General features: G+C 50.4%; 7 protein-coding genes and 1 long non-coding RNA gene across 17 annotated transcripts; 3 read left to right on the top strand and 5 right to left on the bottom strand.

The window, feature by feature from the left end:
* Positions 1 to 3018: 3018 nt before the first annotated feature.
* Positions 3019 to 4715, top strand: LOC139441136 (uncharacterized). The gene is made up of 2 exons (XR_011651558.1): positions 3019 to 3152; positions 4218 to 4715. It is a non-coding gene; the product is annotated as an uncharacterized lncRNA (long non-coding RNA).
* Positions 4716 to 9586: 4871 nt separating this feature from the next.
* KEAP1 (kelch like ECH associated protein 1) lies at positions 9587 to 17864 on the bottom strand. 3 transcript variants are annotated; one of them, XM_024557018.3, is made up of 6 exons: positions 17649 to 17864; positions 15323 to 16008; positions 12596 to 13281; positions 10951 to 11156; positions 10484 to 10660; positions 9587 to 10323 (listed from the first exon to the last, which is right to left on the bottom strand). In XM_024557018.3, exons 2-6 carry the CDS (start codon positions 15959 to 15961, stop codon positions 10157 to 10159), a joined length of 1875 nt encoding a protein of 624 aa, XP_024412786.1. In that variant the 5' UTR covers positions 15962 to 16008; positions 17649 to 17864; the 3' UTR covers positions 9587 to 10156. The 3 variants fall into 3 exon arrangements, with proteins under 3 accessions (XP_024412786.1, XP_045048451.1, XP_024412787.1); XM_045192516.3 differs by lacking the exon at positions 17649 to 17864 and adding an exon at positions 17264 to 17640; XM_024557019.4 differs by lacking the exon at positions 17649 to 17864 and adding an exon at positions 16311 to 17640.
* Positions 17865 to 21068: 3204 nt separating this feature from the next.
* S1PR5 (sphingosine-1-phosphate receptor 5) lies at positions 21069 to 24632 on the bottom strand. The gene is made up of 2 exons (XM_024556974.3): positions 24553 to 24632; positions 21069 to 23179 (listed from the first exon to the last, which is right to left on the bottom strand). Exon 2 carries the CDS (start codon positions 23159 to 23161, stop codon positions 21974 to 21976), a length of 1188 nt encoding a protein of 395 aa, XP_024412742.1. The 5' UTR covers positions 23162 to 23179; positions 24553 to 24632; the 3' UTR covers positions 21069 to 21973.
* Positions 24633 to 41725: 17093 nt separating this feature from the next.
* Positions 41726 to 47647, top strand: ATG4D (autophagy related 4D cysteine peptidase). The gene is made up of 10 exons (XM_024556858.3): positions 41726 to 42345; positions 42865 to 42948; positions 43029 to 43202; positions 43482 to 43758; positions 43832 to 43896; positions 45030 to 45160; positions 46077 to 46155; positions 46232 to 46308; positions 46391 to 46510; positions 47066 to 47647. Exons 1-10 carry the CDS (start codon positions 42114 to 42116, stop codon positions 47246 to 47248), a joined length of 1422 nt encoding a protein of 473 aa, XP_024412626.2. The 5' UTR covers positions 41726 to 42113; the 3' UTR covers positions 47249 to 47647.
* KRI1 (KRI1 homolog) lies at positions 47272 to 55930 on the bottom strand. The gene is made up of 19 exons (XM_024556933.4): positions 55808 to 55930; positions 55622 to 55695; positions 54807 to 54912; positions 54345 to 54450; positions 54032 to 54086; positions 53908 to 53954; positions 53539 to 53635; positions 53371 to 53448; positions 52934 to 53079; positions 52490 to 52616; positions 52309 to 52404; positions 52048 to 52218; positions 51019 to 51094; positions 50830 to 50918; positions 50618 to 50744; positions 50403 to 50533; positions 49035 to 49099; positions 48826 to 48924; positions 47272 to 48206 (listed from the first exon to the last, which is right to left on the bottom strand). Exons 1-19 carry the CDS (start codon positions 55917 to 55919, stop codon positions 47870 to 47872), a joined length of 2139 nt encoding a protein of 712 aa, XP_024412701.1. The 5' UTR covers positions 55920 to 55930; the 3' UTR covers positions 47272 to 47869.
* A 445-nt stretch (positions 55931 to 56375) lies between these two features.
* Positions 56376 to 58871, bottom strand: CDKN2D (cyclin dependent kinase inhibitor 2D). Of its 2 annotated transcripts, XM_053912082.2 has the most exons (3): positions 58757 to 58871; positions 58351 to 58506; positions 56376 to 57318 (listed from the first exon to the last, which is right to left on the bottom strand). In XM_053912082.2, exons 2-3 carry the CDS (start codon positions 58489 to 58491, stop codon positions 56959 to 56961), a joined length of 501 nt encoding a protein of 166 aa, XP_053768057.1. In that variant the 5' UTR covers positions 58492 to 58506; positions 58757 to 58871; the 3' UTR covers positions 56376 to 56958. The 2 variants fall into 2 exon arrangements, with proteins under 2 accessions (XP_053768057.1, XP_024412717.1); XM_024556949.3 differs by lacking the exon at positions 58757 to 58871 and having other exon boundaries at positions 58351 to 58750.
* A 1341-nt stretch (positions 58872 to 60212) lies between these two features.
* On the bottom strand, positions 60213 to 69552 carry AP1M2 (adaptor related protein complex 1 subunit mu 2). 4 transcript variants are annotated; one of them, XM_024556915.3, is made up of 12 exons: positions 69409 to 69552; positions 67707 to 67863; positions 67394 to 67461; positions 65817 to 65947; positions 65558 to 65705; positions 65332 to 65458; positions 64768 to 64910; positions 64615 to 64686; positions 62282 to 62440; positions 61578 to 61703; positions 61018 to 61093; positions 60213 to 60636 (listed from the first exon to the last, which is right to left on the bottom strand). In XM_024556915.3, exons 1-12 carry the CDS (start codon positions 69448 to 69450, stop codon positions 60614 to 60616), a joined length of 1272 nt encoding a protein of 423 aa, XP_024412683.1. In that variant the 5' UTR covers positions 69451 to 69552; the 3' UTR covers positions 60213 to 60613. The 4 variants fall into 4 exon arrangements, with proteins under 4 accessions (XP_024412683.1, XP_024412682.1, XP_024412680.1 ...); XM_024556914.3 differs by having other exon boundaries at positions 64768 to 64916; XM_024556912.4 differs by having other exon boundaries at positions 65332 to 65705.
* Positions 69553 to 77603: 8051 nt separating this feature from the next.
* Positions 77604 to 102807, top strand: SLC44A2 (solute carrier family 44 member 2 (CTL2 blood group)). 4 transcript variants are annotated; one of them, XM_024556919.3, is made up of 22 exons: positions 77604 to 77735; positions 91353 to 91401; positions 93096 to 93169; positions 93298 to 93382; positions 93966 to 94050; positions 94224 to 94334; positions 94405 to 94465; positions 94557 to 94680; positions 94797 to 94880; positions 94974 to 95086; positions 96407 to 96538; positions 96636 to 96735; positions 96813 to 96905; positions 97078 to 97165; positions 97730 to 97992; positions 98078 to 98172; positions 98771 to 98874; positions 98980 to 99053; positions 99142 to 99212; positions 99358 to 99446; positions 100580 to 100664; positions 101107 to 102807. In XM_024556919.3, the coding sequence occupies exons 1-22, from the start codon at positions 77705 to 77707 to the stop codon at positions 101226 to 101228; spliced, it is 2133 nt and encodes a 710-aa protein (XP_024412687.1). In that variant the 5' UTR covers positions 77604 to 77704; the 3' UTR covers positions 101229 to 102807. The 4 variants fall into 4 exon arrangements, with proteins under 4 accessions (XP_024412687.1, XP_024412689.1, XP_024412686.1 ...); XM_024556921.3 differs by having other exon boundaries at positions 101514 to 102807; XM_024556918.4 differs by lacking the exon at positions 77604 to 77735 and adding an exon at positions 90650 to 90859.
* Positions 102808 to 104911: the final 2104 nt, after the last annotated feature.

Here is a 104911-nt window from a genome sequence, read left to right on the forward strand (position 1 = left end):
GCTGACATTCTCTATGCTGATGAGCAAAACTTCCCAGGTGGATAGAGATACGGATAGTGGAAGTGTTTGTGATATGGCTACCTCTGGGGTATAATAAACAGATCATAAACACACAGTGCTTAAGCACTGTGGGGTCGGTAGATGTACATATTACAGCGTGTGCCTTCTGGAACGAAATGGCGGCAGCTTCCTGCATCTTAGGAAAGGTCGACCCCACCTACTTACTCTGCCATCAGTCACTAGTACCAGGGCCTAGTTTGGCTCCCAGCTCTAGGTATGCGTGCCCTTGGGTGGGATCTCTCTGACCTTCAGTTATCTGTAAGGTGAGATAAAAATCTCAGATTCCTGGGGTCAGTCTCGAGCAGGGTTGTCCAGTGAAACTGTCTATGATGATGGGAATGTTCTACTTCAGTGCTATCGGCACGGAGACCACTAGCCACATGTTGCTATTAAGCACTTGAAATACGGCTACTGCAACTGAGGAACTGAGTTTTAATTTTCCTTCATGTTAAGTAGCCACATGTAGCCAATGGCTACTGGATCAGACTGCAGAGTTCTGGAACTTAAGTGAGAAACGTTCGCCTGTTTGACTGTGATTTAAAGATTCATAGTAGATATCCTGGACCCAGAGAGGAGGAGTAAAGCTGGAAAACTAGCTAGAAGTTTCCAGGGAATCTGAACTTTGTGCAAGAAGCAAAGAGGAGATGCAACTGTTTCCCCAAGGGTGTTTCAAAGGGAGACAGAGTTGGAGAGAGGGTATCCGGCTGGGGCGCAGGAGACAACAGTGCTAACCCCAGGCTGCCAGAGATGGCCAGGTGAGTCTGGGTTAGCCTTCTTACTCTGGGTTTCAGTTTCCCTGAGTGTAAAAGGACAGGCATGATATCCCAAATGCCTCCTGTGTGGGGACAAAGTTGACAGACTGAGAATGTGGGTCAAAGGGCGGAGGTGGCATGTGATCATCACCGGCTCTTTAAAATCCTCCCAGTGGGGAGTTCATTTTTCCTCAGGCAAAGGTGACCAAGGGCTGGGAGGCCTTGTAATCTGAACAGGACTGGGGATACTGGGGGAGGGGTGGAGGCAGTTATTTCTCTGAAGTTGACATCAGCCACTTATGGGCTACCTGGTCTTCAGCAAATTGCTCCACCTCTCCCAGCCTTTCCAGGGCTCCGAACTCATTAGGATTATTGTATTCACTCTCCAGCAATCCTTGAGATATGTACGAATATAGGCTCTACGTTGCAGATGAGGAAACTGAGGTCAAGAAGTGATCTCACAGCACTGGGAAAATTCAGGGAAATGAGGCTGGGACCTCACCAGGAGACCAGTGCCTCTTCCACAATGACAGCTACCCGGTATTTTTTGTATTGTTACTGCTCTTTTATTTCATATGCACAAAATCTTGAGTTGTGGGTAATATTTTTCCCTCTTTCACAGTATTAAAATATAAGGAAGTACAAATGAAGAGCACTTTTTTTCCTTTTTTATCTATTGGCAAGTAACAAATATATGAGCTATTCTGAGGTGAGCAAACACTTTCATAGCTCGTTAGTGCTAGCGAAAGCTGGCACACAGCTTTCCAGGAGTGATCTGACAATATTTATCAAAAAACATAACTGTGGCCCTGGCCAGGTGGCTCAGTTGATTGGAGCATTGTCCTGTATACCAAACGGTTGTTGGTTTGATTCCCCGTCAGGGTACCTACCGAGGTTGGCGGTTCAATCCCTGGCCGGGGCGTGTACAGGAAGCAACCCATCAATGTTTCCCTCTCACATCGATGTTTTGCTCTCTCTCTCCCTCTCTCTAAAATTAGTTTTTTTAAAAAATATATCCTTGGATGAGGATTAAAAAATAAAATCATTAGAAAGATTTTTTTTAAATGTAACAACTGTGCATGCAATTTGCCCTAGCCATTGCAGCTGGATGTAACCTGAAGATGCGGGTACAAAATGCCCTTTCTATTGGTGGTCAGAATATTGAAAAATTACTAAAGACCCAGATGTCCAGTCTAGGGAGTCATTAAATTAGGCTTCCTATTATTATGGAATAATATGCAACCATTAAAAACAATGAGATGAGCCTATATTGAAATGAAAAGACATTTACCATGAGAAGGGCAGGTTTCAGAATGTTCTGCATTACATGATCCTACTTAAAAACATTATGTACATAGAAAAAGCACCTTGTCCATCGAAACATTAACAGTTCTCCAGTGGTGGGATTAAAAGTGATCTGTATTTTCTGTTCTGTAGTCTTAGATATTTTCTAAATTTTAGCAGTGGGCATGTATTACTTTTATAATCAAGAGGAAAGTTATTTCGTAATTAGAAGAAAGAAATAACAGCCAGTAGTTGTTCTCTGGGAGCCACAAAAGCGTGGTAGGTAAGCACAGAGGCTCTGGATTGCCTGGGTTCTAGCTCTGACTCTGCCAGTTATTGATTGGGTTAGTCTGAGCAGGTTACTTACCGGCTCCGTACCTCAGTTTCCCTCATAAAATGCAAATATATACTAGCTACGGTTTATCAGGTGACTACCATGTGCCAGGAACTTAATTCTCACAAGAGCCTATCAAGTAGATACTATTATTATAAAATGGGTTATAGACCTTCCCTAAGATTCCTGCCTGCAAGAGATAAAAGCCTCAAGACAAAGAACCCAGCACTATTCCCTTTCCTTTCTTCTCCCCTCTCCCACCTGTTTCTTCACAAGCACGAGTTTCCTAAACTCTAAGGCAATGGGCAGCTGGCAGCCTGCCCCAGGCTAATCCCCTGAACCTGTGTCCAAAGTCCCCTTTTTCTCTGACCTCCCGGTGAGCTAAGACAGCCCAGCCTAGGCTCTTCTGTTGCTTCTTTTTTCTATGCTAAGTCCTTCCTTGTTTTACTGTCCTCGGCTCTAATAAATGTATCCTCATAGGCAAAAATAAAAATGGGTCATAGACATCGTTTGCCAACATATGGGAGCTGGAGGCTCCAGCGCCTCTAAAGTAATGCGGGGGAACTACCGCAGGACCGACAAGATGCGCAGGCGCAGACCGGGTAGGAGGCGTGGCGAGGACAGGAGGGAGGTTTTTCCCATCACTGTGATTGGTGGGCCTGTGAGGGGCGGCTGCTTCGCCTTTAAACCCGAGGACTCCGGAGGAAGACCTCTGACCGGAGGTGAGACTACTCGGGAAGTCGAGGTTACCTGATGTCACTCCCTTCCTGAGAGTGACCCCAGTGTCTTTCCCACTTTCTTAGGGGGACTTAACATCATCCGCTTTTCCTGAGAGTATCCTGACGCCATTCCCCTCTTCTTGAGGGTAACACCTGATGTCACCCCTTTTTCCTGAGGGTAATCCAGGAGACATCCACTTTTCCCAAGGAGGACCCAGCCTCCCCTCTCCCTCCTGAAGTGAACCCTAGCAGCATCTCTTCCTCCGAGAGTGGCGACAGCGTCGTCCCCACTTCCTTAGGGCACCCTGGTCTCGATTGCCCTTCCTGAGGGGACCCTGGTCTTAGTTCCCTTCTTGTGGGGCCCCAGCATCCTTCCTGAGGGAAATTCTGGCATCACCTCCTCTTCCTGAGGGGTCCCCTCCCTTGTCTTTATCTCTTCCTAAGTGGACCCCTGCTTATACCCGCTTCCTCAAGGGTCCCCAGTATCGTTTCTCCTTCCTGAGAAACAGCCTGACACTGTCCCCCACTTTCCTGATGGTTCCATATCATTTCTATCCCCACACCCTGAAAGGACCCATCACCCCCCTTTTCTCTGAGGGTATCACCTTCCTTCTTTCCAATTTGAGGTGCAGCCTGCATGGGCTTGAGTGGTTCCCATATATATGAGAAGTCCCAGAGCCCCGTCTTGCACTCCCCTTCCCAAGTTGGGAAAAGTAAGGCTCAGATCACCCCCAAAGTGTTGGCAGGTTGGGAGCTGGGGTCAGGAGTGACACTAGCTGATAAAGGAACTCATATGTTACGTGAGAAATCATTTAAGGAACTGGGGCTGTTTCTCCTAAAATGAAAGCTACAGGAAGGAAGCTGCCTTAAAATATTTATCAAGTATTCTCACAGTTTTTGACATTAGGTACTTATTGAGTGATTGGAAATGTGTGGAACAGTCACCTGGAACAGGAGTTACTTCGTTCTATGAAGTCTTAAGAGATCTGATAGTAACAGAGGGAGGTCAAAACGGCTTTTTCGTGTTGAACTGAAATCCTAATGACTGAGTGCTTTACTCCTGCACAGAGCTGGCGAGATCCACACCCTTGGAGAAGCATCTGGAAGATTTGGCCAGTTCCATTTGATCCTGAAAATGTTTCTTGTACATCCGTTGTGACCCAGAACTCATCTACTGAACATTGAACTATGTGTGAAGCTTATTGTGTGTCAGTAAATAAAATGGTGAACAAGACAGAAAATAGAAGAATAATTATGAGTACAAGGAGGACAAATGCATCACGACTTCTACAAGCTAGATTTTCTTCGAGCACTTGTCAGGCTTTCTGGATGTATGTTAATGATATGCAAATATCTGTCTACCTAGTTGGCTGTAGGCTGCTGGAGAGCAGAAACCATGTCTTCTGCTCCCAGCTGTCTTTACACTGTGCCTGCAATGTGACAGGCACTGAATTTGTTGTTCCGGCCCTAACTCTTCACTTGGCAAATCCCTAGAAACTGGGAGATGGCCAGGGAGGGTGAAATATGAAAAATAAGAGGCAGACAAAGCCCTAGAGATGAAAGAGACTGCACATGCAAAAGCTGAGACTTAAGAAAGGAGCATCAATTCCTTGGCTAATGCAATTAATCTTTCCTGATCCCAAGGCTGAGAGCAAGTGAAGGCAAAAAGGCATCCGAAGTCAGCGTCAGGCTGCTGTTTCAAATTTCCCACCAAAGTTGTCTAGATCAGCTGATTAAATCCCTGAGGGGCCTGGGATACATAGTCTGAAAAGTGTTCCTGGGTGCCCTGCTTAAATTGTGGCATAATAAAACCTAAGTTACAGCCCTGAGGTATGGATGTGGTGCTGAGTCTCACAGGAGGGAGAAGTCCTTTAAATAGGAAGCTTCCGGGATGCATTTGCAATTGTATTTGATTTATGAAAAATATAGTTTCCCAAAGAGTTCTGAAGAATGCTAATTTAAAAAATAAGAACAACTCAAGGTCAAGGGCATTGTACATTGTGGGATCCATCCAATCTTGTTCCTTTTCTAACTTTCTTTCTCTGGAAATAGTTCCGCTTTTCACACAGAGCCCACAAGAGGGTGCTGCTCTCCTTTTAGACCTAACTTTCTGTATCTGCCCTGAAGGTCACAGGGAGCTACAAAACCATCATGAAATAAGACAGGTGGGTTAGTGGAAGTACTGATTTTTCACCAGTGATGAAAGCAGTGATGAATTGAACGTAATGCAGGTAAAGGGTTCCGAGGACATTAATGCTCTCTTTATCAGTCTAACTTTAACAACTTTAATAAATCAGATTAATGTTAACATCTTAGGTTCCCACCTCATTCCTAGTCAACAATACTACATTTATTGTATTTTTACTGTTTTTGCCAGGTGCTAGGTACCAGTATTATCACCATTCAACAGATGAGGAAAGTGAGGCACAGAAAAGATTTGCACTAAGTGCTAGATATATATCTCAACCCTAAATCTGTTGACTATAATGTAGTGCTTTTTAAGAATTATTTCTTTTCTTAAATATTTTATTTATTTATTTTTAGAGAGAGGGGAAGAGAGGGAAAAAGAAGGAGAAAAACATCAATGTGTGGTTGCCTTTCACATGCCCCCTACTGGGGACCTGGCCCAAAACCCAGGTGTGTGCCGTGACTGGGAATTGAACCAGTGACCCTTTGGTTTATGTGCTCAATCCACTGAGCCATACTAGTCAGGGTTCTAATGTATTATTTTTTGTTTTCTTAAATTCTATCTTCTGCAGCCCTGGCTGGTGTGGCTCAGTGGATTGTATGCTGGCCTGTAAACCAAAGGGTCACTGGTTCGATTCCCAGTCAGGACACATGCCTGGATTGTAGGCTAGGTCCCCAGTGGGGGGTTCACGAGAGGCAACCACACACTGATGTTTCTCTCCTTCTCTCCCTCCCTTCCCCTCTCTCTAGAAATAAATTTTTTTAAATTCTATCTTCTGCATATTTCCACTAACATTTATATTTTAAAACCAGAATACACTCCCAAAGAAGAAGACATTCATTGATTCAATGGCACAATGTATTGTACAAGCAAGGGACTCTGTACATTCAGAACTACAGTGCCTTTCACTGAGCTGAAAGTTACATTAGACAACATTCAGTTCATTGAGAGGGGGAGTTACTTGCTCACCATCACCATGAGTCCATCCTGTCTTTCACTTTCATCTTCATTATCTCTTCCTATACTGGAATTTTCCCTAAGCATATAAATGTGATGTCTTCTGAACCTTACCAGCAGAACTCCAACCCCCCGCCATGAACTCTTTGTTCCTCTCTAGCTATCATTCGATCTTTCTCTGCCCCATGTAAACGTCTCAAAAGAGATGTTCCTCAGCTTCCTTCACTGACTCAGTGTTGTCTCCTTGGCAACAGTGCCTTTTCTAAGGAGGCACGGAATAAATATTTATCGAAAGAATTTATTGCTTTATACATACTGTTCTTCCAAAGTGGCTCTCAGTAAGGTTACCTCCAATCGCCAGATCCAGTGGGTATTTGAAGGTCTCTCTGTTTCTGAACCCCTTTGCATTTAATAGTGTTGTTCCTTAAAACATTTTGTGCTCAACATTTTCTCTACTTGGCTTCTAAGACACCATAGTTTTCTTTAGTCCTCCTCATAATTTTCTGCTGCTGTTATGTTTCTGTTAGGGTCTTTCTTACTCCTCATCTACTCCTTAAGTGTTGCTCAGATTTGCCTTTAACCCACTGTTCTTATCCTACATTATATGTCTCAAAGCGGCTTCCCTGAACAAATGGCATCGGCATCAACTGGGAACTTAGAAATTCAACTTTTTGGCACTCACCTACTGAATGATAGACCTCTGAAAAGTTCAACACCCATTTATGATTTTAAAAAACTATAGTAGGGAGCTTTCTGAACTTCCAGCAAAGTTTCCAGCAAAACTTAAGGCATAGCCTTGGCTGGAGTGGTTCAGCTGGTTGGAGCTTCATCCAATATACTGCAAGGTCACAGGTTGGATTCCCCGTCAGGGCACTTGTCTAGGTTGCGGGTTTGGTCCCCTGTCAGGGCATATAGGAGAGGCAACTGATCAATGTTTCTCACATCGATGTTTCTCTCCCTCTCTCTCTCCCTCCCTTCCGCTCTCTCTAAAATCAATGAGCATGTCCTCAGAGGAGGATATTAAAAAAAAAAAACTTATGGCATATATAGCAGAAAATCTTTTGGCAAACATCAGATTTAATGGTGTAGTCGCCTTATTGTTAGGAATAAGACAACTATACCCACTATTTCCACTACTAATCAACACTGTACAGAAGGTCTTGGCTAATAGTAAGACCAAAAAAAGAAATGAGTGGGTAGCTACTGGAAAATGACATTACACTATCACTACTTGCATATGATTTGGTTATCTGCTGAAAAATAAAACTAGTAGAATTAATAAGGGGATTCAGCAAAGAGGCGAGTGGAAATCAACATATCTATGTCAACAACTTCCATATGTATGAGAAATACCAACTTAAAGGATCCCAGAGTAAAGATCCCATTGACAATACTAACGAGACCTTATACAATTCCCATGAATAAACACATTGCAAGCCCTTTGTGGAGAACTTAATAAAGTTTCCGGAGGATGGCAGAGAAGACTCCACTAAATACACAGATATACTAAGTTCATGAATGGAGAGATCTAATATTGCAAAAATATTATCTCCCCAACTAAGTAATTTTAATGCAATTTAATCGAAATTTCAATTTTTCACAGAATTTCGTTTTTCATAGGGAGTAATAAATATGCAATAATAGCCCACACTCTTTCTTTTTAAAGAAGGAAAAATGGAGTGGGCAGGGGACTTGCTCTACCTACTTGCCCAGGAGGTGTCTAAGTACAAGTTTTGCAGATAAGAAACTTCACCTGATTGCTGATACCTAAAAAGCTTTACTAAATCAGCTAAATCTGAGCTCAAGACCAAGGATCCAGCCTCTCTGAAAGGAAACTCAAATCTGGGGTAGGTGACGTAGCTTCTAAAAACTGCATTACATGTAAATCCCCTGTCTCTAGATTAGATCAGTTTCCGGAACTTTCACTGCTGTACACAGTGACCACACGGGACCTCCCTCATATCCATTCTCACAAACACAGTGGTACAGCGTGTTGTTACTGAGGATGGCTGCTTTGGTGTACCCTGCAGGTTGAATCTGAACTCCACCACTTAGTGCATGTGACCTTGGGCAAGTCACTTCTGTGAACCACCATTTCTCACCTGTAAAGAAGTCAGACTTATGCTTCCTAACTGAGAGCACTATTGAGGACCAAATAATGAGCCAAAACACTTTATAAATGCTAAAAGTTTACCCAGGTATCAAGTTTCCAATCCTTAGTCCTCCACATCCATTCAATGCAGCCAACATAGATTTATTTCCTCGTTCCATAAAAACCCTAGACCAGGACCAGAGAACTGGGCACAACTAAGGTAGCCTTCAGAGGAACTGAGTGAGTGAAGCTGCAGAGATGGGAGGTACCAGGTTTTCCTTGGAAGGGAAGAAATCAATGTTTCCTCTCTAATTACCTAGAGCAACCTGTGAATTCCCCAACACAGGCATACCTCATTTTATTCTGCTTCCCTTTATTGCACTTTGCTGGTATTGCATTTTTTTTTTTATTATTGACTGACTGCTTTTAGAGAGAGGGGGAGAGAAAAGGGAAGAGAGAAACATGGATGCAAGAGAGAAGCATTGATCAGTTGCCTCCCGTACATGCCTGGACTGGGGATTGAACCCACCACATTTTGGTTATGGGTCAACGCTTCAACTGAGTCACACTGGCCAGGACTGGTGTTTCATTTTTTACAAATTGAAGGCAAGATCCTCCACCAGCAAACGGTTGTGACTCACTTTATTCTGGTGGTCTGGAACCAAACCCACATCTCTGAGGTGTACTTGTAATCAAGACCGTATTTTATTTTTCCTTTCTTCACCCCACATACTGCCTTCACACATACTGTTCAGAAGAGACCAGGCTATTGAGCCCTTTGCTAGGTAGCTCAGAGCCCTTTGTCTAAGAAAACTCCCAAGAACCTCTTTGTCCTTTTTAATTACCAGGCACTTCAATAAGAGAAAAGGCTCAGTCTGTTACTGAAGTGCACTACAATGAGCAGATAAATTTTCACCACATCTGGAAAGTATGTTGGGGATGGCTTGCCTTAAAGTATAAACTGTGCACACATATGAAATTAATCTCTCGGAGCCCTGGGAGATGTGTCAGGAGTTAGGTCATTGTCTTCAAAGCAGCCCAAAGTGACAAAGTGAGCCCTGTATGCCTTGCCTATGGGGAGTAAGACGCCCTACAGATGAGAGGCAATGAGCAGAGATAGCTGGTTTCACATCAAAGACTTGAGTGCATTTCAGGAGAAGAGTCTTTTCTGTCCCTGGGTTTGAGATCTCAAGCTGAGAGTCCAGGTAGAAGACACTAGTTAGTTTGTTCTTTATTCTCATTGGAAAGTTACAGGGTTACTTAACAAAATGACTGTCCAGGACAAAGATATCCAGTGGTCTATGTACAGGCCCATCCCGGGGTCCGCACCTCTTGAAGGGTCTCACCCCCGAGGCCTCAGTTGGCTCCTTCCCAGGCCTCTAGGAACCAATCACAAAGCCACAGGGAACAAAACCCAGCCTGACCTCAATACCTGCTTTCACCCCTAAGGGAGGTGGCAGCTGCTGCTGTGGAAGCCAGGCCTAGTCCTGGGGGAGTGGGTGTGGGGTTTTCCCTCCCGGGAGCCCACCCTTCTAGCAACCTCTTCCAGGCACTCTCTTGGACATTCCTGGGACTATTCTGATGGGCTCATGGGTTCCCACTCTGGTCTTCTTTTCTTTCAAGCAGTCATTTTAACACTGAGGCATTCCAGCCTCACATCCTGGAGGGCAAGCATTTGCTCTGTCGCTTTTCTTTTGTCCCCGTTTTTGTACAAAAACAACAATACTCTTCTTGATGGGACAATTTTTTGCTCAAGAAAACCAAAATGGCTCAACAGGTACAGTTCTGCTGGTCAATCTGCTTCCGGCAGGGCTCCATGGTAACAGCGACGCCCACACCACTCCGGCCAGATGTCATGCAGGTCACCTCACTCCAGGTGTCGGTGTCAGGGTCGTAACACTCCACACTGTCCAGGAACGTGTGGCCATCGTAGCCTCCTGCAGGGAGAGCAGAGGGGAGGGTCAAGGCCTCCAAGGGCAGGGGAAAGAAAGAGGAGAAAGAAACCACGAGGAGCCCTCCTACAGTGATTTAAGCCCACCTCCCAAAGATGAGGCTAATTAGTCTTCTCCACCCAGGGCCCTACCCCCAGGGCCTCACCAAGAACGTAGATTCTCCCCTGGTGCACAGTGATCCCCAGGGCACTTCGCCGATGCTTCATGGGAGCCACGAAAGCCCACGTCTCCGTCTCCACGTTGTAGCGCTCCACACTGTTCAGCTGGTCCTGACCGTCGTAGCCCCCCGCGGCATAGATACAGTTGTGCAGGACACAGACTCCTAAACCACGCCACAGAGAGGGTGACTCTGGGACCCGGCCGGAGGGCCCCGCCACCACCTTCTTGGGGGATCCTCCCCTCCTCCCTCTCCCAAAGGACCCTTCAGAAACAAAGCCAGGCAAGAGGAGCTTGAATTCTTTCAGAATCTAGCTCTCCTGTGTGTGCCACAGGGTTATTCAAGGTGGGAACAAGAGGCCTCACCCAGGCCTGGCCACATTTCACTCTCAGGGCTGGGAGGCTCCTCCTCCACGGTCCCCTGCCCACGGTCCCCTGCCCTCGGCCCCCACTCACCTGCCCCACTTCGGATGGTGTTCATGGGGGTGATCATTCGCCACTCATCTCTCTCTGGGTAGTAACACTCGGCTGAGTTGAGGCGGTTCGTCCCGTCAAAGCCCCCAACGGCATAGAGCAGCCGGTTGAGAACAGCCACTCCCACCCCAATCCTTCGGGTCAGCATTGGGGCCACCAAGTGCCACTCATCCCGCTCTGGCTCATACCTGCAAGGGCATAATAATGATGACAACAGCAATCACAGCTGACCCTCAAGGAACACTTACTAAGGCCCACTATTCTGCTAGCTCTTTGTGTACTAGCTCTTTAATTCTCACAATTGTTCTCCAAGGCACAAGTCATCAGCAGCTCCATTTTCAGATAAGGAAACTGAGGTTCACAGCAGTCACGTGCTCAAGGTCACACATGCGCATCTGTTATACCCTGATGGCTTCAGCAAAGCACTGCCAGGCCCTGTGCTGAGCCTTATGTGTGTTACCTCACCAATGCCCCAGGCTGCAGGGGCAAGGGGGTCCTCATTATTGTCCTCCCCTCTTCAAAAAGAGTAAGATAAGCCCTGGCTGGTGTGGTTTAGTGGGTTGAGCACCAGCCTGCAAAGCATAGATTGCCAGTTCAATTCCCAGTCAGGGCACATGCCTAGGTTGAGGGCCAGGCCCCCAGCTGAGGATGTGCAAGAGGCAACCACACATTGATGTCTCTCTTCCTCTCTTTCTCCCTCCCTTTCTCTGAAAATAAATAAATAAAATCTTAAAAACAAAACAAAACAGTAAGATGAAGGCAGAGGGGTGAAGTGGTACATCAGGGACACCAAAGAAGCAGTGCAGCTGGGGTCTGACCCAGCTCTCTCAGACACCAGAACCTCAATTCTAACAACTAGGCTACCTCCCAGGATGGTTTTTCTCAGAGTGTGATCTCAGAGCTTGGTCTGGGCAATTCCGGCTCATGCCTTTGCTCCTGGAGTAATTAACAGTGTCCCTTTCTTTCTCAAAAGCAGTCTGTTAAGGGCGATGCATCATCCCATCGCCCTATTCAGACCACATGCATTAGAAATCTCTGGGGTATTTGTTTAAAATTCCCAGTCCCCAGCCTAAACCCACCCACCAATGCCATCTCTGCACCTCCAGCAGTGGCCTGGGGAGTTTGTTTCAGCCAGTTCTCCAGGTGAGAACTATATCCTGGATCACACTTCTGGAAGAAGAGAAAGCAGAGTGGTAAGCTACGCCAAAGTCAAAAGCCCAAAATGCTTGGCCTCTAATCATAGGGCCCCTATGCACAGCTGTGCAGACTGTGCACTGCACCAGGGCACCACATCCAGGGGGGCCCTTTCCACATACCAGGCCTCATACATCTGTTCGAACAAAATTAGCATGTTACACCAATTTCAAACTGATGGAACTTTTTCCAAGTTTGCACGAAGAAGCTGTATGGTTTTATGATGGCCTTATAAGCAGTTCCCAGGCCCAGACACATCATCACACCACCCTAAACAGCCCAACAGTTTAGCTTTAACTTGAGGCTTCTACTCCCTAAAAGCAGGTAGCAGAGATAGGCACTCAACAATAGGGGGAATCCCCAAATGCCAATGGCTGGGGACCTGTTAACTGCAGGACCCTCTGAGCCCACCCCTTCTGGCCCTGCTACTCACCTCTCCACACTGTTGTGGTGGATACAGCCATGGGAGCCACCAACAGCATAGATGTGCCCATCGATGACCCCAACCCCGATTCGGTTGCGTGGCACACTCATGGGAGCACAGGGCGACCACTGGTTGGTCATGGGGTTGTAGCAGTCCAGAGCATTAGAGTCGGTGTTGCCATCGGGCGAGTTGTTTCGGCCGCCCACGGCATACAGCAGCCCTCCCACCACACAGCCTGCCAGGCCACTGCGAGGCACTTGCAGGTCTGCAAGCCGGAGCCATGTGCCATCACTGGGGTTGTAGGCCTCCAGGTAGCTGAGTGACTGGCGGAAATAGCCACCAGCAGTGTAGATGAGCCGGCCCACCTTGGGTGCCCGGCAGGGCATCACCTGTGTGGGCTTGTGCAGGGTGAGCTCCTGGAAGATCTTGACCAGGTAGTCCTTGCAGCGGGAGTCTGACTGCAAGATCTCACACTTCTGCAGCTGCATCTGCAGGAAGTGGGGTGTGAGCGAGTGGCAGCGCACAGCCCGCAGCAGCGCCTGAATGTAGAAGCGTCGCTGCTCGCAGTCGTACTTGACCCAGTTGATACAGGCATGGAAGACCTCAGACTCACAGCGCACATTCAGATCATCCCGGCTGATGAGGGTCACCAGCTGGCAGTGGGACAGGTTGAAGAACTCCTCTTGCTTGGCCACCTGCAGAGGGTGTTAGTGTGACAGGCTGACTTCTGCGTCTCCCCCCCAAGTCTCAATTGGCAGTATGACCTTGGACAAGTCACAAAATGTGCCTCTGACAATCTCAGTTTCCTCATCTGTAAAATGGGAATTTGAATGGTATGAACCTCTTTGGTTGTGAGGATTAAATGAGTTAATACTATGTGCCAGGCATGGAGTACATAAGTACTATGGTAAACACACAATATACCAGTGCCTTTTTGCATAATTTTTTGTAAGACATTACCTTTTATGCCCTGGCGGGTATGGCTCAGTGGATTGAGTGCCAGCCTGTGAACCCAAAGGTTACCGGTTCAATTCCCTGTCAGGGCACATGCCTGGGTTGTGGGCCAGGTCCCCAGTTGGGGGAGTGTAAGAGGCAACCGACTGATGGTTCTCTCACACATCAGTGTTTCTCTCCTTCTCTTTCTCTATCCCTCCCCCTCTCTCTAAAAAAGTAAATGAAATACTTTTTCAAAAAAGAACATTACCACATTACCTTTTTGTTTAATGAAATTATTTTTTCAAAAGGGTAGAATGACTAAAAAGGAATAGCAATAGAATAGTCTAGAAAGAGCCCTGGATGGTGTAGCTCGGTGGATCACGCACTGGACAGCAAAGCTAAGGGTCACCAGTTCAATTCCCAATCAGGGAACATGCCTGGGTTGTGGGCCAGGTTCCCAGTGAGGGGGCATGTGAGCGGCAACCACACATTGATGTTTCTCTTCCTCTTTCTCCCTCCCTTCCCCTCTGACTAAAAATAAGTAAATAAAAAAACTTTTTTAAAAAGAATAGTCTAGAAAGAAAAAGTGCAGGCTCTGGCCCTGACTGCTGTGGCTCAGTGGGTTGGGCATCGTCCTGCAAACCAAAAGGTGGCCAGTTCCGTTCCTGGTCAAGGCACATGCCTGGGTTTTGGGACAGGTCACCAGTTGGGGGTATGTGATAGGTAACAGATGGATGTTTCTTCTCTCACATCAATGTTTCTCACCCTTTCTTTCTCTCTCCCTTTCCCTCTGTCTAAAAATAAATAAAATCTTTTTTTAAAAAGGTGCAGGTTCTGAAGAAAGCAGCCTGAGTTGTAATTTTGGCTCACTACGTTCTAACTGGATGACTTGGGGCAAATATCTGAAATGTTCCGTGCCTTTGTTTTCCTCCTCTGTAAAGGGGATTATATTAGTAGCTCAATGGGGCTACTAGGAGGGCACACAGGGCCCTGGGCAAATCTTTCCTGTCAGGCACTGGTTTATATAAATAGACCCCACATCAGTGGGTCATCACTGTTCTGATGCCCCAAGCCCACGCAATCCCTTCAAACAAACATTGCGCAGGCCTGTGGAAGATCGCTACTTGCAGACCACCTTTCTGGAAGCCATTAGTTCTAATGCCAGAGTTCCTTGGGACAACTGGTCAATCCCACATGTGGTAGAGAGGGAAGAAGAGAAATGGCGACCAGCCACTGAAGGAGGATTTTTAAATACTTCCAGGAAGGCCCTCCAAAGCATACTGCCCTCTGAATTAGGAAGATTCAGTGACTTAAAGATGGAAATCACTTAGAACAGAGGCTGGCCCACAGCAAAGGCTCAACAAGCACTCATTATTTCTTCTATTCACAACTTCCTCCACCTACAAACGAAAATGAAACCAAGAACATAGGATGACACGGATCACAGAAAACACATCTAAGGGTCCCACCTGCAGTTGGCAGCATGTCATGGGTGTTCAGTGAATACTGCTGACTGCCTGAAGTGCTGGGCCCTGCTCTGCACCCCCAGGGTCGAGCTGCTGTCATGTCTACTGCACCCTGTCCCCAACCTGGACCCCAGGGAGACCGGGTAGCCATGAAGGTCTCACTTGCCTCAGCTGGCTTCCTAGTCAGTCACCCTAGATGTGTAGACTAGAAGCTCAGAGCTGCACTTTTCTCCAACCCCTTGCCTTCACCCTTCATAACTCAAGGGAGATGATGATGACTACCCATGGTCCTTGGTCCTTAGATACCACCCTCAAGTCCCCTCCCTCAACTCACCTCCCCGAAGTGCATGTAGATGTACTCGCGGGCACGCTGGTGCAGCTCAGCGCAGCCAATCTGCTCAGCGAAGTTGGCGATGCCGATGGCATTGCTGGGGTCCAGCTGCTGCACCAGGAAGTCGCTGCAGGCACGGACGACGCTGTCGATCTGGTACATGACAGCACCGTTCATGACATGGAGCACACACTTCTCGCCCATGGAGATGGAGGCTGTGTAGGCGAACTCAATGAGACGCTCCATGACCTTGGGGTGGATACCCTCGATGGACACCACCTCCATGCCCTGTTCCCGTAGCCCATTGGTGAACATGGCCTTGAAGACAGGGCTGGATGAGGCCAGAACCACCTTGTGGGCCATGAACTGCGCAGCCGGCGCGTCCTGGTACTTGACCTGCAGCGTGACATCGCACAGCTGCTGGCTGAGCCGCAGCTCATTCATGATTCCAAAGGCCTGCTTGGTGTGGTCCTCCAGCGTGTAGCTGAAGGTGCGGTTGCCATGCTGGGAGGGGGTCACCTCTGCCTTGCACTCGGTGGAGGCGTACATCACTGTGTCCCCTGCACCCTCAGGGCGCTGTGACCTCAGGGGCAGGAATCGGGTGCGGGCCCCAGCCCCGCTAGGCCTGGGTTCCGGCTGCATGGGGTTCCAGGTGACAAGGGACAACACCACCACTGACACTCAGAGGCCTAGAGGAGGGAGAGCACAGGGCTGGGGGCAGGGCCTGGGTCCAGGCCTCCTTTTTAAACATAAAGTGACTCCTAGACCAATTTTCCTTGCCAAGCCCAGGTGAAGCACTGTCCATTTGTGCTTCTAAATGTCCCATAGCCTCACTAACCCAAGGATCCACCTTACAACATGTCAGATGATGTCCCTGCCCTGCTCAGAATTCCCACACAACCCCATTGAGCACAAAGAGTAAAACTGAACTCGTCAGTGACCTGCAAAGCCCTCCACAGTCAGCCTCCGTCCACCTCTTCCCTTTGCTCACTCTGTTCCGGCAGTTTGCCGCCCTTCTCTTCCTACAGCATGTCCAGCTCACTCTTTCAAGCACCGCACCAACACATACTGAGCAGCTGCTATGTGCCAGGTACTGTTCTAGACACCGGGGCCACAGCAGCAACCAAGACAGATACAAACTGTGCTGGAACTGACAGCTGGGGAGGGAATGGCCTAAAATAAAATAAATAAGACTTGAGAAGAAATTGGAGTCACGAAGAAAATGACAACAGCACTGTGACAGAGTGACTTGGGAAGTTACTTTAAATCCCATATTCCAGGCCTCAGCTGGATCTGAGACAAGAAGGATGAACATATGAAAGGGACTGGGGTGGGAGTTCGTTTTCCAGGCAGAGGGAATAGAAAGTGAAAAGGCTCAAAGGCAGAATGAGAGAATCTGGAGAATCAGGGAGGAGTGTCATGAGAATGATTACAGACGAGAGGGTTTTCCATGAAACCTGTGGAGTCTGGAAAGTCTGGGCATGAGTTCTGTTTCAAAGGTCCTGCTGGAAAAAGATGGGGAACCTGTAAGAGGGTCCCCAGGTTTTCCATCTTTCTTTCTGGGGCTCAGCTAGGAGTCACAGCCTGGTTTTATTTCCATCACGGCACTTGCCGGGAACCAAAATGAGCTTCTTTGCTTGCTTGTTGAGGGGTGACCTGTCCCTCTAACCCTCGGCCCCCGCACTTCAGAGAGCGTGAGCCGTGTCTAGGTCAGGGTTGTATTCTCCCCTCTCACGTGCCTCCCCCACGTCCTGCCTGGGACCTAGCACTGCGCAGGGGTCAGTAAGCTGTGGCTGGCTGACTGCTCGCTCCACTGTGCCTACCACAGCACCCTCCTCCACCGGGCCCAGGGCACCGCTTGGCCACGGCTGCCCGGCCAAGGCCCAGGGCCTGTCTCTTGGACTTTGGCCAGTCAACGGTGCCCCCTGGGTTCTGGACACTCACAAAGCGCTAGGTGGGGGACTGCGCATGCCCCGTCTGAGCCGCCACCAAGGCCTGGAGAAGGGAGGAAGTGACCCCACCGCGGCCTCTCGACTGCCAACCCCAGGACACAGATCAAGACCCCCAACGCCCCGGGGTCCCCGGGCCTCTGTCTGAACCGCGCTCCTTGGGCCTCTCGTCCGACTCGCGTCGCTCCCGGGCCACCCCACGAGTCGCGCTGTCCAACAAAAGGATAGGACTCGAGCCGCGCACTCCTGGCCCTCCGCAGGGCCACAGGGATCCCCAGGCGACCGAGTCGGCCGGGCCGCGTCCGTCGATCCCACGGCACGGCCGCAGGAGCGCCCCAGGTCCGCCGTGCCCGCAGCCTGGGCGCAGGCCGCTCACTCACCCCGCCATGGCCGCGCTCGGGCTCCGCCTCCGTTGCCCAGGCCCGGGCTCCTCCATCGCTGCGCGCGGGGGGAGGCACGGAGTGCGCGCGGTCACCATGACTAAGCAGAGCCCCGCGCCGGCTGTGTCAGAATAAAAGTCCCCGCGGACCCGGGCCTCCCGCGGCTGTATTGGCAGTAGGGCCGCTTCCCGCTCCCCCGCCCCGCCGCTGTCGCCAAGCTGCACAACCCGCGCGGCGGTCAAAGCGTCTGTCTTCGCAGCCGGGCAGGGTCAGGGATCTCAGCCCTTAGCACACCAAGCCGCGTGGTCAGCGCCTCGGAAATTAGAGCCTCCGGTTCGAGGTCCGGTGCACCCCTGCCAGCACCTGTCATCGATGGACACCCCTCCGCGTCGCGCGCCCACCTCAGCGCCCGTGTTGCCTAGCTAGCTCCCGCTGCAGGGCAGAGATGCCCGGGACTGGGCAGCGGCTCCGGGCACTGTGGCGACACCCGACCGCCGAGGCGGGGGACGGCTCTCGCGTAACCTGCGCTGTCGGGGACCGCAGGCGCCTCCGCGGTCTGGGGAGTTCCGCGCCGAGTCGTCAGGGCCTGCGAGGTCGCGGCCGTCGGGTGGGGGGCAGCCTGGGGACGCCTGGGAAGGAGGCGGGAAGAGGGCTCGGCGGGGAAGGAGCTGAGATTCCCCGTCCTTGGGCGAGGATCTGGGCGTCGGACGAGGGCTCACAGCTAGGAGGGCTCGGCCCCGTTACCCCTTCACACCGTCCCTTCCATCCGCCTTATTTCGTCTTCTTAGCGCGAGGCTGCGCTCCATCACCTGCTCTTCGCCTTTCACGTTGGCCTCACGGTTCAGTGGCGGCAGGATCCTGCTAGAAGTATCTATCTAGCTGGGGTTCCTTTGTTTTTAGTTTTAGTTACCTCCAATCTAGAGGCTCGTGGAACTCCTCTGTGGAAGTTCAAACCCCGGCTCTGCCACCCTCGAGCTGTGTGCGGGTGGGCCTGTAACTTAACCTCTCTATGCTTTAGTTTCCTCCCACTGAATGAAATGATAGTTCTAGCATCTACCTGCTGGGAGCGCTAAATGTGAATGCTAGCGCCCAGCAGATGTTAACAATTGCTATTTTCATGGCAAGGGATGCTGATTGGCCATTTATGCTGTTTATGATATAAAGTTAACTTTTAAATAAATGGATTTAAGGGGTTTTTTTAAATATGGTACTAAGTGAATAATGGGAACCCTAGGCTGAACAGATGTTGGTCTAAGAAAGGACGCTGCCAGCCTCCAGAGTGAATTTGGAGGATTCCAAGCTCTTGCCCAGGGTCTGGAATTAAACCCACGGATGCCCTGTCTGGTGTGGCTCAGTGGATTGCGCACCGGCCTGTGAACCAAAGGACTGCCAGTTCGATTCCCAGTCAGGGCACATGCCTGCGTTGTGGGCCAGGTCTTTGGTTAGGGTGTGTGAGAGGCAGCCGGTTGATGTTTCTCTCCCTGTCTTTTCCACTCCGTTCCCATCTCTCTAAAAATAAACAAATAAAATCTTTTAAAAAAAAAAAAAAAAACCAAGTGGAGGATAGGATGAGGTCTCCCCTCCCCCTTTTCACCACCTTCTCAGTTGCAAGAGTCTACCGTTCTGGGCCACTCCAGAAAAGGGCGATACAGCACAGTCTTTGAATACAAGGAGTGGCCAAGGCTGTGGGGGAAACTCTCACCCTCCTCCAAATAACCTCTAATACCTCAGAATCAAACCTACAAGCCCTGTGGCCCAGCAGTGCCACCTGTAGAGACTTAGCCAAGGGACACTTGCACACAGGAGGAGTGTACATGTACATGAGATGTGTGCTGCAGCGCTGCGCATAAAGGCAAAGGGTTGGACCCAATTCACATATCCCTCCATAGGGCCCTAGTGCAGTAAGGGGTGGCACAGCCATGCTGGAAAATACTATGCAGTCAGTGAAAAGGAGCAAGACATTTATTGAATGAATATTTACCTCAATGTTTTAAAATGTTATTTTTAAAAAAGAAAGAAAGAACAAGTGCTATGGACTGAATTGATTAGGATTAGATGAGGTCACGAGGGTGGGGATCTCATAAGAGGGTTAATGCCCTTATGAGAAGAGACACCAGAGCCCTGGCCAGAGGGGGCAGTCGGTTGGAACATTGTCCCCACACACCAACGGGTCAGGGCACATACTTGGGTTGTTGGGCTCCGTCCCTGGTTGGGACACATACAGGAGGCAGCCCATAGATGTTTCTCTTTCTTTCTCCCCCTTGCTCTCTAAAATCAAGAAATGTATCCTCCAGTGAGGATTTAAAAAAAGAAGAGACACCAGGGAGCTTCTCGAATTCTCTACAACATGAGAGCACACATGTTGTAGAAGGTGATTATCCGCTGGCCAAGAGGAGAGTCCTCACCAGCACCCAACCATGCTGGCACCCTCACCTTGGGCTTTCAGCCTCCACCTGTGAGAAATAAATTTCTATTGTCTCAGCCACCCAGGCTATGGCAACCTGAGCAGACTGAGGCGGCCAGACAGTACAAAATCTGTAGTGGGCAACAGTTTCCAAGATATACTATTAAGTGAACGAAGCAAGATGCAGAGCAGAGCAGTGCTAAAATTGTGTAAAGAGGGAAGATATATTTACATTTTGGCTCATTTATTCACAGAATAGCTCTGGAAGTTTCCCAGGAATCCCCACAATGATCATGTCCAAAAAGGGTAACTAGTGCTTTTTGAATTTTGTGATATGTGAATAAGTTAATAAACCTACCATCACACGTCATTAACCAAACAAATAATGGGGTGAGCTTCACGATCCCCTGGAGGATTAAAGGAGCTTGGGGTTGGGGTCACCAGGCTGGGTAGGGAATTGGGTCCAGTCCTGGGACTGTCCTGGGGCCGTGACCCCAGGCTTGAGTGTGTTTGTGTTCCAAGAATTAGGTTGATTTCCCGTGCGTGTGACCTGTGGGGACAGCCTGAGGCTCCCAGGCTGGGTCAGCGCCCCCAAAACACACTGCTCTTTGCAGCTGTCTGCAGTTCCAATGTCTCCCGGCAGGGGGCGAGTCGCGGTCTGAACTCGAAATCCCCCTGCGCTGGCCCCACCTCAGAGGGGTCAGGAATGCGCCTGCGGACAGACAGGGACCGCGGCCAGCACGTCTGTAGCCTTTTATGGGCACAAACGAGGCCCTGGTATCGCCCCCAGACGAGAATGCAGACCCTCCGGAGGAGCCAGGCACCAGGCCTGCGCCCCTGCAGGCAACAGCCTGGGCGAGTGAATCCGGCTCAGGCACTGGGAGAAGGTACTCATTGCTCGGAGTTCCCTCACCTGTAGAGTGCAGGTGAGGAAGCCCACCGTACAAGGTTGCAGTGAAAGTAAAAGGTGTGTCTTGGGCCTACCACTGAGAGACGACTAGCCAGGCACAATAAGCTATAATTGTTCTTATTATAGTTTTATTTTTTTACGAAGGATCTGACACCACACTCAAAGAAATTTTGTTTCAGCTAAGAATTGGCTGAGTCTCCCAGAGTCAAATTGTAGGGTGTCCTGTCTTTGGTGTCCTTTCCTCTAAACTGGAGAGCTGTCCTTGACTCTTTTCTCACTCCCACACTCAATTCCTCAGTATTCCTGGTTCCAAAACTTGCCCAGAACCCACATGGCCTGAGTCACCGTTATTGGTCCCCTAGGCCAGTACGGTTACCTTCATCTTGTTCTAGCTACCACATTTACCTCAGAGAACTAGGAACAACTGCACCAAGTCAAGTCCTTTCTCTATCTGGAGCCCTCCATGGCTCCCACCTCAATTAGAGCAAAAATGAAGTCCTCCCCTGAGCTCACAAGGCCTTAAGTGATCTGCCCAGTCATCTCCCTGCCTTTGTTTCCTCCCACTCTTGCCTCCACCGCTGCTCCAGTCACACCTGGATCCTTGCTTTTCATGACACATTTCAGCCAAAGGTCCTTTGCACCTGCTCTTCCCTCATAGGACATGCTCTTGCCTCAGGTGTTCCCAGGACAATAATGTCTCAGTTCATATCACGCGTCACACCTCTGCGGAGAGGCCTCCTGCGACCACCATCGCATCACTGTGTTGTCACTGGAACAGCCTCCATTATTTCTTCACTCCGTTATCTCCTGTGTACCCACCAGCGTCAGTTCCACAAGGGCAGCGTTTTTTGTCTGTGTTCACTGTTGTGGGGTTTAGCGCCAGTAAAGTACGTCCCCTGCGCCTCTTCTGTCTACACCATCTTTGGCAAGTTTTCCTATAAATTCCATCACTTAAAAAGAAAAAGTCTGCAAAAACAGCTCTTAGGGAGAGAAATGGCAGGCGAGAGGGCGTCAGTCTGTGGCTGGTGCGGGTCCCAGGGTCCCAGCGGCTGTAGGTGCGCCGGTAGAGCCGCTAATGTCCAGCCCGTCCCGCTGGGGCGACGAACGCTCGGAGGGGCTAGAGCTGCCATCCAGGCCAGGGGGCAGCCAACGGTGCAGGCCGTCCGAAGCCTCAGCGGCGCTCCCGGATCGCCGGGAAGTTCCCGAGCCTCGGCCACAGGGGCGTCTGCCGCAGCAGACAAGGCACAGGAGCGCGTGGCGCAGGTCATGGTTGGTGAGCGTGTATATGATGGGGTTCAGAAGAGAGTTGGCCATGGCCAGGCCCAAGAAGGGGTCGGCCTGCAGGAGCACCGGGCAGGCGCGCGCCGGGCAAGCCACGTCCAGCAAGAGCAGCAGGAAAAGGGGGCCCCAACACGCCACAAAGGCCAGGAGCACTATGCTGACAGTGCGCAACAGAGCCAGCGAGCGCGGCGTACGGCGCGCCCGCCTCGAGGAGCCCCCAACAGCTCCTGGGCGCGCCCGCAGGCGCCGCGTGTTGGCGCGCACCTGGCAGTAGATGTGCGCATACAGCGCACAGATGGCAGCCAGAATGCCGAGGAAAGCGAGAACGCAGAAGAGCACGTAGGCCTTGGCGTAGAGTGGTAGGACGGTGGAGCAGGAGTCCAGGTGGCCCAGGCAATTCCAGCCCAACGCGGGCAGTAGCCCGAGGAGCAGCGACACGCCCCAGGCTGTGGCCGCCAGTGCCAACGTGCGCCCGCGACGTGAGGTGGGCGCCGGTCCCCGGCGCGCCATGGTGAGGCGGCGCTCCAGCGCGATGGCCAGGAGACTCAGCACGGACGCTGATAGCGCCACAAAGACGCCACCTTCTCGCACGAACCAGAGCGTGGGCGACAGGCGCAGCGTGAGCGGCCCTGACAGCAGGATGTTGGCAGCGTAAGCAGCGCCAGCCAGTAGGTCCGATAAGGTGAGGCTGCCCAGGAGCAGGAACATGGGGGCATGGAAGCGCTGGTGGCGTCCGAGCACGAACAGCACGGCCACGTTCTCCAGCACGATGAGCGCGCACACGGCCAGGCACACGACAGCGTCGGCGCGCAGCCCAGCGCCGGGCTGGTAGCGGGCACCGCGGAGCTTGCCGGTATAGTTGTAGTGCAGGACGATGACCTCGCTCACTGGCGCAGGCCGCAGCAGTCCCGTCTCCATGGGCCACCTGCCCCAAGGCTGCGGAGAGGCCCATGCAATGTCAGGCTGGGCGCATACCACCCTCGCGGCCTGCGGAGGCAGGCACGGACCCCGCAGCCCTGGGAAAGGGGCCCTAACCCCCTCTTTTCCACCCCACAGGTACCCTGGGGAGCAGGAGGGGTTTCGGGGTGGGAAGGGTCTGGCCACGGGGACAGGGTGACACAGTCCCATAGTCCCTGAGGATGTTCATGGCTAACACACAAGCTGGGATATTCAGAAGCACACAGTCAACATAAACAGACAGAATGCACAGAAATACAGCCGCACGCAGAAAGGGACGTATCGATGATACATATAAATACAATCATACATCCACAAGGACGCGTAAACACAGTCACAAACTAGGCCAAAAATACTGTCAGACCCCACCAGGAAAACACGAAAATATATTCACCCATGGACAAAGCAACACTAATTCAGTCACATGCAGACAGGATCTCACACCCAGTGGCAAAGACCACAATTTCACAACCTCCACCCACACCCAACCTCACAATCTGCATGTCTTTCTGCATACGGGGCTTTTTCCTGCTCAGACCCCTTCACCCACTGCAAAACCCCGTGAGAAGGCTGAGCCTGTCTGCCCATTTCCCAGAAGCAGAGCCCGAAGGCAACAGACAAGATCCACATCGCAAGGACAGACTCTTGCAAAGAGACATGTCATTAAAGTATAATAACACTTCCCTTGCGACTTCACCCTTTAATCCCCTGGGTGACTCTCCTCGTAGTCCCCCTTTACAGATGAGGAAACTGAGGCTGAAAATAATTACCTCGCAGAGAAGCAGGCACAAAGGTTTTTATGTTCCCACACGAGCACGGCCATGCAGAAAGAGTTGCACAATCGCACAGGTCCCACTTAAGAGATGAGAAAACTAAGGCTTGGGGAGGGGAATGGACTTATTTGGGCTTGGCAGGAGCAAATGCATGCCAGACAGCTTCAGTTGCACGCAGGGAACCAGGTGCAAACACACTCACAGAGTCAGGGAGTCTGCCACGCTGGGGGAAGGGGTGTCAAGTACAGGCAGACAGGGGCTGCACTCAGCCAGATGGGGACTCTGCACACAGGCTCACAGCCTCTGCACCTCCTGCCTGGTCTTGGCTGGCCTGGCCGCAGTACTCAGCCAAACTTGCAGTGGAGTGGCCTGGATAGGGTGAGGGCCTGAGGATTCCAGGCACTCCCACCCTCAGCCCACACCAGCATCCAGCTGGGGAGTCCCTGGCTTTGCCCTCCCTAGAGGCCTCTGGAAAAGGCCTGGGAACCCCAAGCAAGGGGATCCAGGTAGTGGACAGGGCAAACTTTCTAAGGCAGACCGAGCCCCACGCGCCCCAAGGACCCAGTGCTGTACACTCACCCTGGTCTGGTGCCCCACGCAGTGGCGCAGCCTGGAGCCCAGAGATCAGATGCGGCTCTAGGGGCTGGACTGGAGCTGGGAGGCAGGGCTTGGAGGGTGGGGGTGGGGGCGGGTCCCCAAAGCTGAGCTCCTGCAGTCGCCAGCAATTGCCCCGCCTCTTGGGCTGGGGCACCCAGGCCGTGCTGCCAGCCTGTGCCACCCGCCGCGGCACCGGAGCACGACCCGGTGGCGACTGGCACCGGGGAGCCCTCGGCTGCCCCCTCCGGAACTGGGCTGCCCTCTCAGGGATGCTCCATCGGGGTGGGAGGACCCGGAGACCCTGGAAGGGGAGGAGGGTTCTTAGTTGGGGCGGCTGCATCCCGAGCTTCTGCTCCCAAACCCCCAGCAGAGGGATCCCATCTGTTCTTGGGTTTCTGGGCACTGACCCCTTTCACTTTCTGCTTACCTTCAACTGACCCTCCTGGGCTGCAACACAAGGATGCCGGGTGGGCAGAGGGAACACAGCAAGACGGGGTAGGAAGGGTCTTATGCAGGGGCAGCCGGGGCTTGAGTCCCCTCCCCGCAGCGGATAGGCCCCGGCCTATCCTGATATCCCAACTCCCACGATGGGCTTGAGGCAGCAGGGGGAGGGCAAGGTGCAGGCAGGATTCTGGTGGGAGACTCTGCCCCACCTCCTAGATAAGGAGGATCTGGATTGTGTGGCCCCCTGGCTACCCCTCATCGCTCCAGAGGATGGGATTTACTCATCTATGGTGTTTCTGACCTGAGTCTCCACTAAACCATCAGCTCCACGGTGGCAGGGATTTTCGTCTGTTTGGGCACTGCCAGGACAAAGCCGGTGCCCAATAAGTACCCCCTGACTGAGTGCATGAATGAATGAATGAATGAATGTCTTCCTCATTTGCCCTGTCTCTCTCATTGCTTCTCTCCCAGTCTCCATCTCTGTTTCTCCCTGTTTGTGGGTGTGTGTCTTTGTCTGTGTCGCTTTCCCACGCCTCTTTCAGGCCTCCCTTCCTCCTGCGGGCTAGTCCCAGCTGGCCCTACACCCCCTACCCCCAGTTGCTTCCTGGCCAGGCCCAGCTCCCTCACCCTCAGCCAAAGGCCACAGCCCGGAAGGGGGCTGGGCCTGGCTGCTGCAACTTTCCCCAGGACGGTGTCTGCTTGGGCCAATGCAGCCTGTGCTGGCTGAAGGTAGGGTCAGGGCGCCCCAGGGACCTTGAGATGGAGGCTGGGAATGGGGTAGATCTTGGGGAGGGACCAAGAGGGACACCCAGGCCAGGTTATGCCCCCATGTAGCCCCTTGGCGATCCCGGCTGGCTCCTGTCCCAGCTGTTCCTCGAGAGAACAATCACTCCTGCTTGCTCTGACCAATCGGAGCCTCGCACAAGGCCCAGTAGAGCCGATGGGGTGGGGGTGGGAGGCCGGGTAACGCTTGTGTATGGCATGCACCCCACAGCAGTGGGGACCAGACCTACTGGAAGGTGCCCCGAAGAATCCCCAAACTTGACAGGAGCACGCCTGGCACACAGCAGGTGCTCCATAAATGACCCCCTTCTGCAAAGGGAAGCCACAGCCCTGGGTGGGAGGGTGGTTGCTTCACACCTCCCAGGTGGCAATCTCACCTCCTGTAGCCCCCTAAGCAGGGGAGGGAGGCTCTTCCTGTCAGGGTCCAGGCCCACCACCTCCCACCCCTGCCACCTCCAGGTGCCTCTTTTCCATAGACTGGGACCCTAGGGACTCAGGCTCCAGAGACAGGGCAGATGTCAGAAGCCTCCTGGACGCCTCTGTGGCTGTCTGTCCTGCAGCCACAGCTCTTAAAACTCAGATCTCATCCCTCTCCTCCTCCAAACTCTACCATGGTTCCCTCCGTCTCTCTGAGTCAAAGCCCAAGTCCTCCCCAGGGCCCACAAGGCCCCGCACAGCCTCTCCTCCTTACTTCTCCCCTCTCTGGCTGCCTTACTCCCTTCCAGCCCCACTGGCATCCCCCCTGTTCCTCACATACTTCAAGACCTTGACAGTTGGGAATTAGTCTGCCTGGAACACCCTTCTTCCAGCCTTTCCCAGCTGGTCACCTCCTTCAGAGAGGCCTTCCTTGATCTATCCCCCCCGCTCCCCAATCTCACATGGCAGCCAGCACCATCTGAAATTATCTGGAGTATTTATTTATTTATTCTTCTGGCCTATTGTATGTCTCTGCCCTAGACCCCCAGCTCCAGGAAGGCAGGAACCCTATATGTCCATCTGCCTAGCACTCGTGTAAATGTTAAGGGCTGGGGATGAGGAGCCAGACTCAATTGAACTGATGCCCCTCTGAGCCTTGGTGGCCTCATCTGTAAAATGGCAATAATAACAGTGTTTACTCGGATGGATGTTGTTGAGGATGAAAGCAACAATTTGAACAGAGCTGGGACATGTAGTGAGAGCCCAGTAAAAATGTTAGCTTCAGTACTGTTGGTCACTGCTGCCTCCCCTCAGAGGCATTAGGAGGGAACTCAGCTCAGGCCCCAGTAAGGACCTTGGGAACCACCAGCTCCCCACCCTACCCTTACTGCAGGAAAGCCTGGTCTCTTCTCAGGGGAAGGTCATCCCTGGCCTCTGAAATCCTGCCCCAACCCACTCACCTAATGCATGCCTGGGCCGGCACACCTGCCTGGCAGGTTCTGCTGCCAGGGCCCTCCTCGCCTACAGAGGCCACCTCACCTAGTATTTGCCTGGTCTTCACTGAGCCGTGTCTGCACCTCTGAAAGGGCAAAATGCCTCTCACGGTCCCCTTAGACACTCAAGCATGGGAGAGAACCAGTTCCCATCCCCCACCTCACCCCCCACCAACCCGTGCTGAGCTGGTGAATTTGGCTGCAGGGAGGTGTGAACTGACAACTTGCTCATGATCAGTGATCAGAGCAGGCATGGGGTTCTCAGACTGGAGGCCAGAGCGCCAACTCCAGCTCACAACCACAGGCTTGTCCGTTCAGCTCAGAGAGTTCCTCTGCAAACATCTGTCTGCACTGTACAGAAACACTACATTGCACTGTAGTCACTGGCAACAAGTCAACCCAGTACCCAGATCTGGGTTTCTAAATACCATTTTCCTATACAAGCAACTAGGGTTCTTTAGAGAAATGGCTAATTCTAGGGTTGAGTCAAAGAACATGCAAAATGATCTTGGAGCTTCTTCCAATGTCAGAAAGTGCTTTAAAAAAAAAAAAAGCACTGGCTAGTGTGGCGCAGTGGCGCGAATGCAGGCCTATGAACCAAGGGGTCACTGGTTTGATTCCTAGTCAGGGCACATGCCTGGGTTGTGGGCCAGATCCCCTGTTGGGAAAGTGCAAGAGGCAACCGATTGCATATCAATGTTTCTCTCCTTCTCTTTCTCCCTCCCTTCCCCTCTCTCTAAAAATAAATACAATCTTTTTAAAAAAAGGAAGTCAAAAGGACTCAGGAGCCAGCCTAAAAGAACTCCCACTGGCCACAGCTGGAACAATTTGAATAACAAAATAAATAGTAATAGTCTTAATTATAACTCAAAGAATACAATAAATGACCACAAGTCCATACTAACTTAAAGACCTGATTGAATCAATTTAAAATTGGGGAAAAGGGACAAATCATCCTGAGAGAAGAATTCCAGTTAATAAATGTAGAATGAATGATGAAAATTGCCCTGGCTGGTGTGGCTCAGTGGAGTGAGTGCAGACCTACAAACCATAAGGGTCACTGGTTCAATTCCCAGTCAGGGCACGGACCTGGGTAGCAGGCCAGGTCCCCAGTAGGGGGTGTGCGACAGGCAACCACACACTGATGTTTCTCTCCCTCTCTTTCTCCCTCCCTTCCTCTCTCTCTAAAAATAAATAAATAAAATCTTTAAAAAATAAAATGAATGATGAAAATAGAAAATTAACGTTAGAATACCACAAGGCCCTGCACAGTCTCTCCTCCTTACTGATTCATGGAAAAGTTAATGGGCAAAACTTTAAGGAGAAGCAGGACATTTGCATAGGATCAAAGTTACCCCTCCCCCAAATATTATTAATCACTTTGGTGGCCTTAATTTTCATTCACAAATTTAGCTCCTCCCTTAAAGGGTGGAGCTAAGCTCCCCTCTCCTCTGTCCGGGCTGGACTTGGTGCCTTGTTTCTCAGGAATAAAGGACGGTCCACACAAAAACCTGCACACGCCGTTGCTAGCAGCATTGTGCGTAAGTGCCCAGACTCAGAAGAAACCAGGATGTCCTTCAGCGGGTGAGCGGATACATTGCGGCACATCTATCCAGACAATGGAATATTTATTTAGTCAGCACCAAAAAGAAATGAGCTTTCAAGCCATGAAAAGACATGGAGGAATCTTAAATGAATGTTACTAAGTGAAGCCGATCTAAAGACTGCACACAACTGCACACCACATGATTCCAGTTCTGGAGACGGCAAAACTGTGCAGACAATAAAAAGATCAAGGGTTGGCGGGGTTAGGAGGTGGGGAGGGATGGATAGGCAGAGCACAAGGGATTTTTAGGGCCATGAAACTACTTTGTATGATCCCGTAATGGTAGATACATTATACAAATGTCATTGTACATTTGTTCAAACCCACAGAATGCACAATGCCAAGTGTGGACCCTAATGTGCACTATGGACTTTGGGTGATGATGTGAATCAGTGTAGGTTCATCAGTTGTACAAAATGCACCACTGTGCTGTGGGATGTCCGTGGTGGGGAAGGTTGGGGGAGCGCAGGTGTATGGGAAATCTCTGTACCTTCGGCTCAATTTCACCATGAACCTAAAACTGCTCTAAAAATAAAGTTTATTGATTTTTTTTTTAAAGGTAAAATTGTCAGCCTGAGAGGTCCTCAAGTGGGCAGATACTCCCAGACCATGCCACCTGGCAGCTTTGGACGTTTCTATACCAGCCTGGCCCCTGGAGGTTATTTGAGTTTTAGACCCCTGGTTGAGATGTCACGAGCATGGGTCCTAGGGCAGACGGATGGCAAGATGCCTCAATTTTCTAAGCTGCCCTGAGCCTCAGTTTCCTCATCTGAAAATGGGAACACACATTGTCCCATGCCCATAAAGAGCTCACATTTTAGTGGAAGATTTAAAAATATCCACACACAAGAAGATAATTGTGCATAGTGATGTACGCTATCAACAAATAAAATACTATAAGGTGATGTGTGAGTGAGTGGGGACTATTTTATTTTATTTTTTATCTTTTTATTTATTGACTTGAGAGAGAGAGAAACATCGATTTGTTGTTCCACTTACTTATGCATTCATTGATTGATTCTTGTGTGTGCCCCGACTGGGGATCAGACCCCAACCTTGGTGTAACAGGACGGTGCTCTAACCAATGGGGAACCCGGCCAGGGCAATTGTGGAGTTCTTTTTTTAATTCTAACTTTTTCCCATTACCATTTATTCCCTCTATACCCCCTTCCACTTCCATCCCCCAAAATTAACACACTGTTGTCCATATCCTTGAGTTCTCTTCCTTTTTTTACTTATCCCTCCATAGCTTCTTATTAAAGATTCGAAAAAGCTCTTTGGAGAGGTTATGCATTGGGAGAGGAAAGGGAGGAGAAGGCAGCTCAGTGGGGGACTGATCACTTTGTCCTGATGTGCTAGGCAGGAATTAGGCAGAACCCCGCCTCTCCCCTCCCACCGGCTCACCCCAGGCCTGGCAAACACCCTAAGGGAAAATCTGACTTTATCCTCCCTCCAGTGTACCCCTTATTTCCCAGGCCCTAGGCTTGGAAACTTGGAGTCAGAATCTCCTGTCTTGTCTCCTCACACTTAGACATTCATTTCACAGATTTACCTGCAGAGAGGAAAGAACAGCTGTGCACAGGTGTTGGATCAGCACATGCAAAAGCCTGGAGACTGGAAAGAATGTGTGTATAAAAGAAACAAAAATCAGGTCCATTGGGCAGCAGCTGGCTTCCGGGAAGGAAAGTGGAGGGTGATGAAATTGGGGGTAGGAACCGGTCAGGTTTGGTGGGGCCTCAAATGTCAGGCGCCTGGTGTGTAAACACCACCATGCTGTGTGACTTGCTTAACCTCTTTGACCTCAGTCTCCCCACCTATGAAACTGAGTCACAAAAGTCTTTCTCTTTCTCACAGTGATCTTGTCAGGGTAATGCAGTCGTTGCCTGGCCCAGAGCTAACCACTCACGAAAAGTCAGGGATTATTTTTTTAACAGCTCTGTTGAGGTGTAATTCACATATGGTACGATTCATTGATTTAAAGTATATAATTCTATGTGGTTCTTAGTGTATTACAATTCTTTGGTAATGGTGTGTAACCATCACCAAAATCAATTTTAGAACGTTTCATCACTCAAAAAGGAAACCCCTTACCCATTGGCAGTCACACTCGTTTCTCCTTCCCCCAGACCCTACAAACCACTGATCTACTTCTGTCTCTATGGATATATTTGCCTATTCTGGATGTTTCACATAAATGGAATCATACACAACATGGTCTTTTGTGTCTGGCTTCTTTCCCTTGGCATAACATTTTCAAGATTCATCCATGTCATAGCATGAATCAGCACACTGTCCTTCCTTTTTATGGCTGAATGATGTTTCATGGGACGAATTATACCATATTGTGTTTATTCAGTCATCAATTGATGAATACGGGTTGTTTCCACTTTTTGGGGGTAGCTTGCAAAGTGCTGCTGCGAACCTGTGTACAGGTTTTTTGTGTGGGAATGTGATTCCGTGGAGTGAAACTGCTGGGCCACATGGTGGGTTTATGTTTAATATTTTGAGGAACTGCCAGGCTGTTTTTCAAAGCGATTGCACTATTTTGCATTTCCAACAGTAATGTATAGCGGTTTGGATTTCCCCATACCCTTTCTAACACTTATTTTGCACGCTTTTTAATAAAATATTTTATTTATTTATTTTTAGAGAGAGGAGAAGGGAGGGAGAAAAAGAGGGAGAGAAACATCAATGGGAGAGAGAAACAGCGATCGGTTGCCTCCTGCACTCGCCCTGACTGGGCATCGAACCTACAACCTAGGCATGTTCTCTAACTGGGAATCAAACCCCTGAACTTTTGCTTTGCAGGATGTCACTCAACCAAATGAACCACACCAGTCAGGGCGCATCCTTTTCTATGACAGCCATCCTAGAGAGGGTAAAGTGGCATTCACTGTGATTTGGGTAGTTATTGCTTTCTGTTACTATTTTTACTGATCCCACTGTCCTTCCTTCTGTCTTCCCCATGCTCACAACCCTCCAAAACTCCTTGGTGCTCTTTGAAGAAAGTTCAAGGATCTGGCCATTGGCATCTGGCTCTTGTTCCCCTGCCCCCTGTGCCTCTCCCCATACCACACCTCCTGCCCCCGAATCTCTAAATCTGGCAACTGGTCCTCACAGTCAAAGAGGGGCTGCTTATGGAGTCAGATAGATGTGGATTGGAATTCTGGCTCTTGTGATCTTGGACAGATGGAATTAGTTCTGTGAGCTCCAGTTTTCTCATCAGTTAAATGAGGAATCATAATTATTCCATTTTTCCCTTTCTCATAGGGTTCAACGACACAGTTATGTCAACGCTTTCTAGTAAAATACCTGGCATTGAGTAGGGGCTGTAATTATCAGGACTTTTAGTTGGAAGTTCCAGAAAAAAAACCCCAAAAACCTAAGTTCAGCTTAAAAACAACTCAAAGTGGTATGAAGGGAGAAAAAAAAATGAATGAATTGGCTCATGTAACTGAAAATCTAGGTATCTAGGAGTTGGGTTGGCTTCAGGCATAGCTGGATCAAGAAATTCCAGTGTCACCAGGAATCTAACTCTGTCTCTTGACTTGACTGCACTTTCATCTCATCAAGCTCCCCTTTGGGTGGCAGAGATTCCGCCTGTCACTGTGGATCCATTATCTCCACTAGCAGCCACTTGGAAAAAGACATTCAGCTACTCCAGGGTTTCAACAAAAGCCGAATACTGAATTTCACTGATGTATCATGTGTCATGACTAAACCATCACCTACCTGCCCTAGGGGATGACTGCTTTGATTGGCCAGATTGGAGAATATGGGATGGGGTCATCCCACGTTTGGTTTGACCACCTTCATCTGGGCTATAGAGAGTCCCCAAACCATGATTGGTTGTGTTTCAGGCCTCTGAGATGGGACAGCCACAGAGCTGCCGAGAGGTCAGTTTAATTTAGGAAGTTCAATTTGGAGCTAGTCGTGTTTAAGATGCCTCCCAGTCATCACACGGTGCCCCTGAGTCACCAACTGGATATGGGACATGCACTCGCTTGCTGTCCTGGTGGCTCACACTCTTTTTATTGCTTTTATGGAAATGTGATTTCACTTTTCTTTGAAAGATGCAATTTAGAAGTATAATTATTATGATATATGATTTCTCCAGCTGGAGCTAATTGCCTTTTCTTTCTTTACTTGTCTCTCTTAGTTCTGGCTGTGCATTTCAATTCAACTTGCCAAATGATCAAATATGCCAGGTAACCTAACTGAATTTTGTTTCCCTCCTGCGTTCTTCTGCTGGGGAATTCCTCCTGTCACCTCCCCCCACCTCCGAGGAATTCTCTTTATATCCTACTTTGGGACTGGTTTCCTCAACCTCAGGTCTATTTTTTTTTTTCCTTGCTTTACCACCTTGTTTTGAGACTATGAGAACATGGTAGATAATATTTTTGAACCCTTCCACGTTTTTAAATATCCTTTCTTGCTCCTTACACTTGCAATATTTTGGCTGGAAATACTGGACTGGATTGAAAATCCTTTTCTGTCTGAATTTTGAGCCCATAGACCCACTATCTCTTTACTTCCGCTGTCTTTGAATGTGCCATTCATTCTGCCAGGAATGCATTTCCCTTCTCTCTTTTTTTTCTGGCTAATTCTTACTCATCATTTGGATTCCATGATAGACATCTCTATGGTAGGCCAATATCTATTGAATGAAAAAGTACATTGAATTAGGTACCTCCCTTGACTAATTCCAGCCATTTGAATGTGAATAGAGTATGTTACTCACTTCTGAGCAGAGGCATCAAAAAGCCCCTATACACTTCTCCAGTCTCCCTTTGTCCCTGTATGACAATTGAGGTGATGAATTCCAGCTACAACATGATGGGTGCCTTGTCAGCTTAGACCCTGAGTGGCTGAGGGGAGCTGAGTCCCTACCAACCCATGCAGAATGCGTAAAAAGAGGGAGAAATAAATTTTGGTTGTATTAAACCACTGAGCTTTGGACTTGCTTGTTACTGCAGTGAAAATTGACCTATTCTGACTAATACAGAGCATATCTTAAATGTGGCTTCCTCAGAGATGTCCTCCTGGACCAAAGCCCCCAAACTAGATTACTTCCTGGTATTGTAAGTTTGTGTTTTCCTACAAGACCCTTATTAAAATTGTAACTATGCAATTATTTGTGTAATGAGTTCATCGTCTATCTCCCATATCCTACCTCTAAGATCCCAAGAAGAGACAGCAGTATTTGTGTTATCCATTGCTGCAGCCCCAAATCCAGCACAAAATCTGGCACATAGTAGATGCTCAGGATACATTTGTTGAATGAAAAAATAGTTTTGTGTCCTGGCTGGTGTGGCTCAGTAGATTGAGTGCCAGCCTGTGAACTGAAATGTCACCAATTCGATTCCTACTCAGGGCACATGCCTGGGTTGTGGGCCAGGACCCCATTACGGGGCATACCACAGTCAACTGGTCAATGTATTTCTTGCACATTGATGTTTTTCTTTCTTTCTCTCTCCCTTTCCCTCTCTCTAAAAATAAATAAAATTTTAAACAAACAAAAAAATACTCAAAAAATAGTTTTGTAAACTTTCAGCCAAAAAGGCAGTGACAAGCACAGCTCATTTCTAGAGCATTCTCTCACACAACTCTCAGTCCAACAGAGGCACACAAAGCAAGATGGATGGCTCCAAGCAAGCAAGGAAGTTGGAGGAGGAAAGCCTCATCTATCGTGAGAAAGCATCTATCCGCATATTTATGCTTTCTTTAAGAGAGTGTAATTTATTTTAGCAACCGCTTAGCCTGGGAGGGATTTCTGGAGCCTGATTTATTTCACTGAGGGGCATGGGAACTGGGTGGAGAGGCATGGAAACATTCTTGGGATTGCTGAGAGACCCACGATAAAAGCCATGTACTGATACCAAAATACAGTCACTAGAAGACAGTCACCTTATGGAGCTGCACTCAAGTGCAATTTTGCATTGGTGCCCTAATGTTACTACACTGATTTTTTTTCAATTTTATTGAGATATCACTAATATACAATAAACTGCATGGATTTCAAATGTTCCAGTTCCTCTATATCCATGCCAGTACTTGGTAAGGTCAGTCTTTTTTTTTTTTTTTAATTTACTTTTAGAGAGAGGGGAAGGGAGGGAGAGACACATTGATAGGTTGCCTCTCACATGCTCCCAGCTGGGTTGAATGCCTTCAAATGGGGACCTGGCCTGCAACCCAGGCATGGGTCCTGACTGGGAATTGTATGGGCAACCTTTCAGTTCACAGGCTGGCGCTCCATCCACTGAGCAACACCAGCCAGGGGAATAAGGTCAGACATTTCATTTTAGCCGTTCCAATGGTTTGTAGGGACATCTCATTACCATGTTATTTTGTATTTCCCTGAAGGCTAATGATGCTGAGAATCTTTTCATGTGCTGCTTGGCATCCAGTTTCCTCTTCTTGTGAAGAGTCTGTTCAAATCTTTTGCCCACATTTTTATTGGGTTGCTTTCAGAGTGTTAAATGCATGATGACTATGAAAATTACCACTGGTAATAATAGTAGCTCCCTTGCTGTATGGTCTCTATTTCTGAGCCTCTATTTCCTCATCTGTAAAATGGGGATAACATTTGTACATACCATATAGAGTTGTGCTGAGGGTTAAATGACTTAAGACAGATAAAGCCAATTAGGCTGGAAGAAGTTGATCCGGAAGCCCTAGGGAAACCAGCTGTGGAGACTCTCAGAAACAGCTGGGAGGAAGCTCTGAAGACAGCCAAGCTCTACAATCATTTTTTTAGTCATTCAACAAACAGTTATTGTGCATCTTGTGTGCTTCAATACAAGAGGCACTGGGGAGCAGGTGCAGCTTGTTTTCTTTCATTGTCGTTGCTGGCCCTGGGTGTGGGGATGCTGCAAGTGATGATGGGCGTTCTTGAAAGAATAATGTCCGTAGGGCAGTTCTCACTCTCACTTGGGACACAGGGATTAACAAGCAACGAAACAAGTGATTGGGATTTATTACACTGTGGTCAGAGGAAGCCTGGGAACACAAAGGAGGCCTAGCGCAAGCTGGAGGTTGGGACGGGCCTCTCAGAGCTGGTGAGGGGGAAGCTGAGGCGTGGATGAGAGGAGAGATCAGTTGGATGCACTGGTTTCCTGGGACGGCTGTAACAAATCCCCACAAACAGGGTGGCTTAAAACAGAAGTGGATTTGCGTTTGCTGGTGTGGCTTGGTTGGTTGGAGCATTACAAGGGTTTGATCCCTGGTTAGGCCACATATCTAAGTTGCAGGTTCAAGTCTCCCTTTTGGGGCACGTGCAGGAGGTGGCTGTTTCTTATTCTCTGTCTGTTTCTCTCTTTTCCCCCTCCCTAAAATCAATGAACATATCCTCAGGCAAGAATTTAAAAAATAAAAAACAGAAGTGGCTTCCCTCACAGTTCTGGAAGCTAGAATTCCAAAGTTAGGATGTCATTGGGGCCATGCTCTGTCTGAAGACTCCACAGGAGCCAAGAGAACCCTTCCCTGCCTCTTCCTAATTCCTGGTGGTTACTGGTGTTCTTTGGTTTGCCTGCAGCTATGTAACCCCAATCTCTGCCTCCGTGGCCACGTAACCTTCTTCCTGTGTGTGTCTCTCTGTCTTCCTTTCTTATAAGGGCACCAGTCATCTTGGATTCAGGGCCGCCCATCCTAATCCAGTATGACCTCATCTTAACTAATTACATTGACAAAGATCCTATTTCCAAATAAGATTACAGGCACAGGTGCCTGGGACTAGAGCTTCAATAAGTCTTTTTGGAGAATCTAAATAGACATTTTTCCAAATAAGACTTCCAAAAAGCCAACAAGTACATATCAACTGACACCTGCCAGAATGGTTATTGTCAAAAAAGAACAGGAAATAATGAGTGCTGGTGGAATGTGGAGAGAAGGGAAAACTTGTGCACTGTTGGTGAGGATGTAAATGGTGCAGCCGCTGTGCAAAACAGTATTGAGGTTCCTCAAAAAAGTAGAAATATGCCCTGGCTGGTGTGGCTCAGTAGATTCAGTGCTGGCCTGCAAACCAAAGAGTCTCTGGTTCAATTCCCAGTCTAGGGCACACGCCTGGATTGCCGGCCAGGTCCCCAGTAGGGGGCGCATGAGAGGCAACCACACGTTGATGTTTGTCTCCCTCTCTGTCTCCCTCCTTTCCCCTCTCTAAAAGTAAATGAATAAAATCTTTTAAAAATTAAAAAAAAAAATAGAATTACCGCATCACCCAGGAGTTCTACTTCTGGGTATGTATCTGAAGAGAATAAAAACACTATCTCGAAAAGATGTCTGCAACCCCGTATTCAAGCAGCATTATTTAAAACAGCCAAGATATGAAAACAATAAGAAATCTAAACTCCATTATATATGTATAATAGAATATTATTCAGTCATAAAAAAGGAAATCTTGCCATTTGTGACAACACAGATGGAACTTGAGAACATTATGCTCATGATAACTTGATCTCTTCTCTTTTTTGTGGTAGCCATTCTGACAGGTATGAGGTGGTATCTCATTGTGATTTTGACTTGCCTTTCCCTGATGATTAGTGAAGTTGAGCACCTTTTCATGTATTTGTTGGCCATCAGTATGTCCTCTTTAGGGGAATGACTGTTCAGATCTCCTGCCCATTTTTTAATTGGATCGTTTATACTTTTTTTTAACATGGCTACTAGAAGATTGAAAATTGTATCTCACACTATGTTTCCAGTGAACACCACTGCTCTAGATTCTTTTTGGTGTGGTGAAAATTGTTAATAAAAATAATTTCATTTTTATAAAGTATATTTATATTTAGAACAAATATTTTATTTTTAGTTAACAGACATCAACTAGACTTCTTATGATGGTCATTTTGCAATATGTACAAACATTGAATCATTATGTTGTACACCTAAAACTGTTATATGTCAATTATATCTCAATTAAAATAAGATTATTTTAAAATAAAAAATTGTATAAAAATAAATAAAGTGAAGTTTAGCATCATTTGAAGAAATAATAATTTTGTAAATAGATGTGTCCTGCTCTGGCTGATGTGGCTCAGTGGATTGAGTGTCGGCCTGCGAACCAAGGGGTCGCTGGTTTGGTTCCCAGTTGGGGCACATGTCTGGGTTTCCGGCCAGGTCCCCAGTGAGGGGTGCAGGAGAGGCAGGCACACATTGATGTTTCTCTCCCTCTCTCCCTCCCTCCCTTCCCCTTTCTCTCTAAAAATAAATAAATAAATAAAATCTTTAAAAAAAATAGATGTGGCCTTCCTGCATTTGAGGGGTCAGAGATGGCAGCCAGGAGGCCAGGAACTTCGGTGATGGGGGCTGGACCTGGGAGGGCAGTGGTGGGAGTAAGAATGGAAACAATAGCAATAATAATCCACACTAATGTGGTGATGGCTATGTGTCCCAGCGTCCTAAGCATTTTGCATATCCATCTCATCCTCCCCTAACCCTAGGAAGTAGGCACTCTTACTGCCCCACTGGGCAAATGAGGAAGTTGAAGCTTGAGAGGCAAGCTTGGCTGCAGCATCTCCACAGGTAGTCATGCCCACTATACTGCAGAGGGTATGAGGACAAATGGGGACAGACTAGGAGGTGGTCTGACAGACCCTGGTAAGAAAGGCAATGAAGACTGGGGGGTAGGCAAGAGCTGGGGAGGAGAAGCCGGTAGGGGTGAAATACAGGATCAATTCAGGACTTAGGGGACATTCCAGGGGTAACACAGGTGGTGGCTAGACCTTGCGCTGGGGACAGAGACCCAGGTGGGAAGCTGATGCTGTGGCTGTATTCATGGAGGAGAGGAGAGGGGCAAGAAATCCAGGGCCCCACCGTAAAACTACCCTCTACTCAAGGGTGAACCATCTGTGACCATGGCTGGGGTCAAACACCAGATCAAAGAGAGGGGGGTTTGTGGCCCCCACAACCTATCTATCCCCCGTGAGGTGGCAAGTTCTCTTTTCACAAGGTTTTGTGTTTTTTTTCAACTATTGTGTTTGTTGAGCACCTATTGTGGGCCAGGCCCGCAGTGGCCAAGATGAATGGAGACCAGCCCCCTCTCAAGGTGTGGTGGAAACAGAGGTAATAAATGTATAAATTATACATATATCCTCTAGCTGGTGTGGCTCAGTGGGCTGAGCACTGGCCTGCGAGGTGAGAGGTCGCTGGTTCAATTCCCAGTCAGGGCACTGGCCTGCATTGTGGGCCAGTCCCTGGTTGGGGAGTTTGAGGAGTGGCCAATTGATGTTTCTCTCACACATTGATGTTCCTCTCCCTCCCCCTTCTCTAAAAATAAAAATAAATAAAATGTTTTTAATTATATATATAATAAACGTACATATATAAAATAAACATATATACAGGGTGGGGCAAAAGTAGGTTTACAGTTGTTCATATGGAAAATAATACAATAATTAATTAATAATAATACAAGAATAAATTCCATGTTTTGCGTACTCACAACTGTAAACCTACTTTTCCCCCACCCAGTATATGTAATATCAGTGCTATGATTTGAATGTTTGTGCCCCTTCCCCAACTTCATATGTTGAAGCCCTAAGCCTCAAAGTGATGGCATTTGAAGGAGGTTAGGATTAGATGAGGTCATGAGGGTTGAGTCCCCATGGTGGGAATAATCCCCTTATAAAAAGAGGAAGAGCCCTGACTAGTGTGGCTCCTTTGCTTGGAGCATTGTCCTGTAACCTAAAGATTACAGGCTCAATTGTGGGTTCAAATCCCAGTCCAGGTGCACATGGCAGGCAACTAATTGGTGTTCTCTTTCACACTGATGTTTATCTCTCTCCCTTCCTTTCTCTTTAAAAGCAATGAAAAAATGTTCTCGTGTGAGGATAAAAATAATAATAAAAAGAAAAAGAGGAAGGGATTTGAGGGCTCTGTCTCTCTCTCCCTCCCTCCCTCCCTCCCTCTGCAAGGAGGTGCCATGAAAGGACATAAGCAGGAAGAAGCCCTCACCAAGATCCCGGCTCTCCTGGCACCCTGATCTCGACCTTCTTTCTACCTTCCAGAACTGTGAGAAATAAATGTCTGTTGTTTATTTATTTATTTTTTAAAATATTTTATTTAAAATATTTTATTTATTTACTTTTAGAGGTAGGTGAAGGGAGGGAAAATGGGGGAGAAACATCAATGTGTGGTTGCCTCTCGTGTGTCTCCTACTGGGGACCTGGCTCGCAACCCAGGCATGTGCCCTAGACTGGGAATTGAAGCAGCAACCCTTTGGTTCACAGGCCGATGCTCAGTTCACTGAGCCACACTAGCCAGGACAGGAAATGCTTTTTTTGTGTGTGTGTGTCTGCTATTTTTTAAAATATATTTTATTGATTATGCTGTTACAGTTGTCCCATTTTCCCCCCTTCACTCCCCTCCGTCGTGCACACCCCCTCCCACCCACATCCCCGCCCTATAGTTCATGTCCATGGGTCATATAAGTTCTTTGGCTTCTACATTTCCTACACTATTCTTACCCTCCCCCTGTCTATTTTCTACCTACCATTTATGCTACTTATTCTCTGTACCTTTCTCCCCTATCTCCCCCTCCCACTCCCCTGTTAATAACCCTCCATGTGATCTCCATTTCTGTGGTTCTGTTCCTGTTCTAGTTTAAATGTCTGTTGTTTAAGCCATCCAGTGTGCAGTGTTTGCCACAGCCTGAGCTGACTTAATCAGGTTGGGTAACTGCTCTGGAAAAAAAATATAGCAGGAAAGGGGAAAAGGAGCCCAGGGATGAGCATGGGTAGGAAATTTGAGAGAGGTCACCCTTCAGGGGTGACATTTTTTAAAATATTTTATTTTTTTTAGAGAGAGGGGAAGAGAAGGAGAAAGAGAGGGAGAGAAACATCAATGTGTGGCCCCCTGTGTGCCCCCCACTGGGGACCCGGCCTGCAACCCAGGCATGTGCCCGGACTGGGAATCAAACAGATGACCCCTTGCTTCACAGTCCGGCGCTCAATCCAATGAGCCACACCAGCCAGAACCAGGGATGACATTGGAATAAAGTCCTGAAGGAGGTTCAGGGGGAGCCATGCAGATATCTCAGGTGGGATGGTACCTGCTAAGTTTGAGAAAGGGAAGTGGCTGGAAGGAAGTGAATGAAGGGAGAGCAGAGGAGAAGTCAAGTCAGTAAGGTGACTGTCCTTTTGTGTTTTCTCCTTCACATTCCCAAACCCTCACTCAAATCCTGTCTTTCTGCCGCAGCGGAAGCCAGTGTGCCTGGGCCGGCCACTAGAGGTCACCCTAGGTTGTAGCTGGCCTTCCTTGAGCCCTAACTGTGCCTCAAAAGCCAAGCTAAGAACTTAACACGGATGAATTTAGCTCCTCCTTCTAACATTCCTCTGAGTTAGACGCATTGACATTTTTTTACAGCTTTATTAAGGTATAATTGACATACATCAAACCACACACATTTAAAGTATACACTCCGATGAGTTTTCCCATCCTGGAAACCATCATTACGGCCCAGATACATAATATAACCCCAACCCCGATCCTCGCCTTTATTAAATTCCTCCCTCTCGCCTCTCCGCACTCTACCCCAGGCAACCACTAATGGTATTAGGACGTTGCACTTTCTAGAGTTTGATATAAATAGACTAGAGAGTATTCTCTTCTTTTTTGTCTTGGCTTCTTTCCCTTAGCAAAATCGTTATGAAGATTCATCTATGTGTAGTGTATTTAAAGCTCATGGGGAAACTGAGGCACACAGAGGTGTGGCCGGGGGTGGGGAGTGAGAGGTGGGAAGCGGATGGGGTGTCACACACAGGGTTGGCCCCAGGCTGAGGGAGGCAATCTGGGCGCCCAGCCCTGAAGGGCGCTCTGGATCCCAGTTAGACTCGGTCACGTGCGGACGGGCGCCTAGGCCCCTGCCAGGAGGTGGGGCCCCAGCTCGCCGGCGGGGGCGGGGCGGGGGCGGGGCTTCCCGGCTCTGGGGCCTCCGATAAGGTCCTGCAGGGGCTCCTCGCGCCTGGGTGGTGAGATAAGGCGGCAGCTGGAGGGCCGGGCGTAGGGGTACTGGGGTGCCGCAGCCTGTGGCGTCCCCAGTGCGGCCACCCGGACAGGGACCAGAGGCAAGGCGCGGGCCGGGGCGGGGCGTCCGCAAATGTTACGCCCTCCTTCCTCCCCGGCCAGGGCAGCTAAAATGGCGGCGACGGCGGTGAGAGCGTCCCGCGCCGGGTCCGGGGTCCTGGTCGCTGCGTCGGGGGCCGAGTAGCGCCTTCAGGGCGCTAGTGTCCCGGACACATCCTGGACCCTGGGGCACTGGCTCGCGGCCCCAACCCGGGCCTTCGGTCCGTCAGTCCGGCGCGCCCATGAACTCTGTGTCGCCGGCCGCCGCGCAGTACAAGTGCGGGAGCCCCGATGACGCGCGCCGCCCCGAGGGCCGCAGAACGCGGGGTCCCCGAGTCCCGGACTCCAACGGTCTGGCACCCTGCGGGGCCAGCGGCCCAGCCCTGGGTTCGTCCGGGGCCGCCTCCGGGGAGCCGGACGAAGTGGACAAATTTAAGGCGAAGTTGCTGACTGCCTGGAACAACGTCAAGTACGGTAAGAAGGGGCTCGGCCCAGGATGAGGGTTCTGGGTACCAGTGAGCTGAGGGTTTGGCCAGGCAGGGGGCTTAGAGGTCGGTGGGAGTCAAGGATCCAGACCCTGCCCTGTATCCCGAGTATTCCACCATTTGTTCTCCTGTGAGTCACCTGTAGGTCCCCCGCCCTGCCCTGCCCAGGGCTATCGGTGACAGGTCCTACAGGGAATGTTTTCAAATCCAGTCCTTCCCCGTGTTACCTTGAGCAAGCTTTTTTACTTCCCTGTGTACCCATTTTTCCCTTCTGTTAAAAGGGGGCAAGAATCAGAACTGCCTTAATTCATCCTGAATTGATGGCCAACACTGGTGGTGCTGTCCCTAGGGTCCCCACTTCCATCTAAGGATATGGCATGGATTTCCCAGTGCCACTCCTGACATGGAAGTAGGACGGTCCCCATTTCACACGTGGGGGACAGGAGTGTTGTTGCTGCCCTATTATGTTAGCATCCATCTGACATCTCGCTGCCCCACATCTCCACAGGTTGGTCAGTCAAAAGCCGGACCAGGTTTAGCAAGATCTCCAGTGTCCACCTCTGTGGCCGCCGCTACTGCTTTGAGAGTGAGGGTGAGCTGGTGGCCCCAGGCCAACGTTGGGAGAGGCCCCCAGGGGTGTTTCGGGTGGAGTTGACAAGCCTGCTCTTATAGGTGACATCCAGCGTTTCCAAAGGGACTTTGTGTCTCGCCTGTGGCTCACATACCGCCGGGACTTCCCACCCTTTGCCGGTGGCTGCTTGACTTCAGACTGCGGCTGGGGCTGCATGTTGCGAAGTGGGCAGATGATGTTGGCACAGGGCCTCCTGCTGCATTTCCTGCCCAGAGGTGAGGGGTGGAGGGGGAAGGGCACACCAGGAATATGAGCCTACCACATAGGTCAGCAGTGTCAGAATTGCTTGTAACTAAAGTTTAAATTCATGTTACCATTGTGTATAAAGTGAGTTTTCAGGGGGAGTTAGTGCAGTTTATAAGTTTCAAGAATATGAAAATTGTTAAACATGGGGTCGGTCTCAGGAGCATTAGAATTGTGTGTAAAGCATGAGTAAATGGGAACTATGAGCCCACGCATTGGCACTGGTTGACAATGTGTTCTATCCCCACCAGACTGGACATGGGCCAGGGGTGCCAGCCTGAGCCCCCCTGAGCCATCAGGGTTGGCCTCGTCCAACCGGTACCGTGGGCCTGCCCACTGCATGACCCCGTGCTGGGCCCAGCGTGCCCCCGAGCTGGAGCAGGAACGCCGGCATCGGCAGATTGTGTCCTGGTTCGCCGACCACCCCCAGGCCCCCTTCGGCCTACACCAGCTGGTGGAGCTCGGGCAGAGCTCAGGCAAGAAGGCAGGTGACTGGTATGGGCCATCTCTTGTGGCACATATACTCAGGTGAGGGCCACATCAGGGGACATGGGACCCACTGGGTACCCCAAGAAACTCAAGCCTTTCTTCTCGGCCCCAGGAAAGCTGTGGAGAGCTGCTCAGAGGTCACCCACCTGGTGGTGTACGTTTCTCAGGACTGTACAGGTGAGGTTTCTCATAACCAAGGTCATGGGGTTATCATCCTGAGCTAGGCAGCTGCTTCTCAGGACCCACCTTTCTCAGAGGCTGAAACAAGTTCTGGTCAGATTCAGGGCCTACACAGGGAGGGAGAGATGCTCAGGATCCCTCCACTACCTCTAGATCCAGCAGAGGAGACTTCAGGGGCTTCTACCTAGGTGATAGAATAAAGGACGTAAGGTGCAGCAGATTCAGTGTCTGGTAGGAGCTCACTCCCTGGTTCACTTTGCTGTGTCTTCACGTGGCAGGATGAGCAAGCTCCCTGGGGTTTCATTTTTATTTATTTATTTTCCCATTCAGGTATATTTGGCCTGTAACAGTGTATTTCAAGTGTGCAACATCATGATTCAATATTTGTGTACAGGGTGGGCAAAAGTAGGTTTACAGTTGTTCATATGGAAATAATATAAGAGTAAACTGTGTTTCATGTACTCACAACTGTAACCCTACTTTTGCTCCACCCTATACACCATGGAAATGATTAACACAATAAATCTAGTTAACATCCGTCACTAAACATAGTTTTAAAAATTGGGGGGTAGGTACCTCTTTCATGAGGAATATTAATCCCATTCTTGAAGGGTCCACCCTCAATGACCTAAGCACCTCCCACACTATCACCTTAGAATTAGGATTTCAACAAGCTTTCAGATCATAGCAGCTGTGTCTCCAAAAAGGGTTGAATCCGCTTCTCTGGGCATCACCAGCAAGGGAGGAGGGGGGGATGGACAGCAGTGGGTTAGACCTGAAGAGGAGGGACACACAGGGCCAATCAGTTGGGGACTGCTCCGTGCTCCCATTTCCGTCCTCGCAAACCCAGACACGGAGTCAGTGAGGGCCGGTCAGGCCTGGGACTAGGAATCGGCTCCACCCCCTCCCTGCTGTGTGTTCTTCATCCAGCTCTCAGGGTCTTGGTTGCTGTCTGTAAAATGGGGGCCCCATGATTGTCTGAGGCTCTGGAAAGACTTCCTTCTCCTGACAATGGAAGTGTCACCCCCAAGCCCTGAGGGTGCTTGGGTGAGGTTGGGCCCTGGGGATGGAGGCCATACTCCGAAGCTTGAAGGGCGGTGAAAAGATGACCTGATGTCTTGTCCTTCCAGTGTATAAGGCGGATGTGGCACGCCTGGTGGCGAGGCCAGACCCCACAGCTGAGTGGAAGTCTGTGGTCATCTTGGTGCCTGTACGGCTGGGTGGCGAGACCCTCAACCCTGTGTACGTGCCCTGTGTGAAGGTAGGTTCAGCCAGATTCACCGTGCCTTCCCCCAGGAGCCCTCCATGGTTTTTTCAGCTTGGGTTAAGTATATCTGTCTCCTTTGTTCCTTCATTTATTTATCCAGTAGTTACAGGGCAGCTGGTATATGCTAAGAAGTCTTCCAGCTGCTGGAGATTCAGAAGTGAACAGGCAAAAATATGTGCCCTCTGGGAGTGAACACTCTAATGACAGGCAGTAGATTTGGAACCAAATAAGACAGCTTTGGTGTTACAACCTGGACTGTAAAGGAACACAGACTAATGATGGAGGGCAGGTGGGGGTGGCTGCAGAACCTAAGAAAGCCCCTCTCCTGCCAGGGGCAGTGAAGAGCCAGAGGAGGAGCGTTCCAGGCAAAGGGAACGGCAAGGCTGGAAAGACCTTGGTGTGTTTACACTCAGACCAAAGGCCAGAGATCTCCCCACAGCCCACAGGACCCCACATCCTATCCCTGTCCCTTCCTGCACTTCATCTGTCCCCACTCTCCTCACTTGTTCTGCTGCAGCCACGGGGGCCTCTTTACCATTCTCAGAATACACCTGCCTCCAGACTTCGCACTTGCTCTTTCCCAAGATGCTGAACTATCATCTTTGCTGAAACATCACCCCGGAGTGAGACCTTTCCTAACTCCTGTACTTAGACTTTCAAAGCCCCCTCGCCTTCTTTATCCTTTTCCCAGTGTAATCACTTCCTGCCATGTGACATAACTCGTCTTCTTTCTCGTTCACCTACCACACATCAACTCCGTAAGACAACCTCTGTCTTGGTCACTGCTGTTCCCCAGGGCCCAGGACAGGCCTGGGCTCACACATACGGGGTGTTTGCTAAGCATTTGTTGAGGAACTGTCTGACAGCACCTGTCCTGAGTCCTCACCTTTGTCCACTGTCTTCCCTGCAGGAACTACTGCGTTCAGAGCTGTGCCTGGGCATTATGGGGGGCAAGCCACGGCACTCGCTGTACTTCATCGGCTACCAGGGTAGGCGTGCCCCATCCATCTCCATCCTGCCTCACCTTACCCTTCCCCACCCCTGCTTACACCTCCTCCCCTGCAGATGACTTCCTGCTCTACCTGGACCCCCACTACTGCCAGCCTGCTGTGGATGTCAGCCAGGCTGACTTCCCCCTAGAGGTGAGCTGGGATCCACAGGGTGGGGTTGGAGGCATGTGGAGGGAGCTGAGGCCCACTAAGCTGCCTCCTTTGTCTGCTTCAGTCCTTCCATTGCACCTCACCCCGCAAGATGGCCTTCGCCAAGATGGACCCAAGCTGTACTGTGGGGTTCTACGCTGGAGACAGGAAGGAGTTTGAGACACTGTGCTCAGAGCTGACCAGGGTGAGCAAGAGTGGCGGAGGGTGAGGGAAGACACACAGAGCTGGAGTGGGAGAGGAATAGGCCTTGAGGCCAGCAGATCTGGGGAGGCTGCTTCCAGGCTGTGTGGTCAAGGTTATCATCCTGCCCTCGAGTTACAAAAGCCTAGCTCTGAGTAGACCCCAAAAGGAGGTATAATATGAAGAGTTAGGGGATGTGCTGCTTTGGGGGACAGCTACATTTGGAGCTCGAGTAGCAGGACCTTTCCTGTCTCTTGGCTCTACTCTCCCATCAGGGCTTTACCCTTATGGTGGCAAGGGTTGGCTGTCAGCCTCTCTGGGCACTACCAGTTTAGTGGAAAGGGAGCCCCACGTTCCCAACACACAGTAAAATCCTAGGGGCGCCCGCCTTTCATTGCCTGCGCTGAGTCATGTGCTCATCACTGAGCCCATCGCTGTCCTGGGTAGCGGAAGTGCTGGTTGGCTGGCCTGGATCATTGCCCTAGGATAACTATGCCCATAAGATCAGTAACTGGTTACTGCTTTGGGGGCTAAGCTGCTGTGTCCTTCCTCCCACCAGGTCCTCAGCTCCTCCTCGACCACAGAGCGGTACCCCATGTTCACCCTGGCCGAGGGCCATGCTCAGGACCACAGCCTAGATGGCCTTTGCTCCCAGCTGCCCCAGCCGACTCTGCAGCTCCCTTGCACTGGGCGGCTCCTCAAGGCCAAGCGCCCAAGCTCTGAGGACTTTGTGTTTTTATAAAAGGGACGGGATGGGGGAGAAGATAGGACAAACGTTATTTATTTTTTTATTTATATCACTGGGTGTGGGAGCTGGAACTCTGATGGTGATGGTACTTCCCCCCCGCACCCCCTTGATGAGTGCAGCTGAGACCAGCACAGGAAGCCTCCAGGCTGGGGCCATCAAGCCAGGGACAGGGCCTACAGGCCTGCCTCCTACCAGCTAGGCCCCCTATCACAGGGCAGGCAGGGAGGGATAGGCGGGCTCCTAGGCACCCACTCAGGGCCTGACTCATGTACTGTAGTTTGCACTGGACCGCCTGTGCCCCTCACTGATCTTCAAAGCCCCTGTCCTACCAAGGCCTGGTGGTGTGGGAACTATGGCTGCTCAGGGCTAATAAAGCCGTCTGACTTGACCTCAGCTCTGGCTCGACCCAGCATTTGAGAGATGGGACTTGGTGCAACCTCAAGGTGAGGTGTCCAAGTTCCCCAGGGAGCTTGTTAAGTAGCCCTCAACTTCCACATCTGTTAAGGTGGAAGTTCTCCCTTGCCCACAGGGAGACGTGGGTCTATACAGGAGGAATGCATCCAGGGGCTTGATTGAAGGAAAGGAACATGCATGCCCTTGCCTGCTGCATCGAGCTCAGAGGCCACTCTTGGGCCTCTGCTGTTTCCTCCATTGCTGGCCCAGCAGGCGGAAGTGCATCCGTTTTGGATTGAGACCAAAGGCCTGCAATCTCTGGTGACTGAACTCCTGTCCTCCAAGCTTCACTGTGGAGCCCAGGAGACGAGCCTTCTTGCCCCTCCTCTGCCTCTGGGTGGCTGGCTTCTCAGCAGGGGACACAGAGGCCTCTTTCTGTACTGGGGGGCTCTCAGGCTGGGGCTGCTTCCTGCAGGCCCCATCAGGTAACAGCAGCTGCCCCTGTGGGCCAGCTTTGTCTCTCTGTGGCTTCCTTGTGGCTTCTGTGGGTGTCTCTGTCCTGGGGGAAGAAAGATGGGACTCAGGCCAGGAACAATGAAGCCCCTTCCTGGGTGTACATCCCCCATTTTAAAGCTAAGGAAAGGAGAGGCTCAGAGAGGTGGCAACGCAGCAATTCAGAGGCCTGCCTGGAATTCACACCTGGGTCTGACACAAGCACTGGGGTTTTTCCGCTGGATCCTGAGGCTGGATTGTGTTGCTGATAATTCTGGTATCTTAACCTATGCTTACACTAAGCTACTCATATAAGTTAACTCATTCCAGCTTTAAATCAACTCCAGGAACTACCATCCCTGCTGTGGAGACCAGGAAATAACATATAATAGCTATGCAGACTTTACTATGTTTTAAGCACTTCAGATGAACTTACTCTCTTAATCCTCAAAAAACCCAACAAGAAATGAACCATCTTTAACCCCATTTTATAAATGAGGAAACAGGTCCTGAGAAGGGAAGTGACCAGCCCAAGGTCACACAGCTGTAGCCCAGCCAGAATTTGAACTCAGGTCTCGGATCAGGGTGGGCCCAGCCCAAGGTCACGCAGCAAATGGCTACCAGAGCGAGACTCAAACCCAGGCCCAGTGGGCTCCCCAGCCTGCCCTCCAGTAAGCAACACTCACTCCTCTGGGCAGAGCGATTTGAAGATCTGCCTCTTTTTCCGTAAGTTCTGGGCCTTCTGGCTGTACGCCCTCTTGTCCTGCAGCTCCTCCTGCTCCGACCTTTGGGCACCCAGCAGACACACCTGTCATTGGATGCTCTGGGAGGTGCCCAGGCATGCCTGCCTGCCTGCCCCTCCTCCCTGACACCTGGCCCAGCCCCACCCCATCACCTATACATGCAGGTCTTCTTCAGGGAGCACCACCGGTTCAACTCCTTATCATCAGCAGCGAGGATCTGTACAGGAAGGGACAGTGGGGTCCTGCTGTGTGAGCCCTGACTCTAAGCCTTAGTCACCTCACCAGTCAAAGCAGGGTAATGCTAGTACCACCCAATAGGGACATCCCGATGATAGGAGAGAACTGAGGACTGTGGGGGCCAATCCATGTTGTCTGCAGAGGACATCAGATAGGGAAACAGGTTCAGAAAGGCGTTCCTTGCCCAAGTCACACAGCCAGGAAGGGGCTGATTTCAGATTCCAGGGCCCTGGAGCCCTCAGCCATGCACCTCAGTCCCAGCAGCCTCAGGGCAGAGGTCTCTGCCAATCACTAGATTTGCTAGTTACAGATGAGGCCCAGGTTCTCAACCTCCAGGCTCCTGCCCCCAGCCTGCAGTTTCCTCATTTATGCAGTGAGCCCCTCAGAACCTATTGGAAGGTGGTCGAGAACAAGTGAATGCAGATGGCATAAGCTCAGTAAACATCAGCTGTTTTTGCTGGCCAGGGACAGTCAAGCACCCACAGCCACCACGGATGGCTAAGGGACAACACAGCCACGAGGCAGGGCTGTTATTAAGACTGTTTTACAAATGGGAAACTGAGGCACAGAGCCTTGAGTCACATGTCCAAGGTCACAGCTGGAGAGTGGCTAAGGCAGGATTTGAACCCAGACCATCTGGTTCCAGAGCCCCCCAGTCTTAATGGCCACCTTGCTGCCAATATATAGTAACAGAATTAAAGGTACAGTTGACCCCTGAGCAAGATGGGTTTGAACTGCATGGGTTCATATATATATATATATGAATGTATTTTCCTTATAATTTTAACATTTTTTTCCAGTTTACTTTCTTGTAAAAATACAGTATATAATATGTATAACATACGAAGTATATGTTAACCAACTGTTTATGGTATCAGTAAGGCTCCCAGTCTACAGTAGGTTATTAGTACATTCAGCTTTCTGCATCTGCAAAGGTCGAATCCACAGATTCGAAACTGCAGCTATGAAGGGAAAACTATAATTAGATTTTGGGGGAATCAAAAATTATACACAGACTGTTGACTGGACAAGGGTCAGCAACCTAACCCACATGTTGTTCAAGGGTCAACTGTGATATTTACAAGGGACTGTTTGAAGCCCCACCCCACCCCACCCCCATCTCATAGAAACCCTTTGAGGCAGGAAATATCAGTACTCTCATTAGCACTATTCCTGTCATTTTTGATATGAGGAAACAGGTCGTGTGGCAACAACCTCTGGCTCTGTGCTCCCTCTTGCCTCCTGGGTGCCTCCTGGTGTCCCATGTCTACCTGGGGCCCTACCTCTTCAGTGCTGAGCCCAAAGTCACAGGGCACCACGGTGCGGTACTTGAATCGACAGGGTAGGTCGTCGATGATGTCCTCATAGTCCAGCCGGTAATACTCATCCAGGTACTCCTCAAAAGTCTTATCCCCTACATGGGCAGAGGGCAGGCTTCTGGGGTGTGCTGGCCCTGCAGAACCCCTGCCCACCCACCGCATGCCCACCCAGACCTCACCAGGGCTATACACAGGCTTCTCTTGCCCCACAGCTGCAGCGAAAGGCGACTTGCGCTTCTTCTTGCCCGTTAAGGGGGCCTCACGCTTCCTCTTCTGCAGCTGGCTGGGATCATAGTCAGCATCCATCTGCCAAGACAAGCATGTAAGACCAGCTCTCATGGCCCATGGGACCCTCCAAGGCAGCCCCTCACCCCCTGCTGACGGCACCTACATTGAAGTCTGGGTCCTCACAGTGCAGCTCCTGCTGGCTCCAGTCTCCACCATGCTCCAGCCCAGTCCATGTGTCCCAGTTCCAGTCATCTGGTTCCAGAGGACAGACAGGCAGGAATAGGCCCAGGGGGTTCAGGATGGGACCTCAGGCTTTAGGCCCAGCACTCCCACCCCTGCCCAGTTACCTCACCTTCAAGCCCTTCCTCTTCCTCAAATTGTGGCTTCTCCTCCTCCATCGTGCCATAGTACTCGTCCCCGAAGCATTTCTGCAGGGCCAGGGGCCGGGGGGATCAGCAGGGCCCAAACCCTCCCCGATAGCTTTATTCCTGTGCCTTATATGGCCTCCTAGCATCCTATCAGGACCCAGCTCCTGATGTGGGTGACAAAGCCAGCCAGCTTTAAGACCCCATGTCCTCCTGCATGTCCCCATCACCACTCACAACCCTGCAGGTTGCACCCATACAGTCAAGTGCCTGCCACTAGGCTGGGGGCTCTGAGAAGGCAGGGACCTCTATGCTGCCTGGTGCTTGGCATACAGTGAATGTTAAGACTGGTTCTCGCCACTCCATGAGCTCCAATGGGGCTGAAACCCCAGCACCCAGTTCAGGGCCTGGCAAAGGTGGAGACTGCTAAACATGTCATTTATTGAGCACCTACTATATGCCCAATACTGGCTACATCTCGCATCTGCACAATCACCCCAAGACAGAAAATACCTCCTTTCTACAGAGAATCTGAAACACAGGACTGAGAAACTTCTAAAAAGTGAAAGTTAAGCTCCAACCACATAGCACCCCCAGTCTGGTTTTCATCTGGCCTACCTATATACCCTCAGTCCCTTTCCCTGACTTCCCAGGCTGTTCAGGGGCCTCTTTGGGGCTCCCATGGTCCCCACTGCGGCCCACACAGCCTGCATCACCTGTTTCTATGGCCTGATGTTACACTCCCAGAAACACAACTATAAATATTAATGGTGCAATAAATGAGTTTAAAGGAAATACAATGACTCACTGTTTCTTGAGCACTTACCAACTAAACTTACGTGTATTCCTCTTGAGCTACTCTTACAACAGCTCTGTGGTAGATGCGATTGTTAGACCCACTTTACAGACAGGGACAAAGGCTCGGAGAGGCTACACAGCTAAGAAACACCACTGATTCCAGAGCCCCAATCCCAAGCACTTGGCTGCACGGCCGGGCCTGAGTGTGGGGGCCATACCTGCATGAGCTGGTCATGCTGAGTAGGGTCAAAGTCGTCCTCAAGGTCCTGTTCCTCAAAGCCCACTGTTTCATTGCCTGTAACCAGCCTCAGCTTCTCTAGCTTGGCCAGAATCTCCTTCCTCTTCAGGTTCTTCAGCTGCTTAAGTTCCTCCTGCTTTTTTGCTTTCTCCTGTGGGTGGCACGCCAGATGAAGAGAGAGGGTATAGATTCTCTCCACAGGCTAGGGGCCCTCCTGAACCCACCACCCCCTCACACTCACCCTCCTCTTCCGCTCCCGCATCTCCTCCCTCTTCTCCTTCCTGCGCTCGTCCTTGCGGCGCACGGAGGACGCAATGCTCCGAGGGTAGGTCTTGACCTGTGGGCCACAGAGATGACTCTGGACTCTCTCATTGTGGCTGTCATGGGCTGGCTCCTCCCAAGTCCCAGCCCTGGCAACCTACCAAAGCCGAGTCTGGCTCCTCGAAGCGGAAATTGTACTTGTGCTCAAATTCCTCCTGCTTCTTCAGAAACAGCTCCCCCTCGTCTGAGGAGTCGTCCACAAACAGCTGGACCAGGGGGCCTGGGACCCTGAGGGACGAGAAAGAGCAGGGCAGGGTCAGTGGCACTCCTGTGTACGAGCAGTATTAACACAGTCAATCCTCCCAAGGACCCTATGGAAGGTGCCACTGTTACTCCAACTGTATAGATGGGGAAACTGAGGCATGGAAGTCTAGCAGCAGGGTGAGGATTTGAACTAGTACCACCTGGCTCCAAAACCCACACTCCATGGCTCTTCCACACAGGTGACTAACACTGCTACCATTTGTGTGAAAAAGCCAACACTGGTGCACTTGCTTTCTAGCCAGCATTGGCTCCAGGCCCCCGGTGAAAACACGGTTGCTCACCTTTCTTCCTCCTCCTCCTCCTCTTCCTCTTCTTCTTCCTCCTCCTCATCTCCCTCTTCCTCATAACGCTTGCTGAGGATATAATCCCGCAGGAACTGCTCTCCCTCATCCAGTTCTGGGTTGTTCCAATATTCCTTAAGGTGAGTCTGGGAGTGAAGGGGTCACAGGACCCAGGTTAGACACTCAGAGGCAGGGAAGCAGGGTGGATATGGGCATCACGTGGACTCAAGTAACTCAAACTTCACAGCTGGCCTATGACATAGATGAAGGGTATTATTCCCACTTCATAGACATACAAACTGAGGCCTGGAAAGGGGCCCAACCATCTTCACAGTCTGTGCTCTTAGCTACCCCTTCAAGGGCTGGGTTCTGGAAAAAGGTTGGATGAAGGCAGGAAAGGCAGTGTAGTCCTTCAGCAACCACGCGTGCAAACTCACCAGGTCTTGCAGGGTCTCAGGATTCTGAACCTCCTTCTGCCCCTTCAACCATTCGATGTAGTCGGCATCCTCCTGGGCCTGGGGGAAGGCCAGCATGGAGGGTCTGCAGGAGCCCAAGCATTGCCCATCTGCCAACAGCCCTCGTCCAGCAGGGGCCCCAGCTCCTACCTTCTCCTCCTTGGTTTTAGCGCGTTTCTGCAGCAACCCAGAACCACCTTCCCCAGCGCTATCTTCATCTTCACTGTCCTCAACAAATGCTCGGAAGCTGTCCACATAAGAGAACAAGTCTTAAAACAGCCAGGCTAGGCCTGTCCACTGCCCCAGCAATAACCCTGTTCACTAAACCCTGAGTTCCTCTGACAAGCTCAGAGGGGTCTGAGACACAGAGGGCATTATCATCCCCATTTAACAGATCAGGAAGCTGAGGCATGGTGAGAGCAAGTAACGTGCTTAAGGACACAAGTTGGATTTGAACTCAGACCTGTCTAAACCCAGTCTCAACTCCTATGAATCTGTCCACTCATCGGCCCAACTCACCTTTCCTTGAGCTGTTGTTGTTCTTCCACATAACTGTTGGACGAGACCTGCTCAAGATAGGGTACCGTGGGCCTCAGGCCCAGCCCTGGGCCCCCCAGTCCTCCCCAGCCCCTCCACCACCCACCTGAAGTCTCTCATTGGATGTCTCCCCGTCTGAATTCTCCTCGTCAACGTATTTGCTGTGCAAGGAAGGATTGGGGCTTCAAAACAGACTCCCCACAGTCTATCTGTCCCAGCACAATGAGGGGCAGTTACGAGCTGCAGGTCAAGGCGCCAATGGGGTGCAGGCCATCATGGAGGAAACTGTTCTCTGGCATTCCCTCAATTCTGGTGAGTCACTGGCTTCTTCCCACCCCTGCCCCGAAGACCCCCATGCACCCACTGGCTCTGGGAAGTCGGGGCAAGGGATCGTATGTGTCAGGCCTTCTCCTCCTCACCCTTCTTTCTCCAGGATAACCTTCCTCTCATAGTCCTTCAGGTACATGGGCCGCACCTTCTTTTGCTTCTTGGCTGCCAGCTTCTCCTCGCTCTCCGAGGATGTTGCTGCAGAATCACCAAAAGACACCTGCCATTACCAACAACCACAACATCCTTCTTTCCCCAGGCACGGAGTCCCACTGGGCTAGGCCAGGGTCAGACGAAGGCTTCAGATCCCCAGGCCATCAGTTCCCAGGTGTACAACATTTATCATATCAGCTACCACCTGGTAGTACCTGGCTGTGATTACTCAGTGAGTAATTCACACTCGGAACAGTACGAGGCACACAGTTATTAACATCAACAGGTAATAATCTAAGATACTCTGCTAAGCACTTTTGATATAAAACGATTCATTAAATAGTCACAACAGATGATAAGGCCATGAGGAACCTGAGCCTTGGAGAGGCGCAGCCCCAGACCTGTTCTCTGGTAGAAGGTAGCATCTTCCTGATAAATGCAAGGATCCTTCTTCTTCAGCAGGGAGAGTGTCCTGTAAAAGTCTCGGTCCTGCTGGGGGTCAAATTCCTAGGGCAAGAAAAGGATTGGGAACAGATATCAGGAGGAAGGTGGTGAGAGTTATGGAAGGCAGTAAGCAACTGGGGTAGGTGGGCTGAGAGGGTGTGGGAATTAGGGTGGAGGGGTGGGCATACATTAGATGGAATGAAAGGGGATCCCACTAGGGAGAGGCAGGTGCGGTGAGGGAGTGTCAAACAGGGAGAGAAGGGAGGGAGGGCCATACATAATATGTATAGGACCTGAGACAGAGCAGGGTAGTAGACAAAGGGCGGATACTTCCTGAGGACCTGGGATTGACATGGGGCAGGTAGAAGAGACGGCCCATAGCAGACAGCGGGAGGGACTGGGCTGCACAGTGAGGTAGGTAGGAAGATGATGTGGCTGACGTGGGAAGAAGCTGGGTGCCCCGTGTGGCAGATGCCCCACTTTGGGGAGAGAGTAGGAAACAGAAATGGTTAGATTCTTGGAAGGTAAAAAGGGGGAGAAAGGGGTCACATCAAACACAGCAGGATGAACAGGTGGATCCACAGCGGGGGGAGGAGTGGATTTGGCCACCGCCTGGGAATCAGGAGGGCACCTGTCTGATACTCATGGGATTGGGGGCGGGGGTTTGGAAGCGACGGAGTTGCAAGCTAGCCGACCCCAGTAGTTGGGGTCAGAATATGGTGGCGGCCTTGAACGCCTCCCGTACGTCCGGGGCCGGGGTGAGGAAGCTCACCACGCGCTCGTCGCTGGAGTCAGACTCGGAGCTGGAGTCCTCTCCGCTGTCTCGGTCGCGGTATCGATCTTTCACTGAGGGGCACAGATGGGAAGCCCCCAGATCAGAATGGGGGGACTATACCAACCCCCACTTCCCGATGGCCCAGCAGCGTGTGCGGCCCGCGAGCATGAGCCCCGCACTCACGCCGTTGGAGCTCCTCGCGTTCCCGGTAGCGGGTGTACCGCGCAGCAAACGCCGCGTTCACCCGCAACGGAGAAGATCCGCGCGGCTCCCTCATGGCGGCCCTGCGGTCCATTGCGCACGCGTACGGCGAGCGCCCCCAAGAGGCGGGCTGCTCTAAAGCCCTGCCCAACACGAACTTTAAAGGGGGAGGAGCTTCACGAACCTTGCCTAACCCCGCCTTCGGATTTTCCGGAATTTCTTACGCCTCTAGACCGCAGTCTACGCCCACGGTCACGCCTCTGCAGGGAAGGCTTCAGCCACCGCCCACCCCACCCCAGGGCTACCCGCACCCAGCTGACATCTGGGGGCCCTTTCTCCACTCGCGGTTTCCTGCCTCCCTTCCGTTCCGACAGCGCAAACCGCTGCCCCACCCAACTCACTCACTCCTGGCGCCCTGGGAATTACTACTGTCTTCCCTCCCCCGAAGCATCTATGATCTGCGACCCTCGTGCCCACCCCCACGAATATCCTGAAGGTGTGACTCTCCATCGCAGACTCAAAAATCACAAACCACCAGCACTTTGATCACGCACAAGAATTAATTTAATGGGTAAAACATTAAATTACCACACAACTTCTTTCCATAAAGGTTAATAAATAGAATCTTTTTTAAAAATGCTGTACAAGAAGAGACTGGAAAACAAGCTTCCAACAAAATATGAACTCATACTACCCTTTTATTCATTTGGAACTTCCCCCTCCCCCCATGCTCATAAGCAGTGTGCACCTTGAGGTCTCTCTCTGGGTACAGTCAGCCAAAGTTGCCAGGTTCCAGGAGCCCTGGAAGCAATGACCTCACTCTGGGGCTCAGGCTTTAAATGCCCTGCCCTTCAGACTCATCAGCTGCCCCAGCAGTCTAGGGCGTGGAGGAAATTGAACCGTTTAGGTGGCTGTTGCCTACAGGAGTCCTTCTCACCAAACACACAATAGGGAAAAACAAATGAGAATGCCCCTTAAACACACAAACCCAAGAAATCAATACCAACAAGCCACAAACTGGTGCCCCTCCAGCTTGGCAGTGGGCAGGAAAAGCAAAAAGAGAAAGTGTTTCTTTCCTCCTCTTCTGAGATAGAACCCAGCTGGGTCCCATTGCTGCAGTAGGTGGCTCTGGGTCACAGTGGTGCCACCATGTGCCCTTGCAGTATGTCCATAAGATCCTGAGCCCCTCTTCCCTGTGCCAGCTCCAGGGGTGTGAGCCCTCTGGTATCCCTGTGATGGAGATCAGACTCAGCAGCTAGGAAGCTGACCACAGACGCGTGGCCCTCTCGCACTGCTAGATGGATGGGGAGCGCCCCGGTGTTATCAGGTGTGTTGACATCAGCACCATGCTCTACCAAAACCTTCAGAGTGTCGAGGAATCCAGTGCGGGCTGCATCATGGGCTGGAGTGGTGCCAGAGGCATCCTGGACATTAGGGCTGGCACCTTGCTTCAGGAGCTCCAGGGCGATGGTGGGGCTGCCAAACATCATGACCTGTGCAGGGGCAGAGTGCAAGGGGGGTGTCCTCAAGGGAGGGATTCCAGGAAAAGACATCAATGAAAAGAGGGTTCATTCAGAAATAGGGAACATCAGAGAAGAAGTCATCTGGAGAATGGAAAAAGCCCAGGGAACACAAGCCCCTAGAGAACAAGGTCTCCTAGGAAGAGCAACCCCACCAAGAAACTGGTAACCCCCTAACGATAAGATACCTCTTTAGAAATAACCCTCATGCAAACTTTCAAAGAACCTAAGACCCTCTTCAAGGAACCAGAGGACCACCCCCCCTTCAGATGTGGGAAATCGCCAGGACATAAAAACCTCCAGGAATTGGTCTCAAAATGAGAACTGTCCCCCCTCCCCCCAGAGAACACAGTCCCCTCAAGGGAAAGGAGATGCCCAGGGAACCTGAAACCCCTTCTCCAAAAAAATAGCCCCTCTCATATAATTGGGATGCTACTTAGAGCACCTGAACCCCTCAAGAAATGGGGTTCTCCACAAAAATGACTCCCAGGGTATAAGGTACTACCATGCAATCTGTAACTGTTCCCCCAGTAGGACACCCCCCACCATGATACACCAGGAATATGAAAAAATCCAGCATCCTCCCCCCACCCCGCAAGAAACTGGATACCTCTCATGGAACCCACTAGACAATTAGAACGCCCTGGAGCCATAAATCCCTCCTTCCAGCGATCGGATTCCTCGCCTCCCGTCCCCATAGAAGCCCAAAGAAACCAGAGCCGTCCCCATGAAAATGGTACCCAAAGAAGCTGAACTCTCATTCATGGAATAAGAACCTTCCCAAGGAAACTGAATCCCCAGCACCCAAAGAACAAGGAATTCTCCAGAGATGGAAAGCCTTCCCTTCCCCCATCCACCACCCACACACGAAAGGGGACCTCAAGGAGCAACGTCAGCCCAGAAATGGAGGACAGGATCCCAGTCGGCCACCACAGGGGGCAGGAGACTTTGGAGAAGGGGTCTGGGATCTCAGTTCTCTCCTGGCTCTGTATAGACCGGCCTCACCTGCAGCGCTGTCTTGCCGAAGCGGTTCAAGACGTCGGGGTGCACCAGCTCACGGGACAGAAGGCGGCGCACCTCCTCCACGTCGCCCCGGGCCGCGGCTCCGCTTAGCCGGTCGCCGGCACGGACCTCCTCCAGCAGCATTTCGACACTGACGGCCTGAGAAGCCCCCCGCCCCACCCCGACGCAGTCAGGGCGGGGAAAACCGCGGATACTGGCCCAAATAGCCCTCCCTCTGAGTGCCCACCCAGCGAAAGGCTGACGGCCCGGCTAGCCAGTCCGGGGCTCCAGAGCGACCCCCACCTTCCCGGCCGGCTCCTCCCCTCTGTCAGCCAGCAGGTTGCAAGGGGCTGGGAACCCGGCCCAACCCTCCAAGGCCTGCAGGGGGCCTGGTCTCCGCCCAACTCACCCTCCCTCCTCCTCCACGGGCGGGGTCTCTTCTGAACGGACACGCCGACGCGGCCCCGGAGCAATCCGCTAGGGGGCGGAGACAGCGCTCTCTCTAGGCCCCGCCCTTGAACGCGGCAGATTTGTTTTCTTATGAACTTGCTACTTTGTAGCCCGGCTGTGTTGCCCCTCGCCCGACCTTGCGGCGCTCAGCCCACACGTTCAGTGCAGCCAATGGCTACGCGTTGCCGAGGAGGGTTTGCGCTCCGCCGTGGGCGGTATCGCTCCTGATTGGCCGATCCGCGGCGATTGGTGGACCGCCAGCAATGGCGGGGTTTTCGGTTTTTCAAATGCTCCTGGCGGGCGGGAGAGCGGGCCCGTTTAACTGACCCGAGGAAGGTCAGTGGCAGAGTAGCGCGGGCTGCCCCAGGACCTCGGCACCTCCGTGAGGGAAAAGAGGTAGGGTGGGGGCTGCCCAGTCCGGGGTTCCACCATTCAGCCACGCGGTAAGAATTTATTCGCCCTTACAGGGTTGCGGAGCGTTTTATTTCATTCACTCATCACGTACAGGAACCGTTCCCAGTGCTGGGGAGCGCACATTCAAGCACGTAAATAATTTAAGATAGCGTTAAGCACCGTGACAAAAATAAAACGGGGAAATGAAGGTGGGTGAGGAAGAAATACCGTTTCGGTTCAGATTGAGCTAGCCCTAGCATAACAAGTGCAAGGGTGGGGAGAAACGTTCACGCCGCAGCTGCCACGTGGTTGAGTCTGGGAGGTGGCTCTTACCGAAGCCTTCATTCAAACATTTATTGAACACCTGCTGTGTAGTAGGCGCCCAACTGGAGAGCGAGGTACCGTTTAGGGCAGGAGAGGACAATAATTAAATCTTTAAAGGGCGGTAAACGATAAGGGCCTGATAAAACGGGACAAATGATACTCTACTGGGAAAGGAAGGCCGTTGAAATACAGAAGTCAGGGAGGGCCACTCTGAGTTGGTGACACTGATTTGAGACCTAAAGAGGTACGGACGTGAAGGAGCCGTGGGGATATCTAAGGAAAAGCTTGCCAGGTCAAGGGCACTACAGATACGAAGGCCTTAAGGTGGGAGCGTGCCTGGTGTGTCCAGGAAGAGCGAGGAGGTGAGAGCTGGTAGGTGGCGAGGTGGGTCGATCAAATCAGACTAGGCTGGTGGGTTGCTTTGAAGACTTAACCAGATTGGAAGCATGGGAGGGTTCTGAGTAAGAGTCAGGATCTGACTTAAAGTTAACAGGCGCCCTCTGGCGGCTACGAGGGGGAACGACTGTGGTCGGGGAGAACAGTCCCCAGCCCGAGGACGGAGGTGGAGGCAGAGGGGCTGGCCTAGATAAAGTATGAACTCGGCTGAAGGATGGATATGCGTTGCCCACTCCCATCCCACAATTCAGGGACGCCCCTGGCATCCCCAGTCCCCAGGCAAGAAACACATACGCAAAGGCTAAATTCATCTTTTTAATGCCATCCTAAAATGCAGAGAAGTGGGCCAGACAGGCTTCTGGGCTCAGCAGCTGTGAAGGAGGAGGGGCCCCCACATCCCCTAAGGCAAGTCACTGCAAGAAGGCACTCTTGGAGGGGCTTGAAAGTCCCTCCTCTCTTCATATGAAAGTGGAAGTGGAGGAGCTGGGAGGCAGAGGTAGGGGGGAGACCATCCCTCCCAGTCTATGGGTAGAGAACAAGACTGGGAGTGGCTAGGTGCTGGGAGCAGGAAGCAAGACACTGCTAAGCCAACAAGGATCCTGCTGACACACACCTTCCCCACCTTCCTTCCCTCTCTCCAAAGTCTGCAGTCAGGGCCTATGGAGAGGGAGCTCCATGTTCAAGCCCCTACCTCATCTCCCTTCTAGCTGGTACGAAGTTGATAATCTGCAAGAAAACAATGAGCAGGGACCATCTCAGAACTGGAGAAAGGGCACAGAGGGACAGCCTCCCCTGCCCCCAGTTTCTCCCTAGCCCCAGTGTTCATGATCAACCCTGCCAGGCTAAGGATGGCATCAAACACAGGGACTGTACCCATAGTAATATGCCTGTGTCCAGCAGCAGATGGGGGTGCTATGTGTTCGCAGCACTCAGGAACTGGCAACTGCCCCCATTTAAAAAATGGGCAAACCAAGGCCCTAGATGGCATGCTGACAAAGACAGGGTAGGCCTGTTGAGTTTTGGAGCCCTCCAAGCCAGAATCAAAGCTCCAAGACCATCCCCATCATCTCCTGGACCCCTTTGCCCCAGGGAGCCAAGATGCCTTACCACCACTCTGGGTGATGTAGCGGACCCAGGGCAGGGCCTGGTAACCGCTTTTCTCGATGATCTTCATGTATCGGACCTGGAAGGAAATGAAAGGAGGTAGCCCGGACTTGTGGGGAGAGGGCTTGCTGGGGCCAGGGGAATACATGTGACACAGCTGGGAGGAATAAGATGGTGCCATCTGGGAGTAATGATGTGACACGACTTGGGACAAAGATGTGGCATGGACAGAGGGAGTGGAGGAAAGGAAAAGGTGGTCCCGAAAGAGATGGTACAGTGTAAGGAAATAGACACAACACAACTTTGGGGGGATGAGGTGATGCAGGCCATGGGTCAACAGCTTGTGGGTGGGAGAGGGACAAAGTGAACAAACTAGTGGGGAATAAGGTGGCACAGAGAAGAGGGAGAGGGAGAGGAGACCCAGGCTGAGAGCAGAAGAGGCAAAACTGTTCAGGGGAAAAGGCAAGGTTGACTACGGAGGAGAGGTGACCCGAGACAAGAGGTGGCAAAGAGGGGAACCTACTGAGGTCAAAGAGAAGAGCTACCCTGCCCATTTCCCTCACCTGAATCCCGGAGACGGTGAAATAGGGGATCTCAAACTTGACCCCAATGGGTGGTCGGCCCTCTTCCTCCTCCTTCTCCACACTGGGGAGGCCAAAGTGGGCACGCATCAGGTACTCCTTGCCCCCCTAATGGCACATGGGAGCATCAGACACACTGAAAGACCCCTAAACACCCCCAAACGATCTTCACAACAGCCGCTGGAGCAGGCTCAGCTCTCAGCCCATTTTACAGACAAGAAAGATTCCTGGCCAAGACTCACAGCCAAAATTCCTGACTGCCTAGCCTGGTTGGAGGGTGCGTGGGGGGCTTCTAATCACCATCTCCCATTTTTCAGGCCCTGATGAGCCCCTACCCCAGACTCCAGGGACACACCAAATCCTTCATGGGCCCAAGGATGTGGGTAACATAAGCCTGCCTCTTTCAGATGGGTAAACTGAGGCTCCATGAGGGGAAGATCACTTCCTAAGGTCATCAAGGCCACCCATCTTAGAGAGGCAAGAGTGGAGTGGGAATCTAAACCCAAGGCTGGTTTCCTCCAGACCTGGGGAGGGAGCTTAACCACCATGCAGGCCTGGTGTCCAGCTTTATTACCCCCAAGAACAACCATGTGCAGGCAGATGTGGGTCTCTGATTGGTTCTCCACCTGGCCCTCAAGAAGTCAGAGTGGGTCCCCCCTGGATCCCCACCCTTCTCCAATGCTCACCGGGAAAGACTTAATACTCCAAATCACAATGTTCTTCTCGGGCACGTACTTGGCACTGCCCACACTGGTCTTGAAGCGTGGGGAGTCAGCATCACTGGGTACCGGCACAGATATCTCCACGCCATTGGCCACCGACTGCTTCTTAAACTGTCCCTTGGCCTGTTGCGGGGAGGGGGGCGGGGTGAAGAAGGTGCAGCAGGAAGAATTTGCTTGTGGGTTTTACAATTATTCAAGAAGCCCTTTCCATGCATCTCACTGAGATCCTCCACAGTCCTGAATTGGGGACTACTGTCCTGCCCAATTCACAGAGGAGGAAAACAGAGGCTCAGAGAAGCAAAGGCATTTGCCTATAGACACACAGCCAGCAGGTGCTAGAGCCGGGTCCACACACGTGAGAGACTCCAGAGGCTCTACCCGTGGTACTTGCCATTTGGAAAATGTCATACACCTTTGCCTGGTTCAAAATGACTGAGCCCATCACAGAGGTGTTTTCATTTGATAGGGGCCACTTACTGAGCCCCTGCCATGTGCCAGGCCCTGTGCCAAGTACTTAATCCTCTCAATGATTCTCTAATGTAGGATCTATTCCTAAGGTCCATTTCCCAGGAGACTGGGGCACAGAGAGAAAGTGTGCCAAGTCACATAGCTGGTCCCTGGCACAGGAGGGGTTCAAACTGAACCTGCATCCTCAACCATTACATGCCCTCCTTACAGATAAATGAAGAAGTTACAACACTATATTCATATCCAGAGCTGTGTGATACAGAACAAGCTTTTAACACAAGGATTCTAAGTGTTCCATGTATAGTAGCTAGCATTGTAATTACTGCTGTTATTTATTCATTTGGGGAGGGATATTTGAGAGGTGGGATCTGGGGCAGAGGGCCTGGAGATAAATGGGGGGGGTATTGTTTTTATGGAAGGCACCAGCTTTAATAGCTCCTTTCCCTTTCTTGCCTGCAGAGATGGGGACATTAAGGGGCATCAAGACACTCCCTGGTAACCTTCCACTGTGCAACCCAGCTCCCCAGAAACCCCAAGACCAGGGAACAAAGTCAAATCTAAGAACACAGACTCCTGAGTCAGGTGGATCCAAGTTCAGCATGGGGGCACCCTCTTCCTAGATGAGTGACATCTTAATCCCCTGGGCCTCAGTTTCCCTGTATGTAAAAGAGGGCTAAACTATACACTCTGGAGAAGTTCTTTCATGGGGCACCAGAACACACGGGGAGTTGTTTTCGGCAATAGGAACCAGAACAGCCAAGAACTGAAAACACCTCATGCGAGAGAATGGAGAGATATAGAAGATTTCCGTGGTGGAATATCCTGCAGCTGTAGAAATGGATGCACTAAGCTATGACACCTGGAATTCATCATCAAATCAACGTTACATGGACAAAGTAAGTTATACACACAATCATATAGCCTGGGTCCACTGGTATGAGGGTCAGAAACTGGCAGAATATTTGCAGTTACACATGTGGGTGGCAAAATTATGAAGAAAAGCAAATAAATCATTTATATAAAACTCAAAATTGAGCCCTGGCTGGGTGGCTCAGCTGGTTTGAGCATTGTCCCATATACCAAAGGGTTGCGGGTTCCATTCCTGGTCAGGGCACATACCTAGGTTGCGGGTTCCATTCCTGGTTGGGGTGTGTATGGGAGGCAACTGACTGATGTTTCTCTCTCACATCAATGTTTCTCTCTCCCTTCCTCTCTCTCTAAAATCAGTAAACATATCCTTGGGTGAAGATTAAAAAAAAAAAAATTCCAGATGGTGATTCCGTCTGGGTAAGGGGAGAGCAGAAATTGGGGGAGTGGGGTAGGGACATGTAGGGTTCAGAGGCTCTGGTCAAGTACATTTGAATAAGCTGGGTAGTTCATTATTCTTTAAGTCATATAAATATATATATATATAGTAAGAGAGTAAAATAGATCATATGATGATAATACGAGAAAAAATAGAGCAAAGAAAGAAAGTGGGGAATGCTGGGGGTGGGGTATAATTCTAAACAGGTAAATCAGGGAAGGCCTCTTTGAGAAGGTGACATTTAAGCAAAGAGCCTAAGGAGATGAGAAAAAGGAGTCATGCGTATTTCTGGGTGAGTGGGAATGGAGTGACCCAGGGAAAGGGAACAGCCAGAGCAAAGGTTCTGCACGGGGGGGGGGGGGGGGGGGGGGGGGGGACCAGTTCCTGGCATGTTTGGGTACCAGCCAGTAGGCCAATGTAGCTGGAGGAAAATGAACCAGGAGGGAGGTGAAAGATGAGGTTAGATTGGTGAGGGGATGGGAGGGACAGATCAAGCACTGTGAGCAATGTTCCTCCTACCCACCTTGACCATGATCTCTACACGGCTGTGGGAGAACTTCTCAATGACAGACTCAATCCAGATCAGCGGCTTGACCTGCAGACAGGGGAAAGGGGAGTTCTGGGAGGCCCTGGGGTCAACTCTCCTCCCCTGCCATGGGGTTTGATCCTGCCTCACCTGGGTGCTGAGGCGGTAAGACATGAGCTCGAAGTCACCATCCGGTGGGATAAAGGAAATGGTGCGGTCGTTGTCAAAACGAGACAGTCGCACACACTGGTGAAATTTCACATCCTCCAGTTCCACGGATTTGTTCTTGCTCCCTGAAACTCAGAGCCAAGCACACAGGATGACCCTGGGGGCCGGGAGAGGGATGTTTGTCATCCACTGCTATTATCGCCTCCATTTGACAGATGAGGAAATTGAGGCCCAAAGTGGACAAGTAACTTGCCCAGTCACCCAGGTGGCACTATCAGGATTTTAAATACAAGGCTATTATGTCTTCTAGGGTAGTCTAGAATGTCAGCTCCATGAGGGCCAGGATTTGGCTTTTTCTTCACTGCCTTGTCCTTGAGCCTGGTACTAATAAAGAAGCGTTTGCTCAATGAACCAGCAGCTGTAGTGTTGGCTATGACCGGCAGAGGGGGCACGAGTACTTATTTCAAAACTGGTTTCAGCAATTCTCTGGGGCCCAGATGCAGAGAGGTCTCCATCTCCCACATGAGCCCTATTCCAGATACTTACGGCCAGTGAGCTCAAAAAGCACTCGGTCGTTGAGGCCAAGCCGCAGCTCTGGCATTCCTGACAGAAACACCTTGAGCTTGATGGTGCCCACAATCTCACTCAGCAGGACACTGCCATTGGCATTGACCTGAGGATGCAGGCATGGTGGTGGGGGGTCAGCAGGCAGAGGGTCCTCTCTCCTGCCCCCAGACCGTGGCAGGGACAGGGTGGAGGTGTGGGGGCTCACCAGCAGGTTGACAGACTCTATGACGTCGATGAAGACCTCATTCTTCTTGTACTTGATGCCCTCGGAGCGCCAGGACACAGCATTGGTGACAGTGGGCGGCACCCGCGACTTGCCTGTCTCCAGCTTGTTGCCCTGCTGTGTGATGTACCTGGCAGGACAGCATGGAGCATAAACAGGTGGACCCAGGGACACTTCCCTGGCCATCGTCAACTTCCCTCCACCATGACCTGCCCTGTGGCTGCTCCCATGGCTCACTCACTCCTGCAGAATCTTGCTGTCTGTGGTCTGGGGGAAGCCGAAGTCCATGAGCTCATCCAGTAGCTCGTAGACAATGACGAAGTTGTCCCGGATGCTCTCCTCCTCCAGCTCCTTGAAGTATTCGGAGAATACCTGGGGGTGCGGGGAACAGACACTAACAGAGGTGTAGCTGGTGTAGCCATAGGCTGGGTCCCCACTGATCCAGCCATTCATCCAACAAGCCATTATTGAGTGTCTGCTTTATACCAGTGCTGGGACATTAATGTGAACAAAACCCACAGAGTCCCTGCCTTCAGGGAAAAGTCTAGTGGGGGAAATGGACTGGTAACAGAATCAATATAATCCAACTTGTTGGGTAAAATAATGAGGAAAACACAAGGAAAGTAGGAGCCCAGAGGTGGGAGGTTCAGGAAACTTCCCAGAAGAGGAATTAGAACCGTTCGTTTGTTTGTTTTCGTGGACCATGGATCCCTGCATATCTGGTGATGCTTATGGACCCACCTCAGAATAAGGTTTGTAAATGCATAAAATAAAATACACAGTATAACAAAGGAAACCTGTTATACAGAAACATGACTAAGAACATGGACTTTCTGGATTCTAGCCATAGGCCCCTCGAAATTTGGGGACCCCAAGTTAAGAGCCCCTGGGAATTAGTAGGCATAACCACAGAAGAGAACCCGCTGGTCATCAACATTTGACCCATACTCCACCACTCATTCTGCTCCAACCTCATTGGCCTTTCTATTCCTACCCCAGGGCCTTAGCACATGCTGTCCCCTCTGCCTGGAACACTTTTCCTCCAGTTTGCCTCACAAAGGACTACTTGTCATTCAGGCCTCAGCTCAAATGTCACCTCCTTAATGAAGCCACTCCCCACCCCCATGAGTATCGTGCTATGGTGAAACTAGTATCTCAGTCACTGATTTAATCTCCTTTATGCCCTTTAACTCCTCAGGACAGACAGGGGCCTGTCTAATGCACAGCTGTGCCTTCTCTTTGCTTGGCAGAGATGAGACAAATCAATAAGCACTTCTCATTCATTGAAAAGTATTGACTGAGTGCTTTCTCAGTCATTGAGAATGGCATATGGCAAGAGCTCAATAAATTATGATATGATTTTATAACATTAGTGATAATGCTAACAGGAATACCAAACTTTTATTGAGCATTTAGTGTATACTGGACACTGTTTTAGGCACTTTTGAGGTATGAATTTTATTAATTTTTACAACAACCCCAAGGTAGGACTTGCTGTAAGCCCCAGTTGAGAGGCACAGAGAAAAGTGACTTGCTCAAGATCACACAGCCAGGAAGCAGGGAAAGCTGGGATTGGAACCTAGGTCACTCTGGCTCAGATTTGTGCAGTGCACCCTCTCAGAGACCCCCTTGGTCCCTGCCCTATAGGGAAACATGGTCCCATAGCAGACAGTGAGAACAGAGAGTGATGGGGCTTTGATGGGAACACCCCCAGAGAGGTCAGGCAGAGCATCTTAGGAAAGATGTGTCCTGAAAGAGGTGGACAAACAGACCAGGTTGACAAACAGACCAGCTCGCCAATGGGAGGCCAGAACCTACCTCCACTGTCTTGTAGAGGAAGGAGTACACGAGTGAGGCATTGGCGTTCTTCAGCGTAGTGGCCACCACTGTGGGCAGCGAGGTTAAGGAAAGGGTGCCATTTGGAAGGGCTCCAATGGAGCACAGACCCCGAACGCCGACCCTGTCCCCCACTACTGCCCCCATCTCCCATTTCTTTCCCCCTACCCCACCCCCCAAGCCTGAGCCCCCACTGATGTGCTGGGCAACTCCTATCCGCAGCCCACCCTCTCTGGGCCTGAGCTGCCACCACCCCCAGCCCCCCACCCTGGGACCCCCACCTGTGGCTGGATACAGTAGAGGTTACTGTGTTTGATCCACAGGAAGTGGACTCGGCCGTGGCTCAGCAGTGGGGCTAGGGCACCCTCCTCCTCCCGCTGCATGAGCAGAGGCATAAAGTGCTCGATCTCGCTCATGGCCACATCACCTTTGTAGTTGCGACTGATCAGAGGCTAGGTGGGCAGAGAAGGCCTGGTCACCATTGGGATCTGGTGACCCTCCACCCAGGGGCATTGGAGTGCCTGGTTCTGACCCTAATTCCTAGCCCATGGACCTGAGCAAGGCTCTGCCTCTCTGCACCTCAGTTTCCTCTGTGAAATGGACACGTTAGCTGTGATAGTAACAGCTAACATGTCTAGAACACTCACATGTTCTACCAAAGATCGAATGTTTAGCACTCTCCCTCCTGGGAGCTCGCCCACGCCTTTCTTTCCCAGCAGGCATGGATCTCCTAAACTCTCAGAGTCCCCACGAGACTTGCAACCAAGGTAGCGATGGGCAGCAGCAGCTCATCCTGGGCTGACCCTCGATCCTGTCTCTAAGGCCTTCCTTTTTCTGACTTTTCAGTGAACCAATAGCAGCCCCACCCAGGCTCCCTTCTTTCCTGTAATGTTTCTAGAGAGCCAAAGCAGAGGACCACCTAGGCCCTCTCCTGTTGCTTCTTCTATCCGAAGCCCTTCCTTGTTTCACTGTCCCCCAGCTTTAATAAATGTACTCTCAAAATAAAAAAATACAATAAAATAAAAAGGACTGGGTGTTTTCTTGCTGATTTAGTTCTCACCACAACCCTGTGAGGTAGGTGTCATTGTCACCTCCATTTTACACATGGGGAAACTGAGGCGGGAACTGTGTTCATAATCAGTGGGAAATCAAGAACTGAACCAAGTGCCCTGGGCTCAGGAAATCCTACTCTTGCCCAAGGCTTCCTATGCACCAAATCAGCAAGGTCGGGATGACGAAAGGCAAGAAGGAAGGATGGAAGGAAGAAAAGAAGAAAGGAAAGGGGGGGAAAAGATTATGCCAGGAAAGAAAGACAAAGATTATGCCAAAAAAGGGGGAAAGGACAGAGAAAGATTATGTCCACATATATATTTGAGCTCTTACAGCTCTGCCTGGTAGGCAGTAAGCAGTCAGTAATAACACACCTGCTTTGTAAGGCTGTTCAGTCAGTGGTTAGAACTGGGATGGCAAACACTTAGCTCTCCCTGTTGTTATTATCAGGAGCATTATTTTCCCCTTCACTTTTATTATTGCTATTGAATAACAAGACGAATGAGAGGGACAAAGTAGCCCCAAAGGGGAATTAGGGTCCCCCGCCCCACTGTCTTCCCCGAATATTAATACTGTGGATGAAAATACTGATAGAAAGAGCAATTTTAATTGATCGATCGACCACATAATGTTTGCAGCAGGCCACTGTGCTAAGTGGTTTACCACCAGCTTTGGGTTGTATTAATTGTTATGGGGTGGGGACCTCTGCCGTTCCCATTTTTACGGTTAGTGAGACTAAGGCGCGGAGAGGCGAAGCCCCTCGACTCAGAGACGCGACTAGTGAAGAGTGGAGGTGGGCTTGGACCCGGAACTCTCCGGGAATGGGGGAGGGGTGTTCCCACGCCCTCAGGGCTATCTGGGGCTTCCCGGCCTGCGAGGAGGGGCTGCCCCTAAGTCCGGGGGAGAGCAACTTCACCTGTCCATCCCACCCCCACGCCCAACCTCACCTTGCCCTTGATGTCGAGGATGAAGACAGCCGAGGCAGACATGGTGGCGGCCAGAGGACCCGGGAGGCCGGGAGGGAGGGCAGGAGACGAAGGTGGTGCCGCTTCCTTCTTCCTGCGGAAGCGCCCTTGCACAGGTGAGCGCCCAGGTGAGCGCGTCTTAAAGGGGAGGCCGCTAGGTGAGCGGCGCTGTCAGCGGAGGAAAAGATGGTGAGGGGAATGGAAGGGGCATGATTTCGGCTAACCGGTCTCACTTTCTCATCGCACCCAGAAGTGCTGATGGGCGGAGACCCCAGACCAGCCAGCCGTCCGTCCTCCCATCCATCCATCCATTCATCCATCCATGCATCCATCCATCCATCCACCTGTCCATCCTGTCTCTTCCACACTCACGTAGCCCTGATAGGGCAGGGACTTTGTCCTGTTCATGTCTGTGCCTCCAGTGCCCACCACTGAGTGCTCAGTAATATTTGTCCAAATCATTGTGTCCTTTCCTCATTCATACAATCAATATTTATGCATTATTCTTTCATGCAAATATTTACTCATTAGTAAATTCTTTCACTCAGTGACAGGAACTGTGGCTTGCACTCTGGGCAGAGCATATGTAGCTGTTTTTATCATTATTCCTAATGTCACTTTCATTCATTCAAAACATATTTATAAGAAGTGCTCACTTAAGCAGCACATATACCAAAAAATATTTATAAGCTCCTATATGTAACATTAAGATGTTGATAGAATGTTTAAGAAATAAATAGTTATTATTATTATCACTATAATTTTTAAAACAAAGTTTTTATTTATCAGTTTGAGAGAGACAGACAGATATCAATTTGTTGTTCCACTTACTTATGCATTCATTTGTTGATTCTTGTATGTGCCCTGACCTGACCAGGGATCGAACCTGCAAACTTGACGTATCCAGATAACACTCTAACCTGCTACCTGACCAGGGCCTTATTATGACTTTGATTATTATAATATTATCCATTTAACAAACATTTATTAAGCACCTACTATGTGTTAAACAGGGTATGTGGCAGTTACTTTGGTTATGGTGATGACTCACTCAGTGAGTGAGTGCCACGGGACCTCTATGGTGCTATGGGTGTCGACACAGACAAAGCCGCTCACCGCTCTCATTCTGGGGAGGGCGAGAGGTGCACAATGTAACCCCCCCACCACAAGATGATCCCTGGAGAGGATGGGAATGGTGAAGGCAACTCAACTGGAGGCAGGGGGTGGGGTGTGCATTGGGGAGTGAATGGGAGGGGGCTGTGTGCAGGGAGATCAGAGAAGGAGGTGACATTTGAAAATTTTTACCTTAACCTAATGAATGAGGACAACCCAAGAGAAGGAGCGCCAGTGCAGAGGCTGGCACAAAGCTGGTACCAGTGTTACTTTTATTGTTGGTTATGTGTGCTTTCTGAGTCCATGTGCTCTGGGGACAGCTGCTTAAACTCAGGGCCTGGCTCTGCAATCAGCCAGCTGGGTGGCCTCGGGCACCTGGTCTCCCCTCCCTGGATCTCAGTTTGCACATTCATGAAATGTTAACTGCACATTTGCACAGTTAATTACTGCACTTTCCTAATTAAGTTATAGTCAGACTGCACCCTGGCCGGGTGGCTCAGTTGGTTGGAGTGTGGTCCCACACACCAAAAGATTATGGGTTCCATCCCACTCAGGGAGCCAATGGGAGGCAACTGACCAATGTGTGTGTGTCTCTCTCTCCCTTCCTTTTTCTCTGAAATCAATAAGCATATCCTTAGGTGAGGGTTATGAAAAAGTTGTAGTCAGATTGCGTGAGTTCTCACCCAAGGAGGAACACACCAAGGCACATCATAATTACATTACCCAAGATTAAAGATTCTCTCCTGGAGAGAATCTTAGAAGCAGCAAGAGAAAAGGACACAGTTACCTACAAAGGACTTCCCATAAGACTGTCAGCTGATTTCTCCAAAGAGACCTTACAGGCAAGAAGGGGCTGACAAGAAGTATTCCAAGTCATGAAAGGCAAGGACCTACATCTAAGATTGCTCTATCCAGCAAAGCTTTCATTTAGAATGGAAGGGAAGATAAAGTGCTTCTCAGGTAAGGTCAAGTTAAAGGAGTTCATTATCACCAAGCCCTTATTATATGAAATGTTAAAGGGATTTATCTAAGAAAAAGAAATTTAAAAATATGAACAGTAAAAATGACAGCAAACTCACAGTTATTAACAACCACACCTAAAACCAAACCAAAAGCAAGCTAAGCAAACAACTAGAACAGGAACAGAACCACAGAAATGGAGATCACATGGAGGGTTATCAACAGGGGAGTGGGAGGGAGAGAGAGGGGGGAAAGGTACAGAGAATAAGTAGCATAAACGGTAGGTGGGAAATAGACAGGGGGAGGGTAAGAATAGTGTAGGAAATGTAGAAGCCAAAGAACTTATAAGTATGACCCGTGGACATGAACAATAAGGCAGGAATGTGGGAGGGAGGGGTGTGCAGGTTGGAGTGGAGTGAAGGGGAGAAATGGGACAACTGTAATAGCACAATCAATAAAATACATTTAAAAAATAAATAAAATTTTTGTTATTATTATTTTTTTGGAGAGAAGAGAAGGGAGGGAGAAAGGGAGAGAAACATCAGTGTGAGAGAGAAACAACTATCGGATTGGCTGTCGTGGACTGAACTCATAACCCAGGCATGTACCCTGGCTGGAAATTGAACCCAGCCACCTTACTGGCCAGGGATATTTTATTATTTTACAATAAATATTTTTTATTTTATTCAAGTAGAGAGAAAGAAAGAGGCCAGGGCGCGAGTGCCGCTGTGAAAGAAGTAAAACGTACACATCTGAGTGGACCTAGGCCAACTCAAGGGTGAATCTCTCCTTGTTATTATTTACTATCTGGCCGTTAGAGCACAGGTGCTGGGTTTGAATCCTGACTGCACTGTTGGCTGTGGGACTTCGGGTTACTGGTTGCCCCTTTGTACTTCAGTCTCCCCTTCTGTTAAATGGGCATAACAGCCGTGGTGCCATTTCCACAGGCTGAGCTCTCTGAGCTCACTGAGCTCATGCCTGGCTCAGCATCTATGCTCCCTGCCCATTAACTACTGCAGACCAGGGTTCTACCCCATGACTGCGTGTGATCCGGGCTGCACGGAAGTTTGGGGGAGGAGGAAAGAAAAGGGAAATTCAATCTCAGCCTGGCTGACACTGATCCTGTTCCATGGAGGGAGGGAGGGTCCTGCAGGCCTCCAGGGCAGACGCTCAGCTCTCAGGCCTCATCCCTTATTCCCCAAACACAGCCCCAGACCTTCATCAGCCCCATGGGCTGGAGTGGGTGTCTCTGGAGGGGGCTTGAGGGAGGGAAGAGAGGGCTGGCAGCTATCAGAAACCCCCGCTCCACCCCCGCTGGCATCTAACATCAACAACAACACAATCGTGACAGCAGTAATGCACGTTCAGTGGGCACTTACCTTCCAACACCTCTTCAGGCCCTCTTTATTTTATTTTTTAAGATTGTTACCCTGGCTGGTGTGGCTCAGTGGATTGAGTGCTGGCCTGTGAACTGAAAGATCACCTGTTCGATTCCTGGTCAGGGTACATACCTGGGTTGCGTGCCACGTCCACAGTTAAGGGCGTATGAGAGGCAACTGATCAATGCTTGTCTCACACGTCATGTTTCTCTCCCTCTCTTTCTTCCTCCTTTCCCCTCTCTGAAATAAATAAATAAAATCTTTTTAAAAAATTGTTATATTTGCTGTGTTGACTCTGGTCTTCCCAGCTACGGTTTTCCTGATAATTCGGGATCTGAAGGGAAGACCTTCTTGCCTTCTTACATTGGAAGAAGTAGAGGTGAGAGAGGTGAAGCCACTGGTCCAAAGCCACAGAGCCTGGAGGCAGTCAAGTCAGAAGTTGAATTTGAGTCTTAGCAACCAGGTCCCAACCTTCCCCCAACTGCTCTGCTGCATTGTGGGATACATGTATTCTATTACTAACAATAGCTCACACCTAGGTGGTGCTCACTATACCCAGGTGCTGCCCTAACGATGTCCCGTGCAGGAATCCTCCATGAAACTATACTTTGAATTAGGGAAGCCTATTATTTCCATTTGACAGATAGGAAATCTGAAACTCAGAGAGTGAGCTATTTGGACAAAGTCACCTGCCAGCAGTGGCAGAGCTGGAATTCTAGTCTTGTAAACCCCAAGGTTTTATGCTGCCTCATTCTCAAATAGAGGTGTCCCCCATGATCCTACCAGTCCCCTGCTCAGGAGGTGATCCAGCCCTGGTTGATGTGGCTCAGTGGATTGAGCTCTGGCCTACCAGCCAAAAGGTCACCGGTTCCATTCTGAGTCAGGGCACATGCCTGGGTTGTGGGCCAGGTCCCCAGTTGGGGGCGTGCGAGAGGTAACTGACTGTTTCTCTCACACATCTATGTTTCTCTCCCTCTCTTCCCCTCTTTCTAAAAATAAATACATAAAATTAAAAAAAAAAAAAAAGAAGGTGATCCAGGGGGTTTTCTGGAGCTGCCAGTCCCTCACCCGAGCCTGGGTATTACCAAACCTTACAAGGGTCCTTCTCCTGGGGCCCTGAGATGTTTTCAGGCAGTAAATAGAACCTAAAAGCCTGGGCCAGGTGCCCTGGAATCTGAAACTCAAGTCCTATTTGGCTGAAAAATTCATGAGCCCCAAAGCTTTAGTGGGGTCAGAGAACAGAGCATCTCTGTGTGAACAGCTGCCCCGCCTCAGCTGCAACTTCCCCTGTCCCCAGGACCTGTGGCCTTGCCCCAGTTCCTTCCTCCTATGTGCCTACAGCCTGCCCAGCTTCCCCTGAGGGATCTTTCCCCTAAGCACCCCCAATCCCTTCTCCATGCCATTAAAGGGATCTAAAACTGACAGCTCCTACCACCCTCCCTCACTCTCACACCCTCCATGGCTCCCCATTATGCTGAGCTGACTTGCCTGGCACAGTCAGCCCCTTGCTGACCTCTCCCACAAGGCACCACTTGAACATGCTGCCCCAGACACATCGACTTCCCTAATTTCACCTCTTCACTCTTTTTCTCTCTTTCCTCTGGCACCTGATGACTCAGTGCATGCCTGCTTCTTTTTGCTTTCTCCACCTAATTCTCATCCAGTTCCTAGGTCTCCTCTTCAGGAAGCCCTCTCTGATCTCCCAATCCATGTCTAGGTCAGACCCCTCCTATGGGCTTTCCCAAGCGTCTCCCGTTACAGCTGTGTTGCACCATATTTTTAAAAATCTATTTTTTAAAGATTTTATTTATTTATTTATTTTAGAGAGCGGGGAAGGGAGGGAGAAAGAGAAGGAGAGAAATATCGATGAGAGAGAAAAACATCAACTGGTTGCCTCTCTGATGCACCGCAACTGGGGCTGGAGCTGAAACCTGGGCTTGTGCCCAGGCCAGGAGTCAAACCAACGACCCCTTGTTTTTCAGGACAATTCCCAATGAACTAAGCCATACAGAGCTAAAAATATATTTTAAAACCCTTTTTGTTGTGGTAAAGTATACATAACATAAAATTTACCATTTTATTCAAGTGTACACTTCAGTGACATTAAAGTACATTTACATTGTTGTGTAACCATCACCACCAACTGTCTCCCAAATTTTTTCATCTTCCCAAATTGAAATTCTCTCCCCATTAAACACTAACTCTCCATCCCCTCCCCCAGCCCCTGGCTCCCACCATCTACTTCCTGTCTCTATGGATCTGACTCCTCTGGGGACCTCCTGTGAGTGGATTCATACAGTAATTATCCTATTGTGACTGTTTTGTTTAAATCTATTTTTTGATATAGAATTTTAATTACCCATGAAACATATAAATACTTTTTCCTATTAAAAAAGAAAGAGAGCCCTGGCTGGTGTGGCTCAGTGGATTGAGTGCCTGCCTGGTGGATTCCCAGTTGGGCACAGGCCTGGGTTGCAGGCCAGGTCCCGGGATCGGGGCCTGTGAGAGGTAACCAACTGATGTATCTCTTGCACATTGATGTTTCTCCCCTCTCTTTCTCCCACCCTTCCCCTCTCTCTAAAAATAAATAAATAAATACAATAAAAGGTATTCTTTAAAAAAAAAAAAGAAAGAGAGAACATAGATCAAGAAAACCTGTCACCTTTGCTGGGCCCACTCCATCCTGGTCCCTCTAACAAACACTAGAGTGTTGAGATCTTTTTCTATTAATTTCCTGCAGATATATGTATGTGTACCTTTGTATGCAATGCTCCCTCCCTCTTTCTCTCGCTCTCTCTCTCTCATACCACACATAACTAAACACTAAACACAACTTGCTACTTTTACTCACCAGTATGACCTAAAGGCTTGGTTGTGCTACACTGTCAGTGTTGTGGCTGACAGGTGTGGAGGATGTTTGGGTTGTGAAGTCAAGCTCCATGAGTTCAAATCCTGTATAGCCCCAGGCTTACTAACTGTGACTGTGAGTAAATTAACCTCTCTGTGTCACTTTCCCCAACAGGGAAATGGCTGCAAGGATTTAATGCAAAGCACTTGATAAGTTGCTTAACCTCTCTGTGTCACTTTCTCCAACCAGAAAATGGTTATAAAGATTTCACACAAAGCACTAAATACCTCCCCTGATGCTGAGTAAGCTCCCTATAAACATTCACTCTTGTTACAACATGTAGGGCCGCCTCTTTCTTTCTTAAGCTATTTAAAAACTTTCCATTTAAAAAAATGTAATATATTTTAAGTAACTGTCACAAACTGAACCCATCTGTGTAACCACAGCACTGTTTCCAGTCCCCCGGAAACACCCTACAGCCCCGCCAGTCACTGCCTCCTGCAAAGACAGCCCCGATTCCAGTTCTGTTACCATGGATTGGTTGGCTGCACCTGTTCTAGAACTTCATACAGAAATGTCTGGCATTTTTCACTTGACATAATGCTTTTCAAAATATATTTATGCCGTTGTGCTTACCAATATTTGGTCCCTTTTATTACCAAAGAGTATTCCATGGTATAGATGGACCACAGTTAGTTGTACAACTCAACTATTGATGGACATTTGGGTTGCTTTCGATTTGGGGCCATTATGAATAAAGGTGCTATGAACATTTGCCTACATGTCTTTGTGGTTTCTTTTTTTTTGGAAGATTTTGTTTACTTACTTTTAGACAGAGAGGAAGGGAGAAAGAAAGGGAGAGAAACATCAGGGTGTGGTTGTCTCTCGTGTGCCCCCCCACTGAGGACCTAGCCCACAACCCAGGTAGGTGCCCTGACTGGGAGTTGAACCGGTGACCCTTTGGTTCGCAGGCCGGTGCTCAATCCACTAAACCACACCATCCAGGGCTCTTTGCAGTTTCTTTTTCTTTCTTTCTTTCTTTCTTTTTAAGTCATATTATTTTTCTTGGGTAAATACCTAGGAGTACAATGGCTGGGTCATATGGTGGGTACTCATTTAATTTTATAAGAAACTACCAGACCTTTCCCCCCAGTGGTGGTGTCATTTTACATTCCCATAGCAGTGGAGGAGAGTCTTATTTGCTCACCAATACTTGCTACTGTTTATCTTTTTAGTTTTAGTTATTTTGGTCAGTGTGCAGGGGAGTTTGGGGGAGGAGGAAAGAAAATATATTTCATTGTTTTAGCTTTCATTTCCCCGATGACTTCATTCTTTTTATCTGCTGCATAGTATTCCCTCCTATGACCTACTGTCATGTTAAATGCAGTCCTCTGTTGGTGGACGTGTATGTCTCCCCCATTTTTTTTTTTAACCAAAACTATCAAAGCCACAGGATCCTTTCTTTGGCATGGACTCTCCAGGCACACATGCCTGCAATGGCAGATAGGAATTGCACAGGACAAACACAGTTTGGATTTAATCTTTCTGCCAGAGAACAGTCTAACTCAGGGCACCAGGCTTGATGTTACCAAAGGCAACTTCTTGCCACACTGCTGAATGAAAAATGGCACGTTTTGTCTGTTCACTGGCACACAGAGAGCGCTCAGTATCTACTTGACCAATGGATGGGTGGATGTACGAATGAATGAATGACGACTGTTCTGCACAAAACAAACCAGAAGGGTCTCACAGGAGTTCAGACAAGAAACAAAGGTTGAGATCCCACCCACTCCCGAGCCCGGCCCCGCCTTGGGCCCCGCCCCCACCCGCGCACGGCTCCCATTGGAGAGGGCTCGGGGAGCGGGCAGGCGGGCTGGGCGGAGCCAGACCCGGGCGGGGCAAAGCTGCTAGCAGAGCCTCCCGCCCGCCTGGGCTGGGGTCTCGCTGGCTCAGGTTCCCCTCCCGGCCCGCCGTGGCCATGGAGGACGAGAGGAAGGACGGAGCCTACGGTAGGACCTGCCTCTGCCCCGCGGCCGCCTTTGCTGAGTTGGAGGGTGCTTGGGGGAGGGAGACGTCTGACATCTTAAACACCCGCGCTGCTGCTGGGGCCCCCTTTTGGTTCTTGGGCCTGCATTCCTCTCTGCGCCGAGCCCTCTTCCCTCCAGGTTGCCCTGCGTCCCCTCCCGGGATCCCCTGCTCTCCCTCCGGCTGATGGGCCGGTACGCACAGCGCATGCTCTTCCCGGGAGGTCCCGTTATCTGGGTGGCTCAGATGCCCAGCGGGGGAGGGGAGGCGCGGCGATCCGGGCTCAGCAAAGGGACAGGGCTCCCTCTTCTTCCAGTCCCCTTTGTCCACTTGTTCCTCCTGCCCATATCTCCCTGGAAGTTGCCGTCCCAGGCTTTTGGCCCGATGGGGAAAATGAGGCGAGACTGGACAGACCGAATGCAAGACCATCCGGTCTTGCCTGCTGCGTGGGAAGGGCGGAAAACAGGGTGCCTCCGGTGAGGGGGCAAGTAGGAAGCCGGAAACAATTGGTAAACTTTCCCCGTCCTGTGTAAAGGGTTGGGGGTGTCCCCTGCAATTTTCTAGGATCAAAGCGACTGGAACCCCCTCTCGCGAACCTCTGAGGGCAGTCTGCACCCCTGGGGCCCAGGGAACAGAGCCAAGATGAGGACCCTCCCCAACCATGCCCTACAGTGCTTTTCTTCCCCTGGTTCCCACGGCAGGACAGGGATTGGGGGAAACGGTCCTCAGTTTCTCCTTTCTCTCCTCCATGTGGGGTCCCTAGGTCTGAGCTGGTCACACTCCCCTTGAGGCACTGCCCTGGGGGCAAAGGGGCCCTGTAGCCCCTCCTTGTGTGAGGGGAACTTCCTGGATACCGTGAGACTTAATGGTCTTGGGGAAGGGGCCGGAAACCACTCAAAAATGAAAAACAAGCCTACTAGGGCTGTGCCTCCCTTCCTCCCCGCCAGGGACTGTGGCCTTAGGAGGCCCCAGAGAGACTTTTTCGGGAGGCTGAAACCCTCCCTGCCCAGCCCAGTCAAGAGGAAGACGGGGACTTGGCCACCACCCAGCCAGTCTCCTCCTTGCTTGAAACTGCCACTCTCTTAAGGGGTCCTCTTGTTCTTAATTTTGGCTCAGGCCCCAGACCCTGCAGCTGCCCTTGCTGTGGGTCCCTTGGGTGTGGCAAGCTATCTCTGATCTTCTAATTTGAGCCTGGGATCCTGGGATCCTGGGATCCAAGCCTGGCCCTGTCTGCCTGTGGTAGCACTTGAGGAATCTTTGGGATCCATGAGGCCCAAAGATTGGGAGACAATGGACAATAATGTGATTCACCCAGACTTGAATTTGGCCAAAAAGAGCCAGCCATGGATGGGCCTGGGCAAACCCTCCCAGGCCCTGCCGGGCTCACACTCGAGACAGGGGCCTCTGTGCCCAGCAGACCTTGTGCTGAGCACTGGGAGCTATTTGTTGAGCGTCTTATGGGCGGGGTCTAGGCACTGAGAACACAACAGTGAACTGATGTGGACACCAGCCCACAGTGCCGGCGGGGTTATGGATGAGACGAGACAAATTCACACGGACTACAGAAATCCTGTGGAGGAAAAGGGATGACACGTCCGCCACTCTCTCAGTGAAAGAGAGGGCTGGCCCATCCCTTGCCTGGGCAGGCTTTTATTGGGTTTAATTTGCATAGGAATACAAAGCTCATCAATCATTGTCAGGCAGAAATGATCAATAATAGATAACATTCAAAGAACTCTGAGGGCTTATTCTGAGTCAGGGTCAGATAGTTAAAGGGCCATAAAACTTTGGGGAAACAAACTCATTTCATGCTTGGACCCTTATTATTTAAATTGACGGTATTTGTAAAGTAGGTTTCATAGGATTTTATACATTCTTAGGCCTGATCTTCCCAGGGAACCCACCCTTTCCAGCACAGGGCCGCACCCACCTCCGGCATTGTTTCAAGCTTAAATCAGGCGAGGGAAGTAAGGCAGCCAAGAGATTAGGAGATTTCTTGCAGACAGAATGAGGACTCCGGCTATGTCAAAGCCGAGGGACAAGGGTCCATCACCCCCTTTTTCTATAGCCCCCAAGTCCTTCCCTGATGGCCCCTTCGTGACCATGCCTGTCTTAGGTCGGCCCTCCTTTGAGGAATCTTACCCGTCATTGGCTAAATGGTCATCCGCCGGGGGCCAAGCAGGGTGAAGTGAAAGGGGGCAGAGGCGGTGCCCCTGCCAGGGAAGCTAAACTTTGTCTCCTAAGTGGCTTATGGTCCCAAGGTCTTTTTACTCAGCCTTAGCCAGGAGGGATTACAGCTTCTGAAACCAGGCAGGGCAGTTCCCAACAGTGAACAAAGTAGAATCCTTGACCACAGGGAGTGGACAAGGGAATAAATATGTAATTCTAGGTTGTTGTAAGTGCTGTGGAGCAAAGAACAGGCCACTGAGTCTGTGGAGAAAGTTGTCTGGGATTATTTTAGGTGCCCAAGGGCTGGATGTTGAGCCAATGGCTGTGGGAAAGTTTGGAAGAAGTTTCAGGCCACGGGAACAGTAAACAAACCACACAGTTGCTTAATTATTCCTTTCTGAGAGGCTCAGAGGAGCCCAAGGTGGAGGCTTCAGCTGGATCTTTCAGCCAGGCTCTCACCTCCAAAGGGGACCACATGGCTTGACTCCTCCAAGTCGGGGAAGGTCTCACTTAGCTTGTAAAAAGTCCATTCTCATCAGAACCAAAAGCCTGGGGTGCTTGAGTTGCCCTGTGAAGACCTTTCCAGAAAACAGAGACTGTTCCTTTTGTTTAGGGAACAGTGTGCACGAGTGGCTCATTATCCTGCCCTTGTACCTCAGTGCTTTCTGTGAGTTTAGGAGGTGACAACAGACAGACACAGGCTCAGATTCTGGCTCCAACACAAGCTGTGTGGCCCTGAGCAGGTTGGTGACGTCTCTGAAACCCTGTTCTCATCTGTAAGGCTGGGCATGCTGGGGACCATTTGCCCAGTTTCTGGCAAGTTCGGTGTGCTCAGGAGGCATCTGGGGCTGGTACTACTGGGGACACGGATTTTCCATGAGCGGATAGAAAAGCAGCCCTGTCTGCCAGGACATGGCCGGGCCTGACCTGGGCAGGGCAGGAAGTTGCCGTCTCAGCAGACACCATGTCTAGAGGAAGGCAGTGGCTCCGAGGGAAACCCAGAAATGGGTCCTGGCCCCGATGGGTGTCAGCAGTGTGCATTGCTGTCCTTAGCGTGAACGTCATGGAATAAGATTCTAGAACCTAAACCAATAGACTGATGGGGAGTGGGGCTGGGAAAAAAGAGATGGTGCTTGTTATAAAAAAAAGATTCCATGGCCCATTTCCCTAGAGTCCAACTCAGCCAGCAATGCGGTCCTGGCACCTCATTTGGAAAACAACCCAAACAAACAAGCAAAAATAATTTATTGGGAAAAGGTATTTACTTCTTGCAATTTTTCAAAAAAGAGATAGCCCAGACCACTGTGGCTCAGTTGGTTGGAGTGTCCTCCTGTGAACTGAAAGGTCACGAGTTCGATTCCCAGTCAGGACACATACCTGGGTTGTGGGTTTGGTCTCTGGTCAGCAGATGCAAGAGGCAGCTGATCTATGTTTCTCTCCCTCTCTCACTCTCTTCCCCTCCCTCTCTCTCAAAAAAACAAAAACAAAAAAGAAAAGAAAAACCTTGTTTCAAAAAATAAATACAAAAGAGATAATGTATTACATGTTCACATGCTTCAAAATACAAAAGATACAAAGACTTTAAAGCTTTCTCATGAAAAGGCTGCTTCTTGTATCCTCTCCCAGCCCCACACTCCCTCTGGGAGAGCATCTGTATTACAGCTTCTAATGTGGTCTTCCAAACGGAGTCTAGGCCTTAGAGCTTCCCATACAAGTATATATGTATTCTTCATTTTGTGGGGTTTTCTTGCCTTTTACAAAAATGCCAGCAAATCCCTAGAGCGCTAGCTTCATGAGGCAGGAATGCATGTCTGTTTGGTTGGAAGGTGTATCGACAGTGCCTGGCACTTAGTGGATGCTCAGCAAATATTTGTTGAAAGAAATGTGTTTGTCTCACATGTTGGTTTTTGTTTTTTCTTAATATATGTTGGAGATGATCTCTCATGTAGGTGCCTGGAAAGCTTCCTCAATCATTTTTGACAGTTGCATCAAGTAGCGCATTTGTGGGTGGACCATCTTCTATTTAATCAATTAAAGGGAATATTTTAAATGTTTTATTGAAGCAGAAAATTCATACATAAAAAGGTTCAGTTCCTAAATTTGTGAGGCTCCGGCAGTTTTCACACCCGTGTAACCAGCACCCAGTTCAGGAAAAAATATTACCAGTACCACAGACACCCCTCATGCCCAAGGAGGGCCGCTCAGTATTGTTATTTTTTGTGTGGTAAAAATACATACCACGAAATTTATTATTTTAACTTTTTAAGTATATATAAAAAAGAATATACAACCGAGGTGATATGTGAACCACAAAGCTTAAAAACCCTTAACATCTGGCCCTCATCAGAAGAACATTTGCAGACTTCTGGTAAAGCATTTTCGTCACCCTCAGAAAGTCCTCTTATGCCCTTGCCCCGTCAATCCTCCAAGCGAGGGTTATTTTTAAATATGATTTTTAACCTCTTATATAAACAAAATTAATATATTTTCTGTGGAGGCTTGAAATGAAAAATAAGGCCTCAACCTCACTGAAGAGTTTAGCTTTCCACCTGAAAGAACTCTTCAGACACCTCAGCCATCTGCCCTCATCCCAGAGGTAAAGTAGCTGAGGAGTGGCCAGAACTTAGTCTCATAATTTCTGTGTGTGTGTGGCACTTGTATCTTTTTATAGCTCCTCAGGCTGGTTTAACGAAAATCGCACTGTCCCCTGAGTAGGATACTATGTTCCCTTGTAAAAAGAAGAAGTAGGTTTAACCTCTCTGATGGGAACAATGTCCGATTATATTAGAACGTGTGACAAAACTCAGGGATAAAACTACAAATCTGCTTGCATGTGTGAACAGTACACAGTGTCTGGAAGGAGGAGAGGGAAATCAGTGAGAGGAACTGCTCCCAGGGAGAGGAAGTGAGGGCTCACGGCCCGGGGTCAGAGGGAGAGTGGTGTCCCCTGGTCTGAAGTCTTGTTCTGGTGAAAGTTTTTATCTTGATAAGCATACTGGTTACTTAATGTAAACAAGTTCATTCATAACCTCCTTCAGCAAACATTCTGAAGGTTGTGCAGGTACCGTGTGCCCAGCTCTGCTCTGGACGCTGGAGACACAGCAGGCATTGCACTCGTGGAGCTCACATTCTGGAATGGAAACCAGACAAGAAATTAGATGAATGAGGGAAATTCTTGGAATGTCAGAGAAAGGCTCTGGAGAGAAATAAGGCAGGAAAGAGGATGTGGGAGTGATACACAGGTTCTGGAGGCAGAGTTTAAAATCTTAAATGGAAGGATCAGAGAGGCCACCCTGAGGTAACCAGAGCAAGGGAGGGAGCAGTGTAGTGTGTTTCGGGCCGAGGGCATGGCCTGTGCAAAGGCCCTGGGGTGGGACGGTGTCTGCTGCGTTTGAGGGGCAGCGAGGAGGCCTGTGTGGCTGGAGTACAGGGATGAGGGGTAGAATGGCAGGAGGTGTGGGCTGGACGGGGATGGAAGCAGAGTGTACAGAGCCTTTGGACCATGGGGAGGATTAGGGATTTTGTTCTGAGAACAATGGCAGCCATTGCGAGTTCTGAGCTGGGGAGGAGCCTGGCCTGACAGGTGTTCCCAGGTGCACCCTGGCCCCTAGGGGCTGCAATGGCAGAAACCAGGAGACCAGAACAGAGGTGATAACACTAGTTGAGCGCATAAATCCCCCAGTACCAGGGTGCTAGGTGCTAAATGAACATATCTAAATACAAAAAAAGCTAGCCACAGACTCTCAGCCAGATTCCAGAACCCATCATTGGCTCTGTTCCAGTCCCAGTTCCTTTATTCCTAGTTCTTTACCATCTTTACCTTTTGTGTCCCTGGACCTTTTTTTTTTTTTAATTTTTATTGTTATTCAATGGACCTTTTGTATCTACAGCTTTGATATTCCTGAGCCTCAGTTTTGCTATCCATAAAATGGTGTTAACAACAGTATCAGCTCCCTCTGTCTCCAGGGCTCAGTGAGCTGACAGTACAGCATTTAGCCCAGAGGTTGGTCCATGGCAAATGCTCAGTTAACTGGAGTTATTCATCAAGCATAATTCAAGAGCATGGTGTCAGGAGCAAAGTCCAAATCCCAGCTCCTGCTGGCTGTGTGATTCCGGGCAAGTAGCAAACATTTCTGTGCCTCAGTTTTTATATTGTACCATCTGCCCTCAGAGCCTTGTGAGGATGATGAGTTTCCAGAAGTAAATGCTTGGCACACAGTAGGCGCTCTATTTTTTGTTCTTAGCATTATGACCAGTAGAATTGCTTCCAGCTTTCCTACCCACATGCTGTCACAAAACCTTTTGTCAAAGGATCTCATCTGGGTGGCTGGGATGCCCATTCCTCAGGCACAGACTTCTGGGAAGGTGAGGGTGAGCCAGGCTGGCTGTGGAGGCGAGGCCTCGAGCCACTGTAGGCCTTGGGGACTTGGCTGGTATCCGGACGCCGTGGGGGCTGGGTAGTACTGGATGTCCTGGCACCAGCATGGTAACCAGGGAGTCCGTGTTGGTTCTCTTATCTCCTACGCCTGCTGCTTGGGTTGACTGGCCATTGTGCTCAGCAAAGCAGAGACCCAAGGGATATCTCTGCAACCCACCCCCACCCCCACCCCTAGCCTGGCCTAATGACTCAGCTTTCCCACGCCTTCTCCCCTACCATTGTCACAACTTTAGCTCTGTCTCTTCCAGTAACTGCCAAAGAAAAAGCCTGGGTTGAAGCCAGAGGGGACTTGGCTTGTTTTGTAGATCCATCACTCACCAGCTGTATGGTCTAAGCCAGTGGCCTCAGTTTGTGTCCTCTGACAGATGGGACCATGCTCCTGGTTTGTTGAAGCCTGTACCCCGGACCTGTGCTCAGTGCTTTTTTAGCATCAAGTCCTGGCAATGCCTACGTAGCAAATACAAGTTTTAGTCCCATTCCCCAGACAGGAAATGGCAGCCTAGAGAGGAAAAGGACATGGTTTTCTGCTCCGCATGGCAGGGGCATAAATGACATGCCTCACCACTTCCAGTTGTTACAAGAACACATAAAACACACTGGCACACACTTGGACTCAGCATGCAGGTTCATGGCCTAGAGACCAGGAGGCAGCAAATTCTGCAAAAGTTGAGAGAATAAAAATTTTCAGCTTTGCAGGCCACACTCAGTCTCTTGCTGTTACTCACCTCTGCCCATGTAGTGTGCAGACAGCCAGACAGTATGGAAATGAGCATGGCTGTGTGCCATGGAAATTTGACTGGTGACCAGGAACATTTGAGTATCACATAATATTCATGCAACAGAATAGCCTTCCTCTTTTGCTGTTTTTCAGTCATTTAAAAATGTAAAGACTGTTTGTGGCTCTGGGTCATATGAAAACAATCGATGGGTGGATATGCCCCACTGGTGACATTTTGTCAACCCCTGGCTTAAATGGTAAGGACACTGTGATAGGCAGAATAATGGTCCCCCCAAAGATGTCTGCATCCTAATTCCTGGAACCTGTGACCATGGTAGTTTACATGGCAAAAGGGAATTTGCAGAAGAGATTACATTAAGAATTTTGAGATAGGGCCCTGGCTGGTGTGGCTCAGTGGATTAAACGCTGGACTGTGAAGCAAAGGGTTGCTGGTTCAATTCCTGTCAGGGCACATGCCCGGGTTGCAGGCCAGGTCCCCAGTGGGGGGTGTGCAAGAGGCATCCACACATTGATGTTTCTCTCCCTCCCCCTCGCTCTAAAAATGAATAAATAAAATCTTTAAAAAAAAAGAATTTTGAGATGGGGAAATTATCCTGAATTATACAGGTGGGCCGAAAGGAAAGAGGGAGGCTGGCAGGAGTCAGAGGAGACCTTGACAATGGAAGCAGGTGTGGGCTTGATAGGGGTGCTGGCTTTGAGGACGAAGGAAGAGGCCACAAGGCAAGGAAAGGGGGCAGCTTCTGGAAACTGGAACAGGCAGGGAAAGAGAACCTGCAGAAGGAATGCCTCCCTGCCAACATCTTGATTTTAGCCCAGTGAGATGCACTTTGGGCGTCTAACTTCTAGCATTTAAATTTTGGTGTTTTAAGCCACTTAGTTGGGATGGTTTGTTACAGGAAACAGGAAGCTCATATAGACACTAACTTAGGAACTGGTGGCCCAGCTCCGTTGCTCACCATCTTTGTGGCCACCTGCACAATATTTCTGTCTGGGCCTCAGTTTCTGCATCTGTCAAATAGAGCAGCGCGTGTAGCAATAGGATCAACCTCACAAAGTTGCTCTAAGAATGAACTGAGCTCAACTGTGTGATGTTTTAGAAGAGTGCCCGGCACATGGCGAACAGGTCAGTAAATGGAGGCGTTGGGGCATTTGTACTTTTCTCATTCCTTGCAGCATTGTTGCAAAGATTCAGCAAGTTCCCATCCTGCAGGGTTTGAGCAGGCTCATTATCAGAAACCATCAGTATTGGCCTTGCACCCTGCTCCTTCCCCTCCCACTAATTTTACTGAGAGCTATCGGAACCCATCAGATGACAGCACCAGTGTTCTCTCTTGTGTTTCTGGAGTGCCCACCAGGCCAGGACCTGTGCCAAGCCTATGCCAGGTGCCCCTCTCTGCATCTTCAGTTCCATCACACGGAGGGATGACTCAAGTTCACACAGCAAGGTCATGGCTCAGCCATCCCATTGGCAGCCATTGCTTCCCCTGAGAGCTGTCTGAGATTTCCCTAAGTGTCTTCCCTTCCCCATCCTGGCCTGGTCATGCTCCTGCCCAAACACCCTCAGTGGTTCCCACTCACCCATCAGACCTGGAGTGGGGACCCCCAGTTATTGCTAGGTGATTGAGCAAGCTGCTTCCCCTCCCTGACCCTTGGTTTCTCCTGCTGTAACATGGGTTGACGACAGGACCTCCATTATGGTGAAGAGCAGGGAGCCAGGGGCTAAAAAGCCCTCCTCTGTTAGCACCAGCTGTTAAGTGGCTGCTCCCACTCTGCCAGTCTGGATGCCGTTTAGCTGACACAGAAACTTGTGGTGCTCCTTCCTCTCTCCTCCGCCCTCCTGACCAGTCTCACCTCCTGTCAGATGGTAGAATATGCTCCTGTGTTTTCCCTTCATACTTGTAATCATTTTGAGTTTTTATGTGTTTGCATGACTAATCCACAAGGAATTGTTTTGCTATGTATAGGGGGTGGAATTAACTTTTTATTTCCTTCCAAATGCAGTCAAGTCTACTGACTAAGGTATCCTTTCTATGCCAACTGGAAATTCCACATTTGGGATGTATTAAATTATTTTATGTATAAAATTTATAAATTAATTTTTAGCCCTGGCTGGTGTGGCTCAGTGGACTGAGTGCTGGCCTGCGAACGGAAGGGTAGCAGGTTCTATTCCCAGTCACGGGACATGCCTGGGTTGCACGCCCAGTAGGGGGCGTGCAAGAGGCAACCACACATTGCGGTTCTCTCCCCCCTCCCTCCCTTCCCCTCTCTGTAAAAATAAATAAATAAAACCCCTTTAAAAAATAAATTAATTTTTAAAATATGCACACCTGGAAAACTCTGAGCTGCCTTCTAATTTTCATTCTTAGCCATACATTTGACCCTTGACATGAGAGTTGGGCGCACTGACACCCCACACGGTGGATAATCTACATGTGACTTGACTGCCCAAAACTTAACCACTAATAGCCTGTTGGTGACCAGAAGCCTTATTGATAACAAGCAGTTGGTTGACACACATTTTGTATTTTATGTGCATTACATACTGTATTCTTACAATAAAGTAAGCTAGAGAAAAGAAAACATTGTTAAAAAATCATAAGGAAGAGACAATACATTTATGGTACTGTACATATTTATTGAAAAATATCCACATAAGTGGACCCGCACAGTTCAGACCCATTTTCAGGGGTCAATTGTATATACATGGATTAGGTATGGTGGTTATTCATTCAACAAACACTTCCTGAGTGCCTGTTCTATGCCAGCTGCATGCTGGGTACTGGGGACACTGCCACAAACATAACAAAAATATGAATCCCTGCCCTTGGACATGGGGGCAGACAACCATCAATGCATAAATGTATGACATGTCAGGTGGTGGTAAGAAACAAAATAAGGGTTTAATGGTGGGGAACAGGGTGCTGTTTTAGGTACAATGGTCAGAGAAAGCCTCTTCCGGGGGTGTTCTTTGAGGTGAGGCTTGAAGGAGGTGGAGCCACGTGGACTTCTTGAGGAAGAGCTTACTAGGTGAAGGGAGTAAGTACAAAGGTCCTGAGTTGAGACTATGCCCGGTGAGTTTTGAGTCTCCCTCAAGGGGAGAGAGCGAGGAGGTGAGGGCCATGAGGGGACAGTGCCCTGTGGGCTGTAGTGAAGAGTTGGGCTTCTCTGAGTGAGGTGGGAGCCACGGGGGGTTTCAGGCAGAGGAAGGATGTGCCCTGACTCAGGTCCTCTGGCCACAGTGGGAGGAACACAGTGGGGGTATGAGGGTGGGAGCTGAGAGACCAGGGTGGAGACACCTGCACTGGTCCAGGCAAGAGGTGACAGCCGTGTGACAAGAGTTTGGGCCAAGGAGTGAGTGAGAAATGGTTGGAGACCGGGAAGGTTCTGAAGGTCGAGCTGATGTTAAGCAGACATCCCAGGTTTCTGGCCTGGATGCTCTGGAAAACCGCTGCCATTTTTGAGTTGAGGCAGGTCGGGGGACCATCAGGTAGGGACTGGAATGTGGCAGTGCTGAGTGTGAGACACCCACGAGAGCCCTACGTGGGGCACTGGGAGACAGGTGTCTCAGGAGTGTGCAGCTTGGGGACCAGGCCCTCCCCAGGGACTGCCATTTAGGAATCATCAGGATGGAGATGGTGGAAGTCCTGAGTCTACGTGAGTGACTCTAAGGGACCGAGTGTATCTGGGAAGAGAAGCTGTGGCCTGGGCACCACCCGGACTGCATGGGGTGGGACTAGCTGGCTTTGCAGCCAGGAACCTCAGGAACCACAGGGTTTCTTTAGGAGGCCTGGTCACCCAAGGTCATGGCTTGGAGCCTTGGACCTTGCCTGTTTGCTGAAGTCTGTGGGCCAGGGGTCAGGTAGGGCCTCCACAGCTGTGGGCTACCAAGGGGAGGTGACCTTTCTTTCGGAATGCTGAGTTAGTGTTCAGAGTGGGGTAGGAGTCAGGGTGGCGACGGGGACTGGGAGGCAGCAGCTGTAATTACTGAGCACCGAGTGTATGTGACCACACCGAATAATCCCATGCTAACTGTATACCCCACACTGAACATACAGGGTCTGGCAGAAGTAACGCCATGGAGTGTGGTTGGTAGAGCACGTGAGCGTCTCACACGAGACGGACAGCAATTTGAACATTTCACCTAAGATGTCACATGGTTTACTTGAGTGTGATATTGCTATGTTACAGAATTACACACTTTTGATTTTGTAATAAAAGATTTTTATGTAATAAAAAGGGGTCGTTATTTGTGTGGACCCTGTATATTCTTGCTGACTGTACCCCATGCCAGCTGTATTCAGTTAACTGTACTGTGAAATATACAGCTGGCCCCAATGGCTGTTGGGAGATGCAGTCAGACTGAGGGCCTGTACAGTTTACATAGGGGTGGATGGTTGGTGTCAGGGTACAGCCAGCTGCCTTTGCACCCTCTGCCAATTTTATACCCCCAGAATGGCTGTACAACTTCATGCTGACTGTATACCTCCACCCCTACTGTATACCCCACGCTGATTAAACACCCCACGGCAATTGTCTCCCTCCGTGTCAGCTCTATGACTCCATACAGACTGTGTAATGCTACTCTGACTACACCCCATGCAGTGTCCCCCGCACCTGCTGTATGCCCCCACACTGGTTGAACACCCACACTGACAACACAGCACGTCCATCCCAACCGGAAGCCCCACGCCTTCTGTATACCTCCTGGCATCCCGTGCCTGGTCTTGACCAGTTTTGGTTTCATACTTCAGCCCCATTTCACAGTTGAGGAAACAGGCTCAGAGAAGGCAAGGCCGCACTGGCCTAGGTGTCTTCAGGCTCAGTGGGGCAGAAGGAACGTTTAAACCCAGAGCCACCCAGTAAGATGTTGGCTGCTTCACAGGACACACAAGATTGGATTTCTCTGAGAGCGACCCACTGCACCTGGTGTCCACCCCAGGGCCTGCACCTGGGAGGGACTCAATAAATATGTGCTCTACAAAACAATGGCTTCTGAACTCGTGATTGTGAGCTTGTGCAGGGATGATGAGCTCAGGTGTGTAGCTTTGGGTCCACAAAGGGACCAGCTGGGGACAGTGCCAGGCAGGAATGTGGCGTGGGGTCTGCTGACTCCAATTCACCAGTTTTCAAGAAACAGGCCATGTGGATTTTTATATGAACTCTTCCCCATGTTTAACTGTTGGCATTTAATTTTTCAAAAATGCAGCCCCAAATAAAATACATCCACTGGTTTGAGAATTTTCAGCTTTCTTTACAGTTGGGTGTTTGGGGTCAACCACCTGCCGGTTTTGCGGCCCCCCCGGTCTAGAAATTGACCTTGTGCCTCAGTTTCCATACCTAGAGAATGGGACATTAGACGCCCTTCAGGGTTGAGAGGTGTGTGGCCTGGTGAGGGGGTGGGGGGGCGGCGGGGGCCTAGGGGCCAGGGTGAAGCCACAGGGTTCCCCGCGTGGGGGCTGGGGAGGGGGCGGGGAGGGCTAAATCCGGCCGGCCGTTGAGTGGCAGGAGCAGCTGCCGCCCCGCCCGGTCTCTCCTCCCTCAGTCTGTCGGGTCGGTTGTTTGGCAGCAGCTCAGCTGGGGCCGGTCTGACTGGTTTGGGCTGCCCCGCCCGGCTCCTTGTCGGAAGGAGTCGCTGCCAGTTGGTCCTGCGGTCCCTCCCTCCGGACGCCCACGCGGCCAGACCCCTGAGCTAAAGGGGCTCAGGAGCTGGCAGGCGGACCCAGGGATGGGGGGCGAGCAGCAGCATTACTACGGGAAGCACGGTAGGCAGCCCCTTCCTGCACCCCGACCTGGCCCCTGGGCGGGAGCAAAGGAAATGCCGATCTCTGTAGCCACCCCCTTCCATCATCTGCCAGCACCTCTCACCATCACTTGCCAGCACCCCTCACCCCAGTCTTACTCCCGAGAGTCTCTCAGAGGTCCTTCCAAATGCCCTCACTCGAAGGGCCCGTTCTTGAAACCCTCTCCCCAGTACTCCTGTGGGGTTTCCACCTTGGACTCTCCCTTTTCTACCTAGTCCCTTCCCCAGTGGGTGGCCTCCAGCTGATAAATCCAATTAGCAACTCTTTTCACCCCAGCCCCCAGGCGGCTCTGCTGGTGGGTTGGATGTGTTCTCTGCCGGAGTTTGGATGGGGCAGAAATCCGCAGGGTCTCTGAAACTGACTCCTGGGGCCAAAGATACCCCTAGGAGCCATCTGGGAGAAGGTGGCCTCCCAACCCCTTCTTGGCCCACCCACCTCTCTTGCTGATTTCCAGGAACTCCACAGAAGTATGATCCCACGTTCAAAGGACCCATTTACAACAGGTAAGAGCTCTGGGTTCTGTAGGATGGAGGGGGTGTCTTGGCTAATCTCGTCCCACCCCTGTTTCCTCATACTCCATCAGTTCTCCAACAAACTGGTGATAAGTTATTTGCAACTTGACAATGAAAGGGTTTATTTCCGAAATATACAGAGTCCTTACAAGCGAATTTTAAAAACTCAGGCAAAATACTGGGACAGGAAATAGACAATGAAGTTATGGAAAAATATTCAAAGTTACTGGAAAGTAGAGGACTATAATTTAAAACAATAACCAGATGGAACTTCCTATCACAGATTTGCAAAGATTAAGTAGATTGACACATGTTCTGCTCTGAAAATAATTGTTGTGGATTTTTAGAGGAAAATTTTATTTTTTTAAAGATTTTATTTATTTTTAAAGAGGGGGAAGGGAGGGAGACCAGCATCAATGTGTGGTTGCCTCTTGCACGCCCCCTACTGGGGACTTGGCCCACAACCCAGGCGTGTGCCCAAACTGGGAATCTAACCAGCAACCTTTTGGTTCGCAGGCCGGCGCCCAATCCCCTGAGCCACATTGGCCGGAGCAAAATATGAAAATTTTAAATGTGCAGCTTTTTGTTCCAAAAGTTAAAATTCAAGGAAAAATGATTTTTATAAACCTTGCACACATGGGCAAAAATGTATGAAATAGCTGTCTTTTTTAAAATGGCAAAAATCCAAGTATCTGAATGTCCACCCGTTTCAACTAGTTCACTAAGGTGCAGGGGATCCTTAGGTTATAATAGTACACAGTTAAGATGTACAAGAGTCCTAAATAGTGGGTGGATCCCTCAATATATTGAGCAAAAAAAAAAAAAAAGACACGGAACAGTGTGTCATATCACATTTAAGGAAAAAATAATTTCTTTAAAAATTACTTTATTGTTGTTTATTTATAGTTGTCTGGAAGGAAAAAAAATTTTAACATTGGTGTCTAATAAATAACCCAAAGGACTCACATGAAATCATTAACAGGTTATTTATGGGCAGGGGTATGTGTGTGGCAGGGAGACTTATTTCTTTCTTGTATGTGTTCCCATTCTGTGGTTTTAATTTTTACCATGTTCACATTTTTTTTCACTATAATCATATTTAATCTTATAAAAATAGTTTAAAGTTTTGAAAACATTAATAGGTGATGCTGGTAAAGATGTGGGAAAATGGATACTCTCAATCAGAAGAGCACTGCACATTGCTGCAACCTGCTTTGAGGACAGTACAGTATCAGGCATTAAAATCGGAAATGCATGTGCCCTTTGGTATAACATTTGCGTAAGTCAGGAGCATGTATCCAAATAACACATAGCTGTGAGTGTGTGTACAGGGTTCAGTGGGTCCGTGAGGCCCTGGCCCTATAGCTCAGTTGGTTAGAGCAGCAGTCCCCAACTTTTTTGGCACCAGGGGCCAGTTTTGTGAAAGACAGTTTTTCCACGGACCGGAGGTGGGAGGGGTTTGGTTTCAGGATGATTAAGTGTATTACATTCACGCTCACTTCCTCTGTGCAGCCCAGTTCCTGACAGGCACTGGCCAGGGGTCCATAGCCCAGGGGGGCGGGTTGGAGACCTCTGAATTAGAGCACTGTCTCTATAACGCCAAGGTTATGGGGATTATTACCCCCATCAGGGCGTAATAATCAGGACACCAAGGCTCCTACCCTGACGCTGTCCCTTACTCCCAGGGGCTGCACAGACATCATTTGCTGTGTGTTTCTCCTCCTGGCCATCGTGGGCTACGTGGCTGTAGGGATCATAGGTGAGTAGACAAGGGGACAGGACTTGGGGTTCCAGGGTGAGCAGGCAAGCCACAGCCTCTGGGAGAGGAGTGAGGCTGTTGCTGGAGAGTGACAGGCAGTGCTTCAGCATCTCTGCATTCCTCCAAAGCTTGGACCCATGGAGACCCTCGAAAGGTGATCTACCCCACTGATAGCCGAGGCGAGTTCTGTGGGCAGAAGGGCACGAAAAATGAGTAAGTCTGGCTCCTGGGGGCCTGATGGGTCTTGTGAGGAATGGGCAGGAGGGCTTCATGAGCTGTGGAGAGAAGGTTCTAGGCTTCTCCTGCCTCCATCCACCCATTAGTTAGTCCAATCGACAGATACTTATAAAACTCCCACCATCCCCAGCGGCTGTACTAGGCCTTGGGGACAGCATTAAATGAGACAGTAAGAGTTTTGTCCTCTTGAGGCCCATATTTTGTGGGAGAGACAGAGGAGACAGTATCGGATCTCATGTCAGGTGGTCATGAGAAGCTGAGGTAAAAGAGGGGGTTCTTTTACTTCACCTGTAAAAGTGAGGGCTATACCACTCTCTGGCTGTGTGACCTAGTGCAAGTGTCTGAACCCCTCTGGGCCTTATTTTCCCCATCTCCAAAGTGGGGATTGTAATAGTCCCATCCTAGCAGGACTGCTGTGATGGTCAGATGAGCCCGTATGCGTGCAGAGCTTAGAGTAGCACCTGCTGTGCAGTTGCTGCTGTTGTAGTTATTACTGTTAGTTTCATGAAGACATTTTCTGTAAGGTGGTTGAGTTTCCATCTCCGTTCCCCAACCCCAGGAACAAACCCTTCCTGTTTTATTTCAACATTGTGAAGTGTGCCAGTCCCCTGGTCCTGCTGGAATTCCAGTGTCCCACACCCCAGGTAACGGGTCCCCTCCCCATCCCTTCTCTGTCCCCCATTTCCATCACCAGGTCCTTTTTCCCTGTAGTGATGGCTTCTCACCCAGCTTTTCCTTTTTCCTTGGCAAACCCTCTGAGTGGGAATCAGGCATCTGACCTCACCCAACCCTGCCTCCTGCCCCCTCTCCCCCCAAGATCTGTGTGGAGAAGTGTCCCAACCGATACCTCACCTACCTGAGTGCTCGCGTTTCCCAGGACTGGGAGTACTACAAGCAGTTTTGCGTGGCTGACTTCCAGGACAACAAGGTGAGGGGAGCCTAGGCAGGCCAGGTAGAGGGTGCTGGTCTGGGGATTAACTGCCCACGTCTCCCAACAGGGTGTGGCTGAGGTGCTTCGGGATGGCGACTGCCCTGCTGTCCTCATTCCTAGCACACCCCGTGAGTCTGGAGTCCTGTGAGCTTGGGTTGGGCGGGGGGGGAGATGTCAGGGGCTCAGCTTGACTGCTCTCCCATCCCCTGCTCCATGCAGTGGCCCAACGATGCTTCCCGGCCATCCACGCCCACAAGGGGGTCCTCATGGTGGGCAATGAGACGACCTATGAGGATGGGCACGGCGGTCGGAAAAACATCACCGAGCTGGTTGAGGGCGCCAAGTGAGGACTGCGGCCCACCACACTGGCATTGCGCTTTCCTGGGAGGGACAGGGCATCCCCTGGGGCTGGACCAGTCTGGGAGGGGTCTGACACTACCCGGGTCTGCCTTACCCCAGGAAGGCCAATGGGGTCCTGGAGGCTCGGCAGCTAGCCATGCAGATATTTGAAGATTACACAGTCTCCTGGTACTGGATTGTCATGTAAGATGGGAGGGACAGTGGCCTTTCCTGGGAGGGGCAGTCTGAAGCTGGTGAGAGGGTGAGGCCTGCTCATGCCCCTATTTCATCCCCCAGAGGCCTGGTCATTGCCATGGTGATGAGCCTCCTGTTCATTGTGCTGCTCCGCTTCCTGGCTGGCATTATGGTCTGGGTGATGATCGTCTTGGTGATTCTGGTGCTGGGCTATGGTGCGTTTTCCCTCCCTTCCTACTTCCCTCCCCATAGTTCAAAAGACGCTCATGCCCTTTGACCTAGCATTGGTCCATCAAGACTCCTCTCCTAAGCATCAGATGTCCTCTATCTTTCACTTGGCAGATTTGTGAAGATGTTTGTCTCGGTATCGTTTATGACAGCAGACATGGGAAAACAATCTCAGTGCTCTTTCTGGGGGCATGGGTCAAATCATAGTCTTCCAAACTGGGGCCTGGGTCTGCATTTTATCGACACCAAAAGGCATTCGCAAGTAGACTGCTCAAGACAGTGCCTAAGATTGCATGCTGTTACCAGGAAGCTGGGGGTTCAAATACTGGTTCTGCCAACTCATCACTGTGACCTTGGGCAAATGATTCAACCTCCCTGTGCCTCAATTTCTTTTTCTATAAAATGGGGATAATTAATATTTACTGGGTAGGGAGCTTAATGAGAAGAAGATAGTATGGGGATGAGATGGGAGAGCTGAGGCATGTGGAGCCTCGAGGTCAAGATCAAAACCCAGTGCTTTATATTCTGATTATTCATTTAAACTTTACAAGACGAAAGATGGCCCAATATGCAACCTAATCTGAAAACAGATATTAAAATATTCATGTCATCAGTGGTTTCTAGCTGGATGCTGGCATTTGAGGCAACTAGACTTTTTAAAAAAATTTTATCTGTACTTTATAATTTTTTCTCCAACGAGCTAAGAGGAATGCAGAAATTCCCTAATGCTGCCCTACTGGATGTCAACACCCATGCCCTCCCTTCCTACCCAATTGTTACAAAGTTGAAAGGGGGTCAGGGGAAAATCTCAGGCCACACAGCATCCTGACAGTTACGTATTTATTCATCAAACATGTACTGAGTGCCTACTGTCTCCTAGGCAGTTTTCTAGCTGCTGGGCTTATGCCAATGAATAAAACAGGACAAAGCCTTGCTTCTGTGGAGCTTATATACCTGGGGGTATGGGGCAGATGGATAAGAAACAAACCAGAAAACACTCTAGGATGTCAAAGCAGAGAAGAGGGTTAAGAAGTTGGAGTGTGAGAGGGTAAGATTCTAAAAAGGGGAAGGGTTTCTGGAAGTTCTCGTGAGAAGGTTACATTCAGCACAGGAGGATGTGGAGGATCTGATGGGGAGAGAATGTACCAGGAAGTGAAGACAGCAGATGCAAAGGCCCTGGCAGGAGCAAACGGTGGCAGCCCCTCTCAGCCTCTGTTTTTCCTTCTGTTAAATCGGGGTGGTTGTACCTGCTTTGCTGCCTTGGGGGAGTAGTCAGTAGGCTGTAGCGTGGCGATTCCTGTGTGCAGGTATATTTCACTGCTACATGGAGTACGCCCGACTGCGTGGTGAAGCCGGCTCTGACATCTCCCTGGTGGACCTCGGCTTTCAAACAGACTTCCGTGTGTACCTGCATTTGCGGCAGACCTGGATGGCCTTCAGTGAGTCCCAGACCCCCATTTGTGCCTCTAGACAGGTCTGGGAGAGAGTGGGGAGCCCAGGCAACTGGCAGACTTGGCCACTCTCTGCCCCCTACAGTGATAATTCTGAGTATCCTTGAGGTTATTATCATCTTGCTGCTCATCTTTCTACGGAAGAGAATTCTCATTGCCATTGCACTCATCAAAGAAGCCAGCAGGTGGGTACCAGGGTGTTGGGCTGGGATGATCCCAGGGCTGCTTGGGCCCTGATGCCCATGCCTCTGCTCCTCCCCAGGGCTGTGGGATATGTGATGTGCTCCATGCTGTACCCACTGGTCACCTTCTTCCTGCTGTGCCTTTGCATCGCCTACTGGGCCAGCACTGCTGTGTATCCATGGTCAAACCCCGCCTCCTAATCCCAGGGATGGCTAAACACGAAACTTGCCTAGAAGTGACCTGCAGCTCCGGGCGGGTCCAAAACTTGGTAGGGGAAGACATCCTTTCCCATAAGCCTCTGGACTCCCCCATATCAGATCTTGGGCTCCTTAACAAGTCTCCAGCTTCCTGTCCACTTCCAATGAAGCCATTTATAAGATCTTCGAAGACACCACCACCTGCCCAGTTACTGGGAAAACATGCAACCCTGAGGTAGGTGTCTAGAGGTGGGGGGTGGCCATTTCCCCAGCAGCCCTAAGAGGATCGAAAACCTTTCATCCCAACTTGAGGACCATTGAACAAACATTTGGCACCTGCTGTCTGCCCTGTGCTGGATACAGGGGTCGTGGAGGAGAAAAGATCCAACTTGGCAGCTCCCACATCCCTCTCTTAACCCAGTGATGGCCAGTTCTTGCTTCCAGAACTTCTTCTTTGCCTTCCACAAGCCCCTATCCTGACCCCTCTGGTGCTCATACTGATCTCTGCCACTTCTGTCCTATCCATGTGGCCAGCCCACTGACACATGACCCCACCCTGATCCCCAAAACAGCCTATGCTGCCTCACTGACACCCATTGAAGTCCATTCCATAATCCCATAGTTTTGTTTCTAGAACTTCTTTTACAAGCCCCAATCCTGAACTCCCCACCCCTTGGCTTAACTCTGATTCCGATGACTCCTGTTCCACCCCATGGTTGCTGACCCAGACCTGCTGCCCACAGCCCACTCTGATCCCCAGGGCCCTATGTTGTGACTGGGCTCTGTGTCCCTCCCACAGACCTTCCCCTCCTCCAACGAATCCCGCTTATGTCCTGGAGCCCACTGCCAGTTCGCCTTCTATGGTGGTGAGTCGGGTTATCACCGGGCCCTCCTGGGGCTGCAGATCTTCAATGTCTTCATGTTCTTCTGGCTGGCCAACTTTGTGCTGGCACTAGGCCAGGTCACGCTAGCTGGAGCCTTTGCTTCCTACTACTGGGCCCTACACAAGCCAGATGACCTGCCTGCCTTCCCGCTCTTCTCTTCCTTCAGCCGGGCGCTCAGGTGGGACCCCAGGTGGGCTGGTGGTGGGCATGAGATGGGGTGGAGGAGGTCTGGTCCAGCCACTGACCATGCCTTTGGCCTGCAGGTACCACACAGGCTCCCTGGCCTTTGGGGCCCTCATCCTGGCCATTGTACAGACCATCCGAGTGATACTGGAGTATTTGGATCAGCGCCTAAAAGGTGAGGCCTAAATGCTGTGGGCTTCGGCTTTAAACTGGGGAGGTGGGACTGAGGGGCTAATTGGAATTGGTTCTTGCTTAGGGGTGAGGCCAAATTGATGGGACAGTGGTTGGTTTCTGACTTGGGGGAGGGTCGCCTGAAGGGCTTGGGTGATTGGTTCCTGCCATGGAGATCCTGCTGAAATCCTACTGGGTAAGTAAAGATCTTAGGTCTGAGGGTTCAGGGCCTATAGGCCTGGGCCACTATTGGTTCCTGAAGAGAGAGGATTGGTGTAGGATTTGTTTGTTCTGAGGAGGGCGGGGCTAAATTACTTTCTTTGTAATAGAGGAGCTGTGGGGCTGGGAGCCTGCGAGGATTCGTGTCTGCCTGGGAGGCCAGGCCAGAGCAGTGGTATGGATTGTGCCCTGTCTGAGAGGCTGGGCTGAAAAGCTCTAATATTGGGTCCTTCATTGGAGGCATCTCCCCCACGTGTCCTGAAGGAGAGGAGAGTCTCCTCTCCTTGTCTCTGAGAAGGTGGGCTCTGGGAGTCCTACACTGTGGCAAGTGTGCATAATGAGGGGGTGTCCCCTCACCTTCGTATCCCTCCATTCTCTTCTAGCTGCAGACAATAAGTTTGCCAAGTTCCTCATGACCTGTCTCAAATGCTGCTTCTGGTGCCTGGAGAAGTTCATCAAATTCCTCAACAGGAATGCCTACATCATGGTTTGTAGGCCTGGAACCCAGAAACAACCCACAAGCTTCTGCTGGGTGGGAGGAACCTTCATTCCCATTCAGGGTATCTGATCCTTCCCTCCTGCCTGCCTCCAGATTGCCATCTACGGTACCAACTTCTGCACCTCAGCCAAGAATGCCTTCTTCTTGCTGATGAGAAACATCATCAGGTCAGAGAAGACGCCATCCTCTCTCCACCTCCCACCTTCCCTGGTCCCTGAGCCAACGTTCACACCTGCTCCTCACTCTTCCTTGCAGAGTGTCTGTCCTGGACAAAGTTACTGACTTCCTCTTCCTGTTGGGCAAACTTCTGATTGTGGGTAGTGTGGGTGAGTGCTGTTTGCCCAGCCTGCTTGGCTGTGGGAACCTACTGGTCTGTGGGGTCCCCGTGTATTCTGTGGGGGATTGGATCTTTGTGGGACTACTTCCTTTAGCTAAAACCCTCAGCCATCTTGGTTTTGTCTCCCTCTCCAGGGATCCTGGCTTTCTTCTTCTTCACCCACCGTATCAGGATCATACAAGACACAGCACCGCCTCTCAATTATTACTGGGTTCCTATACTGGTATGGAACTCTGGGGGTGGGCAGGTGTCGGGGGAGAAGGAGGTATTGAGACTCAGCTGGCCCTCTTTGACTGGACAGTTAGAGGTAGGGGTCAGAAGTAGGGGATTGGTTATTTATTCCTACAAACACTTACTAAGCACCTATTATATACCAAGACTTACAGAAGACTTACATTTTAGAGGTAAGCATACATTACTCAGTAACCATGTGGGTGGATACACCGTTGCAAACTGGTACATGCCAGAGGGTAGAATTCTAGGGAAATTTGGAGCCTGTAGGGGAAGAGTTTTGCAGGTCTGGGAGTCAAGGCAATTTCACTGTGGAAGTGATATCAGATCTACGGCCTGAGGGAGATGCAGGCAACAACCAGGCACAGGGAACAGGTACAGAAGCCCTGAGGTGGGATGTACCAGGCAGGAAACCCGTGAGGCTAGTGTGGAGGGAGATAAGGGCAGGGAGGTGACAGGCCCTGGAGGGGTTAGGTCATCACCCCTAGGAAGCAGGAAATCTGAGTATAGGCCTTGGAACTCTGTGGCCTAGATTTTTATCTTAGTCCTCTTTGCTAGTTCTAGGATATTTAACTTTGGGCAGGTTATTTAATCTCTCTTAAGATTCACTGGCTTCAGTCAATAAACGTTTATCAGGTACCTACCAAGGCCTTGTGAGTCACCAAATTACTGGGGATGTTGCAGTAATCGAGAGAGACACAGTCCAGTGGGGATGTGGGTGTTACACCTGTAATGCTTTAAGCATGCATAAAACTGCAGCCAGAGGAAGATCTCAGAGGAGGGGTGCCCAGTACTAGGAGTTCTAGGTGTCAGAGGCAGCTTCTTGGAGGAGGTGGTACCTGAGGACTTGATGTTTGAGCTTAAATTGAAGAATGAGGAAGTGTAAAGAACTAGACTAAGTCAGGGCAACAGCATGTGCAAAGGCCCTGGGATTGAAGAGAGCAAAGACCGTCCTGTGGATGGTAGGGCCCTGCCCACGGGGTGAGGAGTTATTGCAAGGTTGTTATTGTAAGGGGGGCTTATCAGCAAAAATGAACTGTGATTCCTCCTTGGGAGGGGCTGCGTGGGTGGGATATTGCCCTGGGCAGCAGTTGGGACAGAAACAGCTCCTGTCCCCTCATGCAGACCGTGATCATCGGTTCCTACCTGATTGCCCATGGCTTCTTCAGTGTCTATGGCATGTGTGTGGACACGCTGTTCCTCTGCTTCTGTGAGTGACCCCTCATCCCAGCGCTTGCTGGGCCCTGACTCCCTTCTCCCCTCTGGGCAGAACATCTTCCCATGGGGCTACATATTCACCTGCCTGGTGCGCCCAGCTTCCCAGGGACTGGCTGTCCCTGATCCTAGGGCCCTGGCATGCCCTCTCAGCTTCCTCCCTGCGCTCAGAGCTGCTCTGCCCTGTTGTCCCCTGGTTTAGGCTGCGGCTGGAAGGCTCTGCCCCTGGGCCCTTGGCTTCCGAGTTTCCAGCTTTGTTGGGGGGTATCTGTGGCTGCCACTAACTCTGGTCTCTCAATCTGTCTGTTTTTGTTTTTGTTTTCTCTTCTCTTCCTCTCCTCCATGCCTGCTGGCTTCCCCGTTCTTCCCTGCCTCCCTCTTCCCCTCCCTTCCTGACCACCCCATTTTCCCCCTGCCGGTGCCTGGGGGGAGCCCAGGTGAGGACCTGGAAAGGAATGACGGCTCTCAGGAGCGACCCTACTTCATGTCGCCTGAGCTGAGAGACATCCTGTTGAAGGAGAGTGCGGAGGAGGGGAAGCGGGCAGAAGTCGAGGAGTAGGAGGCGTAGAGAAGGAGGGAGGCCAGCTTGCGTCTTGGCAGGCCTCCGTGTTTCCTCCCTGTAGACTGGGGGTGCAGGGGGTGCATGTGGGGCTTCCTTGCCTGGGAGTGTGGGGATTGTGCCTCTGTCCCATTCCCAAGCCCCAGATAGTCTGCCCCTCTCCCGTCCCAGTGTGTCTTGCTTCCTAACCCTCTGAGGCTTCTGAGGCCCCTGCCCACCCTGTCCCCAGAGGCCCCTGCCTGTGAGCTCCCCTCACGCCACCTGCTCTGGGGTCTCTCTCTGCAGTGGAGGACCTGGAGAGGAATGATGGCTCGGCCGAGAGGCCTTACTTCATGTCTTCCAATCTCAAGAAGCTTTTGAACAAGACCAACAAGAAGCTGGCGGAGTCTTAAAGGCCCCACCTTCCCTAACCTCCCTGCAAAGTCTCACACTGGGTGCTCTGCAGCTGGGTTGGAACTGCCAGCCCATTGGGCTGACCTGAAGTCCAGTCACTGCCACTCCTCATCATCCATTTACCACCAGTTTCCAGGGACCTGGAGGATTTGTGACATCTCCCTACGCCAAGGATCAGTCAGACTTTTCATGCTGGCCTCCACAAGACTGAGCGATGATGAGTCAGTCCAGCCCTCAATGGCCTGGATGGGAAGAAGTCCCATGAGGGCTCTTGTTGTGTCTGGCATGCAATGGGATCCAACCTCCGTGGGCTGCCTCAACCTTCCTGTTCCCTCTTACGGTGGGAAGGCGTTTGTGTCGGTGGGAGCCGTGACCGCAGTAAGCTGCAGCTCCTAAAGGCCCTGGTTCATGGTATCTGCTCAGCCAGGACTGAGCCCCTTCTCATAGCTGAACAACTGGCTCACAGGCCGCCACATGCATTTACTATTTTTTTTAACCTGGCTATGCATTAAAGGGTCTATTAGCTTTTTTTTTTTTTTTTTTCTGTCTGTCTTAGCAGCTGAGATGGGGCCACTGAGGAGTGCCTTCTGTTATCTGATATGGCTGCAGTGGGATATGGTATGCATGCCCAGGTGGGGGAGTCTTCTGGTTGGTGGGGGGCAGCAGCACGCCCTGTTTGTTGATGGGAGATGAGGGAGTGAGACTGTTTGGTAGGCTGCTTTGTGCAAGAGGGAGGAGATCACTCATAGCAGCCTAATGGAAACCTGCCGGCTGGCTGGAGAAGCTGGGCTGAATTTTCTCCCTATCCTCTGCCAGTTATTGACACAGCTCTCTTTGTAAGAGAGAAAAGAAACTGAATCCACCCAAGGGACAATTTCAGGGGAAGGGGTGCAGGGCAGATGGCCACATGCACACTGGGCCCCCCTGCCCAGTCACCTCATCTTGAGGATCCTTTTGCCAAATTTGTTGAACTCAGGACCTGGTTTCCTGGTTCCCCCTTCGCCGCACCTTAAGGCCCCCGACTTCATGTCTTTGTTCATCTGCACCGCTCCAGGATCCTGGAGAAGGAGAAATTCCTGCCTGGGGTCTCCATGCCCTGTGCCTGTTGCCAGCCCTCCCTCCCCTGTCTGTCCACACACCCCTGCGTGTAACTGCATTCCAACCACTAATAAAAGTGCCTATTGTAGCAGCGTCTGGACCTCGAGTGTTTGTGGGGGCAGTGGGAAGCTGGTAGGGAGAACCCTAGCTTTGACTGCCCCGGGCTTCTCTGAGCTGGGGTGACTGTGCCCAGGGGACGGGAGGCCAGGAAGCCCTGTCTGCTGGCCCCTGTCTCTGCCTGAATTCCACCCCACCTTGCAAGTGGCTCAGGTTTCTCCTGAACAAATATCCCTTATTAGGTTCTGGTGCCTAGACTCCAGAAGGCGGCTGTGGGCTGTCCACCTCCCACTGCTCCCCCTCAGTCACATGGCTTGGACACGTGGCCCCAGGCCTGCTTTGTCCCCTGGCCCAGGCACCTGAGGTGCAGTTTGGTCTAGCTGATTGGGACCTGGAAAGCTGCACCCTGTCTGGCTGCCTGGAGGCTCACTGCTGCCCCCTAGTGCCAGCTGTCACCATCACCTCTGGGCCAAGTACCCCACCACCTTAACTGCCTTTCTCCCCCCACCACCCTGTGTCCACATTCCTGAAATTTTTTCTTAAAATAGCCACTTTTTTTAGTGTACTGTAGGAGGTTCACTGTCTGTGTACCATACCTTACTTCTATTGCTCTTCCCCACTATGGCAGAAAAGTTGAGTGACATGTCTAAATGTTGCCCAGCCAGCAGGAAAGCAGCCAAGAAGGCATTTGAACCCAGGTCTCCTTCACCCTTAAAGACCACACCCACTAACCTGCACAGATGCTCTCTGGGTTCCCTTGTTCACCTCCAGCCTTCAAGTATATTTTTTCCTTACCTTAGCTCCTGTTAGCCTCTCCTCCAACATACTTCCTAAACCTGCTCACTTCTCCCCAAATCTTCAGCTCCCAGCCTTCATTATCACTCACTTGGACCAGTACAGTCCCCCACCCTGGTCCCTAGCTCCTGCCATCATGCCCCTGCCTCCACTGTGTCTCCCACAGGTGCAGAAGGGGACCTGTGAACAACTGAGTGAGTTCATAGGTCTTTTCTGCTCAAGAACCCTTCATGGCTCCCATCTGACTCAGAGTGCAAGCCAAAAGTTCTCACTGCAGCCCACCAGGCCCTGTCCAATCTATCCTAACACTTCTCTCTGGTTCATCCAGCTACTCATGCCTCAGAGCTTGTGCCTGAAACGTTCCCCACATGGCTCCTTGATTGGCTCAGACCTCATCCTTCCACTTCCAGCTTAGGGATCATCTCAGGAAGCCTTCCCTGCTCATCTAAAATTGGCCTCTTGGTGACAACCACATCGCCGCCTTTATTTTTTTTCATGGCACTTGTCACAATCTGCAATCACTAATTTGTGTTTTCACTTACTGGGAGTCTGCCTTCTTATCCAGAATGTCAGCTCAAAACGGAGCCAGTTCTTGCCTCTCCTTTACCACCTTTGTGTGGATTAGCCAGTGTTCATTTCTGTGATTTCCAACTCTGAAAGGTCCAGATCCAGAATGATCCAGGATGAGGCCAGGCCAGGGGAGGGGGACCATTGCCGTTTTGGAAAGGAGGCATGCAGGCACAGGTGTGCTGACCAGTTACAGGCTGGCCAAACACTCAAAGTGGCCCAGACAACTAACAGACACAAAAAAGACCATGCTGTGTGTTTCCAACTCTGTAACATTCTAGAACAGATAAAGCTAATCCTGGTGATGTAAGAAAAGATTTGGGGATTGGCTAGTAAGGGCAGGAAGGAACTTCCTGGGATGATGACAATATTCCTTATTTTGATTCGGGTAGTACTCACACAGACGTATACTATAAAAATGTGTGCCAAGCTGGACACTTGTGGTTGTATATATTATACTTAATTTTTTTTTAAGTTGGTTAAGGGATGTGGGAAGTTCCCTATTGGCTCATCTGTCTGTGAGGCTGGACTGGCTTGGGCATCAGGAGCAGGTGTGGTGGATGACCCCTTGCTGTTTTGAGCGCTCTAAGCCAGGCATTTCACATAGCAGAAATACAGGAGTGAACAAGAACCTTGCTCCCTGGTTTCCGAGTTTACCATCTAAAAGGGGAGACAGTAATTAAATATATAATAGGAAGTGATAAATGTTATATGCGAGAGCGAGATCTCTCGTTCCAGGAACTGACGGACTCAGACTCTTAAGAGATTTATAG

Source organism: Desmodus rotundus, chromosome 9 (genome assembly GCF_022682495.2).
Source record: "Desmodus rotundus isolate HL8 chromosome 9, HLdesRot8A.1, whole genome shotgun sequence".
In the NCBI taxonomy this organism is placed as follows: domain Eukaryota; kingdom Metazoa; phylum Chordata; class Mammalia; order Chiroptera; family Phyllostomidae; genus Desmodus; species Desmodus rotundus.

Coding starts and splice junctions, on each gene's coding strand:
- KEAP1 (XM_024557018.3), bottom strand. CDS start 15,961: ATGCAGCCGGAACCCAGGCCTAGCGGGGCTGGGGCCCGCACCCGATTC. Junction 13,282..15,322: donor TCTACATGCACTTCGGGGAG/GTGAGTTGAGGG, acceptor CACCCTCTGCAG/GTGGCCAAGCAAGAGGAGTT. Junction 10,661..10,950: donor CACCATCCGAAGTGGGGCAG/GTGAGTGGGGGC, acceptor GGCGTGGTTTAG/GAGTCTGTGTCCTGCACAAC.
- S1PR5 (XM_024556974.3), bottom strand. CDS start 23,161: ATGGAGACGGGACTGCTGCGGCCTGCGCCAGTGAGCGAGGTCATCGTC.
- ATG4D (XM_024556858.3), top strand. CDS start 42,114: ATGAACTCTGTGTCGCCGGCCGCCGCGCAGTACAAGTGCGGGAGCCCC. Junction 42,949..43,028: donor CTACTGCTTTGAGAGTGAGG/GTGAGCTGGTGG, acceptor CTGCTCTTATAG/GTGACATCCAGCGTTTCCAA. Junction 45,161..46,076: donor TGTACGTGCCCTGTGTGAAG/GTAGGTTCAGCC, acceptor TCTTCCCTGCAG/GAACTACTGCGTTCAGAGCT.
- KRI1 (XM_024556933.4), bottom strand. CDS start 55,919: ATGGACCGCAGGGCCGCCATGAGGGAGCCGCGCGGATCTTCTCCGTTG. Junction 53,449..53,538: donor CTAAAACCAAGGAGGAGAAG/GTAGGAGCTGGG, acceptor GCCTTCCCCCAG/GCCCAGGAGGATGCCGACTA. Junction 50,919..51,018: donor GGAAGAGGAAGGGCTTGAAG/GTGAGGTAACTG, acceptor CTCTGGAACCAG/ATGACTGGAACTGGGACACA.
- CDKN2D (XM_053912082.2), bottom strand. CDS start 58,491: ATGCTGCTGGAGGAGGTCCGTGCCGGCGACCGGCTAAGCGGAGCCGCG. Junction 57,319..58,350: donor TCGGCAAGACAGCGCTGCAG/GTGAGGCCGGTC, acceptor GCCCCTGCACAG/GTCATGATGTTTGGCAGCCC.
- AP1M2 (XM_024556912.4), bottom strand. CDS start 69,450: ATGTCTGCCTCGGCTGTCTTCATCCTCGACATCAAGGGCAAG. Junction 65,948..67,393: donor TCCTCTACAAGACAGTGGAG/GTAGGTTCTGGC, acceptor CCGCACCCCCAG/GTATTCTCCGAATACTTCAA. Junction 65,706..65,816: donor GACAGCAAGATTCTGCAGGA/GTGAGTGAGCCA, acceptor CTGTCCTGCCAG/GTACATCACACAGCAGGGCA.
- SLC44A2 (XM_024556918.4), top strand. CDS start 90,823: ATGGGGGGCGAGCAGCAGCATTACTACGGGAAGCACG. Junction 94,051..94,223: donor TCCAGTGTCCCACACCCCAG/GTAACGGGTCCC, acceptor TCTCCCCCCAAG/ATCTGTGTGGAGAAGTGTCC. Junction 99,447..100,579: donor ATTACTGGGTTCCTATACTG/GTATGGAACTCT, acceptor CCCCTCATGCAG/ACCGTGATCATCGGTTCCTA.